Below are 142310 nucleotides of genomic sequence, written 5' to 3' on the forward strand. Positions count from 1 at the left end.
GCATATACCATCAGAGGAAGTTAGTGTTCTAGAAGGAATTGATATTTCTGTTCTTGTGCTTTTGAGATATAAATCATCTACTTGGGCTCTCAGAAACTTTACTCCTATGTGATCTCTAAGAGTGAAGAGGAAAGAAGGAGACCTTTTAAAACTGTTTAGAAATAATTATGCTTTAGGAATGTCTGTCTAAAGCAGTCTTCAGATTTTGGTAACTTGCAACCGTTGTTGTTTAGTCACCAAGTCGTGTCTGACTCTTTGTGACCACGTGGACTGCAGCAAGCTAGGCTTCCCTGTCCTTCACTATCTCCTGGAGTTTGCTCAGATTCATGTCCACTGAGTCATTGATGCTATCTAACCGTCTCATCCTCTGCTGCCCACTTCTCCTTTTTCTTTCAATCTTTCCCAGCTTCAGGGTCTTTCCTAACTAAACTAAACTGAAGAGAATTTGTTGACTATCTGGATAGTCATTTCAAATCGGGTAAATAAAGGAACATTAATTGCTGGGGGGATCTAAGTTTACCTACTTTTAGGTAAACCTTCTTAGGAGAGGAAAACTAAAGCATACATTTTCCTGTTAGTAAAGCAAACAGTTCACAATTACTTGCTTCTGGCTTTTTGCCAGAGACTAAGAGTTTGTTGTTATTATCGCTGCTGCTGTTTTTCCAACTTAATTGAGATATAATTGACATATAACATTGTGTACAATTAAGGTGAACTTGTTGATTGGATATGTTTATATATTGAAAATGATTACCATCTTAGCTAACTCTTCATCGTGTTACATAATTAGCAATTTCTTTTTGTGGTGTATACATTTAAGATCTATTCTCTTGGAAACATTAAGTATATGAAGCAGTATTATTAACTATAATTGCTGTTTTGTACATGGGATGCCCGGACTTAGTCTTACAATGGAAAGTTTGTGCCTTTCAGTGACTATTTATTTTTAAAAATTTATTTTATTGAGTATAGTTAATTTACAATGCTGTGTTAATTTTTGCTTTAGATCTAAATCGCTTTTTGCTCTAAATCACATTAGAGCAAAGTGATTCAAGTATGCATACGTATTCTTTTTCATATTCTTTTATGATTTATTACAGGATATTGAATGTAGTTTCCTATGCTACACAGTAGGACCTTGTCGTTTATCCCTTCTGACAGTTTTCTTCTGTTAATCCCAAACTCCCTTCTTCCGTCCCTGGACCTCCCTTCACCTTGGCAACCAAAAGTCTTTTCTCTCTGTCTGTGAGTCTGTTTCTTTTTCATGGATAAATTCATGTGTGTCATATTTTAGATTCCACATGCAAGTGATATCGTACAGTATTTGTCTTTCTATTTCTGATTCACTTCACTTGGTATGAGGATATCTAGATTTATCTGTGTTGCTGCAAATGGCATTATTTCATTCTTTTTTATGGCTGAGTAGTATTCCACTGTGTGTGTATATATACATGCAGACACACACACCACATCTTCTTTATCCATTGATGAACATTTAGGTTGTTTCCAAGTCTCGCTTATTGTAAATAGTTCTGCTATGAACATAGGGCTGCATGTATCTTTTCCAATTATAATTTTGTCTGGGTATATGCCCAGGAGTAGGATTGCTGGATCATACAGCAACTCCTTTCATATAGTAACTCCTTTTTAAGGAACTTCCATACTGATCTTGCTAGTGGCTGCACCAATTCACATTCCTACCAACAGTATAGGGGAGGGTTTCCCTTCTCTCCACACCCTCTCCAGCATTTATTATGCCATTCAGACTAATGTGAGGTGGCACCTCATTGTAGCTTTGAGTTGCATTTCTCTAATAGTTAGCAATGTTAAGCATCTTTTCACATGCCTATTGGCCATCTGTATGTCTTCTTTGGAGAAATGTCTAGGTATTCTGCCCATTTTTTTGTTTTGTTTGTGTGTTACTGAGATATATCAGCTGTTTGTATATTTTTGGAAATTAATCCCTTGTCCTTCACATTATTTGCAAATATTTTCTCCCAGTCCATAGGTTATCTTTTCATTTTATTTATGGTTTCCTTTGCTGTGCAAAATATAAGTTTGATGAGATTCCATTTGTCTATTTTTGCTTTTACTTTTATTGCCTTGGGAGACTGACCTAAGAAAACACTGGTATGATTTATGTCAGAGAATGTTTTGCCTATGTGCTCTTTTAGGAGTTTTATGGTTTCAAGTCCTGTATTTAAGTCTTCAAGATATTTTCAGTTTATTTTTGTATGTGGTGTAAGAATGTGTGCTAACTTCTTTGATTTACATGTGGCTATTCAGCTTTCCCAATACCACTTGCTGCAGAAACTGACTTTCCCCCGTTGTTTATTCTTGCCTCCTTTGTCAAAGATTAATTCCCCTATACCGTGTCACATTACTGACCTTCCTATGTACTTGCCCCAGGTTCCAGCTAATGACTTCTAGCTTTATTTTATTTTATATTTTTATTTTTTGCAGCACTGTGCAGGGTGTAGGCCAATACTGCTCAGTTTTTAAGTTTTACTGAACTTTAGAATTCTTTGTTTTAGAAGAGTATTTTGACATCTTATTCACTTTATAGAGCATCTAGATTAAAGAGGCATTCTAAGCAATGTTTACATAGTAGTAGTTTGGCAGCTGAAAATAAAATATATATATAGCCTTTGTAGTTTCAGCTTAAGGATAAATTACCTTTCTTTTATCTCCAGCCTCTGGTCCTCAGAAGTTCAAATATTTTGCTAATGGCAAATTCACTATGCTTGGGACTTTCAGGGATGTTAAAGCCTCCTATTCTTTGAGACTTGTAGGCAAGTGCTGGGATGGCTTCTGGGCCTTTGAAAGAGTATTATTTTTATCATTTTGTGTGTGCAAAGAAACTGCAGGAAAAACAGGGTTGTTTTGAGAATACTTTCGGCACCCTCATCTTAGCTAATTGTTCAGCATCTCTCCAGCTTCAGAATTTATTTGTGAGGAAAACTCTTTATCTACCTGCCCCTACATGTGATTTCTAGATTCCCAGCAGTGTCTGCAAGTGACATACTGAGGATCAAAGACTTACTTAGCATATTTTTTCAGTCTTAAATTAGTATATTCAGACTCCATGTGTGAATTCTGGGCTACAGTTTATGTTGTTTATATTGCCACAAGAATATGAAAGAATAGAGATTGATGTGGGCGCCAACCAGAAGAAATATTTCAAGAACAACAAGAACGACCACAGAACAATTTTGGACAAAGAGTATTTTTCGGAGCATTTTTTAGAGGAAGAAGAGCTTAAAGCATTTAATATTCAGACTAGAAAAGGGAGTTTTACATATTGATAATGCCCCCCTCTCCATCCCCTATTACCAACAGTCAAACCCTTTCCTATTATCAAGCCTAAGAAATAGGAAACAGCTGAATGGATTATTGTCAATTTGAATATCTGATGGTACAAGATCTAGGTGATAAACAAAATTTATTGCAATGAAAGCCTTCAATAATCTCAACTATGTTAAAAACATGCTTAAGAAAAAATACTGGAAGAACATAGATCACTTACTAGAGCGGGTTAGGAGAATGAGTTTATGGGTTTTGTTCACCTTTGTAACTTACTCTGCTATCCAAATTTTGTGTAATAAATCACTTCAATTCTTAACTAAAAATAAAGGAAACTTAAACCTATAAAACCCTCAAGGTTGCCCTTTTGAAGCTTTAGGCTGAAGAGAGGGGAAAGATGTACACACATAAGGTAATATAAATCGTTTTAATTAATTTTTTCCACTAACCACCATACTGCTATGTCAAAAGAATAAACATCTTCCTACATCAGTAATACAGAAAATATTGTTCCTGTATTGGGAATACACTTGCAGAAGAGTTATGGAGCACCTGGCCGAAAAAGTAGCCAACTTTATGACAGAAAGTTCTGTATTCCCCCCGGTAAATGCATGTTTATTATCCTGGCTTTGGCCACAGCAGCTGAACGCTTCTTTTAAAGTTTCCAAGTTACTAACTCCCCGGTTTCCATGGTAACCATTTTTTTTTGGGGGTGGGGGAAGTAGTATTCATATATGTAGAAATTGCAAAATGAAAAATGAAGTTTCTTCCAGAAGACAGTCCCACAGCACAAGGCTGGGAGATCTGTGTTGGAATGGATCTTAAAATGAATTGCCACTTCTGGTTCCCTTGGAAGGATCATAATGTATTGTTCTACAGCTGAACTAAAGGAAGATGTGAAAATGAGGAGAAACAATCGATATGGGATTTAATTTCAAAAACAGGGAAAATGCTGCTTAAAACAGAGCACCAATGCAGTAGAGGCGAAGAGCTGTGAAAGTCATTCCGTCACAATGTCTCTTTTGTGTGCCCCTAGAAAGGCATGCATAGGTTACGCAGAGAGGATCCCTTTACTATGGTAACAGAATCTTTCCCCAGGGCAACAGGAAATAGGAAGGGAACATTTTTCTGCAGGTCTGAGGTGGAGTTAATAGGCGAAGTTTTTGGTAAACAGCTAGTCTTCACCGGGCTGTGACTCCTCCTTCTCCAAGGACACCTTCCCTTCTGCTCTTTTTCCTCCCTTATTCTATCAAGTGAAAGTCGCTCAGTTGTGTCTCACTCTTTGCTACCCCATGGACTATACAGTCCATGGAATTCTCTAGGCCAGAATACTGGAGTGGGTAGCCTTTCCCTTCTTGAGGGGACCTTCCCAACCTAGGGATCGAACCCAGGTCTCCCGCGTTGCAGGCAGATTCTTTACCAGCTGAGCCATAAGGGAAGCCCTATTCTATCAAAGCTTACTCTTAACAATCTGATATAAATGTTCTTAAAATGTAAATACTTGACTATGGGTCATTATGTTAGCTATTTACTCACGATAATGAATATGCTATAACCCATGAATGATGTTCTAAGGGAGGCATTTAAAGCATAAAGAGAGATTAGAGAGAGAGAATCCTTTATTGAGTTCTCCATTCCTATAGCTGCCTTCTTATAAAGTCATAAAGTTAATCCTATCCAGACAGATTTATATACTTTTTTCTATTTTTATTTGTGGTAAAAAAAAACATAATATTTGCCATATTAGCTTTTATTTTAACTGTATAGTTCACTAAGGTTAAATATATTCACACTGTTGTGAAATGCCTCTACAGAACATTTTCATTAAGTAACAATTCCCCATTTCTCCCTCTATTCCAGCCCCTGGTAACAACTCTTCTACTGTTCAATAAGTTTGGATACTATAGATAACACATATAAGTGTAATCATATAACTCATATAAGTCAATCATAAAGGAAATCAGTCCTGAAAATTCATTGGAAGGACTGAAGCTGAAGCTAAAACGCCAATACTTTGGCGACCTAATGTGAAGAACTGACTCATTGGAAAAGACCCTGATGCTGGGAAAGGTTGAAGGCAGAAGGAGAAGGGGATGCCAGAGGATGAGATGGTTGGATGGCATCACCAACTTGATGGACATGAGTTTGAGTAAGCTCCAGGAATTGGTGATGGACAGGGAGGCCTGGCATGCTGCAGTCCATGGGGTCACAAAGAGTCAGACAGCCTGAGTGACTGAACTGAACTGAATAAGTCTAATAGTACAGTGTTTGACTTTTTGTGACTGGCTGATTTCACTTAGCATGATGTCCTCAAGATTCATGTATGCTGTAGTCTGTGACACGCTCTCCTTCCTTTTCAAAACTGAATCATATTCCTTTCTATATATTCCACATACTTTTGGATTGCTTTCAACTCTCGACTATTGTCAATCATGCTACTATAAACATGGGTGTATAAATATTTCTTCAAGATTCTGCTTTCCATTCTTTTGGGTATATACCCAGCAGCGGGCTTGCTAATTCTATCTTCAATATTTTGAGGCCACTGTTTTCCATAGCATATACAACATTTTGCATTTCCACCTACAGTGCATCAGGGTTCCAATTTTGCCAACACTTGTTATTTTCTGTTTTCTTTTTTTTGTTAATAGTACTTGTTTTAACAAGTGTGAAATGCTATCTCATGGTGGTTTTGAAGATACTACAAGTTTAATACTTTTTTTTCACTAGACCATCCAATTTATAAATGTAACCTATAGCTTCTCAAAATTAATATATCATATAGCTACAAATGTTACTGTACTTGTCATTGTATTGCCAACAGTGATACAAAATAGGGATTTCCCAGGACTCACAGGAAAGTAGTGATAAATTGGGAGTTGAACTGATCATTATATAATAGCTCAGCTATTTACTTAACTTCTGGAAAAACACATAAACTCCTAGCTTCCATGTTCTATTATTATTTTTAGGTACAAAAATGTGTATTCTTTATTACCTACTAATAATATAGATGCCACCAAATTTTTGTAAGGAACGTACATTGATCCACGTTGTATATTTCTATGTTAATGTGAAAAGGACTCTTTACAAGCTACTTAAATGATGCTGCTGCTGCTGCTAAGTCGCTTCAGTCGTGTCCGACTCTGTGCGACCCCATAGACATCAGCCCACCAGGCTCCCCTGTCCCTGGGATTCTCCAGGCAAGAACACTGGAGTGGGTTGCCATTTCCTTCTCCAAGGCATGAAAGTGAGAAGTGAAAGTGAAGTCGCGCAGTCGTGTCCGACCCTTTGCGACCCCATGGACTGCAGCCTACCAGGCTCCTCCATCCATGGGATTTTCCAGTCAAGAGTACTGGAGTGGGGTGCCATTGACTTAAATGATAACAAGGAGGAAATTATTTCTGATTAATAATAATCATATAATAAACAGTTAAGGGATATAGAAAACATTTTTTATTTTAAAAGATGTTATCTTGGGACTTTGCTGGTGGTCCAGTGGCTAAGACTCCATCCTGATGCAGGGAACCCGGGTTCAATCCCCAGTCCAGGGAACTAGATCCCAAAGGCCGCAACTAAGAGTTAGCATGCCACAGCGAAAAATCCCGCAAGCCACAACTGAGATCCGGCAAAGTCAAATAAATAAATAAATAAATAGTTTTTTTAAAAGATGTATTTGCCAGGTTACCTTAGAAGAGATTTCATCTTCTAATGCTAGTAACACATTATTTCTTCTGCATAATAAATGTTATTGTTGAATAAAATAGTTAACACTGACTCTTATGTTACACATTCTTAACAAAATTATAGTTCTTTTAAGGTGTGCTGACAGAGCTAATGTCTAATCTTGGTTTTTATAACTTTGTTCTTCCTTTATACAATACTGCCAAGTAGTACTAAGCAATCTAGGAACTTCCAGCGGCAAAATGTCTATTTCACACTGACTCTCAGGAGTCATCTCAATAATAATGTTAATTTGAAGGTCAGCAGCTGGCAGGAAAAAGTAGAAAAGAAATAACGCATGAAGTTTTAAACTTCACAAAAAGATCTCTGTGCAACCAGAATATATAAGACTGTTCATGCCTTAGATTTTCCATACCTAAAATTTACTGCTCAAAAATGTAATTACTTTTTTTATGTAGCGGTGGGTATGGTATAACATTTGTCTAGCAAACTGAAAGAAAACAAATGTCCCCCTTTTAATTACATGTGTGTTTGTTGTAGAAAATACATTTAGAAACAAAAATAATGTCAGTCAAAATTTCACCTTCCAAAATAACCATAGTAAATGGTTATTCCTCATATAAAAATCTATTTATGTTAATGTTTTTTATGTTAATGGACATAGATGTGATTCAGAAAAGAATTAAGAAAAAAATTTCTCTGGAGTACTGAAATGACTGTACAAACATCAAACTGTATAAACATCAAATAATACTTAGCATTTTAAAAGTAATAAAGATGTTCATGTCCATTATTCTTGGCACAAGCACAAATTCCAAAAATACTGATAAAAAGCTGAATTTTAAATCAGACCAATGCCTATTTAGTCTAAGTTAGCCTGTTCATTCTGATTTTACCCATTGGTTTATTTACCCATTGTGAAGTGGAAAAAAAAATGTGCCCTTCACACCAAGATGACAGACTTTATTTTCCTTCATCTCTAAGATCACCCTGAAAAACAGGAATGATACACGAAAAGCAACCAATCTATTACAGCACTGGAAACAAAGCAGGATGTTCTAATGATACTGAAAACTTGAGGAATTTCTTAAAAATATAAAGTAGCTAGTAGGATGAATGCTAGAAAGCGCAAAGGAATGCAAAGTGTTGAGTCGGCAGGGTTGCTAATGGGAGCTGGCCACAGGCCAGTTGGGAAGCCAATTCATTAAAGAATTGTGCAATAGTTGGGACAGTCCCAACTTGAATGTTCTCTAGCCTACAGCTAACCCCAGTTAGAAGAGTTAAATAATGTGCAAATTCTACTTCATGGAAAATGAAAATCCATCGTGACCTCCTGGGCTGGAGTAAGTCACAAATGTCAAATCTGATCCCCAGGTGATCACAAATGGACATGGAGAAAAGAACAAAGAACATGTAACTTCAGGTTTAAATTAACTGGACCACAGCGAACCTTTCCTTATTTCACCATTTCAGGAAGGTCAGCAGATTGTCTCACTTTTTATCTCTGGGTCCTTCAGGAAAGATACCCGTTATTCCCAGATAAGAAGCACTTTTTAAGCTTTTTCCCATCACATTTGCAGAAGTTAATGCTCTTTTTTTGCCCGGATTCGGGGGGAGGGGGCATGTGGGTGGTAGAGAAGTTCTCAGTAGGAGAACTCTGCTGTGCAATATATCCCTGTTGCTTATTTATTAGCTCTTAAAACGTTACTGATTGGGGATTTTTGCAGAAACTAATGCCTATGGCTGGCCATTTGTTATTAAAGTGAATATTGAAATGTGTCTGGTCAATAACATTCAGGTAACAAAAGACATACATCTCTGGTCACTAAGTTGTTAATGCCCAGCTCCTATCTTTAACTTTCCCCTTTCCCACCGGGAACCACTCGTTCATTCTTTATATCTTTGAGTCTTTTTCTGTTTTTGTTATATTCATTAGTTTCACATTTTAGAATCCACATATACGTGACATCATTCAGTATTTGTCTTTTCTCTGACTGATTTCACTTAGCATAATACCCTGCAAGTCAATCCATGTCATTGCAAATGGCAAAATTTTATTTTACTTAATAACTGAGTTATATATATGTGTATATATATATACCACATCTTTATCCATTCATCTGTTGATGGACACATGGGCTACTTCCAAATCTTGGCAATTGTAAATAATGCTGCTATGAACATTGAGATGCATGTATCTACAAATAAGTGTTTCTGTTTTTTTCAGATATATACCCAGGAGTAGAATCACTGAGTCTCTGGTAGCTCTATTTTGAGTTTTTTTTAAGAAAATTCTATACTGTTTTCCACAGTGGCTGCATCAGTTTACCTTTGCACAAGAGTGTTCAAGGGGTCCTTTTTCTCAGAATTGGGCATTATTTCAGTGTTGTATTGACACAAAATTGGTAATTCGATATACAGATTCTGTGGTCCTAAAACTATCGAAATGCTTTTACCCTATTTGTGATTAGTCTTAAGAACTGCAGGCAGTGATTAAAATTGGGGTGGTAGTGCTCAGGTGATTCAAAGTTACAGAAATGAACAATACCTAGTCCCAAAGTTTGGTTAGGCTTAGAAGGTAAGATGCTGTGTTTTTTATTAGACTTATTCTAACATCAGTTTCCTTCAATAATGTTGAAAGCTCTTAGAATATAAAAAATTTTTTTGTTATTTTTGAAAAGAATTTTATCCATTATAAACTTTCATGAGTGTCTGTCTCTAGGTAAAACTTGCACCTGTTTCATTCTTGGTTTGTGACATGGACTGCTTGAAAAGAACTAGTCAATGATACAAAGTTCTATAACTGATCATTTTAATCCAGCTGCTGTCTTATGTTTGGACTACAAGACAATAGTAATAAGACAAAATAGTATAAGACAAAAAAATAATAATCAATGATCTTTCAGAGTAATTAATAATTAATAATAGCTATTGTCTTAGATCAAAATGTTATTCTGTAAATTACCCTGAGTTCCAGGAAGCAAGATTTCTGATGTATGTGTATCATCCATCTCTAGTGATTATCTGGGAATAGAATTAGGGAGGAGGTTTACTGTGTGCTGAAAAGGTTTCTTAGATTAATTTGGGAGGAAAAGAGCCATCTAGGCTCTCTTTCTCTTGGTCCTTTCTAATTCTCATTTAAACACTAATAAAAACAAATACTTGAGAAATTTAGTGTATTCTAGAAAAAATATCTAATGCCACAAATTAAGCAAGATTCTTGCAGTAAATGATGGTTAAATTGTTCCTGGTCAAAAATAACTTGGGTAACTATTATGCCTAAAAAGTTGGGGCACCCTGGCTAGAGCATCCTTGGGTACTTATCCTTCAAGCACAGTAGGCATCTCAGTGCAAGGTCTGTGCCCAGATTGTGTCCCCCAAAGCTACCTTAGTGTCTGGCATGTTAAGAGAAATTCATACTTATTGACCACACCTTTATTTATTGATTTAAATGTTTATTATTCATCCACCTACATTCTTTACATATACTCAAAGAAGCCAGAACACACATGAAACACACACACACTTATTTATTACTTATCCAACTAGATTCTTCTCCATATATATTCAAGGAAGTCAGAATACACACATATTTATTGTTTAATTAAGTTATTGTTATTTATTCATGTAGACTCTTCTCTACACATATTCAAGGAAGCCAGAACCCGCATGAGCACACACACACACACACACGCGTATTTAGTTATTTATCCATGAAGATTTTTCTCTACAAATATATTCAAGGAAGCCAGAACACACACACACACCCCACACATATTTTTTATCCAGGTAGATTTTTCTCTACCTATATTCAGAAAGGAAGCAAGAACACATACACACACACATGTATTTATTTAATTTTTATCCATATTTTTCTCTGTATATATTCAAGGAAGCCAGAACACACATGCACACACACACATGCACACATTTATTAATTTATTATTTACCATCTCTATTCTTTATATATTTTTAAAGAAGCCCCAAAATGAGTCAAGGGTGGGGGCTGGGTATTTAATGTCTCTAGGAAAATAGTAGTTGCTTGGTAAATAAGCTAGTTATCACATAGTTTATAGGTGTATACCATGTATCTTTTCATTATGTTGAACAGTTCTTTGTGAATTCAAAACTACTGGTCTTAGTTGCGATTGCTAATTTAATTTTGTTTACCCTGTTCTGCCATTATGCACTTCTTCCTTTCTGTAGTTCTTGATCTATCTGGATTTCACGAGTGTATTTTTTGAGGTATGGATCAAAAAGTTTTCCACATTAATACTTAATTGCTTTTATATGTTTTTATAATTGGTGTTGGGCTTCCCTGGTGGTTCAGAGGTTAAAGCGTCTGCCTGCAATGCGGGAGACTTGGGTTCGACCCCTGGGTCGGGAAGATCCCCTGGAGAAGGAAATGGCAATCCACTCCAGTATTCTTGCCTGGAGAATCCCATGGACAGAGGAAGCTGGTGGGCTACAGTCCACGGGGTCGTGAAGAGTTGGACATGACTGAGCGACTTCACTCACTCACTCACTCATTATTTGTGTATTTTCCCTTAAGTTTTGTTTAATCATGTGGTTTAGGAAGTGAGGTGGAGGTCAAAAAGGGAAGGAGTCTAGGTGCAACAAAACAGGAATGTATGGATACTCCCATTTTTTTCAAAGTGGTGAAAATCCCATGGACGGAGGAGCCTGGTAGGCTGCAGTCCCTGGGGTCGCGAAGAGTCGGACACGACTGAGCGACTTCACTTTCACTTTTTACGCATTGGAGGAAATGCCAACCCGCTCCAGTGTTCTTGCCTGGAGAATCCCAGAGACGGTGGAGCCTGATGGACTGCCGTCTATGGGGTCGCACAGAGTCGGACACGACTGAAGCGACTTTGCAGCAGCAGCAACAGCATATTGTTTAAATTAAGTATCGCCCAGCCCCAAGTAAGCATTTGTGTCCCCCCACGAATTTTTCAAAGCCCGCCCACTACTCGGCGCACTGTCGAAGCCCATGAACTCTGGGCTAGATGAGTAACCATTCAGGATGGTGTTCTTCTACGGTTAAAGTTTTCAGGTTGTGTGTCCTTCCTTACCCCAGATCATTCCATTTAGTCATCGTTCCCATGTGTACCTACCAATAAACGATTGCATTTACGTCATTACCCCATCAATAAACCCAGTAACCCTTCAAAATTTGCCTATCACTGAATCCTTTTTTTCAGGGTTTCTTTTTCTAAGGAATGGCAAAAGCTGGCAATGTTATTCTTTCTTCCAGTTTTATTGATATATATAAGGTGAGCAGCTTTAATAGTTTGACAACATATATTTTGTGAAATGATTATCATCATACCTTTAGCTCAGGTTTTCTATATGCAACCTATTATCCTACAACTGTTATGAAATTCGATAGGATGAGTGCCTCCTCAACTTCACTTGTCACTTTAGATGATTTTCATGCTGTTATTGTTTTAGTGTTATTTGGTGTTAAAAACATCTGTCTGCTCATTTCCCTTCATGTCATACCTGAGTACATTTGGTATGTCTTCTCTTTTATCCTTAAATTATTAAATTTTTAATAATTTTCTATTAATATAATAAATCTCAGGTATTCCAAGTTTGTTGTTGTTGTCCTTCAGTCACCAAGTCGTGTCCGACTCTGTGACCCCATGGTAAATTCATATAAAAAGTTATACATGTCAATAGAATCTCTATTAATTGTGTGGCCTTAAGTTTTTCAGCTTAGGAAGTTTTTTATATTATGTCCATAGAGTTGCTATTAATCATGGGGCTTTATTTTATACATTAAAGGTTTCACTGGGAATGATTTCATCGATTTCTTGGAATATTCTGGGTAAATAATGGACACTGTGTTGCTTGATTGATATATAGCACCGCCACCCTTCCCACCCATCTTCCCATCCCCAGCCCCATCCTCTAGACTCCCCTACCCTCCTCACTCCTCCTTCTTCCTTCACCGTCTCTTCTGTTCTCTCTCCTCCCCTCCTTTCCTCTTCCTCCCCCTTCCCCATCCTCCCCCAACCCCGTCCACTTGATGTCCAGTGTACGCTGAAATGATCAAGACACAGTTTGCACTTAACCACTAAATCTTTATTGAATTTTTATTATAACATCAGTTGATACATTAGCAAATAGAGAGAAATACAGAGTAAATAGCAATAAATGGGCAAGGGTAGGGAGGTGGCGCAGGGGCAGGTGGGAAGTGCGGAGTTAGGAAGAAGGGGCAGGGGTAAGAAGAAGGGCCACTGACAGGGGCATAACCAACGGTTCTTATTCATCACTTTTCTGTAACTTCCATGAATCTTTACCATCTATAGTTATCAATATCACTCCAGCAACAATTTCTCAAAGGGCATCTATCTATCTTAACTCTCTAAAGACTGCTTACAATCTCAATCCCGGAGTTAATACTCAGGGCAAAGAGCCTCTATTAGATTATTTTTATCCAATCATCCCTGAACTTTCTCCCACTAATTTCTATCCGTGTCCAACAGCCCCCAAAAGGTTGATCTCCCTGCAGTTCCCTTCAAGTTTATCTGAAATCTTTAGGGGTAGCAATTATAGAGGAAAGAATCACAAGGAGGTGCACATGTTTACTTATAGCGGTATCTAATAGTATCATGCTTTTTAACTAATCCCACCCACTTAAGATTACTTAATAGTCCCCCCCAAAATACTTATGATTATATATATCCCCAAGTAAATCGTTACACAAAGAAAAAAAAAAAAAAAACAAGCAAAGTTTCCACAGACCACTTTGATAGCTTTCTACAATCTGAAACAACAAAGAACTCTCAATCCTAACTGATGCACCTTCTTTCTTTAAGACGAAAGCGTGGCATGGTTCCCATCAGGCTCTTCATCTCTGCAGGTGGTTCTCTTCCTTTCTGCCCAGGTCTTTCCAGCAGAGCGTTCTCTGTTGCCAGTCTTGGAATTCTGATGTTAGATGTCTGTGGTGGATGATGACTGGATCAATTCAGGAGTCCACAAGGTACCTGCAAACTTAAACAGAAACCCTGACTGCACTGTGGAGGTGTGCCCTCTTATTCTGCCTGCCTGAAGTTCACTGTGCCAACTCACATGATTTATTCCAACCAACTCTCCATTTTCCAGTATCTAATACAAGTACCTCATTGCTCAAACTAAACTGACCCTTCAGAAATGTATATAAACTTCCTCCACTTCAACAATCTAGCATGGTGACCTTAGCTAGTTCTCTCCAGGTCTGCCTAACAATGGGAGCTTATATCTTCTTCCTTCATTTTTTAACTAACATTGACAATTTGGGCCAAAAGTCAATCAATTTTGTCATTGTTTCAAAAGGCAGACTGTTGGCTTTGCTAGTAACTTTGATGTTTTATCATCTTTATTTTGCTCCCTTTCCACATTCTTTAGAGATTAATTTGCTTTCTCCTTTCTTACGAATAAAGGCATCTTGTTGGAAAATGCCAAAAGTTTTAAAGTATTCAATTAAAACAAAGTTGATGAAAACACATGAGCTAAAGGAAACTTAATAAATTCTGATTCTACAGAATAAGTTTGAGATTACTTATCTTGAACACCTACGCATATAGATAGTATATATAGCTATAGGGCATAGTACACACTGCCAAACAGATTTTCACAAGCCCTACAAAACAGCCAAAGATGTGTCAGGGATTTCCTCTGTGAGTTGTTAACTCACACCACCATGCTCCCTCATGATCGTTGTCGTCACATCTCCAGACTTCCGCTTGCAGCGATGGCAATGTCCGTGTGCACATGCTGGGGCTGCAGACAATAGCCCATTTCTAGGCCCTCTGCAGCTTGAAGATCAATTGACAACTGTAAATTTGACACAAAGCAACTTGAATTCAAATGGATGGAGGATGGATTGATTGAGGTAAACTGACGCGATGCTCCAAAGAGTCCAGAAGCACAAATGCACCATTTAAAAAGAAATTAACCTAAAACACATGAGTGACTGACAAGCTTTCAGATTCCATTGGAAAAAAGAAAAAAAGTTGTTTTGGATTAAATAGCCAATTAGGCAATTAGGTATTTTCTTTGAATTTATGTCTCATTTTGTTTGATTTTTAAAGGCCCAATCAAAAAAAAATTTAAACTATAGATGATGTTAAAATAGAAGTTTGAAGATGAACAGGATGAACTATTATACAAGCACTCCAGTCTGAGGAGCCTCTTATTCACAGTGTTGTAAGAGAAGTTCACAGTAAAGAACTATTTTACACTACTTTACGTATCAATTTTAATTGATTTAAGAAGAGCTGGATAGTAATTCAATGGAAATAACTTTGAAAGCAGAGTCACTACTTTAAAACAGTGTTAAAGGACACTATCAACCTACAGCTAAAACTTTTAAGTATTTAAACATGCAAGGGTAAGGGTGAGTGATAATGAATATGTGAAGGGTGATGCTGATGAAAAGTGAAACTTCACCACTGGACTCCTCTTCATGACAGGCTATTTGAAACATACACCATATCGTTTGCTACTGCTCAAACTGTTGGAGACTGTGTTGAAACACATGCTCCCAGAAGCCTGCCTCTTTCTTCTCCATGCCATGGAGGTAAAATGGAGTCTCAGCAACCAGGCAGGAAGGCTGTCAAATCCTGCAGCAGGTAAGTGGCAGCAGTAAACACAGAGAGAGGTTAGACAATCAGTTCAAGGTAGTAGCAAGGGGCCAGGCTAAAGGAAGTCAGGCAGTCCCAGGTTAGCACAAAGCATCCAGGAGACACCAGCCGATGTCACTGGATCGAAGACAACTCTTGTGTTGTCTGTTGCTTTGGGTTGCTTTCTGAGGCCTTTCATTCACTGGCAGCTTATCGGCTCCATCCTCTACAGGATGGTAAAATACACTCCCCCTCCCCTAGCATCCTAGTGCTATAGTCTAGTGAGGGGACTGGTAATGAAATGCCCAGGTGCATATGGAGGCAGAGACAAGGACAGATGCTCCCAAGACTTCAGGTGGCACCCTTCCAGCCAGTGAACAATGCTCGTGAAAATTCTTTCTGAAGTTCCAGGTCAAGGTGGTACCATTAACCGTGAGTCTCTCCTTTAAGACTTGGGTACAGGGATTTAGGAGTCCTTATTAGCTACTCATTAGCCCTCATACATGACTGAGAGATGATCACATTTCACAAATATCTAACCACCTGGAGCCACCAACAGTCTCTGGTTACCAGGCTTTTTGTTTTGTGTGGAAGCCATTGCTGGCATGGTGATGGTAAGGTGTTGTGACAAAGTCAGAGTTATTGGGTACATATGATTTGCACCAGGATGTGAAGGCACACTCAAACATGCACAAATCCCTCTGAGAGCACTTCCTCCTGAGGCCTGAGGTGTTCTGTTGAAGGGGTTTTGCCTGCTCCCCAGAGAACTGGTCGAGTTGCCGCTCCTTGAGTCATGGAAATGGAGTCTGAAGATGGTGAAGTTTCAAAGGGTGCAGCCAGAAGATCACGGAAGCCGTTGGCACTGCACCAGTAATTGTGGCTTCCTTAATAAGGCCTCGCTCCTCCAAGGCTGTAAAGTACCTCAACTGCAAGGAAAGTTATGTCCTCCTCCTCACCTCCCCCTCAGTAAAGAAAACAGCATTTCCTGTGTTTGCATCAGCTTCTCAGTAACTCTTAAGTGAGGAATCTGACAGCTCATAATTCAGATGGTGACAGAGGTTTCAGCAGGTAAAACCCAGGTTTCCAGGGTTTGCTGGGAAGTAAACTTGTTATGAATTTTAATTAGGTTGGCAGTTACAGTGGAAAACCAGAGATAATTTGTTGGTAAATATTTTGTTGCTCCCACCAAACAGTGGAGGTCAGTGGGTGCTTTGAGATGGGTTTCAGTCCAGGGTGGCCCTGACCTTCTGTAACCATTTCAGAGGAAAGCCTGTGCTCAGGTTGGTCTGAAGGTGCAGTGGCCCAATGTAGCACACAGTCACTGATGAGAAGCTGAACAGGAGTTCATTTTGAGGGCGGAGATCCTGAAGGGCAGGATGCCTATTCACAGGGCGCTGTAAGACGGAGGCGGGGGTGGCGGCGGGGGTGGCGGCGGCGGAGGCTGCGGCGGCGGGTACTGGGGCACTGGCGGCTGGCGGTACCAATGAGGATTCCAGGTGATCATCACGGGGACATAGAGGGATCGCCCGTGTCCATCTCGCCCCACGGGGTACCAGGCGAATCCTACTGGGTAGGTCGGGTACGCATAGGCGGGGTAGGTCGGATATCCTGGAATTTGAGGTACGTATTCAGTGTACGTCGCCAGGTGAGCTTGGTCATCTAAATTTGGAATTGTGAGTCGAGGATACTGATTCTGGATGGTGACACCGTTAGGACCCCGGCAGTCGTAAGAAACTTGCAGCTTCCACCCTCTTTTCACTTGGAGAACTTGGGCTCCGTTTGGCGCGATGGTGGGAGTGATCAGCCCATCCTTCACATGTCTGGCGACGAAATCTCGCAGGGCTGCCATTTCAGATTCCGACAGTGAGTACACATGCCCGCTGGGAATACTGTGCGCTCCGGGGATCATTTCTATGTTAGGGTCCACCAGACGGTGGTCTGGGTAGACGTTCTCATCCACTGGGGTGTACACATTCTGCACGTAGTAGTATCTCACAGGCTGGTAAACTCTGTACCCCTCTACCGGGTAATAGAACGCCGGTTGTGCTGGTGGTGGGAGAGGTGGTGGTATCGGAGAATACATCCGGCAGTGGTATCTGCAATATTCGGAATCGAAGACGATCGATCGGGTGCTCCACGTGATGTTGGGATCGTGTGTGCTCAGCCAGCGCACCCCCAGGACGATGGGGAAGAACGGAGACTGAGTCACATCGAACGACAGCACCTCGCGGTGATCTCCCAAGTCGACGATCAGGTCATGTGTTTCGTGGACCACGGGGCCCGATGCTATGGGACGTCCATCAATTGCTTCTACAAGTATGGGCCAGTCCTTGATTCTCAGAGGAATGCCGTTCTGGGCCACGTACTCGTGATCAATGAAATTGCCAGAAGCGCCAGAATCGATCATGGCTCGGACGAACAGGCTGTGTCGGCCCGGGAGATGAATCTGGAGCATCACTTGCAAGTGTGGAGATGACGCAGCATCATCTTGGGGGGACCTTATTAATTCCGGCCCGGTCGCTGAAGGTCCCTCTACAGCGGGGCCGGGGAGTTTCCCGCCGGCGAAGCCTTCGAGGCCTTGGCAGGACAGTTGTCAGCGTAGTGGCCTCCATTCCCACAATAGAGGCACAGGTTCAGCTTGCGACGTCTCTCTTTCTCTTCCTGCGTCAGGCGCATGCGGGCGCCCCCCACGGGCTCAGTCGGGTCTACCTGGTGGTTATGGTGATTGTTGACGTGCGGCGCCACCAGCGCGCGTGGCGGGGAGCGCGGCTTGCGGGTGGCGGCAGCCCGGGCCAGCCTTCTCTCAATGTGGATGCACTGGCCGATGAGCGCGGACAGCGACTTGGCCACTTCGAGGCGCGCCAGCTCTGCCTGGATGTGGTCGCTGAGGCCCTCGTGGTACTGGTCGATCAGGGCGGGCTCGTTCCAATCCAGGTCCTGCGCGATCATCTGGAAAGCATTAGAGTAGTCGACCACTGACCCCATGCCCTGGCGCAGACGTCTAATCTTGCGTTTGGCAGCCTCGCGCCGCTGGGGATCTTCAAAGACGTGCTTCATTTCGGTCATGAAGGCTGGGTAGTTGTGCATGAGATAGTGAGAACGCTCCAGTTTGGCCGAGGCCCAGCGGGCAGCGCGGCCCGTCATCATGCTGGTCACGAAGCAGACGCGCACGCGATCGACAGAGAAATCGCGGGTGCTCTTCTCCATGAAAAGCTGGCACTGGGACATGAAGGGAACCAGCATGTCTGGGTTGCCGTCGAACTTCTCGGGAAGGTCTTCTGGGCACTCCTCCTCAATAGGGGAGGCTGGGGCGGCGGCGGCCGCTGCACCGCACAGCTCAATGTCGTCCTCTTCCTCCTCGGGGGTGGGCTCCACTTGCTCCCGGAGGGTGGTGTTCTCCTCGGTGAGTTTCTGCACCTGGTTCTGCAGGTTGTTGTTCTCCTCGGACTGCTTCATGACCTTCTCTCTGAGGTTGTTGATCTCCTCTGAGAGATCCTCCCGCCGGCGTTCTCCCAGGTTTGGGTTGTACTGGCCCCTCTGGCTGCTGCAGGGGGAGTTGGAGGGGGAGGAAGGATCGTTGGGGGGAGGAGGAGGCGGAGGTGGTGGGCAGTCGGGCCCCAGGGTGATGGTTGGGGTGGGAGGAGACCTCCCGCGCGTAGTAGCTTCACTCCTGTGGCAATGGAGGCCTGTGTCCTGGCCTCCACGTCCACCTTTTCGCCTTCTGGTTTTCAGAAGCTTTTTGTTTCTGTAAGTGAAGATAAAAGCATAAATTCAACACATACATTCAAAGCACCACAATACGATGTATCTGCTAAAGTACTTTAAATACATGAGTATTTAAAGTATCTCTTTATTCCCCTTGTTTACATCAGTATTTAATAAACAGACCCACAAAAAAGATGTTAATCAATTAGGACTGTGGACAATGAAAAGCATCCTCCTCTTTGATGTCCAAATGATCCTTTCCTCCTCAAGAATCACCTGTTCATCATAATTTAACAATATGCAACTCTTATAAGCAGCATGGTTACCTTTACTGACTAATAATGTAGAGACACTCCAAATAAGAACCTTTATAAGCAGAGCAAGAAACCTTCAAGGCAAAGATACCAAAAAATTATGTAAAATAAAGCCAAAATGATAACTACTTGTTACTGGAAAAAACAGCTGCTATTCCAGCCAATAGAGAACCAAGAAAAAGAAAGGTGGAGGGGGGGGTTAAAATCACAATGACTGTATTCATCAACCCATCAAGGGGGGGGCCCTTTGGCCCGCTGTCCCTACCCTGATCCACCTTTATAGGCAAGGTAACTATGAATGGTTATCAAAACAAACAACAACTGCCACAAAGGCAGCAGAGAACTGTCTAAATTCCTTTTCAAACCCTAATTAGATTTCCCCTTTGGGACAGAAATGGTACTGAGCAGCAACCTGTATATACTGCTTTCTCTCCTTATTATGCAGTCAACCAACAGTTATTGATTGATGCCTCTTAGGAGTAGCTAGACTATAAAATAGAACATTCAAAGAATCCCAGTAATAGTGTCCCTCAAACTTACAATGAGGGTTTAATTAGATAATGCAAGTAAAGCACATAGTGCATATTCAACAACTGTTAGCTGATATTAATAAAGTTATTAATAAAAACAGAAACTTTAACTTTCTATATAATGAGGCTGAGATTAAAACAGGGAGGGGCTGCAACTATGGCAAACTGGGTCCCATATCCCACCTAAAGATACTCAGTTTTTTTAAAAAAAGACTGTGTCCATAGGGGTGAATGACTGTGTGAGGGGGAAGCAAGGAGGGAACTTATTGCCCTAATTATGGGTAGGGTGACAATAAATTACACATATATAAATTAGCACACAGGGGCACGTGTACTTCCTGGAAACAGGGTTAAATTCACTTAGAGTAATTATTTTAACACATCAATGATTTCTAAAATGGGCATTGAGTGTTCATATTTGGAAAACTAGGAAAGTGCTCAAAACTTTAAAAATGGAATATATAAAGCCCATAGACTGCCTATTCATTACATTTTAACTTGGCAGTCCTTGCTACCTGTTCCTTTCTGTCCCACCAAGACAAAAACAGACAGCAAATTAATTATGCAAAATAAAGCCACAAAAGTAAACATGCTATTCAGAGGAGTTAGGTGAAAAACTGCTAATATTTCATCAATCCGGTACGGGTGGGGCGGGAAGGTGATGGTAATTAAACATGGTACCTGGCTACAGAGAAATACCCCTTCCTCCTCCTCTTTCTGAGACGCCTCCAAGTTCTTTAGCCCCTCCCCTGCCCCAGCCCCACCACCCACAGCCATTTCCCCTTACGCCCTAGGCTGTTGGTTCGGCCTCTTCAAGGAGGCTATGCAGCAAGCAGAGTCCTTAAGGGACAGAATTACTGTGCCATTTTAATATTTTTAAACTGTTACTTAATTACTTTAATAACAGACTACGGAAACAATTAACAGTTGACATTCAAGATAAGACATTCAAGTTTAGAAAAAATGAGATGTAATTAACACATCATAGCCTGTGACATTGTTTCATGTCCAATTGCTTAAAGACGATTACACTGGTGACAATCAGAATATGAGGTCACCAAATAATGCCATTTTTATTAATTAAATGAAGTGTTTTAATGTCCCATTAAAAAGCAACTAATAAGCACAGGTCATTGTTTCATGTCATGATGACTGAGGTGCCACTTCCGTCATCAAAACACTAATACTTTCAAAAGTTAGAGACAAGACTTTGGAAAAGGCATTTCACAGCACGGCCTGGAGCAGGTCAGAAAGGTTAACCACCTATATGTCAATCACAGTCACTGGGGTGGGCTTTATTGAGGCCCAGGTCTGATGGTTTTCACATCTGCAAAAAAAGGACAGGACAAAAATAACAATACATTAGGAAATCAGTAAACAATCACTGAATTGTTTATGGAAACAGCAGATCAGTAAGACCTTAAAATTCAAATGCTTTTGGGGACAGGAAGATAATAGAAATGTGAAAAGAGACTGGACAATAGGGAGGGGCTACAGCTATATCACTTGGGGATGAATACCTCCCCCCACCCCTACAAACTCTTTTAACTCTTGTATGATTTTTTAAATCCAGTGCCAGTCAAACATTCAGGGCCTTATTTGACCTGTGAGATCACTAGTTTGAGGTCCCTAACTTTTACCAGGCATCAGGCTTAAGGCTCCCACCCCCAGGGTTTGTAATTTTGGGGTGGGACTCTTAAGTCCTAAAAGAGTCAACTGCCCAGAACAGAGTTGTTTAACCATTAAAACTGATAGGGTAGTGGGCAAGCAAGTTAAGAGCCGAAGTAAAGTTTACAAATGTTTAAACAGCAACCGGAGCACCAGATGACAGGTAACAGGGGCACTGTGACTTGATCTGAATGACAAGACTATGGCTCCTTAAATGCCTCCTTAGTAGGCACTGGATTGCAGAGGTGGGGTCAAGAGGCCCCATTCCTAAAATAAAACCTCAAAGAACACACAGCATATAGCTAAGCCACCTGGGACAGATGCCACCTTTACACATGAAAAACAGTTCAGTACCACTCTATTTAAGAATTAAATACATTTGATTAATCTTTGACTCTTCACAATGATTTTTGAAACTTTCTATTCCCCCCACCCTACCCTCCCTCAATGCCCCCACCAAAGACACCAAAGCACAACAGCAGCAAAAAACCCATCACACGTTAACCATCACACTAGTAAATGATACTTCACCAAACAATGCTTAATTGTTTTACATTTGCAAATGTCCACATTTCTTTTTGAGAACTGTACAGTTGATGAAATGCAAATTATAATAATATGCACATTTTAAAAACCATTGTTTTGAACCTCTTTATAATGCAGACACAGAATTTCCAAAGAGAAGAGGGGTTAGGGCGGCAAGGTGGCCAAATGGAACCTGGGGATTTGAAGCTGTAATTATGACATGTTATCCATATATCCATAGACTATATACTTGTTGGAGGCAGTGTGTGTGTAGGGGGTGATTGGTTGGGAGTGACAAATTTGGGGAGCCAATGCTTCCAAATGCCCCTGTAATAGTCCTGGTTCATGGTTTACAACATATGGAACCAGGTTTTAAAATTTCTTCATTTAATTAGAAACATAAATATCTAACTGGCAGTAAACTATAAATTTGTTTTATACAGATATTTTAAAATGCCAGCTAAAACCGTCAATCTGTATTGTGTAACGTAACCACTTTGTTACACAAATTTTAAATATGACAATTATGTACCATTAACTAAACCACTTGCCCCAAATTTAAATAATTAGCTTTGCTTTTTAGTTTATAAAAAAGCTAATTATTTTTAGTGTTTTGAATTAACTTAGGTGTTTTGAATTATAATTACAGCTTACATTATTCAAACTTAAAAATGCAATTTTTTTTTTGTAAGATCCTGTTAAATGTGAGCAAGATAAAACAAGCAGTGTCTTGGACAACCCAGGACAACAAAACACCACAGGAAAGAGCCCGGAACAAAAAACCAGAAAACACCTGCACACACGGAGGAAGACACTGAATAAACCATTTTACTCTGATCATTTAATGAATGCCCACAATATGCCAGACCCAATTAATAATATGTAGGCAAGTCAGCCAGGGCTAATGCCCTAGAGATTCCAAGAAAAAAATCCAGAAATACACATCATCCTCCTTTAGAGGCCAAGCCAGTAGCACCAACAAAGTGACTTAAAACTCCTGTGAAACAAAGTTCAAGTTCTTTATTTTGTATTCACCAAAGCATCTGATTCCATTGGGTCCCAACACAAAGGTCCACTAGTGTGTCCAAAACACTTTAAAAAGTTTACTTTAAAGAAATTAAATTTTTATTAAGATTTTAAAAAACCTCAAAACTTAAAAATGTTATTTTATTTTTCATTTGTAGTAAAAACATTTAGCTAGACTGCCTTTAGAGGCGCCAGCCATGTCAGTTTGGAAGCACCTTTCATATAACCCACTATCAGGAATTTAAATTGTGGGTTTATGTTATTTAATATATACAAAGTGCTTATAAAAAGTGGCTTTTTAATGCCATGTATAATTGTTATTGTTGTTAACTGTCCTTATATATTATTATTATATTTATTAGACACCAGTGGATAAAAGGCAAAACCTGCGCAGAAGAGAAACCACAGGAGAGAAACCGCAGGAGGGCGGGGCTGTGCAGCCAGGCTCAGGCAGCGAAGGTGCGCAGGCGCAAAAGGGGTGGGGGGGGGGGAACCCTGATGAGATGGCTGGGGGCGCGCACTGCGCAGGCGCAGGCGCCCTCTGGAGAGGCGGGGCCATAGGCCAGCTCAGAAGAGGCAGGCTCAGGGTGGGGCCAAGTTTTGAAAGGCGGGGTCTGGACGAGCTACCTCAGAGGAGGCAGGCTCAGAGAGAGGCGGGGTCTGGAGGTGCCACCTAAAGGAGGGGGGGGTCAGGGGAAGGTGGGGTTTAGGGAAGCCGCCTCAGAGGAGGCGGGCTCCAGGGAGGCGGGATCTAGAAGGCGCGCTCTGGGAAGGCGCGCCACAGAGGAGGCGCGCTCGGAGCAGGCGCTGGGCGGCGCTAAGCCTGCTCTGAGCAGATACTGCAGAGAAGGCGCGCTAGGATGGGCGGGGCAGGTCTAAGACGGGCTGCATGCCTCTCCCAGGATCCCCCCTCCCCAAACCCCTCCCACCAGCTTCCACCAGCCAGATTCATTTCATGCAACAAGAGCAATCACCCCCAGATCCAGTTCCCCACCACCACCCCACGCCTCCCAATACTAAGCAAACCAACAGTTTCCACAAACTGTTGCTGGATGCCAATTCGCGCCATCACTACAACTACACCACCACTTCAATCAAGTGCAACTAAGCAAGGCAGCCCCGCCACCACCAAAAGATTGCCTTTACGCTTACAGTCAGAGCCCCTCCACTCCACTGCCATAGCAGGAATGGTGTGGGCAGAATGTTAAACACTAATTTTTGCCCAGGGCTCCATTTTGTCTAACAGCACCATCATGCAGAGAACCGTCCTAGAGAAAAACATAGTGGGAGCCATTCCAAAGGTGTGTTAGAGACAAAGGGTGGGGTTCCTCTAAGAACAGAGTGATCTTACTCTTCAGCTCCTGTCCGCTTCAACTGGTTTCTTTGTAGCGCAAAACAGTACAGCTTGTCTATTTCTGCAGCTGTTATTACTCTGTAGCGCATTTTAGGTATAAATCGTTCCACAGCTCGTGTACCTCTGCGGTTCCTGAGTCTCGTAGCGCAACGAAGCGCTGTTGTAGTGCTATCGTATCATTTTTGTAGCGCTAATCTTCCACAGCTCACATTTTGTAGCGCATTTAAAGCGCAAATCACTCATCAGTCTGTGGTTCATAAATCGCGGCAATTCATAAATCGCGGCAGTTCATACTGGTTTCAGTGCAAAAGAAGCGCCCATCAGTTTATAGCGCATTGACGCGCCCATCGCTTTGTAGCGCACTGATGCGCCCATCAGTCTGTAGCGCATTGAAGTGCCCATCGGTCTGTAGCGCATTGAAGCGCCTATCGGGTCTGTGGCGCATTTGAAGCGCTTATCAGTTTGTAGCGCATTTGAAGCGCTCATCAGTTGGTAACGCATCTGAAGTGCCAATTAGTTTGTAGCGGATATCACTTTGCAGCACATCTGCAAATTGGTCTGTAGCTCATGTCCGTCTGCAGCTCATGTCTGTCCGCAGCTCATATCTGTCTACCACCCGTATCTAGACTTAGGTACTAGGAATCAAAGCCCTGAAGGCTTGGATTCTCCACGCAGTTTTGGGGTGCAGCCAGTGAAGGCGTGACAAGGTGTGCGTGGAGACATTCGAGGCGCTATTCCATCTTCCGCAGTTCTCGATAAGAACGGGGAATGAACGTGATCTTAAAGAAAAAGAAACATCCTCACCGCATACTCACCACGCGAGGACTCCTCTGCGAAGGCTGGAAAGACGGGGTCCCACACCTGTGCCAGGCGTGGGCGCCGCTGGCTGCTCGGCAGCCCGGAGTGGCTCCGGACGCGAGCCCGCTCAGCGGACCTTCCTCGAGGTTCGGTGGTCCGTCTCCGCTGGTCTCCTCAGGTCGCAGTCAGGTTTCTTCGACACACACCAACCGAAGTTGAAGCGCGTGTACCGGGAGCGCCGACCCGGAGCTTTATATAGGCTGAACCGAGGAGGGGGGCGCCAAATCCCAGCGTGCTCCGCGGGTTAGGGGGGGTGGAGGAGGAGCGGGGGCGGAGGGGATGGGGGGATGGGGGAGATGGGGGTGGGGGCGACGGCCCCGCTACACTGGCCCGCCGCTAGAGGGAGTTCGGGATTAAGGAGGGGGGTGCAGGATGCTGATGCTGAACTGGCCGAGCTGGGAGGAAAGAAGAAAGGGAGGGGAGGGGAGAATCGAGGACGGCCGGCCTAGCCAGGCCAAGAATGCAATTGCCCTGGTGGTGGGAGCTGGGAGACCCTTGTGCTTGGACGGGACAGGGTCGGGGGACACGCAGGATGAGCCCCGCGACCACTGGCACCTTCTTGCTGACAGGTTAGTGTCCCGCGCGCGACGGGAGGTCCTGGGGCCAACAGGCCGCTGCTTCCCCACCCCCCCTTCCCGGGTTTGGGGTACCTGGGTGCATTTTCTGGGCATGAGCCCCTCGTGCTGCAGAGTCCCCAGTGCACGCTTCCTCCGAGATGCCCCGCACCCCACTTCTGGAACCCTGTGCTTCCCTTGCCAGGCTTGACCCCTGGCCTTTTTTCTCTGCGCCCCCGGGGGCCCCTCCCTGCCCAGCAGCACCGAAATTCCATCTCCAGTTTCCATTCCCATTGCCCCCCACCCATCCCCAGCAGTCCGGGTGATGAACCTCTCCGGATCCCTGCCTCAGAGGCTGGGGGTCGTCGACCATCTGGGGGTTGGGGGCTTACCTTGCGAATGGGGCTCTGTGGCCCAGAGGCGAGCCCTAGGAAATGGGTGTTGAGCTGTGCCCAGCTCTACCAACACACCACATCTTTTTTTCCCCCTTTTCTTGAATCCGATCTGGAGGGGACATAAAAATATGCATCTGACACGCCTAATTCTCCTTTCTGCCTAAGCGAATTTCTCGGCAACGGAAATCTCGTTTTTCTTAGGTTTTGCGGAGCAGGGAAACGGAATCGTGAAATGCTAGGAGCTAAACAGGGCATTGAGGTCAGGGTTAACCTCGGCTGGGGGCCAGAGACGCTGAAAACACAACGGTTTGCCCCACCAAGTACACTATTTCGAGAAAGCGAAAACAATTAAAAACAGCTGTGGATGCCTCCAGTGTATTTGGCGGGCTTCGGAGACTCCCAGCTACGGCCTTTTGGTGATGATTACGAGGTTTACGCAGAGACATGGATCTCTCTGCAACGTTACGTTTTTCTAAATCTTGTAGGGTGAATGAATACCTTTAGTCACGGTAACCGCAAGTTTAATCCTTTGAAGCGCGTTGCCAAGATTTGGCCACAAATATTTGTGTATGTTTATAAACGTATGTATTTTTCTCTAACGTATACGTTAGAGAAAATTGCAGTGAGTTACGAGACTAAAATACTGATGAGGAAGGAGCTGAAATAAAAAGCCTTAACGTGGATTTCAATTTAGGAAAGTGTTAGGCACTAAGAAAAGGGACAATCTGTTGATAATCTTAGTAAAAGAACTTTAAGTTAAAATGAAAAACCAATTGTCTACAACTGCGTGAGGTTCCTGAGACACAGATGAGACACAGATGAGATTTGTATTTAAAGGCTAAAATAGCAGATTTGAGTAACATTGCTATATATTAATTTGTACATAGAAGATAGATAAGAATTTGACCCGTTGTAGATGACAGAATGGTAGAGATCTCAGTTAAAGCCAGCCTTTCTAAGAGTAAACAAAACTCTAGCACATTTATTGAAACTCTGCTTTTTAATCAGAAATAAAATATTGACCATCAGATATATGAATAAATGAAGTGCAGATTTCCAACACTGAAAGATACCTTCCAAGGAAGTTGGGTGAATATAATTATAGTGTTTAGAAGTGCCTTAGTGTCTTTCCATGCTTAGGATGTTCACTCTTCCCTGCAATGTTGAATGCTTTCAGGATTTCTTATGTTTTCTAGACTACTGTTCTGGTGACTGCCAGACCGTCAAATTCTTCCTACTTTTTTAAATCCAGGAAAGTTACTTCATCTAGTTGTTTGGTAATTGATAGACATTCTGTTTCTAAAAAATGAGATTAAAAAACAGGATAGGTGATAGAAAAAACTCAGGTTTAAAAATCAAAAAAGTTTCAACAAGTTTGAACCTATTTGAATTTTTATTTCAGAATGTTAGCCAGGACTTTTTTTGGGGGTAGGGTGGAGGAAAAAAACCCAGCTTTAGTGTTTATCTTTATCATAATAAAAGTAATTCCTATTCATTGTACAAAATTTAGGGGGAAAAAATCCAGAAAACTGGAGGAAAAAAACACCTCAAAAAGAAAATCAGGATCACCTGTAACCTCTTTATCCTGTGACAACCCCGGTAAACATTATGGACTCTACTTTCTCTATATACATGTGCCTAAATAATGTATATTTTTCATAGAGTTGCACGGGTATAATTTCTAAAAATTAAAAATGGGGTCAAGTTAATTTCCTCCATTTTTTTCTCTTCAAGGAGCCTTAGCTTTCTAAATAACATTAAATTTTTAGAATCTTTTTAAAAATGGAAATAATAGTGATTACTTTTTCTAATTGAAATTTAGATGAACATTAGTACAAAAATATTTAAAACCAAAGAACTGAGAGTTTCCTCTGATCTCACTATTCTAACACACACATAGTAATCTGGTATATATCCTTGTGTTTCTTATTCTCTATATATGAAAACATTTTTACTTTGCTTAGAAATAGATTTTTCTAAGGAAAAAAGCAACAATAGATAGTAGCTTTGAGAAAAAAATTTAATCTAAAGCAGCAAAACAATATCAAACATAAAAACAAAAATACAGTGTTAATAGGTAAATACTTGAGATGACATTTTCATGTTACCTAAAGCACATAACAACATTAAAAATCACCCCCACATAAATACATAAGAATTTAAAACACTCTTTTGATATTTGATGTCATAAGTGAATTTTGGATTTTCTCAGATAGTTCCCAGTGTTATCTGTTTCTTACCCGTCTTGCACAAGATCACACGCATAGCAAAAAGAGATGCTAATATGCATTATTTACTTTATCAAATACTACTGGGCATTGTATGGGAACATTTTAATCCATTTTAATGAGAATTTCCTGTGGATCTATGAAGCTGTTGATTAACTACCTGTGTTTAACTTCAAGTGTAGTAGGAAAATTGTATTTCAAATCCAAGTGGGATGTTCACTTGTCAAATAATAGCTTTCTAATTGGATATTTTACTTATTTAAGACAATTTGCCATGTATCTGTGAAGCTGTTGATTTACCTTTTATATTTAGCTTAATGTCTAGAGTAGGAAAAATATACTTCATAAAAAGTGGAATTTTCACTTGCCAAACAATAACTGGACTTTCTAGTTAGACATTTTATCTGATTTAGATGACAGTTTGCTTTGGATCTGTGAATCTGCTGATTTACTACATGCAATTTGACTTAACTTTTAGTGTGGTAGGAAAAATTTATTTCTCAGCAAAGTAAAATTTTCAGTTGTCAAATATTAATTGGACTTAATACTTGATCATTTTATCCATTTATTATAAAGAGTTTGCCATAAATCTAAAAGCTGTTGATCGACCTCATCTATTTACTTTAAATTCTAGTGTGGTAGGCAAATTGTTTTTCTAAGCAAAGTGGAATTTTCACTTGTCTCTCGGACATTGAAAATTAGCAAGGGACAGCACCAGAGAAAACTGATGAGAAAGATAACGCATATCCAGTTTCTAGCACTGGTTTTAACTGATGAAAACCAGGCTTGAAATAAAACGTTGAAGCAGTGAGGAAACCTTGACATGTTAAAAAATTCTCCGTCAGTTATTCAGATGGGTCGGGGTTTTAAGAAGTGCAGTATTTATGGATCGCATTTTCTCTAAAATAACCAGACACTTTGTTTTTTCTTCTTTTTTACTAAGCATCCATGCTTACTCTGTCTGGTCCCTTTTCTTTTAACTTACTGTTACCTCAGTTCTAAACACCCAAGGGTAGATTCTGTTGTTGATCTTATTACCCAATCTTGGTGTAAAAAAGGACTCTACGTGAATAGATAACATATGTTTACATGTCCGCTACAGATCCCTGGGCTGGAGCTCTGTGAAGTCCAGAGCTTCACGGAAATATTAACATGATGCTTTTTGTTTCTTTCTGTCCTTTCCAGCTTCTCCAACAGAGACGTGACAGAAAGACCGGCAGACACGGGCAGGCAGGCAGACAGAGAGACATGGACAGATAGACACACGGGCACACGCACATGCAAGGCATCAAGGCTTTTTCTAAACTTTAGGATGCAGTTCTTCTGTTTGCTGCCTCCCTGATTTCTAGAAATATTAAGCCACAAGCAGCACTGCAGAATTGAAAAAAGGAAGCTAGTGTTTCTGAAGATCAACAAGTCTTTTCAAGTGACTGGTTTTCCCGATTGGGGTTTTCAGGATGGTAGAATCAGATAGAGGCTCAATGCTCTTAAAGTTGTTTCATGCGGATGGCTTCTGAACAGCTTCCACACACATTTCTGTCTGAGCAAAATTCCGGGGACTTCAGGTTTTCAAACAGTGTAACTATAGTAAAGACCGTGTTGAATAAAAAAGAGTAGAGTCTCCACAGTCTGACACGAGAACAAACATTTGCACTGATGTGCCTTCCCTTCTAGTCTTTGTTCCACGTGCATATGTATTTTCACTTGACTCTTAATTTTCGTATGTGTAGATTTTTTACACTTTGCTTTGAAAGATAAATGAATCTTGCTTTCAGCTAAGCATTTGTCAGGGCTTTTCGAAGGCTCTCGTATGTAAGATGCTGTATAGACAAGCAGGATTGCTTTGTGAGCCTGGGGCAATCCGAATTGGTTACTGAGTTTGGGTCTGAGAGTGGTCCTAGGTGAAGGATCACAAGCCTTTGCCCTGGGTCTTCTCTTTTTCAACATTTTTATGGATAGCTTTGATGAAGTTCTAAGATGCTTGCTTTAAAATCCATTGTTGACTTCAAAAAAGTCTATTACAAATAGATAACAGAATTGAGAGTTAATATGGTTTAAGTAGGCTACTATTTAGAAATATATTTTGTAGCAGTAAATGCCTCATAATTCATTGGCCTGTATAAAGGAAGGAGATGACTTTATATGGTAGCAGTTTTTGAGGAGAAGGACAGTTAATATGAACCAGTGGCATGGTGGCTGCAAAATTAAAAAAAAATTAAATTTAGATTCCAGTAATAGTACAGTGTCCATATGTCACAAAAATTAAGAGTAGCCTGCTCTAATTAACCACATGTGTAGTATTGTGTCCATTTCTGGCTGTCACATTTAAAGAGAGACATTGACAAATTAGACAACTTCCAGAACAATCCGTGGGGATGGTGAGGGGTCTGGCAATCTTGTCATAGGAGGTATCCTCAAAGGGTCTGGAAACGTTTAGCTTAAAGACTAAAAGTAGACATAAACTCTCTTCTGTTTGCTTCAGAAAGCAGAACCAGCTGTAGTGGGTGAAAGATAGAGATGGGTTTCAACTTGAGACCTTTCTAACAGTGAAGCTCAAGAAGGGAATCAACTTAGCACCTTTCTTGGTCTCTTTATTTTCAAGTGCCAGAAATATTTATCTTTCTTGCAATGAATATTTAATTTGAGGCCATGATAACATTTTAGTGCAGGACAGCAGAGACACACTGATGTCACGGTGTAAACATTTTATTTTTTCTGATCAACTGTCTAAAAGAAAGAGTAGTCCTGTGGGTTGCAGGTTGATTTCTTACAACTTGCAAACAGCTGCAACTGGACATTTTAACGCATGCTTTCCTCCCTTTTCATTTCATTTCAAACGTGAAAATCTGAGAACTAAAGTGGCTTTCAGTTGCTTCCTGAAATTGTTCCTTCCCTGGTGTTTCTCGCTGCGGGTGTCCGGGGGGTGCCCTGGGTTAAGGGGGAGCAGACTGCTGCCAGCCGCTGGTACAGGACAGCTGAGCCCTACGCTGCTAGAGCCTCTTACCCAGGGGAAATGTGAGGCCATTCTTCTTCCTTCTGCAGTCCCCTCTTCTATGTCCTTGTAATACATAACAGTTACAATTTTTAGCTTTTCACTCGCAAAGAAAACCTTTCAATCAAAAGTAGGCCGCTGACCTTGTGCTCTTTTAACTCCCTTTGAAGTGAGCCTGGTTCGTCAGTGCCCTAGGAGCACCGGCTTCATGTCTCAAACATGTCTTGGGGCAGATTTTCTTTCCACCTGCCTATGGATTGTTTATTTTGATTACGATCTCCAACTGTGAAAATGTGATTGATTGCTCAAAGTTCCTTAGTGGAGTAGGCACATAGGACCTCAGTTCTAAGAAGTGATAAGCCCAACACGTCTCACTCCACGGTGACGATTTTTATGCCTGTGAGTGACCCTTGAAAACTAAGGGGATTCTGATGACAAATGTGAAGAAGGAAGACACCATTCTTCAGGCATCTTTTAAAATCAACGTTGTCATGCTTCTTTGACTCCTGTCCCTTCTCCCCACGCCCAGAACTTTCTCCTCCACTCAGATCGTGAGGTCAGAGATATGGTCACTCGAACCCTGAATATGTGAAGTGTATTTTTAATGTTAAACATGTTCTCTTCTTATTTTCTCTATCTTTTAGAAAAGTGTAATGCACTTTTGTGGGCTTGTAGTAATGTGCTGGGCAGCTTGCGACGGCCGATGGCCCGGCTCCCAGTTGTTGAAGATGCCACAGGCATCCTGAGCTGAGCTCATATTTCCGAGAGAGAAATGCTCAAAGCCTGAGTGCCTGGCTTGTCAACGCTCGTGCACCTGATCTGCAGGAGGCTACTTGCAGTTCCTTGAATGCAGTACTTGCTCCTGCTGCTGGGTTTGGGAAGTAAATAATCCCCAGTGTTTAAATTTTAAAACTTCAGGAAGTTACCTTAGGAAATAAGCAGGTTGCTACGAAACATGTACTGCTGGTATACTTGTTAATGTTATATTCTTGCCAAACTCAATGTTAGAAAAGTGCTGTTTTCTTCTTGGGTCACTTTGGTAAAAATCTTACGTTTTATGTCTTCATCTGGGAATTCCTATGCAGTGTCTATGCAATAGTGTTTAAATGTGTTTCATCACTTTAAAAGCACTCATCTTTAGCATGTCTCATTTTCTAGTTAATTGCCTTGGACTAATCAGTTTTTTTAGACTAGCTCTTTGGCATTCTGTACCACGGATATTGCCCCCGCTTGTGTTGTGACACGGAAGGCAGACATTTCTCTTTTCTGACAAATGAAGCCTCTCATTTCAAAAATGTTTAGGAGTTAGGCAGCTCCAGTGTAAATTCTTTCCCATTCTTTAGCTTTCCACTCATTCATTTGGTCACCACTTTGATTCTTATGGAGATTTGGAGTTCACTGTCAATTTGAAAGAAGAGATCACAGTTAATTTTGCTATAGCAGTTCAAGTGAAATATTTTAGTTCTCTGGGATTTCTTCAGCAATAGACAGAGAAGTAAAAGTTGATTTTTTTTTTTTTTTTACCTTGGAATGCAGAGGGAGAGCAAAATTAGCCCCAAGGTTTTTCATTTTTCTTTTCTCCTTAGCAAATTGGCGCTCCTCGCTGTGCAGTAAAATGACAGCGGCTTTTCTCTCCTCTGAAAGAGTTAATCGATGTAGCACTTTACCATCTTTCATCTTCTGTAGTTACAGAGCTGATTCTAATCAAAGGCCAGTACTGCAGAAGTAGAAGCAGAACAGGTTGCTACATGTGCTTATCAAGATTTGAGATATACGTTATTTTTGTCTAGCCATTGACATTCTAGGAGTTTAGCTTACAAAGATACTCCTTTGGGTGATGAAAAATAAAAGTATAAGGATATTTATATTGATGGTAGTCAATGAAAAATTAGAAAAAATCGTGGCTCCTCTTACTAGCTAGTACTTCTTTTATTCAGTTATTTTTTGAGTGTTGACTGGTTTTGAGACTGTGTTAAATGCTATGGAATACTCGGTCCTAGATTAGGGAACTTTTAAACTAGGGTGTTGACAAAGATTAATCAATCACACATATCAATGTGCCCTTAGAACTATGGTAAGTGTTACAAATACTAATAGAATTTCTAAGCAGGGGATTTGGCCAGTCAGGGGGATTAAGGAAGGCTTATCTGAGAAGGTACTCAGACCTGAAGGATGAGTAGATGTGAGTGAGGTGAAGAGGAAAAGTATATTGGAGGTCAAAAGAAGAGCTCTGTAGAGGCTCTGTAGCAGGGTGCCCTAGCAAACAGAAGGTGCTCTAGAAAGTCCTGTGAGGTTGGTGCCCGGGTAGAAGGGGAAGCACAGTATGAAGAGGCTGGATGTGGGGGTCAGGGAGCAAATTCTGCTGGACCCGTTAGACTGCCTCAAAGAGTGTAATCTTCATCCTAAAATCTAAAACCTACCTCTTTGGAGGGCTCTAAGCAGGACTTGATCAAATTTGCGTTTCAAAAAGAGCACTTTGCATTGTGATAAAAGGATTGGAGGGGTCAGAATAGAAGCAGTAGTTCCAAGTCTACTTAGTAATGCAGAGCAGAGAGGAATAGATGACCTCCCTTGCTAGAGTAGTGGTGGGGAGATGAAGTTTGGAAGAACATGTTGAGGGGTAAATAGCAATAGGAGTGGGTCAGGGGTTGAATTTTGGGTGGAGGGTTACCAGAGACGATTTCTCTAGGAAAAAAAATGAGGGATGATTTCTAGATTTCTGTTATATTCATGAGAATGAGTGGTGACGCCATTCTCAGGATAAGGAATGCTGGAAGAAGACCAGACTTTAAGGGAAAGATCGGGAGCTTGAGGTGATGATAAATAAATTATAATTGAGCCACAAAGGGTAAAGCTATGCAGTCTTAAAATGTGATATCATGTAAACGTGTCCAAGATACATGCTAGGGAAAAAAAGTGTGATCACATCATGGGTAGAAAAGCATGGTATGTGTGTGTTTATATGTGTTTGTGTCCAAACATACATTTATATATGCATAGAATATAGAATGATGTGAGCACTGTTGAGAGGGGATACCCTTAGCAGTGGCGTTGGAGGGACAGCAATAGATATGTAGGAAGGAACTTTTATATTTCATACCCTCCTGGTTATACTCTTTGGATGTATTACAGTGAAAATGTGTGGCTTCTATAATAAAGAAAAATAATGACAGTTTCAAATAAGCACTCATTATTACTGTATTTCTATGTTTTTTTATTTTGGACAGAATTTTTTCCTACAGTTTTACTTCCTGAGCCCAGTCGCTCTTACTGCTTTGCCTTTTAATCCTTTCCCACTAGATTGCACTGTTAGGCTAGATTTCAGTCTGCATCATGTTTTGTATTCTGCCTTTCATTAATTTTAATAATTTTGAAACAGTCCAACATTTTGCAGATGGGGACATTAAATTGTTATGCATATAACTATTGCATGTTTTATGTATCCCATTTTCAAGGATCTCAGTGGATCTCAAGGATCTCCTTCTTCATCTAGTATTTTTGAGATAGAATATAGATAGTACTGTATCCCATCAGTGAAAACCCAGTATGTGCCTTGCTTGGGCTCTTAAACCACAAAGAGAAGTGGATAACCTTCCCTTCTCCACGAACTAGTCTATCAAACCAATGCTTTTTCTTTGATTGGATGTTTCCGTTTTTCTCCGGTTTTGATATGTGATGCAAAGTTGAATCTTGTGCCCATGCAGTTTTTGCTTTTGTGGCATTATTTCCTCAGAATAAATACCTAAGAGTTTATGACAGTCAGACAGTACAGATGTCAATATAACTTACTTCTCATTCCACCTGGCTTTCCTCAGAAGGGTTAAACTGCGGCTCTCCACCAGTTTGCCTTGGCAGATACTGGGAATGAAGACTTGCTACCATGCCATCTTCTTAGCCCTGTGGAGCCTGGAATGGTTGGAACCCCTGGGCGTTTGTCTCGGCTGGAGAGCAGCCTCCAGCGTTTATTCCGCTCCGCCATACAAATATCATTTTTTCATGTGTCTCCTGACTGTGAAGGAGGCAAAAAAAAAAAATGCTGTATTCTGTAATGCCAACTGCAGTGACAATGGTTTTTTCATTTGAATGTCTGTTTTTTAAAAAAACAAAACACATTTAAAGAAATCTAAAATTTCCTTCATATTAAGTGAAGTTTAAGTGTAATAACAACTCATTTTTTTTGAGAATGTCATCGTGCGCTAGGCACTCTTGTCAGGGTTTTATGTATATTCACGATGTCTCTATGAGGTGAGCACTGTTTGGTTCTTACCAGTTGAGGAAACTGAGGTTCAGAGACTTTGAATAACTTGCCCAGTGGACAGAAACTGGGATTTTGAACCCAGGTGCTCTGTCTCCAGAGATGCTGATTTTAAACACTAAACACCAGCCTTTCTGTGTTCTTAATTTTTATTTCACTCTGAAGCCTAAAATCTTACCAAGCTTATGCTAAAATTATGAAATTCTAATAACTTTACATTATATTAAATAATTGTTTATGTTCTGCCCTGCCACGCTCTGCTGTTTTAACAAAGTTTAGAGGGTTCTTATTTAGGCATTCTCGGTTTAAATTCTTGCTGTTATACTTCTCTTAGGAATATTTTTCCTTGACTCCCTTGGAGGTTGGGGTGGACAGTTCTCAGCAAAGCCATTTTTCTCTCCGTAGGTTCCAGCTAACCTTTTAACTTTCTTCTTTTAATGAATCGTTTGTGTCTGTACCTAACACACAGGATTAATTTCCATGGGCATTTCCTCATTGCTAGCTATTTCTAATCTAGCAGTCAGGGAAAACTTATTTTGTTTTAGAAAGAAAAATAAGTTGAAGAGGACCTACTGGTAATAATAATACTATCTCAAATTACATAAAATACGTAGTTCACAAATTGCATCCTCATTTAACCATTTGGGGATAGTATTGATGAATAGATGATGGAGTCTTTGCAGTCAGCCAAGAAAGGGGTTCAAAATCCAACTCGGCCTCTTACTAGACATATGATCTGGGATTAAGTCATATAATTTCCTAGGAGTTCTTATTCTTATTTTAAAATGGAACTAATAATACCTATTTTACATAGCTGATGATGTAGGGATTGAAATAGTTGTCTAGAAAACCTTTAGTACCTTGCACTTAGCACATAAAACTTGGTAGCCAGTGATAATGTCAGCTAACGTTTTTAAGAGAGGAAAATATAAAAACCAAGATTTCAGTATAAGAGACAGTTTACAAAATATTAAGGACAGTTGCATGAAAAAAGGAAGGGAAAACAGAAGGCAAAGGAGAGACATAATGATATGGGGGATGGTGAGAGAGGGGAAGAGATGAGGGGGGCATGAGCTGTGTATCCCATCTGTGCTCCCCTTTGTGTTCTCGTCTGTGTCCCCTTTGAGTGAAATAGGAAAAGAGTCTGATGAAACAGTGGGCAGAGAAAGACATGACAGTTTGGTTCTAAGGTAAGTATATTAACGAGATTACATTTCATTTGGCATATCCTGCTATTTACTTGAACAGTGATGTCGGACTAAGTTACTATTTATTATTTCTATCCCTTGACATTTTGATTAGATCATCAGCAATCAGTCACTATTCACAACTCTTCAATGGCTTTTATTAAATAGCAAACCCCATCTCCCTAAGTCAGCAAATTATTCAGGTTTGGGAAAGAGTAATGTTTCTTCAGAGAGTGTTTGCCCCTGGCCAGATGAGATGTAGTCACGCTGCTACGAGACTCCAGATGAATCATGGAACCTTAAGACAAACTTTAAGTATTGGATGGTTTCTAGGGAATTTAAGGTCCTGCCAGCCACCATTGGATTCATTCAGGCTTTGAGGATTTTTGAGAGGGAGCATTGAAGAATTGGTTAAATTGTATATCATGCTATGTTAGCTAATTGTGTGACTGTCTTAGTTTGGGTTTTGTAAACACAAGATTCATTTTATTCTTTGCTTTTGTATTTATGAATTAGAGCGAAACTCACATCCAGGTACAACTGTAGCTCATGAACCCAATGAGCACAGTGGAGTTCCTTTCAGGATTTCTGAGGATGGTCCATTATCTTTGGAAAAAGTCCAAGAACCAGTCTATACAGGCTGACATTTTTCTTTTTAAACACTAGATTTAATCTTGAAATGTAATGTATAGAATAAATATTTTAAAAATTTGAGCCATTTTTTTCCCATCCTAACAAAGGAAATTTGTTCTCACAGAAAAAAATGGGGTGATCTTTTTCAATGAAAATCCAAGTTATTAAAATACTAGCTTTTTTCCACCAGTAAATATTCTCCATTTCTTAATGTACAGATTGCAATAATTTTCTTTTTTTAATTTAAATAATCTTTTAGTCAATAAAGAATAAATTTCAAAAAGTCTTTTTTTATTAAGCATAAATGAACTAAAGGGGAAATTCAAGATCTAAGGAAGAAGACCGTAGTCACCATTATAGAGATTATAATAATTTTCTACACAAGGAGTTAGTTGGGTTGATCCATGATCTTGAATGCATAACAAAAAATAGATATTTCAGTATTACTGAGATTTCTCCCTCAAGGTGTGGGACTCGAATCTTTAAGCAGACATGTTATCCATGGTGTTGTGTCTTGCCTTTATTGATGCTGTCTGGTAAGCAGAGGCGTAAGAAGTTGTCTTTTTATTGAGATTTATTGGACTGTGGTCTTATGTCGTCAAAGTAGGACTTTAGATGGATCAATATAAACTTTAAAAAAATGAACATGCTCAAAGCAATGCCAGTCTTAAAATAGAGCTTTATTTTTAAGATGTGTTTGAACTGTTTTGTGCTGTGCTCAGTTGCTTAATCATGTCCGACTCCTTGCAACCCCATGGACCATAGCCTGCCAGGCTCTCCTGTCCATGGGATTCTCCAGGCAAGAATACTGAAATGGGTTGCCATTTCCTCCTCCAAGGGATCTTCCCTACCCAGGGGGTGAACCGGTGAATCCTGCATCTCTAGAATTGGCTGGAGGGTTCTTTACCACTGAGCCACCTGGGAAGCCCTTTAAAATATTTTACCCTGCCTCTAATTTTTAACAATTGAAGCACCAATCAGATTTGAATTTTGAAATTTGTCTGTAAAAGTCAAGTAGACTGCACTTACACAGGACCTGGAAAGTATGAGCCATGGTGTGTGGGTTCACCCAGCAAGGGTGTACAGTGGCATTAAATCTTACGGGTTTAGTGAGGTTCTGAAAGCCAGAGTGTAAGACCAAAAAAATTCCATAAACTTAAGTTACCCAAGTCAATCCTTTAAGCTACTATAAAGTACATATGTGTAGTTTTGTGTATATAATTGAACAATTACTCTTAGGCACAGCATGGTCTGAGAACAACTGGACTAGAATAAAGAAAGGAACAAAAGGGGTACTGTGTGGACACACACCCCATACTTTTTTTATGGTAACTTCCCAATCGATGAAGAAGTCTGGAACTCTGACAGTGCCTGCTTTCTCGCAGGATTTACTCCATTCTGCTTTCACTTTCATGCATTGGAGAAGGAAATGGCAACCCACTCCAGTGTTCTTGCCTGGAGAATCCCAGGGCCAGGGGAGCCTGGTGGGCTGCCGTCTATGGGGTCGCACAGAGTTGGACACAACTGAAGCGACTTAGCAGCAGCTATAGGATCAAGTGTCTGTAACCTTCAGACATGCTAATACATTCTCTTGGTTTTGTAAGGATTGAACTAGACAATCTACATGAAAGCACCTAGCTTGGGACTAAATGATGCGATAGATTTAAATGTAGGTGATGTTTTTCAGGTCCACATAGATAATTTGTTCTTCGAAGAGTTATGGAGGAGAATTTGGCTACCTGCTTCGTGTCTGTCTAGGTTGAGATTTCTCACTGCCCAGCAGTGACTTTCGTGTTCTTTCAAATTGGCTACACGACTGAAGCAACTTAGCAGCAACAGCATGGGCCAGCTGGAGTTAAGAGAGAGTGAAGGTTTCAGTGATAAGGTTACCCCTACATCTGGCACCTTTGACGTACTTGGTTGAATATCTTATATACTCTTGGGTTCTGTAAGGCTTCTGTTGGTCTTCTAGAGTTCGTATTTGTGTGTGAGAATCACCTGATGAAATTGTGTAACCCACCTCAGCTGGACTCTCCATGGTGGAATCGTGAATATGTGTTTTAAAATTCTTTGTTATACATTTGATAGGGTGTGTGAGAATATGTATTTTTAGAGAGCTGCCCAGATGATTCTTATGTAACCGGCAGGTTGCCTTTGGAACCCAGCAATTAGGAAAAATTGGGGGGTGGGGTATTTTGCCACAAGAGACCATGAACACTTCTGACCCTATTTCATGTTAAATTCCTTGGGAAACGACTACGGTATTCTTCATCTAGATTTAAAAGGACATAACTTCAGTTCTTAGGTGAAAAAACCATTTATGAGGCGAATCAGCCATGAGATTGAGCTTTTAGAAGATAGAAAATTAGTATACTTACGTTTGCATGATTTAAAAATTCAATACCAACCAAGTCATTTACTCACGTGGGATGCTAAGGCCTTTGCTTTCCACTCCCAGGTATCACTGAAATGATCACCTGGGGTTTTGTTCAGTTGTTTATTTTTAATAACTTGGGTTTTGAATTGTATTCTCTTTTCATTTTGGAAGGGGACTTGGTATGTTTTGTAATTTAAGGTTCAGAATTTTAATTTAAAGTTTAAAATTCAGTTGAAAAGAAAATAAACTTTTCATCTCTGATTCGCTAAAGTGAGGAGCCCTTTCACCATTAGGTGTTCTGTACCCCCAACAAATATCTCTGTCTTCACTTGTCCTTACTCTCTGGTTCATAAAGTATTTTCTTTGCTTATATATGCTTGGTCGCACCCGTTCTAATTTTTCTGGGATTGTGTCTTGTCATTTATGCTCCTTTTCCTTACACCTAGTCTCTGTCTCTCTCTTCCTGTGTCTTTTCCTCAGCTTATAAACACAGTCTGTCTCCCCACACTAAAAGGACCAGCCTTTCTCTCTACCTTGCTGCTCTTCAGTCTGCCATATCATTTTATTTCTTTGCTTCCCTATTCTGGCAAGTATTCCTAAAAGATTTACTACATCTGTTGCATCTACATCTTGGTCTTTTGCTTCTGGTTTCTACTCTTATCACTTTATTGGAGCTCCCCTTTAAGGAGTCACCGCTGACTTCTCCCTTTTCACATCTAGCAGTCATCTTTTCTACGCTCTCATCCTTTTTGACCTTTTCACAGTAAGTGAGGTTGTTGATCACACTCCTTTTTGGCATCTCTTCCGTTAACATAAATATGACACTTCAAGCTCAGTTGTCCAGCCTCTCTGACTGCTTTGTCTCTTCTGTCTTTGCTGAATCATCGTGGGTTTTGGCTACGTGAATGTATTTATTAACATGTTCCTCTGCCTTTTTTGTCCCTTTCACTTTTTGTGGATCCCTTCTTGCTGTGTATTTCAGCTCCAGAAGCTTGGGCGGAGGTACGGGGTGCACCCAGGGGGATTTGGGGACTGAGCTAAACCCAGAGGGAACATATCTGAGATGGCTAGAGGAAAAAAGAATGAGATGGTGACCCAATGTTGTAGTTAGGGAAATGGTACCCAAATATCAAGTCTGGAAGATAAGGATGAAGGATGGGAGAGTAAGCAGTAAGACTGGCAGTTTGGATAATTGGGAATAGGATAGGCAAGTAAGCCAAGACCGTTAATGTATATCTTCTCCAGATCATTTTGTACCTGACAGTCTAACACAGGTTACCTGAGGGCATGATCTCTTTAAGGAATTACACTGGGGCTTTGGCTTCAGCAATCATTTCTCTGGTGATGAACTTCAAATCTGTATCTGAAGCCTGCATTAGGTTCTCTTATGAACCAGAGCTCTATTTCCATCTTCCTCTTAGCTGGTTTCACCTAGATATCCAATTGGTACCCCAAATTTGACATATCCCAAATTAAAGTTATCATCTTTCTCCAGAAATGAACTCCTTTTGGGGCTTCCCTGGTGGCTCAGATAGTAAAGAATCTGCCTCCGATGCAGGAGACCCTGGGTTGGGAAGATCCCCTGGAGAAGGGAACGGCAACCCACTCTAGTATTCTTGCCTGGAGAATTCCATGGACAGAGGAGCCTGGCAGGGTACAGTCCATGGAGTCGCAAAAGTGTCGGAAACGAAGAGACTTGCACTCACTCAGTCAATATAGTACTGTTCTGTGGCATTCTGGGTCAAACATTCAAAGCCATCATTGATTCTTTTTTTAACCCACGTCTAGCAATTTGAAAAGGATTATCAGTATTATCTCCCATGATGTCTTATAACTGGCCCCACCTTTACTCTTCTTTTCTTCAACCCCTGATTTATGCTGATTGCTCCTTTACATTCCAGAGACAGCCCCTGTTTAGTGTCCCCTGCTCCGATTCTCTGTTCATTGCTGCTGGTGTAATGTTTCCAAAACTCAACTATAGATTTAAAAGACATGTTAAAGTTATCGTAATGTTCCTCACCAGGGAAAATTGTTTTCCCTCCAGTAGTGGTTACGGTTTCTACCACTGTGTGTATATGTGTAATTGCTATACATATACAGTACACGATATATTTCTGTGCATGCATATATATTGCATATATATATGTATATATATATATATATTACATCTCTCTTGTGTGCTCACTCAGTCATGTCCGACTCTTGGTGGCCCCATGAACTGTAGCCTGTCAGACTTCTCTGTGGAATTTTCCAGGCAAGAATACTGGAGTGGGTTATCATTTCCTACTCCCAAGGGATCATCCTACCGCAAGTACTGAAACTGCGTCTCTCACGCCTCCTGCATTGCAGGTGGATTCTCCACCACTGTACCACTTGGGAAGGGGTTATATAATATATATATATATTTCTATATATGACATGTATTTCTGTACATGAAGCATCAGTCCCTATAGACTGTAAGCTCCTTGGAGGGCAGGAACTGCATCTTTACCTTGTATCCCCACATATTCCCTATACTGACATGCAACAAATATTTATTGAATGGAATTCAGTAGCTTGCTGGGCTGGAAGGAATCTGATCCCAGTTAATAAGTAATAGGTAATCTGTGATAGTCATTTTATTTTGACATTAATTTCTTTTTTTGTGCATTTGTTTCATTCTGAAAAGCTTTTTTATTAAGCTGTGCTGATGGCATAAATGGAACAGTTAAATGGAAGACCAAACAGGCCAACAATTTTATTATCAGCAGAAAAATGACTGCTGGGAAGAAAGATGGTGAGTTTAGGTTATAATCTGAATCCCTTTTGGGGAGCTGGTAAATGTCCGCTTCCGATAGTCCTTTTGCTTTTTCAGTCATGTGTGGATTTTTTTTTTTTGATAAGTCAATCTGAAAAAAAAATCTATTTTCCTAATCTTCTAAACCTTATAATCGTCTGTGTTCTTAATCCGTTATTCTACAGGTTTATTTTTTTCCTTTGCTGTAGTTTTGCCTTTTTTTAAAACTAAAAATAATACTTTGTTTTTAACCTATCCAGTCACTAGCTTGCCACTTATACAATTTATTGCAATGCAGTTATTGTAACTATTTGTAACATTGAAAAACATTAAGAAGTATGTTTAATATAAATCTCTTAAAAACAGTATTTGCATAACCTTAGAAAAATGGCAAAAGTCATAAAATATTTTGGCTAATTATCAATGATTTTTTGAATGATTTTTGTTGCAAAACCAAATTAGTATGTTTTGCTATTAAATAATTAGATGGCATTTGTTTTCTGTTGAAAAGATGTCCTGACCCTGAAATGATTGACTGTCCTTCTAAATTTTTCTTCCCTATCTTTAATGTGTCCATTAGCAATATGTCAGGACCTTTGAAATAATGCATTTCATCAGGAAGAAAAAGACTTACTTAACAACGGAAAGATTACTTGTTTTAAAAATATCAATTATCATCATGAGCTTTCACTTAATATTTCTGGATTATTTGTCTTTACAATCCCTCTTAACCACATTCCTCCCATCCCCTCACCTCCACCCCCAAATTTCTACTCTATGTGGTCAGGAACAGTAGCAGAACAGTAGGTTGGTTTCTATAACTTTGGGGTAATCAAACTATCTATTAAAAAATAGCAATTTAAAAATACTTTGAAAAGAACAGGAATTTTTTGTGATAAAATGGACTTACTGCCATATAAGACTTTCTTGGTATTTATAGGAGTGATTCCTGGCTTACCTCATTTTCTTCTTACATTTCTGAGTTGGGGTCACTAACTTTTTTCTAGATAGCATCAAATTATTCCTCAGCTGAAGTCTTCTACTCCCAGATCGGTTTCACAGTAGGACCGAGGCTCCCAGGATCTCTTCTGCTCTTTTGTTTTTGAAACAAACCCATAAACACCTTTGCATGTTTAGGGAATTTTCATCTCTAATATCTAAAAGAAAACAGAGTTTTGTGACACTAACTTCTCATGGAGAGTTTGCAAAAATTTGTTTTAAAAAGCAGTAGATGCACTTGTTCTAGGATCTAAGCGATTTGTCCCATAGCCATTTCCCCACACCCTCCTTAGATATTCTCAAGGAATTTTCTCTTTTTCCTTCAAGGTATTCATTTCTGAATACTTGATCTGCGTGCATGTGGGCTAAGTCGCTTCAGTCGTGTCCAACTCTTTGCAACCCTTTGGACTGCAGCCCGCCAGGCTCCTCTGTCCTTGGGATTCTCCAGGCAAGAATACTAGAGTGGATTGGCATGCCGTCCTCCAGGGGATCTTCCTGACCCAGGGATTGAACCCACATCTCTTACATCTCCTGCATTGGTAGGCAGGTTCTTTACCACTGCTGCTAAGTCGCTTCAGTCGTGTCCAACTCTGTGTGACCCCATAGACGGCAGCCCGCCAGGCTCCCCCGTCCCTGGGGTTCTCCAGGCAAGAACACTGGAGTGGGTTGCCATTTCCTTCTCCAATGCATGAAAGTGAAAAGTGAGAGTGACTAGCATCACCTTATCTGGTTGTTCCTTAATCAAGCTGAGGACCTTCAGCTTCTTCCGCACATCCACTCTTCCTGTTATCTAATCTTTCTAGTTATGGCCCCAGATTTGGCATAGTATTTCTATTCTGTCATCTCCCAAGGATTTGGGATCTGCCCTGATTACTGCTGCTTCACATGAAGTTACCAAAACCCTTCCTCTGGACTTCACATTATTTTGCACTTACCTGCAGCCTTCTTTTCCCTTTTCTTTGGTTTCTTCTTTTTAACTTTGATCTCTAGACTTTCTGTCCTCTTTTCAGCATGTCACTCCATTCCTATTTGATTTTCTATAGATACTCTCTCACCAGCTGTTAAGCTCAGTTGAATCCTCCGCTATGGTGGTATTCTTAGTGAAATATACTATCCCAAGGCTTTTACTGTCACATTTTTCAGAATTGCCAAGAGATCCTTATCTCTTCCTGCTTCAAGCTTCATGCTCTCACTGGCCCTCACAATGATTTTCTCCTTGGAACCTGAGCCAGAACTATAGTTCTCAAAATAGAAATGGTCAATACGTCTTGAATCTGCCGAGGCAACCAGTTCAGTTTTCTGTGTTCTCTTATTTCCCCAGTTTCTCTTGAACTCACTCTTTAGCTTTTTCTCCCTTCCTGGTCTCCTCCTCTAATTTAAATCCTATTATTATAGTTCTGCATTATTAAAATATCTATATGCAGCAAGCACTGAATTTAATGTAGTGGGGTATAATAATGGACAGCCACCAAGTGTATTACCTTATGTTATCAAAATCAACAAAATGCATAACTACTCCCAGTTCAAATTCGGGCTTTTCCTCTTTCTAGTCCTGTAGACTTGAACCTGTCCCTCAGTCTCTCTGGGTTCAATGTTGTTGACTCTAAAATTGGAGGACTGAACTTGTTTTTATGGATGGTAACTCTGGTATTAACTAGCAGGAATCCTGGGTTGAGTAGAATGCTGAGGCCATATCCAAATAGGAAGTGGTGCAATGACCTGTCCCTTAGTAGAGAATGGTGTTTGGCACATCCCGACGGATGATATATAAAGCCCTTTTCAATTGCAGTGTTCTATGTGACCAAGTTTATTGATTATCAATTAAAAATGGTTTGCAACCACTTTCCAACTGACATTTATGAAAAAAATAACAACAGAACAAACACATGTGATCTTTCCATGGAAAAATCAAGATATTTAACTCCATGTAGAAAAATGGTTTTAGTAAGTGGCTTTGGTTGGGGAGGAAAAATCTCAGGAAGAAACTTTTCCGCTTTTTTGTAGAAAAAAGATCCAGGTAGTGGTTTCTTTTCTACCTCATGTAAAGAAAAGTGGTCCTATCTCTTAGAGGAATGACGTTTGAAAAGGCAATTTAATGCCTTCCCGGTGATGAATTCTATCGCCCAAGTGTGGACTATCTGGGACTGAAATAAAAACAATAGCTGACCACTGCTGAATGAATGGTCTTCAGGACTTTGATGTTGAGTAAACTCAAGGGGTGAAGGGCAGACTGCCGAGAAAAGCTTTTGATTCTAAGCCAAGATTTATAAGGCTGGACTGATAAAACACACAGTAACTTTTAAAGAGGAAAAAAAAAAAAAAAGGCAAAACAGGTTGTATACCAGCTAGATATTGATGCCTTTCAAAATATTTTTCTATAGACATTATCTGCTTTAATAATTAAATTTCAATTAGACTATAGAGATAACACATTGAAAAATAAATTAGGGAGAAAACCATAGATGTATCTGTCTCTGAAAACCCTAAAATGAGTTCTCTTGATGCAGAGATAGCAAAATGGAATTCATCTCTTACAATCAATTCTGATTAATCGGTAGAAGCTTCTTGGAGGGCTGTGTATACAGGGCTCTGAGCCTCATAAAGAGCTTTTAGATATTAAAGCTATAAAAGAGAAGGCTGCGGCTGCTGCTAAGTCACTTCAGTTATGTCCGGCTCTGTGCGACCCCATAGACGCCAGCCCACCAGGCTCCCCCGTCCCTGGGATTCCCCAGGCAAGAACACTGGAGTGGGTAAAGAGAAGGCAAAGGTTATTTTTTCTGTCAGCACTTATACTTCTCAATTATCAGCGAAGCTCATACAGTAAAATAGGTTTTCAGCGATTGTATTTTTTGTGTAACTTTCTTTTTTAATAATAATACAATTCTTCACTTTAGCAGAGAAGTGTTTCTTCTATAAATAGGATTTTGAGGAATTGGGAAATTTAGTTGCTTCGGCAAAAGTTTATTTGAGAAGCTGTACCAGGTAAGTGGCTATTCAGTATTATCTTTGTATCTTAAACATATTTAAAAGTCGTCTTCATCATTTTTATCCAAAATTTTTTTCAAATAATACTTACTATTAAAGCAGTACTGTGAACATCTGAAAAACGTTCAGTCTTATTTAACTAATTTGCACTCGGATAAGGCACCCTTGTCATGCTTCCCAGTGAGTAGCTTCCAAGAGAGGCAAATTAACAAAATTGAAATGCTCTTGTAAACAGGCTTCAATTTCTTATTAATAAATTACTTATTTTAGTGTGTTGTAGTCTTAGACTGATTTAACTATTGCTAAGGGTAATAGATCACTTAATCAATAGTTCTCTTTGTTTAAATTGTGCAGTGTATTTCCCACCCAGCAAATATGTAAGAAAGTATTTTTATAGAGCACATTAAATCCATTCATTTTGATTTGACAGTTTGTTTATGTTACATATGGATTAAATAAAGGCTTTCTATGGTACACTTTTTTTTTTCTCTGAATACATTTAATATGTAGAGTTTATGCTGCCATCTCCTCAAATCATGGCTGGCTCCCAATTATAGTAAGATCATCTTTTCAGAATATACTGTGTCAACGAAGAATCGGGAAATATGCCACAAAAGGGTCTCTGGGTTGCCAAAAGAGACGTGGCAGATGCAGGCTTCTTTTTTTCAGCTCTAGCAGAGCCTTATGAGTGATACGACAGTACAAATTTGTTCTTACTTTAACACGCAATCCCACCTCATTTGGTAGTCTGGTTTTTAAGCCTGCAGCGGATTAATAGCTGCAAATTAGAAGGCCCAGAGAAGCAGTTAGAGGAAACATTACTGACAGCAATGAGAAATGACAGCTGACAGCTTGTCTACAGATGAGAAAACAGAAAATCTATAAAACGCACAACCTCAAAACGCATTAGCAGAGGGCTACCTGCTAAGCACTAGCATGATCGGTAAATGGCAAGGCAACCAAACGCCTGTAAGGGCGTCATTGTATACTAGAGCGGAGTGCAATAATTAATGTGCTAAATGATGATCTTATACCCATAATGAAAAAGGATCGACCGCTGAGTACTTGAGAAAACTCAGCTCTCTAAAATGTTTCCTTCCTTGGGGTTCCTGGTAAACTGAGATTTTACCGTATTCTCTTAAACCGCAAAAAAAATTAGAAGATGATAATGTAAGTGGACCTTTGAAAGTGATTAATTTGTTGATAAGCATTCTATGAGAGAGAGATCAACATAATAGCTGCCTAATAAAGGTCACCTCTATGTGAATACTGACAATCCTTTATGACTTCTTAAAGATTTCAGAGGAAAGGAGGCTTTAAGATTTCAGTCTAGCTGAGACTTGGTCCCACACTCAGCAGCCAGTTTATCTTTATAGTCATCTCCTCCTTCTTGATGCAGACAAAGGCTTGTAAGTGTTCTCTGGACGTTTTTGTGGCGAGTGGACTTTATATATGTCTGTGCACATGTATATGCCATTGAAAAATCATTTTGATAATTGTGAAGTGTCCTGCTCTAGATTTGTTGGCAGTGTATCACCACAGTCCTTTCAGATTTGATGTTTGGTTAACTCATGCAGATTTGCGTTTGTTTTTAAGTAATTGTAAATAAGCACACAAATGTGCACCCTCCTATTTTCATCTCAGTGTTGCTCCCATGGGGAGAAAATTTCAAATGGACTATTAATAAAGAAAGACAGGATGCTATTTAGCTAGCATGAGGTCCCACTTGATTGCTACTGCCATCACTGTCTGTTATTTGGTTCTTGGCTCTCTGTGTTCACATAATATACATTGTTGAAAATGGTCTGTAGTTTCTATGCCTTATGACGAAAGCATACAGAGAATATAGTTTTATGGAAAGATTTTGCTGGCATGTTAACAAGGGATTTTGGAGCTGCATCAAGACGGTGAAATATTACCCCAACCACTTGTGCCCACATATTCTTTTGCTCTTCTTAACTCAGCTATGTAGTTTTTCCTGTAAAAAATTCTGTTACTTATGACTACCTGTTTTCAATTTTTAATCTTTGCACATCTAGCTACCCTTGTGGTTTGAAGATGATGTTTTTGACCCCCTGTGAGTTGGACTTTTGGTTTAATTGTTTTGACCATTAATGGTGATGGATTTGTATGGATTTAGCAACAGACTGGTTTCCTGTTTCATTTGTATCCAATGGCATGTGCTTGCAGAGGTGATGGATTTGCAGCCATAGACGATTGCAGAGCCATGCGATACACAGAGCGGCCAGACCCTGTGACCTCAGCTTGATTAGCACGACACAGTATGCTTGTGTATTTCAGAGACTGTTCAGCGTATTTCAGAGACATGTCTTTCAGAGATTCTTCAAGTGTTTAAATTTGATTTTCAAAACTTCCTTTGAGAGAAAACAGTATGCTCCAAACTTACTGTTTGTGAGGACTACCTAAACATCTGTGAGTGCAACATGTGTTCACTGTTAAGGAACAGCCTTGGTTGGTGTTAATGCAGACTTGCTCAGTATTGTTTGTATAGCCCATGTTTAGAATAGGAGCTCATCACTTTGAATTCTCTGTGTCATTTGTTGTTTTTGAAAGGAAGCTAGGTGTAAATACTGCCCCAATAGCCTCTATTGAAGAGCTGTTTGTTTTGCAAGTAACAAATGGGAAAGGTAAGGTAAAGGGCACTTCTCTAAAATGTTGTGTGGGTGCCCATCATTTAAACTGATGCTACAGAAAGGAAGTATTATTTTCACAAACAAAACATAGTGGCTTAGTCATTTTCCATTTCTAAGGCGATGAATGTGCTGTACGTCTGTATCATGTTTTCCTCCAAGTGAATGGCATACTATGCTTAAAGCGGAGCAGAGTCGCCAAGGTAACTGACCAGCAAGTATGCAGTTCAGCAGATTGCAGAAAGGCAATTGAGTACACATGAATAAAGAAATATGCATGTCATCTTAAAACCCAGGAGGGCCATGGTAGATTGTGGTTTGGCTCAGTAGATCATAGAAAAAAATTTTTGTGTGTGAAAGCAGAAAGTGAGATGTTCTATACTAGTCCTTGAAGTGAGATGATAAGCAGTGACAGGCTCCTTTTATGGTTCCATTTCAGGCCTGGCCACAAGCCATATAGGAAAAAGAATCAGTTCAATATTATTTAATATGAACAACCTTTCTTTTTGATTTAGAAGCTAGCATTTGCTACCTTATGGCAGCAGAAACTAAGGGAGACTGTTAGTAGTTTATAATGTAAATGAAGAATGGTAACCCATAAACTGCTACACACATATAGGAATTAATGTAAGTTACGAAACTGAAATTGAAGTTAAGCATTATATATGTTTAGTACACAAACATAAGAACTGTTTCCCTGTACCTTTTGCTATGTATTAGATTGGATTAATCCATTCAGTAGGCATTTATACAATTATTCACATATGCCAGACACCTCCGAGGTGCCCAGAAAAACAACACAGGTAAAGTCCAGTGCTGGACTTAACATGTTTTTAATCTCTAGAAAGAATGAAGTGGATAAACTCTGAAGAGATTCTTTAAATTATGTAAAGCATTCCTGTGCTTTGGATGTGAGATTGTGATCTAGAATTTAAACACCCTTCTGTATAGCATGAAGTAACTTCTCAGCAGGAGTTTACAGCTCTTTGTAATTTGGTTCTTCTTCCCAGTTTTCCTCTCCCTACCAGGATCTAGCATCAGTGGCTTAATTCCCTTTCTCAAAAGGGCCCCACAGTCTCCCACGATTGTATCTTGCATGTTTCACGACCGAAGTTGTCCATCTCTGAGTTTCAGAATCTTGCTGGTACTCAAAAAGCCATATTGAATTCTACTTTTTCCATAAACCTTTACCAGATCTTTCCAGCCTCCATTGCTCCTCACCGTCTTTCCAGGTCTTGCCACAGCAGTTTGTCTCTCTGTGAGTCATACCTAGTTAGGTGGGTGTCGTTGTCCCAACCAGAAGGGGAACTCACAGAAGACAGGGATTGGGTTTCCTTCATCTTCACAGTCTCCATAGCACCTAGCACTCCGGGGACACTGGAATCTTGATTGGTGAAAAATCTCCAGTTCTCATCCCCACTATATTTCTACGATGTATTTGTTCATTCTTTTTTTCTTTTTTTTGGAATGAGACCATGTTCACAGGTGAGTTAATTGCTCTTGGTGCTTAAAACCATGGGAATGCTTCCTAGTGCTGGTACAAAACAGGTCCGGAAGCAAGTCTCCCTACGGACCTCGGTTACACCTACTTGCTGCTTCCCTCCGTCTGTTACTTTAGCTTTTGAAGTTGTGTTTTCCGTAGTAAAGCTATGGATACATGAAGCTACCAGCCAAATGTCTTAGTTCAGTTCCTCATTTTTGGCAGCCATCCATGGAACTGCAGGGGCAAGTTTTCACAGATACAGCAATGTTTTTTGTGAGTTCCTATTTTTATGCTGAAAAATTACTGTCAGTGATTTTACTCTTCAGAGCTTTTAGTTAGTTGTGAGCCTGGAGTGAGCAGCCTTGGGTTCTTAAGGTTAATTACTGCATTTACAAATCCATCAGTGACTAAGAGAAAGAACTTGCCTGATAGGGTTTATCTGTTTAAAAATTGCAGCCACTAGCCAAACAAGAAGATAGAAAACCAAAAGAGATTGGAGAGGTGACAAGGGTAATGGCAGTAATGTGTTGGTGGAGATGATGATATCAGAGGGAAAAAATGATAAGTTGAAACTAATCAAACCAATTTAGTCATTTTAATGTACTCACATCATGTGTCTTCAGGAACCAGTAAATCGTAAAATCTGCCCCATTTCACTTAAAGAAGTGATTTGCCCTGAATTTTATTATGTAATTGTTATTGCTTATTTAGGAGATAGCATAATAGACTAGCTTATATGTATGAATTATTAAATGTCAAGATCAGGTAAAGTGGAATAAATCATTTCTAGGAGAGGTATGAGAACTAATACTCAAAGAGTACCCAATGCCTTTTTGTAAGTATTTCTGAAAGTCACCTTATATTTATCAATGGTATTTATGCTTTGTCTGGCAAACAGTTAATACAGTGGAGATTCTTACCGTTTAAAATTTGCTCTTTATACTTTTCTTTGAAAAAAGGTAAAATGAAAAAGATACTGTAGCAATGATATAGTTGACCACTTCTCATGATGTATTTCATTGGTAATAATCTCCATAAAAATTACCAAAGAGATGTTGTGGTTGTCTTTATTATTTAATAACAATTTAAAAAATTAATTGTGCCTAAATCTGCTGACACAGTGCTTGAAAAGTCTGTAAACACACCAAGTTGAGAGTTGTTCCATGTTTTGTCCTAAAACAAACTTTAACTATCTTGCATGTTGCTTCATTTTTCTCAGAAATGCCTCTATAGTGAAACCCGGTTTGACAGTGTAAGTGAATCTGCAAAAGCAGACCTCATTATTTGTCTTTCTGTCTCTTCTCTTGCCTTTTTGTTTGCAGTGTACACTATTTTCTCCAAGGTACACTCTGATCGGAATGTCTACCCCTCCGCAGGCGTCCTCTTTGTTCATGTTTTGGAAAGAGAGTATTTTAAGGGGGAATTTCCACCTTACCCCAAACCTGGTATGTTCTTGGTGGGGGGAAAAAAAAAGGTTAATTTATTAAATTTTTTTTTCTTTTTATTCAGTGTGCATAATCCAGATAATATTTAATCAGATATTTCTGACATTATTTGACATGGTCAGTATATATGATAAATTGATTGTTATAGGATATTTCCCATTGTAAGATTCAACATTTAATTACAGAAAATAATTCATTTTTGAATTTTGAAGAAAGCATATTTCTGATTGTCTAGTCTTGAGTTTTGTACTTCTGACAAATCATCTACCTATATTCTCATAGAAATAATTATAGCTATAAAATTATGGTTTTCCACATTAAGACTTAGAGTCTTACCTCGGACATTGACTTTTGGAAAATTATACACATATCATAGAAGAGAATTAAATAATGGTAAAACAAAATTCTCAAAAAAACTTTTACAATATGAAATAATTTTATATAACTTCATGATAATATAATGGGGATTAATTTTTCTTCAAAGTAATACCAATTACAAAGCCTTATTTAATCATCTATTTGTTTAAATTATGTTCTGTTCAATTGTCATAAATGCCATCCAGTTAATGAAGATATAGAAAGAATAGCAAGAGAAAATATATTCTTATTATGACTCTTACTTAAGTAACAAAAATGAGTTTTCTGAAAAGTATGGCATAAATATTATTTTTGTAGATGATATGATGAGTAGTATATCTGAAAATACTCATTTAGTTAAGCATGTTTTCACCAATATTCAAGAAAAAAAGGCAATCTTTTCATCAATTATTTATAAAATGTTTTCTCATGAGGCATTGTACTTTTGCAAAACTGTATAGCTAAATCTTTTAAGCAGCAGAAGAAAACATATAGTTTCATATAGTTAAGAGCATAGTTTCTGGGGTCAACCAGGATTAAATTCTTGTTTCCCCACTTAATTTGACTATGAGGAGTTAACATGGAAAATTACATATTTCATCGGTAAAATTACGGCTGTAATAGTACTACTTTTATTGGTATGTTTGGAATCAGATGAAGTAATAGTGCCTGTAGAGGCTAGACACAGCAATGAGGCTTGGTACATGCTAATAAAATGATGCTGTTGTTATCGTTTATTATTAATAAATGTCATGTTATTGAAGTTCTTTTAGATTTGGATTTTTCAACTCATCCTCCAGTGTTTTGGAATTACGTTATTTTTGTTTTCATGATACTTTTATAATTTTGAGATATCCCTTAAGATTAAGTTGATAGTGTCCAGAGTTGAATGAAAGAAAGATTTCTCAAAAGAATGAGCATAGGAACCTGATTTTCCTGAAAGTTAGTCGTCTCATTGATAGAACTTCTCCACTGCTATGTGACCCCACGCCCCCCCAAAAAAAAATTAAAGGAAAAGATGGTTTGAAAAAAATTGCATGAATATGCTCTTCGTTGTGTCAGATTTCTAGACAAACTAAACCACCAAAATGATTTTCTTCTTTATGTGAGGTCCTAATGTAAATTCTCAGATGGATTTCTTTGGGTTTTATTTAATTTGCTACAAATGTTAAGAAAAAACTTTTTAGACAGACATATTTTTGTTGAAACTATCAAAGCAGCACGTGAAAATAACTTTTATATCTCACTTCTGTGTTTCTTACCTAGGTGAGATTAGTAATGATCCCATAACATTTAACACAAATTTAATGGGTTACCCAGACCGTCCTGGATGGCTTCGATATATCCAAAGAACACCATATAGCGATGGAGTCCTTTATGGGTCTCCAACAGCCGAAAATGTGGGGAAACCAACGGTCATTGAGGTAATTTACTTAGAGCAAAATTATATTCTTGTTTATTTGTAATTTGAGTTTCAAATGCAATTAAAGTTATATGGCAGTGGTTTTCAGTATTTTATGCATGGAAACACATGAGATAACATTTGGAAATATACCATTTCTTTCTGTTCATCTACAGAGTTTTCTGTTTCAGCTTTTATATATAAAAAGGGCAGTCTAAATTAGTGAAAAAAATTAAAAGACATTTAAAATAAATAGATTCCTATGAATTCTATTTAAGAAAATGAATCCACTTATTTCCTCCAGATTTTAAATTCAGATTTCATGTTCATTCAAATACAAGCATTTAAACAGATGTCTTTTGAGCCCCTACCATGTACTGAGCATTATGATAGGTGTTCATGGTAGAAAAATGAATAGTAGCCATCCCCTGCCATGTCTTACAGTTCTGGGGTTGAAGCACTGGAATGGAAATTCAGACTTAGCCAACACTGACATAACTGTTATAATAAGAAGGTGCTGTCTGATGCAGAGTTGTAAGAGGGTAAATAGAAATTCACTAAGTAGAAGGAAGGCTATTTTAGAAAGAAGATACAGCACATCAAAATCTTGAGGCATAAACAAAACCACCTGGTCTTAGAGAACTTTAGAGGTAGTTAGAGGACAGCATGCACTCCAGAGGCCAAATGATGGGAAAAGAGGTGTTGATGCTGATACGGGCAGATCTTGGAGGGCTCTGTAAGCCATGCAGATATGTTTGACCTTGACTTTGGGAGTTATGGTGGTGCTATAATTAATCAGCTTTTTATCAGTACCTGACATCATACTTGGAAGATATTAGAAATTAAGACAATAAGGACTTCCCTGGCAGTCCAGTGGTTAAATCCAGTAGTTGCTGCTGCTGCTGCTAAGTCACTTCAGTCATGTCCGACTCTGTGTGATCCCACAGACGGCAGCCCACCAGGCTCCTCTGTCCCTGGGAGTCTCCAGGCAAGAACACTGGAGTAGGTTGCCATTAAGGCTCCACATTTTCTCTGCAGGGGACATGGGTTGGATCCTTGGTCAGGGAACTAAGATTCCACATGCCGTGTGGCATGGCCAAAATAAAAAAAGACATTAAGACAATAAAAACAATGATGACATCAAACCTTTAATGGGAATTAATTTTTTTTAATGAATGGATATAAATGCTAAAAGTGTTTCACTCTTTACTATACCTAACAAAATCAGAATTACACTGGCAATTAATGGCAAGAGAGTTCTACAGTTTTAGGCCTCAATGCCTCTAAGATCTTAAATTGGAATTAAAAAAATTTTATTATTATTATTTTTTAATTTTATTTTATTTTTAAACTTTACAATATTGTATTAGTTTTGCCCAACATCAAAATGAATCCGCCACAGGTATACCCATGCTCCTCATATTATTTTTAATTGAAGGATAATTGCTTTACAATATTGTGTTGGTTTCCTCTAGATATCAGCGTGAATGAGCCATAGGTATACCTATGTCCCTTCCCTCTTGAACTTAACTCTCCAATTCTATAAAGACTTACTGGTAGTGACCAGGGCACCAGCATCGGAACTGCTTGTGGAATTGCCAGGGGTTTGCACAGGTCATGGGTGGCATGTTTTCTACCACCAGAAATTTGTAGTAATTTTACAAATTCTCAGGAGGCTACATGCTTTGCGTTTTTCTCCAAAGTTTTAATCAGCCATGGACTGTGGATATGAACTTCCATGTTGACTGAGAGAAGGTGTTTCTTCATCTGAACTGAAGTTTGTATTAACATGACTTTTCGATGATGTCTGTCTATAAATCTGCTTTCTTAAGGCAGTGTTGATATAGAATATATGTAGATATAGGAAAGTTATTTGGAGTTATTGTCAAAATAATTTTTAAAATATGTAGTCAAGTTATAAAAGAAGTATATAAATGGAAGTCACCACATTGCTAGATTCAAAAAGAAAAACACAGTTACCTGGATAGATTCAAAGAAAGCGTTGACTAAAATTCAACACTTCTTCTTGATAAGAGAAAAGAAACTCTGAGCACACTAGGAAAGCAAGTGAGCTTCCTTAACCTAATAGGTTATATATGGAAACTAATAGCAAACATCATTTTTTTAATGGGAAAACACTAGGAGAATTCCATTTAAATTCAGGAACAAAACAAGGATAGCTCCCTTTATCACATCTATTACAGAATATTTTAGAAGTCCTAACCAGTGCAGTAAATAAAGAAATTTATAAGTGTTTGAAAGGAAGAAATGGAATAGTCAATGATATAAAGAGTCTGTAGGCTATTAAAATCTTAAGAAAGCCTGGCAGTTAGTTATAGGATTGATATAAAAAACTTGATCATATTTATTTATTAAATAAGTATTGAGAAAAATGCAAGTTTTTAAAAGATACCATTTTTAGCAATAAAATTCTAATGTACTTGGAATAAATCTAACAAAAGGTATATATGGGAAAAATTATAAAATTTTATTGATTTTAAATAGTGCCTGAATAAATAAAAAGCTATCCTATCATTCAGGGATAGGAAGACTCAAAATCATAAAAGCATTGATTTCTCCCTAATTGATCTATAGATTCAGTGCAGTTCAAATAAAAAAATCTCAATAGGTTATTTCACAAAACTTGACAACTAAAATTGTCTAGGTCTAAAATTGATAAATTAATGGCCAAGAAAAATCAAGACTTTTAAAGACTTTCCTTTTAAAGAGGAAAAAAAAAAGGGAGTAAAATTTCTTTCCTTTCCAGATATCAACATTTATTGTGAATCTGTAGTAACCAATCATAAGTTTGTATTGATACACAAATAGAGAAATTAACCAATGAGTAAAATAGGGAGCCCAGAGACAGGTCCATGTACTTAAAGAACAACAGTATATATCTAAAGAAATGGTACCACATATCACAGATTAGGGAAAAGGAAGCCTATTGGCTGAAACTCAGCCGCATGGCAAACATAAAATTAGATTCTTACTTCCCAAGAAATACAAAATTCATGTCTAGGTATATTGAAGATTTAGCACATTTTTAAGCTATTATATAAAAATGTAGATTTATCTCTGGGCTTTCTGTTTTGTTCCACTGATCTGTATTTCTGTCTTTGTGCCAGTACTGTACTGTCTTTATGACTGTAACTTTATAATATAGTCAGAAGTCAGGAAGGTTGATTCACCCAGAGATAAATCCATGCACCTATGGACACCTTACCATTGACAAAGGAGGCAAAAATATACAATGGAGAAAAGACAATCTCTTTAACAAGTGGGAAAATTGGTCAACCACCTGTAAAAGAATGAAACTAGAATACTTTCTAACACCATACATAAAAATAAACTCAAAATGGATTAAAGATCTAAATGTAAGACCAGAAACTATAAAACTCTTAGAGGAAAACATAGGTAGAACACTCTCTGACATAAATGACAGCAAGATCCTCTATGACCCACCTCCCAGAGTAATGGAAATAAAGACAAAAATAAACACATGATACAAGCTTTTGCACAATGAAAGAAACTATAAGCAAGAATAAAAGGCAGCCTTTAGAATGGGAGAAAGTAATAGTAAATGAAACAACTGACAAAGAATTACTCTCCAATATACAAGCAGCTCAATACCAGAAAAATAAACAACCCAATCAAAAAGTGGGCCAAAGAACTAAACAGATGTTTCTCCAAAGAAGACATACAGATGGCAAACAAACACATGAGATGCTGAACGTCACTCAAAACCACAATGAGGTACCATCTCACACCAGTCAGAATGGTTGCCATCAAAAAGTCTACAAACAGTAAATTCTGGAGAGGGTGTGGAGAAAAGGGAACCCCCTTACAATGTTGATAGGCGTACAAAGTGATACAGCCACTATGTAGAACAGTGTGGAGATACCTTAAAAAACTGAAAATAGAGCTGTCATATGACCCAGTAATCCCACTGCGGGGCATGGGCATACACACCGAGGAAACCAGAACTGAAACAGACACATGTTCCCAAATGTCATTGCAGCACCATTTACAATAGCCAGGACATGGAAGCCACCTGGATTTCCATTGGCAGATGAACGGATAAGAAAGCTGTGTATCAGATCAGTTGCTCAGTTGTGTCCGATTCTTTGCGAGCCCATGAATCGCAACACGCCAGGCCTCCCTGTCCATCACCAACTCCCGGAGCTCTCTCAGACTCACGTCCATCGAGTCAGTGATGCCATCCAGCCATCTCATCCTGTCGTCCCCTTCTCCTCCTGCCCCCAATCCCTCCCAGCATCAGAGTCTTTTCCAATGAGTCAGCTCTTCACATGAGGTGGCCAAAGTACTGGAGTTTCAGCTTTAGCATCATTCCTTCCAAAGAAATCCCAGGGCTGATCTCCTTTAGAATGGACTGGTTGGATCTCCTTGCAGTCTAAGGGACTCTCAAGAGTCTTCTCCAACACCACAGTTCAAAAGCATCAATTCTTTGGTGCTCAGCCTTCTTCACAGTCCAACTCTCACATCCATACATGACCACAGGAAAAACCATAGCCTTGACTAGACGAACCTTTGTTGGCAAAGTAATGTCTCTGCTTTTGAAGCTGTGTATACACAATGGAATATTACTCAGCCATTAAAAACACATTTGAGTCAGTTCTGATGAGATGGATGAAACTGGAGTCTATTATACAGAGTGAAGTAAGTCAGAAAGAGAAACACCAGTACAGTGTATTAATGCATATATATGGAATTTAGAAAGATGGTAATGATGACTCTATATGCAAGACAGCAAAAGAGACACAGATGTAAAGAATAGACTCTTGGACTATGTGGGAGAAGGCGAGGGTGGGATGATTTGAAAGAATAGCATTGAAACATGTATTACCATATGTGAAATAGATGGCCAGTGCAAGTTCGATGCATGAAGCAGGGCACTCAAAGCCAGTGCTCTGGGACAACCCAGAGGGATGAGGTGGGAGGGCTTTTCAAGATGGGGGGACACATGTATACCCGTGGCTGATTCACGTCAATGTATGGCAAAAACCACCACAATATTGTAAAATGATTAGTCTCCAATTAAAATAAATTAATTTAAGAAATGTAGAGGAGTATCTTTCTGAATTTGGGGGTAGGAAAGGATATCTTAAATAAAACCTAAATCTTTTTTACTTAAGAGAAATACTTGATCAAGTTACCATAGTAAACTTGTGAACTTCCATTCATCAAAAGAAAACTTTAAAGAAAAGACAACCCACAAACTGGAAGATGATATTTGAAATATATATAACTGACTAATAAGAAGTATGTAAAATATGAAAAAGGACACCTACAATTTCAGTAAGAAAAAGACATGAACAGACATTTTTACAAAGAGAAGACATAAATGCCATTTAAGTAAAGAAGTTTAATCACTATAAGGAGGAATAATCAGATTAAGACTGCAGTGAGAATTTCACCCTCAGTAAAGTTCTTTGGCAGTGGATGTGGGAATTGGACTAATCACTTTTACATAGCTGAATATCGTGGTACCCTATGATCTAGCCATCCCACTTCTACGTATGAACTTAAATACTTGCAGGGAATTCCCTGGCATTCCAGTGGTTAGGACTCGGTGCTTTTACTGCTGTGGCCTGGGGTTTAATCACTGATCGAGGAACTAGGATCCTGCAAGCCATGTGGTGTGACCAAAATACAAAAAAAAAAGAAATATTTGCAAATGTCCAGCACCCAAAGGCATGCACAGTCATGTTCCTTGAGCAATGTTTGCATAGAAAAACATTGGAAACCCACAAACCAACCGAGACCCAGAAGTCCATCAACAAGAGAGTAGATAAATAATTCCTGGAACTATTATTTCACATAGTGAACACTTACAGCAAGAATGAAGTTAGACTTGCCTGGCAGCAGGAATAAATGCTTTACACATAATGCTGGAAAAAATCCCACACCTCTGAAGACTAGTTTATGGTCTTTATAGAGTTCAAAAGCTATCAAAGTGAACAATGTATTTTAAACATACATGCATGTATAATAAAACTATATTTAAAACTAATGGGATGATAAACACAAAATCCAAAATGGTTTCTCTGGTGGGAGAAAGGCAAGCAGCTAGGACAGAAGAGAAACACATGTGTTGAGCCATGATTCACAGGGGTTCATTATACCCTACTACCAAAATATAAGGTTATGAATAAGTATCAAATAATATCTTTAAAAATGATGAAAACAGCATATCTTTCATCTAACACGAGTAGTGTTTTATCTGTAAATAACTCATATCCATCTATAAAAACATTTTTAGCATTTAAAAAAATTCTTTTAATAATATAGTGAAAAGATTTTGCATATCTTAAATATTTAGTCACTTACATCCATAATTTATTCAGTAGATATTTATTAAGCATCTAAAATAAACCCGCCACTGTTTTAGAAATAAGGGATCCAAAAGTGTACACATGTGCGTCTCTCTTTGCGATGAAGGGCTTCACATCATGATAAGTAGACTCTGATAGATGATATTATAGTATTTAAATATCTCATTAGAAATGACAAAAGAACTGAATTCTGTTATAGCTTTTAAAATTAAGCATTAAATATAAATCTGGATAATAAAATCCTTCCTCCTGATTTATGAAAATGTTCTTCACTCTCTTATGTCGCCTATGATTTTAAAAAACTTATTAGAATTATGAAATTTACAATAATGAGCTTTCTGATAATTATGTTAAGGCTAGCCAGAAGAATATTACAGTTAATTTGAAAACGTTTAACTTTTTCTTCCTGAGCATTAGCTTTAAGATGTTATAGCAAATAATATTTAGTATTTTTTCCATTGAGAACATGATTAAAATTTTGCAGAGTAAACTTTTAAACTCGTGAGCATTCCCAAATGTCTTTTGCTTCTTTGCAAACAATAATGCCCCATTTATTTAACGACTAGTCTTAATTTTAGTGTTTGGTTGTGAACCTCATGGATCATGTGTCCCAGCAGAGAGCAGCAAAGAAGTCACTGAATCCAAAAGAAATCTGACAGATTGTGGAGAGAGAAGTTCTTTTATCTTTGTGGAATAATACACTTTTCAGAATATGTACTTTTAAATATTGTTAAAGTTTGAGAATTTTTAATTTCCAAATTCTGATTTTTCACTGTTGTCTCAAATGATACTTCTGATGAGGGTGATATATTTAAAGCTCATCTGTGGTGCTTAAAATCTTTGATACTGGTTCTGAGTGTGCAAGGTATTTCTGTTGTCTTACTTTTTTATCTCAGTGTCAACTGTGGCTGCGATTACTGCCAGGACAATGCTGGGATGCTAAGACTATCATTTGTTTTGTTTTGTTTTTTTGAGGTACCGCAGGCCTGTCTGAGTGATTTCATATCTGTTATAAAGTTAATTATTCCTAGATTTTTGAAGCCACATCCTGCTGTTGGCCTTTGCTTTGTTTGTTGTTTGCAGTGGCTGTTTCTGAGTTGACTTTGATGTAAGTTCATTGACTCCACAAACATTTACCAATTTTTTTTGTGAAGGAATTGATTTGTGGTTTTGAGCATGTGCCATCAGACTGTGATCCCTACTGCTGTGCTCCATCGTGAGATATGATTTCCAAAGGGGTCCTGACATCTCCTGACGGTTTGGTGTGCAGTTTAGTACTAAATGCAGACAACACAGAGATACGCTTGTTTTAAAGTGCACTTTCTGGTATGATCCTTAAGTTCCATTCAAAAGTACAGAAATAGATTTTGTATGTTTTTTTTTTTCCCAAGTTTAGAATGGCTCTGGTAAGTAATTCATAATAGTTAATCCATTTACTAATGATGCATCTGCATTGCCACTGGCACTTAACAGTCTTCTATAAAAGGGTTTTTCTGATTTTAACTTGTTGTTTTAGCATGTTTAATAGACCTGACTAATTATCTATTTCCCATAATATTGCTAAAAGCTCTGATTCTTGTTGTTCAGAGAAGGAATATTTTGTAAGTATATAGACAAATAATGAAAATGGAAAGAACGACAATTTGTTTTCATTTAGCCCTTAATGAATTTCATTTTTCAAATAACATTTCACTTCTTTAATATGACTTTCTTTTTCTAATAGATAACAGCCTATAATAGGCGTACCTTTGAGACCGCAAGGCACAATTTGATAATTAATATAATGTCAGCAGAAGGTAGGTATGGGAAAATATGTTATTGATTGTTTCCTTATTTGCAACAAGTATTTCACTTATGTTTTATAGGTATATAAAATCTAGTTCAGGATTTTAAAGCTCCACATACCTACCATACCTAATGAAATAGTAAAATGTAGAAAAGAAAACAAGCAATAAAATTCATGACAAAATATCATGACTTGTTTTGGTGCTGAAAACCTCAGGATAGGGAGCCAAATATAGAAGCCACTTATTTCTCCAGGCCTTGGTTGAATCATCTGTTCAGCGGGACTAATACCATTCCTCTTGTAACTCTGAGGTAAGGAAGCGATCATTTAAGGCTCAAAATGTGCTTGACGTAAGGCTGGTCATAGAATTCATCATTGGTATGATTTTATTTTAAAACCTATCATAGCTCGTAGTCTAGTTGTGTTGATGATAAAGAAATGTTAATAGAAATAAACCATCATTTGGGTCATCATTTGGGTCACAGTCTCCTTTCTAAATAGCTAATCATTTAGCTGGAGTAATTGTTGGAGTCCATCAACAATTTAGAATTACACATGCTCAAATTGTTAAGTGATACCTTAGGATTTAGAAGGTTAGGGACACAAGAGTTACTCCGACACTTAGCATATTCTGATGCTGTTTTGGCATTCAGTTGGGAAAGACATACCCCTAAAAACTTCGTGGTTAAAATTTCTAAATCATGGGATGCTATACCAGATATCATTTATGAGGGTGATGGGAGAAGAACTGATACAATATTCCCCCCACCCCATCCCAGCACAGAAAAACAATTCTGTATCCTGAATAGGAAAATTCTTACTTCTGTTTTCTGCTGCTGCTGCTACTAAGTCGCTTCAGTCATGTCTGACTCTGTGCGACCCCATAGACGGCAGCCCACCAGGCTCCCCCATCCCTGGGATTCTCTAGGCAAGAACACTGGAGTGGGTTGCCATTTCCTTCTCCAATGCATGCAAGTGAAAAGTGAAAGTGAAGTCACTGAGTCGCGTCAGACTCTTTGCGACCCCGTGGACTGCAGCCCGCCAGGCTCCTCCATCCATGGGATTTTCCAGGCAAGAGTACTAGAATGGGGTGCCATTGCCTTCTCCGTCTGTTTTCTAGTACAACACATTTTATCAGGGCCTACTAATTTGGAATTCATAGTAATTCAGTAAAGGCTGTGTTTAAAGTTATCTTTACACTGTATGAAAGAAAGTAATTTCAATAGAAATGAAAATGTAATGCAATACATAATTGAGGAGGATGCTTGATGATTTTGAACCCCTTAACATGAGTTTTTCCTTTTGGCATTTTAGCTGTATTAATTGCAGACAACAAATGTGCTAGTTTAAAATTTAAAATGACTGTTCCTAGCTGCTCAGTTGGTAAAGAATCTGCCTGCAGTGCAGTAGATCTGGGTTCAATCCCCGGGTTGGGAAGATCCCCTGGAGAAGGAAATGGCAACCCACTCCAGTACTCTTGCCTGGGGAATTCCATGGACAGAGGAGCCGGGTAGGTTACAGTCCATGGGACTGCAAAGAGCTGGACACGACCGTGCGACTTTCACTGTTTCTTTCATATATGAGAAGAAAGTCCAAGTGCCCATTCCTTTGGCCAGGACAGAAGATTCTCTGTCCACTTTTCCACTTCCCAGGGGCTTTTGTAATTTTGTACCCAATTGTAATTGGGTACTTGCTGTCAAGCTGTCTATGTAAAATTGGAATATCCTTAATGAGAAGAATGGTTGTGACGTTCCTTTTCCTTGGGGATCTGTCAGTTTAGTTATATTACAGTGGGCCTGGACCACTAACCTCACTAGTATGTTCTCAGAGGGACTCAGAAGTCTTTTGCAAGGTATTTTGAATCCCTACAAGCAAAGAGTTGGACACGACTTAGCGACTGAACAACAACAACAAACTGAAAAATAACCTGGCCTGTGGTTTGAACTGCTTTCTTTTCAAGTCTGGTCTCAGTCTAGTTGACACAGACTGTATCCTAACAGGTGATGCTGACGTGTGGGGAGCACATTCAAGCAGATACTAGTGGAAGACTGCTGGTCAACTATAGGCTGAGAGTTGGCCTGAGGGGCCATTTATCTGAGTTAGGGTTGGGAGAGAACGAGCATCTGGGTTTAGAAAGCCTCCTCTTATAGATTATTAGATTGCATTAGATAGTAAGAGTGAGGGGAGGAGGAGAACGAAGGGACAGAGAATGAGATGGTTGGATGGCCTCACAGACTCAATGGACGTGAATTTGAGGAAACTCCAGGAGATAGAGGAGCACAGAGGAGCATGGTGTGCCTACCATTCAAAGGGTCACAAAGAGTTGGCCACGACTGGCTGAACAACAGCAGTGGCCAAACCTCTGAAAACCAGTGCACCACCAGGCAGTCATTTTTCCTTGCTCTTTTTGCTGGAATGCATGTGGTCATTAGGGTATGTGTCTGTGGGCGACCTATACGTGGGCTGTTGGCCCCCAGATAAGGTGAGGAAAAGCAGTAACGGGAGCTGAGCATCAGGATAACCATGCTCAGTTCTGTCTCCTGCTGTTTGGGAGCTGCCTCCTGCTCTGGGACGTCTAATGGGAAATGAGTCGTGTGGAATCGCACAATGTGAAGCCCAAGGAGAGTATGTAGAGTGAGTCTCTAAATCAGGTTTTAGTGCCACCACTCTGTTGGCCTCCTGTTCCCTTGGCCTCCGTGGTGTCCAAATATAGCAGGTGCGGGATTTCCCCAAAGTTAGAAAGCTCCGGTGACTCATCTCTAGGAGACTTGGCAAGAGCACTTGGCTGGGTAGCTTATACTGCCTGGAGCCACGGAAGGGTGTGGCAGCTGCCAGCCTCTTTAGGAGCCATGGAAGGTCACAGGCATTAGGGAAGGCCAGGGAGCAGCTCTCCAAGGAGGAGCCTCGATGATAAACAGGAAAAAGTTTTGCATGCTTTTTTTTGACAAGTGGATTTAAAAACACCGAATGAAGTGAATAGATGATAGAATTCTAGCCTACTCAACAAACTATACTTGGTATTATTTATAAATATTATTTATTGCCAAGAAACTGTTCTTCCTGACATTTTTCTGCATGACTGTTTCTCAGTATGGGGTGGGGGTGGGGGAAATGTAACATGATTAAGGTTCTGTTTATCTATATAAAACAGGAAACATATCTGTATAAAACAGGAAACTTATCTACATCAAAGAGAATAAACAGCATATTTTAGAAGATTACAGATGGGCTATACATCAAACAAATCTAACAAAATCATAAGCAGAATAAATTACAGTGTAGGAGAAGGGTGAAAAGCCTTCTGGGATTAGGGCTTTGAAAAACTTAATCTTTAGAGACACTACACTCCAGAAAACTCTCCTGAAAACTCTAGAGCCAGAATATCTCCTGACTTCAGCTCTGGCATCAAATGTCCTTTAATATTAAAGAGGTTTCATAATAAATGAGGTCATCGAGGTTTCAGTTATTACATAATTTTTTTATTTATTAAATAAGAATGGACAGATAGTACATGAGTTATAGTAAGTCAGAGGGGAAAAGACCCTGGCACTGGGAAAGATTGAGGGCAAGAGAAGGGGTCAACAGAGGATGAGATGGTTGGATGGCATCACTGACTCAATGGACATGAGTTTGAGTAAACTCTGGGAGTTGGCGATGGACAGGAAAGCCTGGCGTGCTGCAGTCCATGGGGTCACAGAGTTGGACACAACTGTGCCACTGAACAACAACAGCAATACATAATGTAATTATTACTGGGGACTTTAAATCTGTGGATAGTCCAGAAATTTTCACGGCAGAATCCAAATAAGTAACATGTGCATATTATTATAAGAATTGCTAAAGTTTAATATTTTCTAAGTTCTTACTGTATATTAGGAGCTCTGGTGAGCACTTTATATACACAGTCTCTTTTAGCTCAGGTAAAAATCATGTGAGGTAAGTTCATATGATCTAAAAATTAGCTTCCTCTTCTGAAAGCATGGAGAAAAATACAAGTACCTACTCGCTTTCTGATTGTGAGTATTAAATATGGTAATTCACCTGTTTCCCTTGAAAGTAGCTTTTATTATTACAGAAATATTACTAAACGAGAAGAAAGCTCTTCTTTGTCTTAATAGAACAGCCAGAGTATAGGAAATGACATTTTATAATTCAAGACTAACATTTGAGAAGCTGAAATCAATTATATTTATTTCAAGTTTCTTATATCAAGAGTCTGAATTGGACATTGGGTTGGCTTAAAATATTCTTTTTGGCATCTTTAGAGGGAAATTGTTGATGAGACGTTGAGGAGGAAAAAAGCTAGGTAAATCTCTAACAATGTGAGATATGGAATTTCAACAGAAACTTTACGATTTCTCTAGAATATCTAATTATGGAGTGATCCAAAGAATGAAATAGTTATGATTTCAAAGTACTTATTGAAAATGCAGTCAATATTTATTTTAGTTAAATGTAATGTTTTAGCATGCTCTAAAAAGATCAATAATACTGCAAATTAAAAATACGGTTTTCCATATCCTATATAAGCAACCCACAAACAAGTCCCGGTATTTTGTCATATCTTCTCTATTTGAAAGGATACTGTTCTGTGTCTCAGCTTCCTCCTCTGTTCAAATAGAAATAGCACTGCCTAGGGTTGTAATGATTAAACAACGTGAAAAAGATCTGTCAACTTTGAAACAAGACAAACACAAAATATTTTTCTCAGTTCTGGAAATGCTGCTTCTACCTGGGTACGTTGGCCGGGTGAGGAGGCTGGCAGGCCACTGGCAAGTTAGAGACAGATACGAGATTTGGCGTTTTGCCTTTTCTTTCTTTGTTTCTTTTTCCTATAATTGCAAACTGCCCTGCTGTCCCTTGGATTTGATTACATCATAGATAAAATTCTGGGTCAAATGTATGTGGTGTTTTTAGATAAGATATAGCCTCTGTTACTCCGAAAGCCTTTGAAGTCAGGAATAATATTGTTCCCCAAAGCCAGGACTGTGACACGTCAACAAATCTCAAGTTCTTTTGTTTCCCTTTCCAAAGACTCCCTCATTAAAGGTGTGCATACCCTTTTCCCACCAAAATTAGACTTCCCGTTACCCTATCAAGCAGAATTCTTCATTAAAAATATGAACGTAGAAGAAATGCTGGCCAGCGAGGTTCTTGGAGACTTCCTGGGGGCCGTGAAAAATGTGTGGCAGCCCGAGCGCTTGAACGCCATAAACATCACGTCAGCCCTCGACCGGGGCGGCCGGGTCCCACTGCCCATCAACGACATGAAGGAGGGGTAAGCGGACTTCATCTCATTGCTTTAAGTGTGGATTTTTAAATGTGGTGATATTACCAAACTTAGTGTAGATGGAAGAGGGCCTGTGGCATTTTTCTTTTTAATAAGCGGTAGGTATTGCAGAGATGTGGAAAAAAAATAGCAATTTTCTGTATTGACAAAGAGGTTACGTTAATGGTCCTTTATATCTGATGTTCCAGGTCCTTTGAAAGCTAATTGTAGATCAGGACTTGCATCATAAATTACAGTGCTAAGTCTTTTTTGTACCTTCTGTAGAGAAGCTGATTATTTAGGGCCCTGAGTTTCAAAGGAAATTGATGCCCCAGTTATCAGCTGCAGAAGGACATACAGATTGCTGTAACTTTATTCTAGGAAACTATTTCTTCGCCTTTAACATTCTTTCCACCATGTGGCGATGATTGATGGCTGGGGTGGATTTGAAACCCATTCCTAAAGCCTGGCCTTGTCACTCACAAGCTGGGTGACATTGGGCAAACTGCTGCACCCCTCTGGGCTTCAGCTTCCTCGTCTGCTCCAATGGGAACAACCTTGGGGTTGTGGTGAGGATTAAAGAGAGAATGCATTTGAAAGGGACTTGTCTATTCTCAAGTCTTACAGATGTAGAATGTGACTTACACCCTTGTAGGGGTTATAAAACACTTATACCCGAGCACAATGACAGATTGAATGCCCACATTGATGAAATTTTACTGTTTAATTTCTAATCTGCAAATTGAGGCAGATCTGCTTTTAAAAAAAAAAACAACTAAATCCTATGAAAGTACAAGATACAGAATAAATCACATTGTGCGTAACATATGCTTTTCCATCTTCTCTTTTATCCATATTCTTGGTAACGTTTATACAGAGGACATCTGGAATTAACCAGAATGTCTGGATTAATAAGAATCAAATGTAAGGGCAACTTCAAAGGAGAACTTTGTTGGAAATAAGGGAAGAAATCCCAAATAGACACAGATAAGGTAGAGTGAGTAGTCAGAAAGGGGATGGAAGCGTAAGCAATGACCTGCAAAGTCCAACTCACAAATTTCAGAATTCAGTTGTATCTCGTATGGTATAATAATGGGTTTTTGAAGTCAGTCAAGCATACCTGCAAGTGTTCGGAGAAAAACAGTTGCTTTATTTCTTGCCTGTCTGCTGGTTGGCTTTCTCTTTGAAAACAGAATTCTGGGCTTAACATTTTACTTCAGAGGTTACAACCTGGATCTTTTTCCCAGTGAGTAATTAAAGTAGAACCATAGGAGGAGATGAACAGGAGTATCTCCCACATTCTCCAAATGTGGAGTCTATTAAAGAGATGTTTGTTGATTTGGCTCTATTGAGTCTTAGCTGTGTCATGTAGGATCTGTGGTTGCCGTGCACAGGCTAGCTGTGGTGCTGGGCTCAGTAGTTGGAGTGCGTGGACTTAGTTTCTCCATGGCATATGGAATCTTGGTTCTCCCACCAGGGATCGAACCCACGTCCCCTGCATTGCAAGGTAAATTCTTAACCAGTGAACTGCCAGGGAAGTCGCTGGAGTCTTTTCAACAGTTTCTTAAAGTAATGTGTTCCACAGTGATTGTTAAAACAATGACTAAAAGATGCTGGAGGAAGCAACAGGAAAACCAGTCATTGGTAGAGTCTGCCATGGTTGTGCTTTCTTCTGGACTCACCCCTTCCCTAATCAGTAGTGTAGGCGCCACCCACAGAGGCACTTTTAGCCACCACTAGACTAAATTAAGGGCTTTCCTGGTGGCTCAGATGGTAAAGAATCTGCCTGCAACACGGGAGACCTGGGTTCGCTCCTGGGTCAGGAAGGTCCCCTGGAGGAGGGCATGGCAACCCACTTCAGCATTCTTGCCTGGAGAATCTCCTTGGACAGGGGAGTCTAGTGGGCTCCAGTCCATGCAGTCACAAAGAGTTGGACGTGACTGAGTGACTAAGCACAGCACAGAGACTAAATTGAGCTAACACCTCTCTAAACCAAACTCTGACTTAAAACAGTACTGTTCAAATGTGTCTAGCTTAAGAATTGCCAGTAGAGTTTATTAAAAATATATCTAGGTTGCTGGCCTCTGATCCCCCTAGAGATCCTGGATCTTTTGAGTCTAGGGCTGGGCCTGAGCATGTGAGTCTAAATTAAGAACAGAATTTCTTGTTGTACAAGTACTTGTTGGGAATCTAGTCATTAGCTGATGACCCCCAGCACCTGCTAGCAGGAGGCATGTGTTGTCAGTCCCGTGGCATTTATTTGGACCCTGTTGTCTCAGATCCCTTCCCAACTAGAAATGCTTTCCATGAGTTTTAATTTAATGTTAAGCTGCAACCTTTGCAAAGTATTCATATGGTAAGTCATTTAAAATAGAATTTCTATAAATTGTACCCAATGCCAACTTTATTACTCCAGTGTACCTATATGAGCACCAATGGGGTAGGATCCTACTTGAGTATAATTGCATAAGAAAAATTTGTCCCTGGAAATCATTTTGCATGTTTTTTTTGGTTGTTATGTAATGTCAAGGTAACAAAAATAGGTTTTTTTTTTTTTTTTTTTACGTATTTGCCTTAAATTTAGAATAAATTCAGTGCTTAACTCACCTCTTGTGCCTTTCTTCCTTTTTAATGGTGAATATCATGATTCTTAATTCACTTGTTGAACTTTTGGCGGGGGGCTTCCCTGGTGGCTCAGCAGTAAAGAATTCACCTGCAATGCAGGAGATGTGGGTTCAATTCCTGGTCAGGAAAATTCCCTGGAGAAGGAGATGGCAATGTACTCTGGTATTCTTGCCTGAGAAATCCCATGGACAGAGGTGCCTGGTGGGCTGCAGTCCATGTGGTCATAAAAGAATTGGATGTGACTTAGCGACTGAATAACAACATCATGATTCCTAATCCACTTATTAAACTTTTTGCCTCTGTACTTTCTTTTGAAAGTAACATGGCCTATAAATGTCATTAAAAATGAAATACTGGAAAGATCAAGGTTATGGTCAGAGATGCAAAGGAATTGCATCACTTTATTTTCTAAAATTTTATTTAAAAATATACTTCAGAAGTATTAAACACCTACTAACTGTGTTCTGCTTTATACTTTGAGTGAGTTTCAGTCCGTGATTTTAAAAAATCTCCTTAAATTATTTCCTATTCTGACGCATGGCAGCCACAATTTACTAACTGAAAAGTTTTCCACATTAGTCAAACTCGCAGCAGATGGCCAAGAGGAGCTCTCAGTAGTAGACCCTCAGAGTAAGCCTCCAGCCCTTCCACAGCCCACAGTGCATTAAATATCAGTCACCAGGAGTCCCTGCTACAGCGCCCAAGCTCCTCGTCTTTCTCAATGTGCATTTTTCCCCCCTCATTTCTGCAGACCTCACTGACAGCTTTTAAACTTCTAAATCTAACAGAAGCCAATGGTAAAGATTTCCTTCAGAGTGAATAAGCTCCTGCAAAGGAAAGCTGAACCTCCTGAAAAGATTCCCTTTCACTTTCCAGACCCATAACCCCAGGGCAACTGTGCTCTGTCTCTGGGTGTGGTCTCAGGGCTGCTTTTGCTCTTGAGTTTGAGCCAGAGACTAAGGACTCGTGGATGCATTTAGCCTGGGATAAAGCTGGTGGAAAGAGGAGCAGGTTCATATTTCAGTCTGAGCATGGCGTAGCTGCCAACTCAGGGTGAGTGATGTGGTGTAAATGGTGGTTATGAAGGGAATGATGGGGTGTGAGGATTAAAGAATATACTCACTTTTCATAAGAGATTGTCAAACCTACCACTGTTTCCTCTGGTTACCAAAGCCTGTGGATCTAGCCTCAGTCAGCAACAGAGAATCCTAGTTTATTCTCTAGACAATCTCACAGAGTGCCGCACTCTAATTAATTGTCTGCTTTTTGCCCTGTGAAGGGCTCAGAGAGAAGTTACACTTGGAGAAGAAAATGTAAGTCAGAGGCTGCCAAAGACTCATCTGATGCAAGGCCGTGGTCCGGGGCAGTCTATAGTGCTCTGCTCAGTCAGTCCCCATCGTTGGTGATTGATAAGATAGCCTTTTATTCTTAAATAATGTGCCTCCTGTATTTTTGATGCAACTATTCTTTCTTTTAGGGAATGATGATATGAGATTGGACTTTTTGAGCCTTTAATAACATAATTGGAAGCCAATATAAGCCCATTTTTATAAATATAAACATAAGTCAATTTAAAAAAATCCATGCAACTCTGTATCTATATGTCTGTAACTATATGTCTTTAATTTCTATTCTTCTAAGTTCTAGGCATAGATTTATTTTCTTTCTTCCATTGTTTAGCATTTAGTAAATACTTTTTATGGGGGAATAATGTATTACTCTCTAGGGTACAGTTATTTAAAGAATACAGTTGAAACATATACATTACCATATGTAAAATAGGTAGCCAGTGGGAATTTGCTGTCTGATGCAGGGAACTCAAAACCAGTGCTCTGTAACAACCTAGAGGGATGGGATGGGGAAGGAGGGGACATATGTACACCTATGGTTGATTCATGTTGATGTATGGCAGAAACCATCACAAGATTATAAAGTAATTATCCTCCAATTAAAAATAAAATTAAATTTAAAAAATAAAGAGTATAGTCTATGCTCACATCTCTTAGGGACCAGGAAGTAATCAGATAATTAGAAAACAGTGTTGTATGTATCGTAGTTAAGGTATTCATGGAGATGACTCCTCCCCCACTTCTGGTCGATGTCAGAGGGTTCATAGAGGAGATGAGGTTTAAAATATGAGTACAAATTAGCCATCCTAAAGGAAACCAGTCCTGAATGTTCGTTGGAAGGACTGATGCTGAAGCTGAAACTCTAATACTTTGGCCACCTGATGTGAAGAACTGACTCATTTGAAAAGACCCTGATGCTGGGAAAGATTGAAGGCGGGAGGAAAAGGGGAAGACAGAGGATGAGATGGTTGGATGGCATCCCCGACTCAATGGACATGAGTTTGGGTGAACTCTGGGAGTTGGTGATGGACAGGGAAGCCTGGTGTGCTGCAGTCCATGGGGTCGCCAAGAGTCGGACACGACTGAGTGACTAAACTGAACTGAAATGAACAAATTAGCCAGCTCAAAAAATGATAAAGGGAGAGTTTGGGCAGAGGGAGCAGCTTGAGCAAGAGCCATTAGGTGGGAAGAAGCCAGGTGGATTTGGAAAGTTGCTTTGTGTGTGCAAATGGGGGACAGGGACCCACAAATAATAATGACTAAAGAGGCAAAGACCAGACCATGTTAAGACCTCGTACTCCAGGAAGAACTGTTTGGATTTTATCTTGGGTAGCACTAGGGACCTTGCAAACAATCGTGTATGTTAACATTTTCATTTTAGCAAGTAGGCCTGCTGAGCCCCCTGCACTGCACAAGCTAAAAGAGTAGATCAAACCCAAATGCCTCCTTTCTTCAAGCAAGAAAAGCCTCCCACAAAATCCCCCAGAAAGGTCTGAGTCTTGGGTGCCAGTTGATAAGATCATTCTTCCCTTCTTCAGTAAAGAGGAGTAACAAACAGTAGTAGAAGTAGAGTCTAGAAATGACCTTTATTCTTTATTTTTTGTTCTGAATTAGATGCTTTATTTAGTTTTATGTCTTCTTTATTTTTCATCTTATTTTTAAACTGACTGATACGCACAGAACAGAGAAGTGAACAGAGGCAAGAATCAACATGCATTTTTAAGAGTTCCCAGGTAGCGTGTAACGTACCTGGACACTTTCTTCTCTAAACCATCCTCTGTCTCTTATATACATAAAATCACGAATAAAATACATTCATCATTTGGACAACTAGGTAAACAATATAATCATTGGATCTGTTTATCTGACTATTGCTGGAAAAGCAGGAGAGTTTTGACATACTTTTTTTTACCTGTAACATGGTTCTGCACTTTGTATGCGTAAAGACCATAGTAAATGGGTTTTACCTCAAGGGAAATTGAGTTGTTCAAATTGGAAGAAAAGGATTCTTCAGAGGAGCAAGGTTTATTTCGAGTACTCAATTCCTAAGATTGTGAGTCACCGTGTTTTGTTAACATTTTCTTGAGAGCCTTGTACTTGATAATACACTGCCATGCCATCTGTTTACATATATTTGAAAGTTTGAAAGCATGGCTAAGATCATAAATGTAAAGATCATCCTCATTTCTCTTCATAAAAATTTTTAATTTCTGCCTACCAAAAAGCTAGCCTGTCAAAATAGCTATAAATCAAAAACTGCATATCAAAGATCTAGGAAAAGAGCAGATTATGAAAAATATATTTTAGCATGTATAGCATGAATTATTATAATTATTACACATGGCCTCATACAAATTTATCTTTTAAAAAGCCAAGATGTTAAAACTTACTGGCTGTACAAAACAAAAAACAATAAATACCTATTTTTTAACCTACAAGTCTAATCCAATATCTACTTCTCTGGAGTAGTCTGTTTGCAGTTTTTAAATTAACTTGTTTATTTTTCCAATTTTGTTATAATTGATGATGTAACATTGGATAAGTTTAAGGTGCACAGCATGAAGATTTGGTAGAAGTATATGTTATGAAGTGATCACCACAATAACTTCAGATAACATCCATTACCTCACAGTTAGTTTTTATTTTCTTGTGATGAGAACTTGTAAGAACCACTTTCTTAGCAGCTTTCAAATATACAAATGCTTCTGTTTCTAAACCGGTATCTTTCCTGCTGCAGATAGACGCCCTGAGGACAGGGAGGGAGACTGAGTTCCAGGCGCATAGTCAGGGTGCTGCTGCTTCACGCCCTTGACTAGAACTGGGGTGTTGGCTGTGGGAAGGGACAGAGTGGACAGGTGTGTGCGAGAGCTCTTTCAGGGCAAATGTCAGAGACAGATGATAGGGAAAAGGACGGGAGTCAGTGATACTGGGGCTTGAGCATCTGCCCTTGCCAATCACTGAGAGAGAAGAAGATGGAAGGGGTGACAGGTGGAGGTGGGATAGGGTGATGATGAGCTCAGTTCGGAACATACTAACTTTGTGAAGCTGCTGGATCGTCCAAGTGGAGATGAAAGTAATTTGGCAGTGTGTGTCAACTGTCATAAAAATGTTTCCACTTCTAGGCATCTCTTTTAAGATAGTAATGTTAAAGAATATGCACAGAGATCATCTTTACAGTATTATTTATAACATCAAAACATTAGAAGCAACTTATGTGGCCAGCTCTGAAATAATTATGAATAAATTCATGTGCACTTAAAAATTATATTCCTATAAAAATGTAATTGCAAAGACTATAAAATATGGAAAAATGCTTATGAGAAAAATGCTTATGATGCATTAAGTGAAAAAGTGGGATACAAAATTATAGTTTGGAGATGATTGCAATTAGGTTAAAATATATGCACTTGAAAAGTATTCTGCAAGGTACATTGGAAAATGAAAATCATGATCTTGGTAATAGAAATTAATTGTTTTTATATCCCAAGTTTTATGTAATGTTTTTATATTGCTTTTGTAATTTAAGGGAAAAAAAAACATTTCAGAGCACCCAAAACTGATGCTTATGCCTATTTATGTTATCTTGAAGTGAATTAATTTAAAATCTTACTAATTATAAATGCAAATCAATGTTATGTTAAAGCAAGAGGACTTTTAACAATTTTTGAAATATTTAATTTCTGTATTTACAAATATATTTCACAGTTATCAAGGAAAAATATGGTCTTTGCAAGGCAGTTAATAAGAGGATAGAAATTGGCTTTATATGAAGCTTAAGAGTAACAAGTTGTTCTAAATGGAATGTATTTCTCTTTTAAAATTTTTATTGCAGAGTAGTTGATTTAGAATGTTGTGTTAGTTTCAGGTATGCAGCAAAGTGAGTCAGTTATACATATATGCATATCTGCTGTTTTTCAGATTCTTGTTCCGCATAGGTCATTACAGAGTACTGAGTGGAGTGTCCTGTTCTATGCAGTAGATCCTTATTAGTTATCTCTTTTTTGTGTAGTAGAGTGTATATGTCAATTCCAGTCTCCCAATTTATGCCTGCTCCCACCCTTCACTTTCCCACCAGTAACTATAAGTTTGTGCTCTACATCTGTAACTTTATTTCTGTTTTATTAGTAAGTTCATTTGTACTATTTTTTAGATTCTGTGTATAAGTGATACCATATCGTGTTTGTCTTTGACTTCATTCAAGTTTGACAGTCTGTAGGTCCCACCCATGTTGCTGCAGATGACATTATTTTGTTCTTTTTTTATGAATGAGCAATATTCCTGTAAATGGAATCTATTTCTACTCACTAATCCTGTGAATTCTTTACCAGTGGTTTCTTCTACTTTTTCTGAACTTATAAATTTTTAACTTGACATAAAGCACAACCAGCTGAATCTGTGTAAGTGTGCTCTGGGACACAGCTGTTAATTAAGGATGTGGCTTCACAGTCACATAACTTTGAATTTTTGTGCCATGCTTTTATTTCATTTCATTAAAAAACAGCTTTATTGAGATATATTTTACATATTATACAATTCACCTATTTAAAGTATATACAACTCAATATATTTTAGTTTATTAACAAAGTTGTACAATCATTACCACGGTCAATTTTAGAGCATTTTTATCCTTCTGACACTCCCTTCTCACATGCATTAGCAGTCACCACCACTACAACCCCCAGCCCTAGGCAACCACAATTTATTTACCTGCTGTTTCTATGAATTTGCCTATTCTGGGCATTTCATATCAATGGAATCATACAATATGTGGTCCTTTGGGACCAACGTCTTTCACTTAGCATATTGTTTTCAAGGGTCATCCATGTTGTAGTATGTACAGTACTTCATTGCTTTTTATGGCTGAGTTATATTATATGGGGGGCTTCCCTGGTGCCTCAGAGGTTAAAGCGTCTGCATCCAATGCGGAAGACCTGGGTTTGATCCCTGGGTCGGGAAGATCCCCTGGAGAAGGAAATGGTAACCCACTCCAGTATTCTTGCCTGGAGAATCCCATGGACGGAGGAGCCTGGTAGGCTAAAGTCCACGGGGTCACAAAGAGTCGGACACGACTGAGCGATGTTATATGGATATTTTACTTTTTATCCATTTGATGGTTGATGAGTACTTGAATTGTTTCTGCTTACTGACTATTATGAAGAATGTGGCTATGAACTTTTATGTACAAGGTTTTTGATAGATGTGTTTAAATTTCTCTTAGGGTATGTACTTAGGAATGGAATGGCTACATCATATAGTAACTCTGTATTTAATCTTTTGAGGAACTCCCAAGGTGTTTTCCAAAGTGGTTGCACCATTTTACATTCCCACCAGTAGCATAGGAGAGTTCTAATTTCTCTACATCCTGAGCAGCACTTCCTATCGTCTGTATTTTTCATTATAGCCATTCTAATGGATGTAAAGTGGTATCTCATTGTGGTTTTGATGTCTATTTTGCTGCTGATAATGATGTTGAACATTTTTTCATGCACTTATTGGACATTTGTATATCTTCTTTGGAGACATATATATTCAGATCCTTTGTTATTTTAAAATTGGGTTATTTGTCGTTTTGTTATGGAGTTGTTAGAGTCTTCTATATGTTATAGGTGTAAGTCCTTTATTACATATATGATTTGTAAATATTTTCTTTCATTCTGTGGGTTGCCTTTTCACTTTTTTGATGATGCCCTTTGAAGCACAAAGTTTTAAATTTTGATAAAATGCAATTTATTTTTTTCCTGTGATTGCTGGAACTTTCTGTGTCATAACTAAGAAACTACTGCCTAATCCAAGGCCATTAAGATTTGTTCCTGCTTTCTTCTCAGAGTCTAATTGTTTTGGCTCTTACATTAAGCTTTTGATTTTTTTTTTTTGAGTCAGTTTTTTATATGGTGTGAGGTAGGGGTCCAGTTTCTTGCTTTTGCATTTGGATAGCCAAGTGTTCTAAAGTACCATAAAGACTGTTTTTTCCCTCATTGAATTGTCTTGGCACCCGTGACAAAATCAACTTGCTAAAGATTTTCTTTTTGGATTCTGAATTCTGGTCCATTGGTCTACATGCCAAGCCTTATGATAGTACCACATTCTCTTTATTCCTACTGCTTAGTAGTCAGTTTTGAAATCGGTAATTGTGAGTCTTCCAACTGTGTTTCTCTTTTTCAGGAATTTTGTGTGCGTGTGGGTCACTTGAATTTTCGTATGAATTTTAGGATCAGTTTGTCAATTTCTGTAAAAAAGATGGCAGGAATTTTGATGGGTTTATTCCATTTTATAAGTAATAATGGCACTGTCATTAAGAAAATAACTAATATTTATTTAGAGTAATCTTCTGGTTTTCCCTTTTCTTTTGAAAAGACCTTTGAAATTCCTAGCTGCTCAAGCTGCTCCAAGATGACTTAAACACTATTATCTGTCTTCTCTTTTATTGTGAAACTCTTATTGGTCAATTAAATTGAGTTCCCCTAGTTGCCAAGATACATATCAAGAAAATAAATTTTGTTTGCCTAATTTGTGTTTACTAAACAGGAGTTTTTCTCTTACGTCAGCTTCTTAGATAAAGATTTAGAGACCTTGTATTGAGGCACCTACCAGTAGGGACTCTGTGCCGTAGAAAAGCCTAAAAGATAGAACTATTAGAAAGAATAGATCTGCCTGCAGTTCCACACCTCAGGATGTAATATCACAATCTTATTAAAATGAAATTAGATGAAGAATTATTACTGATAATTATCTTAGTGATAATATTATTTAAACAATTTAAGAATATTTTGAATGGAGTCTATCAAATCTAATCAAAATATGATACAGGGTGAAAAAATTTTTAGGAAGTAACAAAGTCAAGAGAGTGTCTGTACACCAAAACACTCAGTAAATATTGGTTGAATAAAGGAAAGAATGGAAAGAAGCCCCTACATGAATCACTGCTTTAAAAGCCCAGGCCTCTACCTTAGGGATGATTCTAGATAATCCCTCAATTCAAAAGGATAAATCCTGCTTTCAGGGTAGATTTATTTCAGTGTTTCCAATTTTCTTAAAGGATAACCTGAGAATTTCACATTTTTGCAGCGTTTATGTCATGGTTGGTGCCGACGTCCCATTTTCTTCTTGTTTACGAGAAGTTGAAAATCCTCAGAATCAATTGAGATGCAGTCAAGAAATGGAGCCTGTAATAACATGTGACAAAAAATTCCGTACTCAATTTTACATTGACTGGTGCAAAATTTCATTGGTGAGTTTTTATTTTGTTTTTGCAACTGTAGCTAGAAGTGATGTGGCCGAAGATAGCATTTGACTAAAACCTGAACTGCTTTTAGGAACAAATCCTGGGTTTACTTTGTTAACTGCAGTTGACTTCCCTTGACTTTTAGGGATTTGGTGAGACCGTTGACAGTGCCTCCATTTAAGATAGTGTGCCTCCACTTTTGTACTCAGTCTACTCTTGATTAGTTGTTGGGGCCGGATTAGCTTGGCAGGTGGTCTGAATGATCCCCCGGACATCCAGGTGGCTACTAAGTCAAGTTTTGGAGTCTGTGTAACATGGGCAGGAAGCCTCAAATATGCTGCCTTGTCCCACTTTGGAAGGCGAGACTGGAGTGCAATGATAAATCTGAAACTAAAGCAAAAGTGTGCTATGATTCTGTGTCCTGGAAACTCATTGTCGGGAAAGATCAAGGAATAAGGGAAAAGAAGAGGAAAGTTAGAATCTTACCCAGAACCCCTTAAATATTATTTTTCCAAATCACTTTTTAATTAGCATGCTCAAAGACTTAGGAACATGTGAGTAAGATTTCATATGTATGTCAGATACATATGATATTATACATATAATTTCTATTATATTTTTGATCCTCCTTTCTGGAAGCTAGGAATGTTGGTTTACTCCTTTAGTGACCTTTAGATTTAACTTCAGTCCACTCTTAATGATTGGTGGTGAGTTAGGTCTAAGTTTAAAGTTGACATTTGAACAAAGTTATTGACACACAAACACAAGTGTCACGTGATGTCTTAGCAAACCAGCTGCAGGTGCCTGTCCCAGATCCGGGACGGGGAACACCCTGCTCACACTGAAGCACTTCACACCCGTCGCCCTGTGCCCCAGCATCCTCTTTCCACGTCACATGTGCCTTAGGAAGATAATGCTCTTTCTCTGTTTTCTCAAACTCAGTGAAAGTATTCAGATGCTGTGTGGTTTACGTGTTCCACTCAATGAATGTTGAATTTGCAAAGCTCAATGTTTTGGCCATGTGCTAATCATAAAAGCGCACAAAAGATGGAGTGGCTGCAGTCGTAACTTAAATAGATCCCTCTCACCAAAGCAGCAGACAGAGAGCCCTAGAGATGCCATTTTACCTGTGCTTGAGCTGTACACTATTCATGGTTAGGAAAATTATCTAATTTCTAAAGGTTTAAAAATGACATGCTTTGAAGACTGCATTTTCTGTGGTGAGACTGCATAAAAAGAAAGGTTGGGAATTTTTGTTTTTTTCTTTTGCATGTATGTATGTATTGGTTACATCTTACCACAGAAGATTTCAAGACGCTTAAATAAGAGTCAGATAAATAAGCATAATAGAGCAAATATAAAAGAACTGGAAAATCAGGACCTGCACTTTACCAAAACATAAAGCCTAAGGTCAAGTTTGACAATAAGCTTCCTAATGTCCCTGGTAAAATGAGGAAGTTAATTTGTTATTTAGTTCTCATTCTTAAAGGAGGCAGAGCATCAATTCCTTGGCAAAAGATATCCTAGCACCATATCAGTAGCAAAATTCTTCAAGTGGTGTTTAAGGGCTAGGATACTGAAAAATGCTGCAGATAATTCTCCCCAATATTTTTTAAGGCAGGGAAATGTAAATGTAACAAATTTCACATGGCTGTTTTATTGTGTCCTTCAATAAAACCCTTAGCATAATTAAATGCAGCTTAGTGAAAGCAATTCAGTTAGTGTGGAGGTAAATTAATATAGTACAAGTGTTATACATTTTTTGTGCCTGGGATAGAATTTACTGAAGCAATAGCATTGAATGTTCCTTAAATTATTTTTAAGGAAAATAGTTTATTTTTCCTAAAAATGACTCCTGTCTGCTGGATGGCAGAGGATCAAAGTTATAAGCATTTAGAAAGTATCTCTCTCCCTCTCTTTTTTGACTCCCTTTCACTAACCTTAGAAACCATACCTGCATACTGGTTATCAGTCAGTTGACGGTTTGTTGACATCTGCACTAGAGATTTGTCACTAAGAAACAAGAAGTATGCATAGTCATGTGGAGGACTTTTGCTTTGGGGGAAGTAAAGTGAAAAAGAACAATCATACACATGTACACATTTTTTGTGTACATATATATGTATGTATATATGTTGTAGGAAGGACCTAGAAAGGCCAATATAAACTTTTAACTTGTTAACTTTCATTTATTACTTCTTCCTAGTTTCCATAAATAATTGCAAGTTCAAGGTGATAAAGTAATCAGGAAAGGTTGCTTTTTAGAAATTAGTCTGTCTTGGTATGTCTAGATCTTAAGCTGTCATAATATTTGCAACTATTAATTTCATGTGTAATTATCTTCTTTTGTATCAGGTTGATAAAACAAAGCAAGTGTCCACCTATCAGGAAGTGATTCGTGGAGAAGGGATTTTGCCCGATGGTGGAGAGTACAAACCCCCTTCTGACTCTTTGAAAAGCAGAGACTATTACACGGATTTCCTAGTTACCCTGGCTGTGCCCTCGGCGGTAGCACTGGTCCTTTTTCTAATACTCGCTTATATCATGTGCTGCCGACGGGAAGGAGTGTGAGTACTTTAAAACACTAATAAAAAAGTATAGAACTGCTAAGATAATATATAAGATTCCATTAAAACCCAAGTTTCATTTAGCTCATAAAACACCTTGTAAATGAAATTTTGTTCAAGTCAAACTACAGTACTTTATTCCTTTCAAATGAATTAAAATAGTTTTGAGTCTAGTAAACTAGAGGTTGTAATTATTATATTCAAAAATGATTAAGGCTAAATGTAAACTCATACCGCCAAAACAGTCCCAAGGATAATTGAGGCTAGCTATTTTGGTTATATAAGCCGTCCTGTGTAAGCAGAGACTGTGGAACCTATTGACATGGTAATTGCACTTTAAATAAATTGTCTCAGTCTCAGTTTGATCAGAAATGATGGTTAAGATTTCTTCTTGCAATTTTTCTGGATGTCAAGCAGGGCAGTACAACCTAAATGTTTAAAAGTACCTATGTAGATATATATAAACCTAGGAGTAAATTAATGAAAATAAAATGATAATTTGAGCAATGAGTCTTCACTTCATGAATAGTTAGTGCTTTCAGGACATCCGTGTCAATTAAAATAACCTCCTGAGATTATCTGGAAGTCAGGGTGACAAAGCAAATGATAAAATAGTAATAAAGCAGCAAGTAACAAAGTCTTCCATTTTTTCGTGTAGCCTGATTTCATTATGTCATAGAATTTATTTCCAAGAGCTCGATGCTTAATCTCCATTTTTTCCCATTTTTTCCTGTGTTTCTCATCAGTATTCCATTTCTGTGTGTGTATTCATCCAAGTAATGTCATAAACCTGCTGGCAAATGCTGCCTGGTTGCATTTAATAGAAACAATGTCAGCATTTCCACCTCATGCGAGATCTGTGCGCATATAGTCTTAATGTTCCAAATTTCAATGCTATTATTTAATTCATAAATTTTGTTTTGTTTCTAGGGAAAAGAGAAACATGCAAACACCAGAGTAAGTGTCTTCTTTCCTGTTATTTTCTTGTCATTTCTTTCTCATGTCTCAGTTGCTCATCACGCGCCATACATGTGTCATGCTTTTTTTTCATTCATCATCTTTCATAGTTTATTTCATACATGTGAAAGCTGCTTTCTAAATAGAGAAATTTAGGAGGGGTAGAGAATAAAAAAGATGTGAAAACTAAGATTATATAGGTAAAAATTAAACCTAAAATATTTCAGGTTCAGAATATTAACTTGCCATTTATATTATGTGATTTCCCAATCTGCATTTCTATAAACCAGAGAACAGATGAAAAGACCTTTCATACACGTATTCCTGAATCTACAGTAATAACCTACCATAAAATGAAACTTATGTGAGTATGTATAAATGCCCCATCAGAAGCAACAGTATAAAAGCTATGGTAGTTTTATATTAATCATAGAGATTAAATAGAATAGTAGTTTGCTACCTAGGGCTGTAATATTAACACAGTGCTTTATAGCTTAGTTTAACGAGAAATAACATTTATTTAAAAGTTAGTTTCTAATTTTCAGTTTTGTTGTTAAAAGTATGTGAAACTTATCTTTTTCTGAAATAACTTGTAGAATGCCCAAAGTGCAATAACGTTTTCTTATTTAAAAAAAAAAAGACTTTGTAACTTTTTCAAACTGATAATCTGTGGAGCTAATATATGATTTTAAATCTGTGTTGTTTTATTTCTTTTTGACCTAGCATCCAACTGGTCCATCATAGTGCTATTCAGAAATCTACCAAAGAGCTTCGTGACATGTCCAAGAACAGAGAGATAGCATGGCCCCTGTCCACACTTCCTGTATTTCACCCTGTGACTGGAGAAATCATACCCCCTCTACACACAGACAATTATGAGAGCACCAATATGCCGTTGATGCAAACGCAGCAGTAAGTGTCCACTTGGAATCGTCACTATTAATGCATGAATGTATCTGCTTAATGTCTTTCAAGACCAGAGCTCTTCATTATGGTTGCATTTGTTTGTTTGTTTATAACTGGAGGAGAAAAGTACCCAAAGAACACTGATAGTGTAGATCCTAACCCCACGGCACATACATAAAATTACTTTGAGGAAATTTTTTTTTTTCCTTCACTAGTCTAAACAAGATGACATTCACCTTAATGTTAGCACAATGAATGAACTCACATATGCTTGCTCAAAGATGAGTTAACTGTGAAAAGAGAGGCATATCCTAAAGCATAGCAAATTGATTATTTTTTAAAGCTATTATTAGAATTATTTGGTTCTGTTAACCTGTTGTTTAATGTTCTTACCAGAGAGCTATTTAATCTAAATTTTTGCCTCAGGGTTTTTAAGGTTTGGGGTTTTTTTAAAAATGATTTTCTTATATATCAAAATGAATAGTTCCAATTTTGGCTGTAAAGACACTTTAGTACAGACCTTCTCTGTTGTGCTAGAAGGACTGTGGTCAGAAAGCTTGGAGGACACCTTTGTAAGGGGTAGGTGTAGAGGAAATTAGTTGAGGAGATTGCCCATTTGTTCCTGAGAACCCATGATATATCTAGAAACTCTGTTTTAGTGTAAAGAAATTGTAGGTGAAAGTGTCATTTACTTCGAAGAACACGACTCTTACTTTTTTAAACATATGTTAAAATGGGTTAAATTCAGTTTCCCTAAGGAAGTCACAGTTTACTTTTGAGAGTCTTCTCTTTTTCAGTTGACTTTTGTAAATAGAATGAATATATCTATCCCTCTCACCCCCAAACACACAGACATACATACATACAGAGATACTCACACATAGATATTAGGATAGGATATAAAAGTAACCTCTTACTGGTTAGAGATTTATTTGAACAGCATATTGGGTACATTTTTACTTTGCAAATGCTTGTTTTACAGCCATGTAAATGACATGTGGTAATTTGAAGATTAAATAGTGATTAATATGAGGAGTATAGACAAACTATAAATTTATCAAAAGATTTTGCCAATCTAAAAGTATTATGAAAGCATGCCTAGCTAGCTCAGTCAGTAGAGCATGAAACTCTTAAAAGTATTATGAATATTTTCCTGAAGTCCTCTAGCAGTATGCTCTTATTATTGAATAGGCCAAGGTATGTATTTGTGTGTACGTGTGTGTATGTGTGTGTCTGTGAGTAACTGATTCAATCTATTAGAAGTAGGGAAAATGGCATATGTTTAAAAGTTTGAGTTTTGGAAACAATATTCTATCACTGATATAAATATTAAAGTTTCACAAAATCGAGTTGTACTGAACGGAACTGATGGATTTTTATGTCCTCAAATGGTTAGTGGGGTCACTGTGAAACCTCTTTCTTAGGATTATTAGAAGCCGTTGAGAAAAATTAGGAAATTCAAGAATGTTGAATATTACAGTATCCAAGAATATTGTAATAGTTCACAATTTTGCAATCTCTCCTGTCTTTCTTAGATGACAGGAGAAATTATGAACAGCTTTATTGTTCATTTTCAAACTGAAAAGAATTGAAGAATTCTTTCAAGTTTCCATTTCTCACATTCTTTCCCTAAGAATGCTAGTAAATGTCAATACCTGTTCTTCAAAGGTTGATATATATCTTCAAAAAAGAAGCAGTCACATAAATTTGATAAACAGGACTTTTTGTTTTTTGGTTTAAACTGGGGGAGTTCTCAGAGCCTTTAGTGTGTTGATATGCCCTGTGAATCCATGGGAAAGGATCAGAAGAGGTAAAGAACGAAGTTTGGGAATCTTCTACTGACAAAATAACAATGCTGTCAAATTTTAGAAGAGAAGAATATTCATTACAATTAATAGGGGAAATTGAATGTGACTTTACAATAAGTCAGTAAAACTTTAAGGGAGGATAAAAGGCTGGGTCATTTTTTAGATGTGCTTTCTAACTATATATGTTGAGAATAAGGATAACTCCTTAAGCTTTATTTTGATTCTCTGTGACTAGGATTTGACAGTGTTGCTACTAATACCCAATAAAATAAAATTTCCTGTCTAGTTTATAAATAAATGCATCTTCCTGGTCCTTCCATAACCCCATCAAGACTGTCATTATGTTGATCAGATCTCCCTATTTGCAAATGCAATAGATTATTTTATTGAACTTGCAACAATTTGACCATACATGTATTGTTAAGTCCAGAAAACCTTTATATTATTCATATTTCTGCTAATGGAAAAAGTCCATTAACTAGCACTTCTATATAAATAGGGTACATAGATAATTGATGATGTTCACAATGATTATTCTGAGCCACTGCAAGATCATCAAGTGCGTCTGACTCATCAGAGGAAAATTAAATTACATTCGATGTAGTTTCGGTGTTGAGTGTATATTATCTTTCTTTTATTCTTGGAAATGGATAATATGTGCATGGTCTCTATGGTAACTCTCTATAAGCCAGAATATGTGATTAACCTCATTTTCCAACCATGCCAGAAAATAGGGAATTTATTGTATCGGGTTCATCACAATTGTCCTTTATGCGAATTCAGTTTTTGCTCCTAACCTGTTTTTGAAGGTTTGTTTCAGCTCAGGTACACACATACATAAATATTTTGGTCATTTGGATCAAACTGAATTCTCAGTGTTAAAATGAGATATTATATTTGATGAGGCATTACAGAACTTGATAACCAGGTATATTCTTGGATAGAGCTGCCTGGTATTTATTAAACTTTTTCTAAAAGGGCATGAGTTTCATCTTCACATAGGCATACTGACTGTACTGAATTTATTGTTCATAATGTGGATAGCTACATCATTTTGTATTTATTCTTCAGATTTGACATCAGAAATATTTAGGCATAAGATAGGGTTGCACGTTTATGTTGACTTCTAAGCAAGGCTTAAGAACATTCAAAGCTTTTCTTCAGAGCTGCATAGAAGCCTGTTTGGGTCTTTTAAAGAAGTCAGTCTGATGTATAGCAAGGCTTGTAGCACTGCAGTCTAGAGAAAGCTGTGTAATGGGGATGCTGCCACTGTCACTTATCAATTACACAACCTTCTTTTTGGTAGAAGGCTTCATATGACTCCAGACTGGCCCCTTAAATTAGATAGTAAAAAATGTTTAATCATTGGCAGATAATAAAATTGAGGTATGGATAAGAGACTTTAAATCAGGTCAAAACCAGGATTAGATTATTTACCAGTCTTGATAGCAAGTCAGCGATAGATGCTGTGATCATTGACCTCTAGGATTTCTGATTCAGGCTACAGGCAATGTGATTGAACAGATAGTAGAAAGGGTAACTGGAGGAGGTCCAGAGACACGGGACTTGCTAGAAAGGAAGTTATTTTCTGTTCCTTCTCCTTTTCAGATTAGACAGACAGCACAGATGAGCTTAAAATTATTACATGTATAGAAATATAAAGCATATTTATTTGATGTTTGCTAATGTCTTTATTGTTCGTGTGTGTGCTTAGCTGTGTCTGACTCTTTTGCCATCCCATGGGCTGTGGCTCACCATACTCCTCTGTTCATGGAATCTTCCAGGCAAAAAATACTGAAGTGGTTTGCCGTTTTCTTCTCCAGGGGATCTTCCCGACCCAGGGATCAAACCCACATCTCTTGTGTCTCCTGCATTGGCAGGCAGACTTTTTTTTACCACTTGCATCACCTAGGAAGCCCCAATGTCTTTATTGGTTAATAAATTTTAATTCTGGACTGATTTAAAAGGTACAGAAAAGTTGCAGAGATAATACAGAGTTCTCAGAGGTGCCCCCACCACAGTTCTCCCGTTGTTAACGTCTTACTGTCCCATAATACATGTGTCACAACTAAGAAACCAACATCGCACGCGTGCTATGTCACTTCAGTCACGTCCACCTCTTTGTAGCCCACAGGCTCCTCTGTCCATAGAATTCTCCAGGCAGGAATACTGGAGTGGATTGTCATGCCCTCCTCCAGGGCTTCTTCCTGACCCTGGGATTCAACCTGCATCTCCTATGTATCCTGCATCGGCACTCAGATTCTTTACCACCAGCACCAACTGGGAAGCCCAAGAAACCAACATTTCTGCTTTACTATTAACCAGACTTCAGACTGTTCCCCTCGACCCCAGCCCAGATTTCACTAGTTTTTCCCTCAATGAGCTTTTTCTTCTCCAAGATTCTGTCTAGGACAGAATAATCGGCATATCTCTTTAGTCTCTTCTGCTCTAGGCAGTGTCTTAGACTTTCCTTGTTTCTCATGACCTTGACAGTCTTGAGGAGCACTGGTCAGGTCTTCTGTAAAATGTCCCCCACCCTGAAGTATAGTCAGACTTCTTACATCTGTGTTTAACAGCTTGTCTTTGTAGCTCAGTGAATATGTGACTGTTAATAGGAAGAATTTTTTCCACTAAAAGCAGTTTCCTGACTTATTACAATTTATTGCTAGAAAGCACACTCTCAAGTAATTCTTAAAAGTCAGTTTGCTTTAGGGACTTTGCTGGTGGTCCGTGGTTAAGACTCCCCCTTCCAGTGCAAGGGGTGCAAGTTTGATCCCTGGTTGGGAAGCTAAGATCCCACATGCCTCTTGGCCAGAAAACCAAAGCATGAAACAGAAGCAATGTTGTGGCAAATTCAATAAAGACTTTAAAAATTGTGCACATAAAAAAAAAAAAAAACTTAAAAATAAGAGTAAATTCTCTTTGCCCAAAGAATCATTTTTGTGATTAGATGTTATGTTTCTTACCAAAGACATAATATCAAAAATATAATATAGTTTTAACTGATGTGTGAGGAACCTGCCTGCCTACGCAGGAGACATAAGAGACTCAGGTTCGATCCCTGGGTCAGGAAGATCCCCGGGAGGAGGGCATGGCAACCCACTCCAGTATTCTCGCCTGGAGATATTCCACGGACAGAGGAGCCTGGCAGACTACATACAGTCCATAGGGTTGCTAAGAGTCAGACACGACTGACGTGACTTAGCACACACGATGTATCTCATCAGATCAGATCAGTCGCTCAGTCGTGTCCGACTCTTTGCGACCCCATGAATCGCAGCATGCCAGGCCCCATAGGTAAGCTTTTATATTCATTTAAATTATGAGCTTCCCTGGTGACTCAGATGATAAAGAATCTGCCTGAAATGCAGGAGATCCGGTTTCAATCCCTAGGTCAGGAAGATCCTCTGGAGAAGGGAATGGCAACCCACTTCAGTATTCTTGCCTGGGAAATCCCATGGACAGAAAAGCCTGGCAGGCTACAGTCCATGGGGATCACAAAGAGTCAGACATGACTGAGCGACTAACACACAGTAATTTAAATTAAGAAAGTCAGATTCCAAGGCATAGAATTTTAGGTCTTAAAAGGACTATTGAGAGATAATCTAGCCTGGTTATTCCCAAACCAAGTTTGAGGCCACACTCCCCTGTGAGGCTTTAACAATACAGATCCCAGGGCCCTGCTTCTAGGGTGTATTATGGTGGAGCAGGAAAAATAAAATTGGGAATCCCAGCTTTTAAATATTTGAAGTGCTTCCATTTTAGGATTCAGGTTTTCTGGCATTTCTGCTGAGGGTGGTGGGAGGGGAACAGTTTCTCCTAATTCCCCTTGAGGGGTCTGTGCGAAAGAACATGTGGCAGTCTAGACTGTTGGGCTTCGTGAGTTTATTATGCCCATCAACCTCTCTGCTTTCACACTCCCTTAAATTGCAGAAGGGGATGGTGTGGAGAAGTGAGAGGTGAGTGATGACTAGAAAATGATGTCTTAATGGGATGGAGAAATGGTAAACCTTGAAAGGATAAAAACCACCCAGGAAATTGTACTCACTTTGCAGTTTTATGGACAGCATTGACCAAAGGCTCCCCAATATTCAATTTTCTAAAAAATGATTTATTCTTAAATTTATAATGTATCATGCAGTCTTTTTGGGGTAGATCTGCCTCCTCTTTATCTTTTTCTTATACCAACATCAATATCAGTTGATTTTTCCTTCATGGGAGGCATCTTCAATGAAGAGTTTATGTAAGGAATGATAAGGGAAGGTAATCCAGACATTTTCCAGGAAGATTTTACTTGGCTATACCAAAATTTTCCTTATTCATTATGCTAAATGTAACACCTAATCTGGGGTGATTGGGTCTCCCTCAAAACAGGAAGTAGGTTGTGTTTAATCTTTTACAAATTAACAGTATAAAAGTAGAATTAAGTCTTCTAATTATAGATATTTAGTAACTAATCATTTTGCTTTTACCTAAAGTATTTTTCCATTTGTCTTCCCTTGGGTACTAGTGAGAACCAACTTCATGGTAAAATTCCATAAATAAAAAATTAGGTTTCAATAAAAGTTATTATCAGTTGAAGAGACTTTCTGGAGATGAAGATAATAATTTCTTGTTGACAAGAAGTGTCAAGCAGCCAAGGATATGTCAGAGCCATTGACTTTTTAAAAAATTCAGCAAGGATACACTAAAAGCAATAAGTATATCTCTCTGATGGGTTTTGATTCTAGTGATTTTGACTCCATTTTAAACTTGTGGTAGACTTGCTTTTGGCTTTATAAAAGTAGGAGGGAAAAACCTAAAATAAACAAATATCACCTTTCTTCTTTGTATTGCATGTATATTCTACATCGATTTTAACTAAAATTAGATCTTGAAATTTAAAATTGTGGTGATGTTTCCAATTTCTTTGTGTCCTTCCTTCCTTCTTTGAGCCAAATAATGACTTGATTCCTTAGTAAAAGTAGTCATAGGACCCAAATCAGCATTTCTGTAGAAAAGAATTTGTAGAAAATTTAAGGTTTGGTAATACCAGTTTTTGTTGATAATTGAGAAATGCCCCAAAGATGTTACTATTTCGTATTGTTAAATGAATCCATACTAATTCACAAGAGAAGTGTTTTGTGTTCCCCGTAACTAAACTAAGGTCATTTGTTTTCAACTCTGGCACAGATTCTGTGGCTTTTATAGAAATCACTTAACCTTTCTTTGCTCTGGGTCTTCAAGCAAGTGGGAATATAATGAGTTGATAATCCTCAACCTTACTCATAGAATAACTCTACGGGGTATCCAAGAACATCAAATTACTTTAAAATGGTTATACAAATAATAAATGATTGTGTACTCCCCCTAAATCACTTATTTGTTAATTTGCAAGTTATTACCTTTGCTATCTTAAAGGATAGAGTTTGTGCAATAGCTAATTTACATAATTTTCTATTTAAATACCTGTAATTAATGGTAGTAAAATAGAAAATAATTAATGCTGATAATTCAGAGAATTACAGTTTTTGTAAATCTTTTCTCTACATAGTTCAGTTTACCCATAATAATCTTTCTGTTAGTCCTTTAATAACTTAATTATTCTAAATAGTCTTATGACTTTATAAAGGTCCTTTCTTTGAAGGATTATAGGACTTTTATTTGAAGTCAGACCCCACTCTCCTGTCTAATTGCCTTTAGCAACCTGCTTTCACCAAAGATGAAAACGTTTCCATTTTCTTACTGCATTCTCTGCTCAGCTATAGCAAAGTCAGTAGTGGGGCATTTTTTCAGTATGCCTTAAGCAGCGCTCTTATGAGGTATCCCTTCCGCCTTTAAATGAAATACGTACTTCAAATATGCCCATCATAGGTATATTAACACTCACAGGCTCACACGTAGCCACAAGTTTGGACAACCACAAAATCAGGTGTGTGTATACACCTTGGAGACAGAGGAGGTTGAATCTCCACAAATTTTTTGTTGAGCACCTTTTGTACACACTGTGCCTATACATATGCAACTCATGTCAGTTTCCGTTGAAGTTGCAAGGAGCATATGTACATCATTAACCAACTGGGACACACGCTGCAGATACTTTTAAATCTCTAAACCAATGTAGCACACACAGTTGCTCATACTTTTCTCAATTTTTTGCTTATTTGTGTGTGGCACTTTCTCAACTAATCAGTTCTCTTCAAACCTAACCAACCCCATAGCTATTTAGAAAGTTGTAGCAGAAGAGGGGGAAAAATGATGGCTAGAGAAGAAATTACAGGGTATAGATCGACTCAGATCTATGATTTGAAAACTGTGTTCCACAGAAGGGTAAGAGGGCTGACCAGTGTGTGGGGTGGGAGTGGGCGGCAGCCACGTCATTCACAGCTTGATTTCTGAGTTTGGTTATCTTTATCTAGGGTTTTTGAGATTTTCTTTGTCCTATTTGGTGTCTCTGTTTTGTCAAAATGTATTGATTTAATCCATCAATAGGCTAAATAGAGCTAGAGATGATAGGAAATGAGGATGTGTGTGTGTGTGTGTGTGTGTGTGTGTAAGGTATATTGTATTTGTTTCCAATGTAGAATAGACCCAAAGTTAGTTGTACCTAAGATGTTAAAACAAAACTCTTGTTTCCTCTTGAAGGGGCAAATATCCCCTCCCCAAATGCCAATGAAATTACATTTTTGACTTTGGTAGTAAAGATGTTTGTTCTTCCATCTTTAAATCTATAACTTAATGTCCTTTCCATGATTTGTAAATTCATCTTTTTACTTTTGTGATCAAAAGCATTTACAAATACATTTTGTGAAGTACTGAAAGAATAAACAAAGAAAAATACTCCTTGAGACCTCACAAGGATAAATAGGGCTGATAGGTAATAGCAAAAAAAAAAAAAGAATGTGATTATTGAGATGAATTATAAAGTAACTTTTTCAAACTGAATTAAATTTGATTTTATTTCCTTAACCATATCTTTTAAATAGAATAGAAATTTTTAAAAAAAAATCATTTGAGGTCATTAACATTCCTATGGATTAGTTTAAGAGTTTAAACAATGTTTAACTAGCATGTCCTGTTTTCCAGTTTAGGCCCTTGTATTTGGAGCATAATATTTGCCTGGCTGAAATGATTCAGATCAGTGGTTTTCAAACTCTGTTTCTCGGAGGTTTCTTTAAAATGCCTTAGGGGCCAGCATGAGAGGCAAAGGAAACAAAGGAGACGGCATTCCTGGCTCCCTTGTTTCAACCCAGGCAACCTCACATTTATCTCTTTTGTACATCAAGAGTTCTGCTTAAGATTTCAATTAAAAGGAATTCCATTCCTGAAGAGAAACAAAAAAACCTTGAAAATCCCTGGCTTAAAATCTAAGCCCTATTGACTCCTAGAATTTCTTCTACACGGAATCTAAACTGTACATTTTTGTAAACTAGTTTTCATATCAAAATATGAAAATGAGTGGGTGAATGTGTGTCAGTGAACATGCACGTTACATTAATCTTTTTAAGTATCTTCATTTTTGTATGTGTTCATTCAAACGTTGTATGCTTACTGCTAGGGGTACTATACAAAATAGGAACATTCTTATTGTTAAGGCACTTTGGGGCAATTAAATATTAAGTGAGGAGAAGTACAGTGAGAACATGTATATGAAAGCATGCTGAATGGTAACCTAATTGGGGAAGGAATGCCTGGAGAGGACAGAGGCATAGAAGAGGTGGTACTTGAGATGTTACTTTCTAAATTAAAAGTAATAAGTTAAATATTTTAATTAACATTCCTTGTGGGATACTTTAAATTATGGGAGTAACAAGAGGCCACTCTAACAAATTTTGGGTTGAGTTTGCAAGGATAAATGAGGGCTAGTTGGCGGCAAGAGGTCACAGAGGCCATGGTGGTGGTGGTTCCGTTTCAAGCAGTGCAGGGAGGGCTCCATATAGGAGCTAGGTATGTTGGGTTGGACTTCTGCACCACACTAAGAAACTTGAAACTTAATTCACAGGTAGGTATAAGGAAATAATGAAATGTGTTCATTTGAATGACATAGTCAGATTTGTGCCTTGGAGGATCGTCTGGCTGCAACGTGCACAGTAAGTGATGAGGAAACAAGAACGGGAATGAGGAAACAATTCAGACCAGTTGCAAAAACCCAAATGAGAAATGGTGATGGCTTCCACCAAGGCAGCAGTAGAGATGGGGAGATGTGAACAGATTCACAGGAGACTGAGGAGACTCATGAAGGGTTCCCAAGTGATTGGATGTGGGGACTGAATGAGGGGGGAGAGTCAGTGAGGATTTCTGTACTTTTGACTTGTCCAGCTGGTGGATAGCCAGTGTCATTTCCTGGAAGTTGGAGGGAGGAGCACGGACTTGGCACAGTGACTGAAGATGGTGATACATGTTGTTCTGTGAGTGTGTACATGTGATCTAGACCTGGATCTGAAAGTGTACAGGTTATAGGCACACAGCCAGGAGTCCCTGTGTTCACATCTTTATCTACCACTTCCTAGCTATGTAGCCTTGAACCTCGGCCTACTTCCTCATCTGTAAATTGGGAAAAATAATATTGATACCTACCTCCTTGTGTTCTCATGAGATAAAGTTTAACAGGTAGCAGAAACTCCCTGAATCTTATCAAATATTGTTATTATTCATCTTTCTCAGACCTCGGTTTCCTCATCCATAAACTTGTGAGGGTTGGGGGACCATGTTTGTGCTGGATTAGATGATTTCTGGGGTCCTTTCTAGCTATGAAGTTTTTCATTCTAATGTGCCTGCTCTCTGTTTACATGTGTGTGAATAAAAACAGTTTTACTAAAAAATGTTAATCATTTCTAGGAACTTGCCACATCAGACTCAGATTCCCCAACAGCAGACTACAGGTGAGTACTAAAAATAGTAAGTTGATGTTTATGAATGAAGCTAATAGATTAAAAGATTGTTTAGTAGTAGATAATTTATGAAGCTTTAGCTCTACCAAGTAAGGCAAAACAGTTGTGTCATTCTTTAATCAGAGTTAGAACCTCAGGATAATAGCTTAGATTATTGCATAGATTGGCATCAGAGTGATAAACACAGCGTAAATGATCTTAAAGCAAAAGCATCCATGGAGGTCCTGTCTAATTAAGGAAGGCTGAATAAAATCCCCTTCCTTCAGCAAAGCTCCCTATTCTTCCCCTTGGTATGAAAGATTCTTAGCTTGGATGCTTCCAGGATTTGTCTCAGTAAGTGAGCAGCTTGAAACTGACTCTTACAAAAGAAAACCATTGTGGCTAATCAGTGAGGCTTCAGGGGGATAAAGGAGAAATGGTTGGCCTGGTTTTAATGCAGCTTTAAAAAGCTGTTATAACATGACCAATAACAAGATGGCGGACAATTCTCCCTGTTTCCCTAAGACTTGCTTTCTTTAAGTTTATTTCTTTCAAGTGTCCCTAAAAATATTCCACAGCCAATTATTTCATTCATCTCTGTACCAAGTAGATAACTTATTCATGATTGTCTTCTAATTAGTGGTTGATTCCTAGTTCTAATTGCCAAGCAACCAGTAATGCCTTTGTAGCTCTTTTGGAAAAGCAAGAGAAGTTTTAAAACTGTAAGTTGGATGTGGAATTCTGAGTATGAATAGTGGTATTGTGGTGGGGAAGCTATTAAGTAAGTCTCGTTAAAACTTTAGGCACATATAGAAAATCTGTGCATATTTTCATTCAAAAAATTATCTTCTCTATTAATGCTTTCGGGGAATTTAAGGAGATTTTCGTTTGACAACTTTTCAAAGATTTGAGGCAAGTATAATGAAGTTGTTCATCAGATTTTAAGTATGAGATAACGTTTATACGAATTTTCCCCAGTTTTGATTGCTATGTTTTAATTAAATGTTAACATGTTTCAACAAGACTGTTCAATATATTGATGCAGTGATTCTATTGTGTGAGTGTTCAGGTGATTGATGAAGGAACAAACTGCTATAAATGTGCCTAAAGAGCAAAGAAATAAATGAGTCCTTACTACCACTAATTTCATGACTTTTTTTCAAGAGATAAAATTTTAAAAGGGTATTTCTACAGTGAAAATGCTAGAACTTCTTCCTCATAGGCTTCAATCTCTCCTAAGATGTCTTTCCTCTGTTTCTTAATTATTTCAGACAAGGAATGAAGGAAGATAATATCTAGAAAAATAGTAAATAGTTCTTTTGAATATATACAAAATCTAGATTTTACTTCTCTCCCCTCCCATTGGGGGAAATAAAGAAACCTAAGTATATGATGTTAGAGAGATTTATTTAATAGTTGCATAAATTCTTAGCAAGTAGACTTGTTAGCTTGCTACATTTTAGTAATAGGCACCATTTCCAAATTAAAAGACAATTTATGCCTGAGCAAGTGTTATAAGAGCCAATGAATTTCCCTAGGGGGATTTTAGGTTGTTCAGCCTAATTTTCTAAGTTATTTTTCTAAAACAGGTTTTGGGAAACAAGCATTTTGCTTGAGTCAGGAAAGCTTTCATCTCCTTTTTAGTTAACACTATAGCCTATTACCTTCTTGTTTTCTTCTATTTTTCTGTTATTTGGGGTATATTATTGCACCATCTCTTCTTGGTTATTTTCGACTTGTTCTCGTTTTCAGTGAGTCCCCAAAGTACCTAAATGCTAAAGGGAGAGAAACCACCCTAGCATCTTTTATAATTGTGATAGATTGTTGTGTTTCTTCCTCTGATAAATGTAACACCAAATAGACTTGTGACTCCTGGAGAGAAGAGCTAAATGGGCACGTTACACTCCTTACTCCCTTTCTATTCATTTGAATGAAAAAATAAAGTTTGTTTATCAATTTTATTCCATTCTGTGTGCACATGTGTAGATTCAGTGCTATGGATGTGTCAAAATTTCCATGGGCACAACTTTGCTGTCCCTCCATCCTGGTTATCTTAGTATCACGAGGAGGCAACAACATTTGTGCAGGGTTTACATAATTTGCTTTTTGCAAGTACCTCAAAGCATTATGTTGGTATCACAGTTTTCTTTATGAAGGTAATTTAAGCACAGTGTTTGTCTCTTGGATATCAAGATATTTTATTTGAGCTTCCTCTATGGAATTTGCCAATGGAGAGTATATTTTGAAGTTTGTTTTCTTTAGTTAGTTGTTTTCTCTTAAAAGATCATCAGAACTTTAAGAAATGAACTAACTGCTGGGGTTGTAATCCTGCACTTACGCACTGGCTCAGATAATAGAGCAGTTAAGAGCTGACAGTAAGTAGTAATACCATTTAGACCAGCCGAAGCCATCAGTTCTGACATCCCTTCAGATTCTCTCATTTTCTCTGTCCTTTCTACCCACATGATTTTTTCTAAAGAGCTGTGATTAAACAATGCAGTCATACATCCCACAGTCAGAACCCATTCTTTTTGTTTATTGTGGGAGGAATTTTCAGACCATACCTTTTGAGAAATATAAAACATTATAACTTTGACCCAAGAGTGAAAGTCGTTCAGTCATGTCCGCCTCTTTGCAACCCCGTGGACTATACAGTCCATGGAATTGTCTAGGACAGAATACTGGAGTGGGTAGTCTTTTCCTTCTCCAGGAAGGAGAGGACTGATTTAGACTTTCCTCTTTTTTTTCTTGTTGTTGTTGAAAACCAAATGCAAAGAAATAATGCAACATAATTATGTTAAGAAGATAGAAAATTACACCTTGCTATAATTTGTTTTGCTCAAAGTCTAAAAGTTGTCCATGTCTAACTCACACTCATATTCATTCTTACATATTGCAGGTAAATGGTATTCCTGAAGAAAGAAAACTAACCGAAGCGATGAATTTGTAATCAGATAATATAGCACTTTTGCGTGTGTGAGTGCTCAGTCACTCAATTGTGTCCAACTCTTTGGGACCCCATGGAATGTAGCCCACCAGGTTCCTCTGTCCATGGGGTTTTCCAGGCAAGAATACTGGAGTGGGTTGCCATACCCTCCTCCAGGAAATCTTCCTGACCCAGGAATTGAACCCATATCTCCTGCATTGCAAGTGGATTCTTTACCACTTAAGCCACCTGGGAAGTCTTAATATAGCACTTTTATTTTTTTCTCTCTTCCAATAATGCATGAGCTTTTCTGACATATGGTATGCATGTTGACAGTATTAAGTATATACCAAATAATATACAATATAACATTCATTTTACTAATTTTTTTTGTACTTAAGGCATTTTTGACAATTTGTAAAACATTGATGACTTTATATTTGTTACGATAAAAAGTGATCTTTAAAATAAATATTATTAATGAAGCCTGATGTGTGGCAAAATTTACTTCAGAAACTATTTGATAGCCTCCTGTATAAGTAGGAATCTTTTATTGCTAGGAACAGGTTCACCTATTTATTCTTTATTTAATGAGATTTTTATTAAGCACTTCCTGTAATATATGAATGTATGCTTTTGTGTTCCAAGTAAGTAACACATTTACTTAAATAGCATTGTGGCCCGTAAAGCTTATTCTTTCATATACTGCTTCTTGGAGTGTTGTAGGGTAAACGTGGTTCTTTGGATCTGACAGTTCAGATCTACAGTTCATGAAGGGCCGCCCAGACTGCATATTTACCCTGACTCTGTAATCACATATTTGGTTTTAGAAGCATGCCAGGAGTTGTTGCTCAAAAAGAGAACAGTTGCCTGCTGATGATGACATGAAGTAGCTCCAAAACCCCAGGATCTCCTGTGGTAACACTACTTTCAAGGCTTAGCAGAGTGTCTTGATAACATATTGGCCTGCTTCCTGCATCGTGGACACTATCAGATCAGTGCGTCCATCAGACAAGCTCAGAGGCTGTCTGGGAAACCTTGTGGTCTAGACCATCTGGAAAATCTCCTCTTAATCTGCTCTGGGCAGATTTCTGTATTACCTATTAATTAATTGCTCAGAGGTACACAAATGCTATGTAAATCTGATTCGAGAATCCAAAAAGATTCCCCATCAGTGTTGTGTGCCACGACTTGTCTTCCACTTAGGGGGGCATACTCTATCATGTCCTTGACATTGAAACTTCTCCTCCCAGGCACACCTTCCTGGGACTTAACAGAGAATGTGGTGTTGGTGGTTTAGTCACGAATCACGTCTGACTCTTAACAACTCTATATAGACTATAGCCTGCCAGGCTACTCTGTCCATGGGATTTCCAGGCAAGAATGCTGGAGTGGGTTGCCATTCCCTTCTCTAGGGGATTTTCCCTACCCAGGGATTGAACCTGCATCTCCTGTGTCCCCTTCATTGGCAGGTGGATTCTTTACCACTAGCACCACCTAGGAAGCCCTGAGCACTCATGAGTCAGCTACAGTTTGTGTTACAGTTTTCCCTCCAATGGCTAGCAAAAGGGTAGAGTACATAAGGTTGAGTGTTCGCCACAATCTAATGGACAGAAAAAGGCAGGGATGGTATCTTATTCACATTTCACAAAATTAAAATGTTATTTATGTTTTATTGAAACCTTACCACGTTATTAACAAATCTCATGTTTTAAAAGATTGTACATGGGCAACAAGGATTTCCGTGGTTAGATCATCTCACTTTATGTTCCATTAATAGGCTGCAGTTCATCATAGGTAATTTATCACGTAGTTTTCATATTGATGTTTATATTTGTTAATATCGTCGCAGCGATGGTGGCGTGCTGCTTGGATCTTCTTTCAGGAAAGAATTTGCCATTCAGCTGCGAGGAGAGTGGTTAGCTGAGAGCTTCCAGTTGTTAGCACCTTCAGGATCCGCTTTTGGCCTTTGAACAAAGGCAGAGCCTTCCTGGGCAGTTGCCCTCTAGCCATGACTGAGCACGGTCTGAGTCCTAGGGCCTGGTGTGTGTGTGTGTGTGTGTGTGTGTGTGTGTGTGCTCAGTCATATCTGACTCTTTGCGACCCCATGGACTGTTGCCTGCCAGGCTCCTCTGTCCATGGGATTCTCCAGACAAGAATACTGGAGTGGGAAATCTTTATTTTGAAGCTTTCTATTGGATTGCCTGTGACTGTCAAATGTATGTTGTGGTCAGATGACCTCCTTCCCAATCCTGCTTCCTCTCCACCCCCTTTCCTTTCAGAGATGTCAGATTCCCATCATTGGGTTGAAGATTTTCCCTGAGGTTGAAGATTTTCCTTGCCTATTTCTGCTTCCATCCCCTCTTAACTGTCACAGCTTTGGTCCTAATAAACATTTGAACTTGCAATTCCATTTTAGCATCTACTTTCCAGAGGCTCCAACTGATCATTATGATACTTCTTTACATTCCCAATGTAAAGACCCACAAATGTAATGTAGGTCTTTGTAATGACCCACAAATGTGGATCAATGGTTCAAAAATGGCTCACTGAAGGAAAAAAGTGATAAAAAAATAAGCACCTTATATAGGTACACAAACTATAATTCAAAACAATGCCATGGACATAAGAAATGATTAGGGCTCCCATTTAAAATATAGACTATAAATCTCTACGTACTGGAATACATGATTTTTGGTGTGGATTTTACATCAAAGAAGCCCAAACAGAAAAGTGCCAGCCTTAAAAGTGGATTTTATTGGGTCAGAAATCTGTTCCCTCAATAACTAGTTTGTTGTCTGTTTTGACTAATGTCTGTTTTTGCATCCTTTTCAAACAATACATAATTCCTTTTTAATAAACCAATTGGGAATGAAACTGATTGAATTTATAGATAAATTCAGCACAGAAGTAGTGAATTAGCTTGGTTCTCCCCAGAACAGGCCATTCATTTTGGGAGGTAATCCCAGGAAGCCAGAGTATAGAAGCAGAAAGGGTTGAGGAGGTTAGGAAGACAATGAAGGGTATGTCATTGACTCTGGCTATTCTGGAAAGCATAACTCAGTCCTACTGGGATCCTCTAGTGAACTGTGTAGCATGAACCTCGGAATTTTCCCACCATGTGACAGAGGTTTAGACATTTCATTCACCGATTCACCATCTTGTAGATGAGTTGCTCGGCGGGGCATTAACTCCCCTGCACTGGTGGGCTCTGGCTGGGTGAGATGCTGGTGCTCTGGAGAAAAACCTGGGGTAGAGCAGCTCACAGATGCTATGGACACTGGAGGTGAGAAACTCAGAAAGCTGAATGAGCTTTTAGCAAAATGTCTTGATCAAGGATTGTTGACAGTCAGGGTTTAAAGGCAATTATTATCACTAGTACTTATTAGCTGACATTTCAGTCCACAGTCTTGCATGACATGCCAATTAACTTGTGGTATACATGAGAGTCATATGTAAGGGAGAATTGCCTGATCAGTTTTTGCTCTATCTTTGAGGTCTCATGCCTCGATTTTCACATAGGATTGATTTTCATGTAGGGAAAAGATTACATTGTGAATTGTGTTGATGTGACAAACATATCCCGAAATCTGTGTCTTAACACTGTGAAAGTTTACTGTTCAGTCACATGAGAGCCCACCACCCCTATGTCAGCCTTGCTCTGTGCATGTATGATTTGGAACACGTGATATCCAGGACTTCTATGGAATAGGAAATTAAAGCCGAAAGGTCTCGTGGATTGTTTGTAAGAGATGGGCTTCGAAATGGCTTCTATCCCTCTTATCTGTACTCTACTGGCTGGTAATATCTTATTACCCAGACATAATTGTCATGGACGCTGGGAAATACAGTCTTCCTGTTTACTCAGGAAGAAAAGCTGGTGTGGTGAACACAAGCGCTGTCCCACAGATGTGGACTGGACACAGCATGTGACCAGTGCTCATGGATTAACAGCTACGTGTGAAAATGAAGGACATACGCAGGGAAGTAATTCTGCCATCCCGGTGACCTAATTTGTCAAATAGCGTTTTTAGTTCAGTGGGATTAGAGACAAGAAAGAAACTGCCTAGGTATAAAAATCAAGCTAAAAAAACACATTTTGGAGAAATACTGCATTGAATTATTATAGAAAAATACGTGATTTTAAGTTCACAGTCCTTATCTGCTATTTCCAAATCCAAAGGTATCAATTTTTTAAATAGCTTCATAGAAAATCCATTTAATGATAGAACTTGACCTGAACAAAAAGGAATGCTTATCCTTCTCAATCCTACTTGGTATGAGTCTTTGCTATAGGAAGTTTAACATTTATTATAGGGTATTGCCCTTACCCTATTGACTATGTTACATAATATAAGGAACATACCTTATATTAATTGCACTTAAAGAATCTTAATATTAAAATATACCTCTTCTCAAGAGTTTTCAGTAATGTACTGTGGACTTAAGTCAGTAATTTTATAAATAATATATTTAATGACTTTTGTATGACAAGTTTATTTTTATTGCCTAAATTTGGGGGTCCATGTATGTGTCTAAAGCAAATTAAGTACTAAAACAGTAAGGCAAGATTGAGATAAATTTGTCTAACAATAATATATTTTCCTGTTCCTTTTTTCCCCCTCAAATCATCTCAAAATTTCTTATTGGATTTAGTATCAGGTCATTTCATTCATTCATTCAGTGAGTATTTATTTAGGATCTGTTATGTTCTGGGCATGGACTTACGCTTGGTAAATAAGATGGACATAATGTTACGAAAGACAATAAACAAAGTCTAGTACACTGGCGCTAGTTGGTGTTAAATAAATATTTGTTGACGGAATTAATCTAATGTTAATAAGTAAAGGCTATGAAGGTTAAAGCAGTGTTGCAATAGGGAATGAAGAAGGGAGGTGCTTAGATTAAATGATGAAAATAGGTCTATTTTAAGGGAAAACATTTAAGATAAAATTGGAAAGATGATCACATGCCAGTCATGGTTAGCATTTGTATCAGATGAAATAGCATGAAAATGGACCCAGAACACCTTCTTATGCCAGAAAATTTTTAAGTGTCCAAAGAATAATGGAGGTTTACCCAAGAGAATTCAGGAGCCAGCTGGAAGGGGCTCACACTGCCCGTATATAGGACCATTTGGGTAACAAAATTAGTATAGTAATATATTATAAACTATAGATCAGAGTCCCTGAATCTACAGTGATAAAAAATGAGTGAATGCGTGCATGCATGAATGAATAAATGCCTCATTACAGTAGAATATCAGCTAATGTAGAAGATAATGATGGCATTAGCAAATCATCATTTTGGAACCACCACAGAGGTAACTGTTTAACACAAGAATCATAGATAATTAGGTAGAAACCAAGATCTGGATACTAGCTATTCTAGGGTGTCATTGCTTCTGAGTCCTCCCAATGAACACAGCTAGAAAATATGAAGATGTATATATGTACACACACACATCTTCTCTATCTCCGCAGTAAAATAGGATGTTTACATAGTCTCAAAATATCTCCCTATAATGTAATGATTAAGTACTATATTAGTTTCCTGAAGCTGCTCTAATATAGTATCAAAATCTGGGTGGCTTAAGACAACAGAATTTTCTGTCTCACAGTTCCGCAGGCTAGCAGCTGAAATCCACATGCCAGCAGGGCCATGCTCCTTCCACAACCTTAGGGGAGAATCCTTTCCTGCTTCTTTCTAGTTTCTGGTGGTTTGCTGGCCATCTTGGCATTCCTTCCTTGCACTGCATCCCTTCACCCTCTATCGTCACATGGCATTCTCTCCTTCTGAGTCTGTGTCTTTTCTATTCTTCTCATAAGGACACCAAATCGGATTAAGGGCTGACTCTATTTCAGTGTGACTTCTTAACTATTACATCTGCAACAACCTTATTTCCAAATAAATTCACTTCTGAGGTGCTGGGAGTTAGGACTTCACTGTAACTTTTTATTTCCCCACATTTAATGTATTAATTGTCAAAATGCTTTCAAGAAGGTAAGACCAAACTGTGTTTCTTATTTAGTTGCTAAGTTGTGTCCCACTCTCTTCAACTCCATGAGTTGTAGCTCACCAGGCTCCTCTGTCCTTGGGATTTCTCGGGCAAGAATACTGGAATGGGTTGCCATTTCCTTCTCCAGGAGATCTTTCTGACCCAGGGATCAAACCTGTGTTTCCTGCATTGGCAGGCAGATTCTTTGCTGCTGAGCCACCAGGGAAACACAGCCCAATACCAAGCTATACTCCAATAAGAAAACAAAAAGATTATAATGTCAATTTACACCCTAATCCATGCAAAGGCTGGTTGGCAAAGATGACAATAATGATAATATTCATTGCTACTATTGGTTCTAATTAATATATATAATTTTTACACATAAGATTGTTTATTGCAGCAAAATTTTGCAAGTATTTTTAATACCACAAATGAGAGATTGAATAAATTGTGGCACTTTCCTACAACCATTTAAAATGAAGGTAGATTTACAGAGCAATCTTCTTAAAAAATTCTTTTTAATTTTGTATTGGAGTATAGCAGATTATCAGCATTGTGATATTTTCAGGTGGACAGCAAAGGGACTAAGCCATACATATGCATGTATCCATTCTCCCCCAAACTCCCCTCCCACCCAGGCTGCCACCTAACATTGAACAGAGTTCCTGTGCTATTAGGTCCTGTTGGTTATCCATTTTAAATATGGTAGTGTGTACATGTTGATTCCAAGTTATCTAACAATTCCTTCCACCCATCCTTCCCCCCAGCAACCTGTAAGTTTGTTTGCTAATTAATATTTGTTTGATTACCATTAAAGACGAACATTTTTTACACAGTGTTCTGGCCATCTTGTTTTTTCTTCTTACTGTATAACAAAAACCACACATAGTATTAAATTTGCAATCTTAACTATTTCTAACTGTACAGTTCAATCATGTTAACTGTATTCAGGTTGTAGAGCAACAGATTTCTGGAACTTTGTCATCTTCCAAAATTGAAACTGTATAATCATTAAAGACTAATTTCTCCTCCCCCTTGTCTCAGTCTTTGGCAACTACCTTTCTACTTTCTATTATGATTTTTGACTATTTCATGTGAATGGAATAATATAGTATCTGTCCTTTTATGACTGGCTTATTTCAGGTAGCCTAATGTCCTGAAGTTCCTTCTTGGTGTAGCATACGACAGGATTTTCCTTCTTTTTTTAAGGTAGCCTAATATTTCATTGTATATCTATATCACATTTTCTTTATCCATTCATCTGTTGATAGACATTTGATTTGCTTCAACCCCTTGGCTATTGAAAATAATAGAGCAGTGAATAAGTGAATATGGATATGTAAATATCTCTTCAATATCCTGCTTTGATCAATATATCTTAACAATAACCTTGGCAAAAAGCAGTAACTTTACTGTAAAAAAAAAGTATGAAAGACACTTTGAACCAAGCTATTAAAGTTACCATCAGCAGTAATTAATGGGACAAGTTGATACCACATGCTTCCAGAAAGAACGCAACAAAAGAACCACCATTTCTGTGATATTCTTGCCAAAAATGCCTATCCTAAATCTAGACAAGAAGAAATATCTGATAACACCGAAATGAGGGATGTTCTATGAAATAACTGGCCTTATTGTTCAAAAGTATCAAGCTCATTGATATATATATCTGAGGAACTCGAGATTAAAAGAGACTAACCAAATGCAATGTGTATCTTGAGCTGGAATTCTCAGCTCTTTTAGAAAATAAATTTTATAGCTAGAGAAATAGATATATACGTAGAAATAAAAATTCAAGTGTGATAAAATATTAATGTTTCATAAATTTGAGTATATGGTAAAGTTATACTGTATTTAAAATGCTTTGCAAATCTGAAATTATCTCAAAATAAAATTCTTAAAGATAGCACTAACTAAAATGTTAAGAACGGATAAAAGAACAAGGGGTTAAATGTAGAGGAAAGAGGAGCAACTTTTGAGAATGCAGATGAGGAAGCAAAAACAGAACTATTTGTCTTTGAGAAATATTTTGTATACAGAACTGATGAGATTTGTTGAAGACTTGAAAATGTGGGGAAAGGAGGAACAAAAATAATTTCTGGAGCTTTGTCCTAGTTCTTGGGTATATTTTTTTATTTACTGAGTTTGAAAAGGTTGAGCAAAGAATATATGTCAAGGATAAAACCAAGAGTTCAGTTTTGAATGTTTTTTTCCTAACTACAAAGGACAGACAGCTCTTACCAGTGCAAAGAGCAAGGTTAGACATGCTGTCTCAGGAATTTTCTATGCCATTTGCCAAATTTTTGTGTATATAAGTTGGTGGTAAGCCCCTGAAACAAATTCTATTGGCTATCACAGATAGTGAAACGTTAACTGGACATGTATGCTGAAGTGTGGTAATGTCTATTTCAGTCCAAAGTGTTCAAAGGTTCTGTTATTGATATAGATAATGAAGTCCAGGGGTCCTGTTTCAGGTGAATGTGTAACACGGGGCTATCTTAGACAAACCTAAAGCAGAACAAACACATTTCAAAAGTAAATAGTTATGGCTTCATTTGTCTGTGGGGATTCCTCATCTGTGAAAATTATTGAAAAATTGAAGTGAATAATTAAAATGGATTCCTGTTAGTGTTCAGGAATCTGAATATTGAGATCATGAACCACAGGCCAAGCTAGGTAGTTAGGGTCATCTCAATGAATTCTTTATTGACTGTACATGGAATTTCTGGTGAGACATACCAGTGTCTTTGGTGCTACAGCTATCAGATAATCATGGATTAGATATACACATGAGATGTTTCTTAAAACAGCTTGGATCTATCATGATGACAGATTCTACATCAGGGTGACTCAAGCCTATTTTGTGAGAAATGACAAGTGCTTAAATTTTTTAAAGTGGGTTGGAAGTTGTATGCTTCAACTAGATTATGCTAAGTATCTTATTTCTTGATGTGTCATTTATCTACTGCTACAGTTCTGCTGTGTAACAAATTACCCTCAAAATGATAAGATTTTTGGGCTCACTTTGAGCCAACCATTTAGGCTGGGTTTTATTAGAAGTTTCTTCTAGTCTCAGTTAAATTTCCTCATGTGTTGTGGTGCTGACTGACTACTGATCTAGGATGGCCTCAACTGGTACCGTAGGAAAGCTTGGTTTCCTCCAAGTTTATTTCATTTAATTGGGCATTTTTATTCATGGGCATTTTCTCATAGCATGGCAGAAACACAAAAAGGTTAGCAGAAAATGTACTTCTTTCAAGCCACACTTTGGGAAACAGTTTCTAATATGTCATTTGTCAAAGCAAGTAAACTGATGGAGCCCTAAATCAGAGTAGGAGAAGAATATGATTACCCCTATAAGATCACAGGCATACTAAATACGGTACAGTTATTAACTGGGACCATTAATATAATCAGTCTACCATAGTCTGCACACTGACCCTGAATGTTTATGTTCCTTTCACATGCAAACTATACTAAGCCCCTTTCCAGGCTCCAAATTCTCACCCTAATACAGCAACAGAACTTAAAGTACACGATTTGATGATCTACATCAGATGTAGATGCTTCTCCTTGAGTGTGGCCCTTCTTGATATGAAGATATACTAAACTGAGTAATTGCTCTCATTTCCATAATTTCTCATAGAATGATGAGATAGAGACTTGATAAATACAATGGGTACTTCTTTTTAAAAGACGGAAGTATTGGAGACGTAGAATAATCAATGGTTTGTTTTCAATCACTATGTAGAAATTATCATACACTTAACAGCTTAGAACAACACAATGATCTCACAGTTTCCATGAGTCAAGAGTCTGGGTATGGATTAGATGAGGCCTCTGCCCAGGGTCTCACCAGGCTGAACTCAGGGTACTGGCCTGGCTATGATCTCGTTTGAGACTCAGGGTGCTCTTCCAAGCTCATGGGTTGCTGGAAGAATTCAGTTCCTTGTGGTTGTAGTACTGAAATCCCTGCTCTCTTGGTGGGTATAGGCTGGAGACCCTCTCACTTCCTCAATTTTACTCCCAGTTCCTTGTCCCTTGCATAGTTATTCACAATGTGGTATTTCCTTTTTCAAGGTCAGCAGGAGAACCTCTCTCATTTTGAATCTCTCTCTTTAGGAATGGCTCAGACATTATTTTAAGGGCTTACTTAATTAGGTCAAACTTGAGGACAAACACTTTTTCAATGAACTAAAAGTCAACTGGTTAGTTACCAAATCACACCCTTTTCTTAGTCCCCTCTATACTCAATGAGAAGGGATTATACAGGGTATAATTATATCAAGTATGAATAATGGAAGTTATCTTAAAATTCTACCTGTTATGGTCCTTCCACTAGTTCCCAAAGATTCATGTCCTTTCCAAACATTTGCTCCTTTCCTAGGGGCAATATTCCCAGGAATATCATCCTATTATAAAATCTGTTTAAAGTAAAAAAACAGTAAAGTAAAAAAAAAGAAAAGAAAAGAAAAATCTCATCATCTAAGTTTGAATTTCATGATGTTATCAGCTCCAAGTCCAAAACTTCATTATAAAGCATTATTTAAAAAAGATGCAAATAAGGCTCCTGGATGTCATCTATTAAGTGAAGTTCTTGAAGTCTGATTTCTCTTAACCTATGACCCTGTGAAACCCTGTTATTTTCCCCCAACACACCTTGGCTACAATGGTGAGAGAAGTGTAGGATAACAGTTATCAACATTCTGGCTCAAAAGAGTGAGAAAACAGTAGATTAAAAGGGAACATTGGTCCATTAACAGTCCTGAAATCCAGCTGGGCAAATGTTTTTTCTTATATTAGGTCTCAAGAATTGGGAAAAATCATATGTGACTCTTGCTTTCATTTGAAGACACTCATTTGAGTCACTCATTCTAATTTCGTGAAAGATATTTGAATCACTTATTCTAATGTCATGAAAGCTAGCATGTATTATCCAGAGAAGGCAATGGCAACCCACTCCAGTACTCTTACCTGGAAAATCCCATGGATGGAGAAGCTTGGTAGGCTGCAGTCCACGAGGTCGCTAGGAGTCAGACACTACTGAGGGACTTCACTTTCACTTTTCACTTTCATACATTGGAGAAGGAAATGGCAACCCACTCCAGTATTCTTTCCTGGAGAACCCCAGGGACGGGGGAGCCTGGTGGGCTGCCGTCTATGGGGTTGCACAGAGTCAGACACGATTGAAGCGGCTTAGCAGCAGCAGCAGCAGCAGCATGTGTTATTAGCCTGCTTCTTGCCAGTAGAATTTGGGAGTGTATGGGAGGTACTAAACAATTTCCTTTAAATTTTATCTTTACCTTTTCTCAAGAACTTAATGGACTTTTCCATGGATCTCATGGAGATCAACTTCAGTAAACAAAAGCCAGATCCCTAGACTTTTTTGAGCTAATTCCTTCTCTGTCTTTGATAAAGATATCCTCTCTATCTCATTTCCTGCTGAGATGGCCAAGGGACAGCGCTTTTATGTCTCTTTGAGGCCCTGTGGTTTGATTGGAAAGATCTGGGAGGCACACCCTTAGTCTCTTGCAGTGGTCATTTATGTGACTGAATACATTTAAAATTTTTAAAGTTTTTTCTTTTTTAGGAAAGCAAAGGGTGGTGTACAGTATAGGACAGCACAAGACTTGGAAGTAGACACATGAGTTTAACTGTTTTTACTCTCCTCACTAGCTGTGTGAGGTTCCATGTAATAGGGGTCTCTGTTCCCTTAGCCGTAAAAAGGGCAGGATGAGCATCCTCTGGGGTGGGGAGAGGATGCTTGTCATGCGGTGGTAAAGAGTATAGAAACTGGTTCCCTGAGTTCAAATCCCAGCTCAGCCACCTATTAGCTATGGGACCTCAGTGTCATTTTTTTTTTCCTTTGCCATCTTTAAAAGAAAAAAATTAAAAAAGCTGGCTGAGCTGAGTCTTACTGCTGTGCATAAGCATCCTCTAGTTGTGGTGCATGGGGGCTGCTCTCTGGATGAGGTGGCTTCTATCGTTGTGGAGCATGGGCTCCAGGGTGCATGGTTACAGGGTACAGGCTTAGTTGCCCCATGGCGGTGGAACCTTTCTGGACCAGGGACTTAACGTCTGTCCCGGCATTGGCAGGTGGATTCTTAACCACTGGACTACCAGGGAAGTCCTGTGACCTCAGTGTTCTTACTTGAAGGGACAAGAGGATATGCAAGCAATACCAACTTTAGAGGTCCAATTGTGTGAATCAGAGACGTTTGACCATTTGGCTCATCCACCTTTTTCCTTATGCCACACTTGGTAGCTATTTCTGTCTCTAGGCTTTTTTTGTCACCTAGAGAGGCCAGAATTTCAAAAGTTAACTTTTAGTATATATTGTATATAATATTTCTTCCCTCAATTTCTCTTTGCTGTCATATTTAAGGCAAATCAGGAGTATCTTCAACAATTTTTCTTGAAAGTCTCCTTGTCTATATATGCAAATTTATTGCTTGTGAGTTCCGTTTTCCACATTAGTGCAGGACACAATTTTTCTAAGCTTTCTGACACTACACAACAAGAATATATCTTCCTATAATTTCAAATAATCGATTCCTTATTATTGTTTTGAGCTCTCTGTAAACCCAGATTTACAGTATCTGTAAATAGTAGTATTTGTAAATCCAGATTTCTACTAAAAATCAGTTCCAGGAAATTGAGTCTTTTCCTATCATGTTCCTCATAATTCTTTCTGCTTAGAAAAAAACTTTAAACAGAGTTCTATACACAGTTTTTAAAAAATGAGGATGTAATTAACATATTTCCAGATAAACAATAGCTGAGGGAGGCCTTTTTTTCCTAACCATTAAATATGCTTCCCTGGTGACTCAGTGGTAAAGAACACTCCTGCCAATACAGGAGACATGGAGTTCAATCCCTGGGTTGGGAAGATCCCCTGGAGAAGGAAATGGCACCCCACACCAGTATTCTTGCCTGGGAAATCCCATGGACAGAGGAGCCTAGCGGGCCACAGTCCATTTGGTCACAAAGAGTCAGACACAACTTAGCAAGTGAACATGCACACACGTAAGAATGCTAAAAGGAATCCTTTGGGGTGTAATGAAAGGACATTCAACAGTAACTTGAAGCCGTATAAAGAAATAAAGATCTCCAATAAAGATAAATACATGGGAAAATTTAAAAGCCAGTGTTACTGGAATTTTGGTTTGTAACATAACTACACTTTTTCTTTTTTACATGATCTAAAGACAAATGCATAAAAATAATTATATAAATCTGTTATGTGACATAATAGATAAAAACACAGTTTGTCTCATCAATAATATAAAGGAGGGTACTGCTATATAGCAGCAGAATTTTTGTATGCTATTGAAGGTGGTATCAATTCAAATTTAAATGTTAGGTGTGAGTCCTCTGGGGTGTGTGTATGTGTGTATGAGTGTGTGTGTGCTTGTCTGTGTTAGGAGTTTAGTCCTATCTGACTCTTTGCAACCCCATGGACTGTAGCCCGCCATACTTTTCTGTCCATGGAATTTTCCAGGCAAGTATACTGGAGGGGGTTGCCATGCCCTTCTTCAGGGGATCTACCCAACACAGGTATCAAATCCAGGTCTTCTGCATTGTGGACAGATTCTTTACTGTCTGAGTCACTAGGAAAGTCATGAGTCCTATGGTAACCACAAGGAAATATTTATACAATGTACACAAAGGAAATGAGAAAGAAATTAAAGAATTTTCACTTCAAAAAATCAACTAAGCACTGAAGAAGGCAGTGATGGAAGAATGAGGAGATAAAAGGTACATGATATGTTTAAAATAGTCCCTGCTAAAGGAAATAAATCCTAAATATTCATTGGAAGGACTGATGCTGTAGCTGAACCTCCAATACTTTGGCCACCTGATACGAAGAGCTGACTTATTAGAAAAGACCCTGTTGCTGGGAAAGATTGAAGGCAAGGGGAGAAGGGGCGACAGAGGTTGAGGTGGTTGGATGACATCACTGACTCAATGCACATGAGTTTGAGCAAGCTCTGGGAGTTGGTGATGGACACGGAAGCTTGGTGGGCTGCAGTCCATGGGGTCGCAAAGAGTTGGACACTACTGAGCGACTGAACAACAACAAATATCTAAAACAGTGAACAAAATGTCAGAAGTAAGTCCTTTTATAAGTAATCACTTTAAAAGTTAAATGGATTAAACTCTTCAATCAAAAGTCAGAGATTGGCAGAATGAAAAACATTATTAACTCTATACTGTATACAAAAAACTCACTTCAGATCTAATGACACACATAGGTTGAAAGTTGTCAACTGATTTGCAGTCCGGGTGCCAAGAATGTTTAATGGGGAAAAGGACAGTCTTTGCAATAAATTGTGCTGGGAAAACTGGATGTTCACGTGCAGAAGAATGAAGTTGAACTCTTACTTTATACCACATACAAAAATTACTTCAAAATGGATCAAAGACCTGTAACAGGAAGTGTACTTTCATTAGATTTAGCACTATATTATTTTATAACATATTATGACGTAATATTGGAGAAGGAAATGGCAACCCACTCCAGCGTTCTTGCCTGGAGAATCCCAGGGATGAAGATGCCTGGTGGGCTGCTGTCCATGGGGTCACACAGAGTCGGACACGACTGAAGTGACTTAGCAGCAGCAGCAGCATGACATAATATAACATATAATAGAGCCTCTATAATTAAAACTATATAGGGCTGTTGCATAAGTAGCTAGTAATACAGAGTAAAAAGTACATAAATTGTTACATTCACATGAATGAATTTAGTATACATTATAGATAACATTCAGAAAACTAAGATCATGGCATCTGGTCCCATCACTTCATGGGAAATAGATGGGGAAACAGTGGAAACAGTGTCAGACTTTATTTTCTTTGGGGGGTGGGCTCCAAAATCACTGCAGATGGTGATTGCAACCATGAAATTAAAAGACGCTTACTCCTTGGAAGGAAAGTTATGACCAACCTAGACAGCATATTAAAAAGCAGAGACATTACTTTGCCAACAAAGGTCCATCTAGTCAAGGCTATGGTTTTTCCAATGGTCATGTATGGACGTGAGAGTTGGACTGTGAAGAAAGCTGAGTGCCAAAGAATTGATGCTTTTGTTTTTTTTTTAATAAATAAATATTTTATTGTTATTTATTTTTTATTTTTTTATATTTTATTTTATTTTTAACTTTACAATATTGTATTGGTTTTGCCATATATCAACATGAATCTGCCATAGGTATACATGTGTTCCCCATCCTAAACTCTCCTCCCTCCTCCCTCCCCATACCATCCCTCTGGATTGTCCCAGTGCACCAGCCCCAAGCATCCAGTATCGTGCATCGAACCTGGACTGGCCACTCGTTTCATATATGATATTATACATGTTTCAATGCCATTCTCCCAAATCTTCCCACCCTCTCCCTCTCCCACAGAGTCCATAAGACTGATCTATACATCAATGTCTCTTTTGCTGTCTCGTATACAGGGTTATTGTTACCATCTCTCTAAATTCCATATATATGTGTTAGTATACTCTATTGGTGTTTTTCTTTCTGGCTTACTTCACTCTGTATAATAGGCTCCAGTTTCATCCACCTCATTAGAACTGATTCAAATGTATTCTTTTTGATGGCTGAGTAATACTCCATTGTGTATATGTACCACAGCTTTCTTATTCATTCATCTGCTGATGGACATCTAGGTTGCTTCCATGTCCTGGCTATTATAAACAGTGCTGTGATGAACATTGGGGTACACGTGTCTCTTTCAATTCTGGTTTCCTCAGTGTGTATGCCCAGCAGTGGGATTGCTGGGTCATAAGGCAGTTCTATTTCCAGTTTTTTAAAGGAATCTCCACACTGTTCTCCATAGTGGCTGTACTAGTTTGCATTCCCACCAACAGTGTAAGAGGGTTCCCTTTTCTCCACACCCTCTTCAGCATTTATTGCTTGTAGACTTTTGGATCACAGCCATTCTGACTGGTGTGAAATGGTACCTCACAGTGGTTTTGATTTGCATTTCTCTGATAATGAGTGATGTTGAGCATCTTTTCATGTGTTTGTTATCCATCTGTATGTCTTCTTTGGAGAAATGTCTATTTAGTTCTTTGGCCCATTTTTTGATTGGGTCATTTATTTTTCTGGAATTGAGCTGTAGGAGTTGCTTGTATATTTTTGAGATTAGTTGTTTGTCAGTTGCTTCATTTGCTATTATTTTCTCCCATTCTGAAGGCTGTCTTTTCACCTTGCTTATAATTTCCTTTGTTGTGAAGAAGCTTTTAAGTTTAATTAGGTCCCATTTGTTTATTTTTGCTTTTATTTCCAATATTCTGGGAGGTGGGTCATAGAGGATCCTGCTGTGATGTATGTCAGAGAGTGTTTTGCCTATGTTCTCCTCTAGGAGTTTTATAGTTTCTGGTCTTACGTTTAGATCCTTAATCCATTTTGAGTTTATTTTTGTGTATGGTGTTAGAAAGTGTTATAGTTTCATTCTTTTACAAGTGGTTGACCAGTTTTCCCAGCACCATTTGTTAAAGAGATTGTCTTTAATTCATTGTATATTCTTGCCTCCTTTGTCAAAGATAAGGTGTCCATATGTGCGTGGATTTATCTCTGGGCTTTCTATTTTGTTCCATTGATCTATATTTCTGTCTTTGTGCCAGTACCATACTGTCTTGATGACTGTGGCTTTGTAGTAGAGCCTGAAGTCAGGCAGGTTGATTCCTTCAGTTCCATTCTTCTTTCTCAAGATTGCTTTGCCTATTCGAGGTTTTTTGTATTTCCATACAAATTGTGAAATTATTTGTTCTAGCTCTGTGAAGAATACCATTGGTAGCTTGATAGGGATTGCATTGAATCTATAAATTGCTTTGGGTAGTATACTCATTTTCACTATATTGATTCTTCCAATCCATGAACATGGTATATTTCTCCATCTATTAGTGTCCTCTTTGATTTCTTTCATCAGCGTTTTATAGTTTTCTATATATAGGTCTTTAGTTTCTTTAGGTAGATATATTCCTAAGTATTTTATTCTTTTTGTTGGTGAATGGAATTGTTTCCTTAATTTCTGTTTCTTTTTTCTCATTATTAGTGTATAGGAATGCAAGGGATTTCTGTGTGTTGATTTTATATCCTGCAACTTTACTATAGTCATTGATTAGTTCTAGTAATTTTCTGGTGGAGTCTTTAGGGTTTTCTATGTAGAGGATCATGTCATCTGCAAACAGTGAGAGTTTTACTTCTTGTTTTCCAATTTGGATTCCTTTTATATCTTTTTCTGCTCTGATTGCTGTGGCCAAAACTTCCAAAACTATGTTGAATAGTAGTGGTGAGAGTGGGCACTCTTGTCTTGTTCCTGACTTTAGGGGAAATGCTTTCAATTTTTCACAATTGAGGATAATGTTTGCTGTGGGTTTATCATATATAGCTTTTATTATGTTGAGGTATGTTCCTTCTATTCCTGCTTTCTGGAGAGCTTTTATCATAAATGGATGTTGAATTTTGTCAAAGGCTTTCTCTGTATCTACTGAGATAATCAAATGGTTTTTATTTTTCAACTTGTTAATGTGGTGTATTACATTGATTGATTTGCAGATATTGAAGAATCCTTGCATCCCTGGGATAAAGCCCACTTGGTCATGGTGTATGATCTTTTCAATGTGTTGTTGGATTCTGATTGCTAGAATTTTGTTAAGGATTTTTTGCATCTATGTTCATCAGTGATATTGGCCTGTAGTTTTATTTTTTTGTGGCATCTTTGTCAGGTTTTGGTATTAGGGTGATGGTGGCCTCATAGAATGAGTTTGGAAGTTTACCTTCCTCTGCAATTTTCTGGAAGAGTTTGAGTAGGATAGGTGTTAGCTCTTCTCTAAGTTTTTGGTAGAATTCAGCTGTGAAGCCATCTGGACCTGGGCTTTTGTTTGCTGGAAGATTTCTGATTACAGTTTCAATTTCCGTGCTTGTGATGGGTCTGTTAAGATTTTCTATTTCTTCCTGGTTCAGTTTTGGAAAGTTGTACTTTTCTAAGAATTTGTCCATTTCTTCCACGTTGTCCATTTTATTTGCATATAATTGCTGATAGTAGTCTCTTATGATCCTTTGTATTTCTGTGTTGTCTGTTGTGATCTCTCCATTTTCATTTCTAATTTTATTGATTTGAGTTTTCTCCCTTTGTTTCTTGATGAGTCTGGCTAATGGTTTGTCAATTTTATTTATCCTTTCAAAGAACCAACTTTTGGCTTTGTTGATTTTTGCTATGGTCTCTTTTGTTTCTTTTGCATTTATTTCTGCCCTAATTTTTAAGATTTCTTTCCTTCTACTAACCCTAGAGTTCTTCATTTCCTCCTTTTCTAGTTGCTTTAGGTGTAGAGTTAGGTTATTTATTTGACTTTTTTCTTGTTTCTTGAGGTATGCCTGTATTGCTATGAACTTTCCCCTTAGGACTGCTTTAACAGTGTCCCACAGGTTTTGGGTTGTTGTGTTTTCATTTTCATGTTTCTATGCAAATTTTGATCTCTTTTTTGATTTCTTCTGTGATTTGTTGGTTATTCAGCAACCAATTTGTTGGTTCTTCAGCCTCCATATGTTGGAATTTTTAATAGTTTTTCTCCTGTAATTGAGATCTAATCTTACTGCACTGTGGTCAGAAAAGATGCTTGGAATGATTTCAATTTTTTTGAATTTACCAAGGCTAGCTTTATGGCCCAGGATGTGATCTATCCTGGAGAAGGTTCCATGTGTGCTTGAGAAAAAGGTGAAATTCATTATTTTGGGGTGAAATGTCCTATAGATATCAATTAGGTCTAACTGGTCTATTGTATCATTTAAAGTTTGTGTTTCCTTGTTAATTTTCTGTTTAGTTGATCTACCCATAGGTGTGAGTGGGGTATTAAAGTTTCCCACTATTATTGTGTTATTGTTAATTTCCCATTTCATACTTGTTAGCATTTGTCTTACATATTGCGGTGCTCCTATGTTGGGTGCATATATATTTATAATTGTTATATCTTCTTCTTGGATTGATCCTTTGATCATTATGTAGTGACCTTCTTTGTCTCTTTTCACAGCCTTTGTTTTAAAGTCTATTTTATCTGATATGAGTATTACTACTCCTGCTTTCTTTTGGTCTCTATTTGCATGGAAAATCTTTTTCTAGCCCTTCACTTTCAGTCTGTATGTGTCCCCTGTTTTGAGGTGGGTCTCTTGTAGACAACATATATAGGGGTTTTGTTTTTGTATCCATTCAGCCAGTCTTTGTCTTTTGGTTGGGGCATTCAACCCATTTACATTTAAGGTAATTATTGATAAGTATGATCCAGTTGCCATTTACTTTATTGTTTTGGGTTCGAGTTTATACACCCTTTTTGTGTTTCCTGTCTAGAAAATATCCTTTAGTATTTGTTGGATAGCTGGTTTGGTGGTGCTGAATTCTCTCAGCTTTTGCTTGTCTGTAAAGCTTTTGATTTCTCCTTCATATTTGAATGAGATCCTTGCTGGGTACAGTAATCTGGGCTGTAGGTTATTTTCTTTCATCACTTTAAGTATGTCTTGCCATTCCCTCCTGGCTTGAAGAGTTTCTATTGAAAGATCAGCTGTTATCCTTATGGGAATTCCCTTGTGTGTTATTTGTTGTTTTTCCCTTGCTGCTTTTAATATTTGTTCTTTGTGTTTGATCTTTGTTAATTTGATTAATATGTGTCTTGGGGTGTTTTGCCTTGGGTTTATCCTGTTTGGGACTCTCTGGGTTTCTTGGACTTGGGTGATTATTTCCTCCCCCATTTTAGGGAAGTTTTCAACTATTATCTCCTCAAGTATTTTCTCATGGTCTTTCTTTTTGTCTTCTTCTTCTGGGACTCCTATGATTCGAATGTTGTAGCGTTTAATATTGTCCTGGAGGTCTCTGAGATTGTCCTCATTTCTTTTAATTCATTTTTCTTTTTTCCTCTCTGATTCATTTACTTCTACCACTCTATCTTCTAATTCACTAATCCTATCTTCTGCCTCTGTTATTCTACTACTTGTTGCCTCCAGAGTGTTTTTTATCTCATTTATTGCATTATTCATTATATATTGACTCTTTTTTATTTCTTCTAGGTCCTTGTTAAAACTTTTTTGCATCTTCTCAATCCTTGTCTCCAGGCTATTTATCTGTGATTCCATTTTCATTTCAAGATTTTGGATCATTTTCACTATCATTATTCAGAATTCTTTATCAGGTAGATTCCCTATCTCTTCCTCTTTTGTTTGGTTTGGTGGGCATTTATCCTGTTCCTTTACCTGTTGGGAATTCATCTGTCTCTTCATCTTCTTTATATTGCTGAGTTTGGGGTGTCCTTTCTGTATTCTGGCAGTTTGTGGAGTTCTCTTTATTGTGGAGTTTCCTCGCTGTGTGTGGGTTTGTATAGGTGGCTTGGTTAGGGAAGCTTGTGTCGGTGTTCTGGTGGGTGGAGCTGGGTCTCTTCTCTCTGGAGTGCCAATGAAGTGTCCAGTAATGAGTTATGAGATGTCAATGGATTTGTAGTAACTTTGGGCAGCCTGTATATTGGAGCTCAGGGCTGTGTTCCTGTGTTGCTGGAGAATTTGCGTGGTATGTCTTGTTCTGGAACTTGTTGGCCCTTGTGTGGTGCTTGGTTTCAGTGTAGGTATGGAGGCATTTGATCAGCTCCTGTCAATTAATTTCCCCTGGAGTCAGGAGTTCCCTGGAGTCAGGGTTTGGACTTAAGCCTCCTGCTTCTGGTTTTCAGTCTTATTTTTACAGTAGTCTCAAAACTCCTCCTTCTATATAGCACCATTGATAAAACATCTCCTTTTGAAGACAATGGACTGCTTTTCTGGGTGCCTGATGTCCTCTGCTGGCTTTCAAAGTTGTTTTGTGGAATTTACTTGGCGTTTAAATGTTCTTTTGATGAATTTGTGGGGGAGAAAGTGGTCTCCCTGTCCTATTCCTCTGCCATCTTAGCTCCTCCGGCCGTAGGTCTTAGCAACCTCCTCGTAGGACTTCTTTCCTTCTTAAGTCACCTTTTCACTTGGAGGAAGCACTTCACGACTTCTTTTTGGCATACCCCAATTGCCAAATCATTACTCTAGAGTTTTGGCGTCATTATTAAGTAAGGGTCATTTGAACATAAACCCTGCTAATATTAAGACTGCGGGCCTAGAATTGATGCTTTTGAACTGTGGTGTGGAGAAGACTCTTGAGTGACTCTTGGTGATGGACAGGGAGGCCTGGTGTGCTGCTATTCATGGGGTCGCAAAGAGTCAGACACAACTGAGTGACTGAACTGAAGCCTAAATCATGCTTATATCCCTTTGCCATGGAACTGGGCACTATCCTAAGTTGTAGTAACATAATAATACAGTGTGGCTGTCTTTGAGATATCAATAATTTAAGATCAGGTATGGATGTGAGAGTTGCACTATAAAGAAGAAAGCTGAGCACCAAAGAATTGATGCTTTTGAACTGTGGTGTTGGATAAGACTCTTGAGAGTCCCTTGGACTGCAAGAATATCCAACCAGTCCATTCTAAAGGAGATCAGTCCTGGGTGTTCATTGGAAGGACTGGTGTTGAAGCTGAAACTCCAGTACTTTGGCCACCTCATGCAAAGAGTTGACTCATTGGAAAAGACCCTGATGCTTGGAAAGATTGAGGGCAGGAGGAAAAGGGGACGAGAGAAGATATGATGGTTGGATGGCATCACTGACTCAATGGACATGGGTTTGGGTGGACTCCGGGAGTTGGTGATGGACAGGGAGGCCTGCCGTGCTATGATTCATGGGGTCACAAAGAGTCAGACATGACTGAGCGACTGAACTGATAGATAACATATAAAGTCAATGATGGAAAAAGTGGACTATTCAACAAATAGTACTGGCAAGTAGGTAGTCATTTGAAACAAAATTAAGTTGGAGCCCCTTTTCATGTCATCAGTTCAGTTCAGTTTAGTTCAGTTGCTCAGTAATGTCCGACTCTTTGTGTCCCTATGAATTGCAGCAAGCCAGGCCTCCCTGTCCATCACCAACTCCCGGAGTTCACCCAAACTCATGTCCATCGAGTCGGTGATACCATCCAGCCATCTCATCCTCTGTCGTCCCCTTCTCCTCCTGCCCCCAATCCCTCCCAGCATCAGAGTCTTTTCCAATGAGTCAACTCTTCGCATGAGGTGGCCAAAGTACTGGAGTTTCAGCTTCAGCATCAGTCCCTCCAGTGAAAACCCAGGACTGATCTCCTTTAGAATGGACTGGTTGGATCTCCTTGCAGTCCAAGGGACTCTCAAGAGTCTTCTCCAACACCACAGTTCAAAAGCATCAATTCTTCGGCGCTCAGCCTTCTTCACAGTCCAACTCTCACATCCATACATGACCACAGGAAAAACCATAACCTTGACTAGACAAACCTTTGTTGGCAAAGTAATGTCTCTGCTTTTGAATATGCTATCTCGGTTGGTCATAACTTTCCTTCCAAGGAGTAAGCGTCTTTTAATTTCATGGCTGCAGTCACCATCTGTAGTGATTTGGGAGCCCCCAAAATAAAGTCTGACACTGTTTCCACTCTTTCCCCATCTATTTCCCATGAAGTGATGAGACCTAGGAAAAAAATACAAGGGATTTCCTTTATTAGTTTGGAGTGGATAAATCTTTAACTATTCAAAATCCAAAAGTCACAAAAGAAAAGACTGACAAAACTTTATATGCTTATAAAACATCTACAAAGCAAAAACACCAAAAGCAAAGCAAAAGACAGACTTGAGAAAATTATCTGTATTTTACATCATATGAGCATGTGAAGAATTCCTTGAAGTTGATAAGAAAAAGACCTACAATACATAAATGAGCAAACAGTATAATCAAAGTAGTCACAGCAATTGAACTAGAAATTGCTTTTAAATATATGACTAGATGGGACTTCCCTGGTGACTCAGACTGTAAAGAATCTGTCTGCAAATCAGGAGACCCAGGTTCAATCCCTGAGTTGGGAATATCCTCTGGATAAGGGAATGGCTACCCACCTCAGTATTCTTGCCTGGAGAATTCCATGGACAGAGGAGCCTGGAGGGCAACAGTCCTGGGGTTGCAGAGTTGGACACGACTAAGTGACTAACATTTTCACTTTTTTTTTCAACATTGTATCTGGGGTGTAGGCTGTGAGAGACAAGCATTGATTTGTTGTTGGTTGTAAGTGTAAATTGTGAGGGTCCTTAAGGAAAGCAATCTTGCTATAAATATCAAAATTGAAAATGCATATATCCTGTGACCCAGTTATCCCATATCTGTGGACTTAACTTTTATACATAGATCCCTATTGGTAGAATCAGCTCAGTTCAGTCACTCAGTTGTGTCCAACTCTTTGCAACCCCAAGGTCTGCACCATGCCAAGCTTCCCTGTCCATCACCATCTCCTGGAGCTTGCTCAAACTCATGTCCATTTAGTTGGTGATGCATTCCAACCATCTCATCCTCTGTCATCCCCTTCTCCTCCTGCCTTCAATCTTTTCCACCATCAGGGTCTTTTCCATGAGTAGAATATGACATATAAATTAGTCTATTCACTATAAGTATTATTTGTAATAGCAATTTGTTGGAACTAATTAATAAGAGGATGGTGGGAGTCAATAAAGGAATGGTAGATTGCTGTTGCCATACAACCCTACTGAGGGGTTACAAATAGTGGGAAAACTATACATGAATAGGGAGGGATCTGTAAGGAATATTGCTAAGTGGGAAAAAAAAGTACAGAAACCTGGATAGTATATTTTATGTTAAAGAAATGGAAATATGTATTTCCTTGTGCTATATAAAGGGATTTTGAAAGAACACAGGAAAAGCTAGTGAAAGTGGCTACATGTAATGGGGGATAATTAGATGAGGAAGAGTGGAGTTAAAAACATTGGGTTGGCCAAAAAGTTTGTTTGGATTTTTGTGCAGTCTCACCAAAAACCCTGAGCGAACTTTTCAACCAACCCTAGAAAACTTTTCTTTTAATATATTTATTTTTGAGCCATCTAAATGTATTCTCTATTCAAAAATAAATAAATTAAAATAAACAGTGCAGGAAGTTGACCTTGAGGGAAGATGCTAGGGACATGGCTGGCGCCAGTATACATTCCTATTTTGGTTATCACCACATATCTCCCCTGGTATTTTAAAGATGAGCAGAATGCTGAGAGAGAGGCTTACCAATCCTCTGGTGTCTTCTTTCTGATATCCCCTTATAACTCCATTGGTATTTTCAAAGCTAGCGCCTTGCCAAAGATGAAGTGTACACATGTTTCATGCGGGAAGTGATGGCAATTTTAATTTTTGTTCCAATAATATGCCTGTTCCTTTTACATGTCTCCACTCAGATAAAATTAGAACTCTGAGAAAAGAATTAAAGATAATTTTGGTCTGGTAAAAAGTAGATATCAAAGGTTTAAATCTGTAGAAAAGAAAAAAATTTGGACAACTGTAATATGTTAGAGGAAAATAAATCACAGCAATAGAAAGTAATCAAATAATATAAAACAGGATGGAAGTAATAAGACTAAAAAAATACAGTTAGCAGTATAAATAGGACAGTGTAAAACCCCTCTGGCAATATCTGGCCTACAGCTATTCTGTTTGGTTGATTCAGAGTGCAAATTTAAACAGAACCTGGCAGGGGACCAGGGTTAAGGAGACATTTTCTCTGTGTCTTGAAAACCAAAAGAACCATCATTCTGGTTCGAGCGCCAGGAGTGGCTCGGGGGAGTAAAGACCACGCCAAGATGCTCCTCAGGAACAAACTTGGAATTTGCTCGTAATCACAAAAAAGTGGGCCATTGAGGACCCAAGTTTCTGCTCTATATAGCACAGACTCAATAGTTTTATTCTGTAAAATGTTTAAAGAAGGTGTAACCAAAAGTCCACTGTGGCACATTGGGGAAAAAAAGAAAAAGGAAAAACTCAATAAAGCTCCCATAGAATGACCAGCGTTGAGCACTGTTGCTTCCCGTTAAACTGTTTATGTAATGTAGCCAAAGTAACGGAATGAAGTGATTTGGAATCGCAAACTACACACCCGTCATAAGTGGGAGAAAATCTTGCTTTAAAAAGTAAAACTGTAAGAGTTTTTTTATATAAGAATATGGAAAGCAGGTCTATTTATTTTTATAATACTTTTAGATTTGGCTTTTAAGTTATTTATGGCATTTCTTTTGACCAAGAGAAATCCTGTTCTTTTTTTTTTTTTAAATAAATTAGTATCCCAATTGTGATGGGATACTTCGATGCTGGGAAAGATTGAAGGCAGAAGGAGAAGAGGGTTACAGAGAATGAGATGGTTGGATGGCATCACCGATTCAATGGACATGCACTTGGGCAAACTCCGGGACATGGTGAGGGACAGGGAAGCCTGGCTTGCTGCAGTCCATGGGGTCTCAAAGAGTTGGACATGACTTGGCGACTGAACAACAACAATCTCAATAATGGGCTTCCAAGGTGTCTCAGGGGTAAAGGATCTGCTTGCCAATGCAGGAGACTCAGGTTTGATCCCTGGGTTGGGGAGATCCCCTGGAGAAGGAAATGATCCACTCCATTATTTTGCCTGGGAAAATCCCATGGGCAGAGGAGCCTGATGGGCTACAGTCCATGGGGTAGAAAAAGAGTCAGACATAACTTAGTGACTAAACAACATCAATAATCCTAATCCTTTGCATTTTGCTTTCTTCTTTTGGGTGTATGTTTAAGCTATTCTTTCTGTATTAGAGATTACATTAAAACTAAGTTGTATTTTTTCCCCTCCTTCCCTTGCTTATGTAAAATTCTATGTTCACTATATTAAGAATTATCCTGTATAAGACTTGATTTCCAACTTTTTCTTCCACTCTTTTGCATGTAGCACATGAATTTAATTGTAATCTTCTGGGTTTCTTCATTCCTGTTGACTTCAAATACTTCCCTTATTATTTGCTGTGGTTGCCCTGGAGGTGTGCTGTTCAAGTCTCCTCTCAAAACATATATGGGATAAGCCAGTACACAAGAAGAGGAGTTGCCATTTTGGAAGGGGCAAAAGAACCTGATCAACAGTAGAAGGTAGGGCTACTTTTCCATGATGGCAGATGGAAAGGACGTATGTGAAGCCAAGGTGATCCACTAGGGTTCCACTCGTTACTCCCTTGTCCTACTGGAACTGCAAAGGAACAAGTGTATCAGTGGTAATGCACTAATAAGAGTAGGATTGCCAAGAACTCAGACCCTGCTAGAAGGGGAGTTTGGATCACAACTCCAGGTGAGGCATCGAGAACTGCATGGCTAAGGGCAAAAGAGATTTAGAATTGATGGTGGAGAGGGGAGATGTGAGCATAAGCTGTGGCCCAAAGGCTAACTGCAGACACAAGGACTGTAATGTGTCCTGTTCACTTCTGTTTTGAAAATTCGTCATCAGAAAAAGTGGCCCATCGAAATTATGCAGGACACATGTGTGGGTGTGGAGGGTTCGTGTCCACCACCAGCAGTGAACTGTGGTGGCTGTGGAGGTCCCCTGTTCACATCTCCCTTCAAGAGAACCCGATGTGAAGAAAGTCATAGTGGATGGTCTGCAAATACAGCACATACGTACCTGCCTCATTGTTCAGGCTGAGGTCTTCATTTCCCTGGGCTGCCCCAAGCCAATAGTGAGAATGATGGGGGTCCACTGGCCAAGCTATTCACCCCGAAGGCAGAATTCCTCTGAATGGGGGATCTTTGACCCAGGGCACCTCAAAATAGCCCAGTTGAGACTTTCTTAGTATTTCATACATGCTAACACTCCTCGTACTCAAATTTCTATCCCTTCCCCTTTCCTTTCACAAATATCACAAATACATCATTATTTGAGGGAAGGAGAGTAATAAAAATGGTATAAATTAGATTACTGAAAGAAAGGCAAACCTTTAGTCCCATATGGATAAAGGAAATGAGTAAGCATTTTATTAAGAAAAAAATTGAAAAATGAAGATAAATAATTGTGACTTAAAGGCAAAACACACCTTCTCTTGAAGAATTCTTCAGTTATGTATGAATTTGTGTGCCAAGTCCTTTCAGTTGTATCCCACTCTTTGTGACTCTGTGAACTGTAGCCTGTCAGGCTCCTCTGTCCATGGGATTTCCCAGGAAAGAATGCTAGAGTGGGTTGTCATTTCCTTCTCCAGGGCATCTTCCCAACCCAGGGATAGAACCTGTGTCTCTTACGTCTCCTGCATTGGTAGGTGGGTTCTTTACCACTAGCTCCACATGGGAAGCCCATGTACGAGTTTCCCAGAGTCTAAATATGATCTTCTCAGAGAGCCCTTTTCTGACCTTTGCGTGGAAGAGACCTCTGTAATATTGCCTCTTTTTAAAAAATATGGAAAAGGGAATGAGGAGGGAAGCAGTATACCCTCCTCCAAGTGGCATGTTCTTCTTTTCCTTTCTCTCTGTCAAGGGTCACTTCTTACTGGGATATAGATTGGGAATTCATGAGTTAGAGTCCCTCTGATTTCTCTCAAGGTCCCTATGTGTAAGTAGGGGTTGGGCATGGGGCAGATCCTACTCTCCTTTCAGTCAACCACATATCAGGTTGTTGTTGCATATTTAATTGCTCAGTCATGTCTGGCTCTTGTGAACTCACGGACTGTAGCCCGTCAGGATCCTCTGTCCTTGGGATTCTCCATGCGAGAATACTGGAGTGGGTTGCCGTTTCCTTTTGCAGGGGATCTCCCCCACCCAGCGATCGAACACATTTGTGGGATATTTTATGAGCTACTCTGGGGATGGCTCTGTCGCGATGCTGGCTGGCGTGATCTGAAGACGCTTTATGACTGCCACTTTGCCTTGTTCCAACAAAGGCTGTAAGATGGCTTACAGCACTAGGCAAAATGGAGCCAGATAATATCAAGGGAATGGCTACCCACGGCAGTATTCTTGCTGGAGAATCCCATGGACAGAGGCGTCTGATAGGCTACAGTCCACGGGGTCGCAAAGAGTTGGACACGACTGAGTGACTAACACTTTCACTTTTAACATCATTTGAAATAGGTGAGAGGGGGATAAAGGGGCCAAGAATGAGGCTGGCATACGTAACGAAGACCAAAGTGCCCTGTATTCTGGGATGGAGCACAGACTTAACTCTGGTTTTTATCAGCAAGTTTGAAAAGCCAACTCTCAGGGTCCATAAGATAGTGGCAAGTGAACTAACTGTTCAGGAGACTCACAAATATCCAGTGAGAAGGGCAGAATGAAATAACTCTTGAGAGTCCACATAAAGAGGCCATTGTGCAATGTAATCAACAACATTCTTACAGGAGCACAATGATAAATTTCATGTAACCATTTTGCAGAATGTCCTGCAATGCTGACCAAGGACGATGCAAACCAAGGACGAATCCTGAGGGTACGAAAAGAATTTTCTGGGTGCCTGCCTGATTTTAATTCTGAGGTACATTTTAAAGGATCTGAGGAAATAGTAAAAACCAAATCCTTAATGTTCCTTTATACATTTGGCCCAAGGTATCAACCCATAGCTGATAGATTATTAGGTAGCTGGAAGTTCAAAACTGGATATCTTCCATGTGGAGTTCTACTATTTCAGAGATCTAGGGGGAAGTAGCAACACAATGGAACATTGAGTAAGTGTAGGAGTGACACCTTTTGGGTAAATTTAGCAGTCTCAATAATCAGGAGTTTCTGAGGGAGTACTCTAGTGTTTGGCCAAGATTCTCTTCAGGGAAAAAAAAAAAAGTGGAATATGTACTCTCAGACAGATGGGCCATTTAGGTTCCAAATTTCTGCTCAGTATAACCTAGTCTTAATTAATATTAGTCTGGAAAATGTGTAAGAAAGGCAAACTAAACACTGTGGCCATTAAAATTAATCCTCCCCTCCCCTAACTCCTGACAAACATCCATAGAAAGCCTGGCTTTGAGTCCTGTGATTTCCTGATGTTCTTCCAAGTTAAATGATTTTTGTAATGTACATCAGGGTATCTGAATGAAGTGGCTTCTGTATAGAATTAATCAGGAGCCAACTGAAATTCAGAAAATACCTTAGTTTACATTTTTGTCCAGTACTCATGTTCTAAAATTTTCTGGCTTGTAGTTTTCCTATATAATATCTTCTGGCATATTGGTTTGACATTTCTATGTAATGGACTATAACAATTCTGGTTTTATCTTTTGCCTAGATCTTAGTAGATCTTTTCTCATCTTGAGATATTTACTTGCAATAGGGAATAACCTCTGTCTTCGGTTACAAGTTAATCACTAAAAGGGTATTGCCTTTAAGTTTAAAATATACATAATGGCCCATCTCTGGGAACGCTGCCTACCAGGTAATGAGAATTTAGCTAAAGTACCTTTCATTGGCTCACAGGAAACATCCTGACCAGGCCCACCTGTGAACAGTTAGAGGAAGGGGAAGTTAACACATCCCCTCTGGGGTTTGGGCGGAACCAGGACTTTAACTCCACCCCCTTCAGTATAAAAGAAGCCTGAGTTCTCACCAGGAAGATGGCTTTTTGGGATACTAGCCCACCATGTTCTTAGTCTGCTGGTTTTCCAAATAAAGTCACTATAACGTGACCAGCAACTCTTGATTTACTTGCCTGGCTTTGGTGGGAAGTATGAACTTGGATTTGGTTAACAAATTGACAAAGCCAGTCGGGAGCCTTGCTGCTGGTGGGCAGTCAGTCTCAGTTGGGGAATTTTCAGGTAAGACCTTAATCAGGGCTGCTTGCCCTGAGGGTCTTCCCTTCAAGATTACCAAAATGGAACTGGCGGCCCCAGGGCGTGGCAACGGGAGCCGGGAATCAATATCCAGGAAATATGGACTCAGTACAGTAGAGTAAGTCACTCTGGTATGTGAAAATGCGAGAAGTTCTTTCTCTTCCATTTTGGGTTTTCTCCTCTGGAATAAACCAAACTTGTTTTCTATTTGAGTAGGGTGTGTGTGTGCTGAGTCACCTCAGTTATGTCCAGCTTTTTGCGACCCTATGGATTGTAGCCCAGCAGGCTCATCTGTCCATGGGATTCTCCAGGCAAGAATACTGGAGTGGGTTGCCACGCCCTCCTCCAGGGGATCTACCTCACCCAGGTTTTGAACCTGCATCTCTTTCTTCTCCTGCATTGGCAGGCATGTTCTTTACCACTAGGGCCACTGGGAAGCATCCTGTTGGAAAGAGAAAATAGTTCTTGGACTTTTACCTGATTTGTGAACAGGTGTTTTGTTTCTTTGGATGCTAGCATGTGCGTGCTGTTTATTTTGTTTGTTGTATTTCTGTGTTTTAAAAATGGGGAATATTTCCACGATTCCTAGAGCAAGTTCTCTGAAGCACATTTTGGGTAAGTGATTACAGCTATGAACCCACGATGGAGAGGAAGGTTTCTGGTTGTAACAATGGGTGGCAACAATCCCTGGTAGGCTCTCAACAAGGGCTTGAGGCATGGTTACCTTGGGATCCTGTGCACCTCGTATTCTCACCCTTGCTGGTCAAGCACATCATTTGTGGCTTCTTGTGTCATTGGTGTGGATCCAGCAGCTCTCCGAGGAGTCATGTTGCCGTGGGGTTAATGTTTCTTGCATTATGTAAAACCCTGAGACCAAATTTGAGGGTTTATTTAGGGTTTTCTGTTTGGTCTTCAGGTTTTTCATTTTGTCTTGATACCATTTTTTATTTACAGACTAATGTCAAATGGAGGAAAGGAACAACAAAAAACCTATCTGTTTTTGTCTGAAAGCGGGATATTCTCAGGGAGAAGATAAAGTTTCCACTTGGTTCCTAATATCACCGAAAACCCCATCCCAGAATTCAGCCTGGCTGTCTAATGTCAAGGGAAAAAGGCATTCTTTTAATGGTTAGAGATGATCAATTGCTGTTTATGGTTTTATAGTGGCCTTTGAATGGCTCTATAGCTATTCTTTGAAGAAACAGGGAAGAAGAATGATGAAATCCTCTATGTGTGGCATTTGTGTTACTACATCAGAAAAGCCAGACAGTCGTCACCTTTATGGTAAAAGAAGTGAAGTGAAATCACTCAGTCATGTCTGACTCTTTGCAACCCCTTGGACTGTATCCTACAAGGCTCCTCTGTCTATGGAATTTTTCAGGCAAGAATACTGGAGTGGGTTGCCATTTCCTTCTCCAGGGGATCTTCCCGACCCAGGGATTGAACCCAGGTCTCCTGCATTGCAGGCAGATGCTTTACCATCTGAGCCACCAGGGAAGCCCCAAGGGAAAACCTGTCATATATGAAAAAAAAAAAGTGGGGGGATGAGGGTGAGGATATTTTGCTCCAAGCTCTGGCTGAGCTGACCGTCCCAGCTCCTCCAGCTGTTATGCCAATATACCCACCACTTCCAGTGCCTCTTGTTCTTTGTTTTGTCATTTAGTTGTTCAGTTGTGTCTGACTGTTTGCGACACCATTAACTGTAGCCCTGTCAGGCTCCCCCATCAATGGGTTTTCCCAGGCAAGAATACTGGAGTGGGTTTCACCTCCTTTTCATGGGGATCTTCCCGAGCTAGGTGTTGAACTCGCATCTCCTACATTGGCAGGCAGACTCTTTACCACTGAGCCACAGACGAAGCCCTGCCTCCCAATCCTGTCCAGTCCCAGTTCCCTACACTGGGGATTAGGAAGTGGTCAGACTGGCTCCACCTTCTCAGAGAGTCAATTGGAAAATCTATGTTAGTTCCTGGGGCACAGAGACCTAGTCTGGCACCAGCTTTAACTGCACAAGGCACTCAGTCTGGGCCAGGAGCCATCTTGGACCAGGGCAATCTCCCTGGTGCCGATATTCTGTAGGAGGTTTTAATACAAATGGCAGGCACCCGGGTTTCTATGAATCCACGGTCCTTTCTCAGACTTGTTTAATTGGAAAGATGGCAGCCCTCCTTAGAGGGAAGATATGCTAACAGGAACTGAAAGGTCATTGATAAGGCCAGGGAAGAAGCGTACCAGCTCTGCCTAATAGACCCAAAAGGCACACAGGAAGCACACGTGCCAGTGCCCACGACTGAGCCAAATCGGAACCCCAGTGAGTGAGGAATGCCCTTATTGGAGCTCTGTCATAAGTTCATCTTGGCAGGACTTTGAAACGAGGTACCAGAGCAAAATGGTTTGAACAAAATTTAGGAAATTCAGCAAAAAACAAAGATGCCTCATTTTTTTTTTTAAGCCAGCATAAACCGTTTTTATTGCTATAATAAAACTTGAAACTCATATGTGTGTGTGCACGTGTGCACTCGTGCATATTCAGTCATGTCCGACTCTCTGCAATCCCATGGACTGTATCCTGCCAGCCTCCTCTGTCCATGGGATTCTCCAGGCGAGAATATTGGAGTGGGTTGCCATCTTCCTGAATCAGGGATTGAACCTGCGGTGGCAGGTGGATTCTTTACCAAGGTGCCACCTGGGAAGCCTCTGGGGACAGGGGGAGTAGACAGCAATTGCTCTCACCAAATCACTACACAGGACAGCGAAAGGGTGGGGGGCAAGGAGGAGCCAGGGAACTCTGAGATCAGTAGGGGTTGCCGAGCATAAAAATCAGGAGATGCTGAAGCTGTGATGACCGTCATTTTCTTGAGGCAACAGGATTTGTCATGATGGCTGGGCTTTCTTGGGTGTTAAGTGTCTACAACAGCACCCTCAATTTAACTTTCAATTAAAGTTTTTAAAATTTAAGAAGTGGTGCCTGGATGGTTATGAGATTATAAGAGTCATGAATATCCATTAGAAAAACCAGGCTGTGAAGAAGGCTTCAGAGGTCCCTGCTGGCTTGGGGACAGATACAGGGGATGGTAGGGGTGGGACAGTAGAGGCAAAGACTCTCCCCCTTCCCATTTTAGTTTTGGGTTGGGCTTCTAATTCAACCCAAAGACATCTCTAAACTTGGAGAATAACTTGGCCCTCAAAAGCACCTCAGATCTACTTTGCAGTGCGCTTTGAAGTGCAACAGCAACAAGAATGTTTAGTATGTAATAAAACTGTCATCCAAAAAAATATGATACAGATTCTTGCATCACCTCCCCCCAGCCCCCACACACACATATACCAATTCCTGTTCTAAAGTTAACCCATAACTTGTGCTGTTAATACTTGACTAAAACCCTAACTGGAAACAAAAAAGACTGAAACTCAATCTTCACCTCAAAATGAAGACAAACTAAAATGAGCAACGAGATCTATGGCCCGTGGTTCAGGTCAACACCCATGTGAGGAGAAAAGGGATGAGCAAAGCCAGTGACAGAACAGAGTCAGCCAGGGAAGATGTTTCTACAAAGAGTAGTGGAACATCAGGAAAAGCTACCTGCAGATTCGCTGTGCATAGCTGGAGGAACCAGATCCTTCTAAGGCACATCCAAGAATGGGGAGCCCAGGAAGGAGACCATTCCAGTCATTCCAGTTTTAGAAGCTCCCACAGAGACCCGGATGATGCCTGGATTCTCAGCAGCACAGTAGGCATAGTTTGGGGAAATGGCTTAGCCTTGTGACCCAAAGGCATCTGAGCAACCCTTTCATTTCAGCCTCAGATCACTTCCTGCTCACTCAGCACCCAGGACAAACTTAAAGGGCTTATTTCTCTCTTGGGAGGAATCAGATTTCTTTCCATCCTCAAGTGCCTCATGTAGTGCAACATGCAGGCCTGGCTGCTTTTGGGGAAGGAGGGCCGGGCTCCAGGAAGACGGGGTCTCCACTTGCACTCCCGTGGTGTCGGGGCTCAGGCACACTGGGTGGGTTGGTGCTGCAAAGGGCCACGTGGCCCAAGAACGGACCTGCAGGCAGTTCTGCTGCTCTGCCTCACCTCTGAATTTTTGAAAAATATTGATCACGTTACAGACACTATCCTGATATAGATCCCGAGACTCCTGAAAATACGAGAAGGGTAAATTTGACTGCTTTTTTGGGGAAAGAGTGTCAGATATTAGGAGAAAGTTGCAAACATTAAATGGTGCATTTGGAGTGAACCTTTCTCAGTTGGTAGATGTTGCTTTTAAAATGTTCAACAACAGGGAACAATGACTGCATAAAGAAGATGCAAACCTAAATGCCATTTTTTCCTTTCATTACTTTCTAAAAGTGAAACGTACTTTGAGTTACAATGTTGTGTTGGTTTCAGGTGTATAGCAGTAAGTCAGTTATACACACACACAGTCACACACACACATGTATTCTTTTTCAGATTCTTTTCCCTTACAGGTTAGTACAAAATAATAAGTATAGTTCCCTGTGCTATACAGTAGGTCCTTGTTGGTTATCTATTTTATATAAAGTAGTGATTATATGTTAATTAGGATTAACATATAATCCTAATTTATCCTTCCCCCTCCCCGTTTGCTTTGGTAACCATGTTTGTTTTCTATGTCTGCAGGTCTATTTCTGTTTTGTATATAAGTTCATTTGTATCTTTTTTCCAAATTCCATATATAGGTTATAATATTTGTCTTTCTCTATCTGTTATAGGTCACTTAGTGTGATAATCTCTAGACCCATTCTTGTTGCTGCAAATGGCATTATTTCATTGTTGTTTCATGGCTGAGTAATATTCTGCTGGGCTTCCCTGGTGGCTCAAAGTTAGAGAATCTGCCTGCAAATGCAGGAGATGTGGGTTCAGTCCTGGGGTTGGGAAGATGCCCTGGAGAAGGAAATAGCAACCTACTCCAGTGTTCTTGCCTGGGAAATCCCATGGGCAGAGGAAACTGGCTGGCTATAGTGCATAGGGTTGCAAAGAATCAAACATGATGGAAAGACAGCAACCTACAAAAGACCATCCAGGAAGTCACTCAGAATTGCATGAAATGTGCTTAAAAATAACTGAAGACTGCTGTCAGACCTCCCCAGATGAGGGCTCAACACAAAGGAATCTGCCCCACTGGGGACTGGCAAGTAGACTTTACTCAAATGCCTTCAGCTGCAGGAAATTTCATAGACTTGCCAGTGTTTTGGGTACTTTTTCAGGCTGGTGGAGGCATATCCCATCCAGACAGAAAAAGGCTCTGAAGTGGTTAAAGTCCTGCTTAGGGAAATTATTCCCTGATTTGGATTGCCTCATGCCCTTCATAACGACGGTGGGACTGCGTTTGTCTCCAGTATAATCAAACAGCTGTCTAAAGTGCTGCAAATTAATTGGAAACTATGTTCATCTCGGAGACCACAATCAATAGAAAAAAACCAAGAAAATGAGTCATCTGTTAAAAAGGAGCATTGCTAAAATGTCAGGAGACTAATTTAACTTGGGATAAGGCCTCAAGAGTGGCCCTGCTACGGATCAGAGTGGCTCCTAGAAGTGGGCTTAAACTAAGCCCCTTTGGAATATGGTGTGGTCAGCCATTCCAGGTGTTTGCCTGGGTGGGAGAATCTCTAAATGCTCTAAAGACCTAGAAATTGCCAATTATGTTAAAACCTTGGACCCTACAACAACCCCTGCTTATGAGTTTGCTTCCACCGGAAGTAGCCTTTCCAACTGAAGTTGCTTTACATCCTTTCCGACCTGGAGACTGAGTCCTTCCTAACATCCAGAGAGAATAAGGGCCTGGATATCAGTTGATTGCAAGGTGGACAGGGCCACACATGCTACTGTTTACCATGCATTCATCTGTCAGGCTGGCTGGAGTGAGCCATGGATTCATCACACTGGGATAAAAAGCAATACCACTATCGTCCAAAAATGACCCTATTTCTGAGAGGCCTGGAGAGCAGTGGGTTTGTGAACTCTTAGACTTTACCTTGCTCTCTCAAAAAAAAAAAAAAAGCCAAATGTTCATTATAATTTCACTGTAGCTAGAGAAGGGTCAGCATATTTAATTTTGTCCAAATAAATGGCATAGGAATTTATATGTGTTGGGACCAGGAACCAAAACCCCAAGTTCAATTAAATTAGACAATAAAGTGCTAAGGGCTTAAACTAGATTCAGATAGTTGTGGATGAAAAAGGAAATATGACGGTACTATTGGTCATGTATGGATGTGAGAGTTGGACTGTGAAGAAAGCTAAGCGCCAAAGAATTGATGCTTTAGAACTGTGGTGATGGAGAAGACTCTTGGAGTCTCTTGAACTGCAAGGAGATCCAACCAGTCCATTCTAAAGGAGATCAGCCCTGGGTGTTCTTTGGAAGGAATGATGCTAAAGCTGAAACTCCAGTACTTTGGCCACCTCATGCAAAGAGTTGAGTCATTGGAAAAGACTCTGATGCTGGGACAGATTGGGGGCAGGAGGAGAAGGGGACAACAGAGGATGAGATGGCTGGATGGCATCACTGACTTGATGGATGTGAGTTTGAGTGAACTTCGGGAGTTGGTGATGGACAGTGAGGCCTGGTTCATGGGGCTGCAGAGTCGGACACGACTGAGTGACTGAACTGAACTGATCAAAAGATTCTAAGAAATATTTTCTGTTCAAGGTTGACCAATTGCATTTTGTAATCACCTTTTTGTCATCCCTTTTCAGCTGGAATTAGGGAGATCTTTGTCCCTTTTCCCACAGGAGTCTGAAATGGATCATTGACAGTGGAAACTGTAATAGGGAAGAAACTCTGTATTCAATTACAAATTAACCACTAAAGGGATATTGCTTATAAGCCTAAATTATACATAATGGCGCATCTCTGGGAACCCTGCTTCCCAGGAAGTGAGTGTTGAGTTAAAATAGTTTTGTCTAGCTCACAGGAAACATGCTGACCAGGCCCACCTGTGAACAGTCTTAGGCAGTAAGAAATTAACACATCCTGTCTACGATTTTACCTCCCCCACCCTGTTTTAATATAAAAGAAGCCTGAATTCTTTTTTTTTTTTTTTTTTTTTAACATTTCTTGGAACTTTAATGGGTTACAGAATGGAGCAGAGGGTTGTTCGTAGGGGAATGGACTATGCAGGTTTCAGTGAGGCATGGAGACCCTGGGAACTCACCCTCCCTCTGTCACAATGTGAATACCTTCTCTTCCTGATGATCCCAGTATTCCTTTTCACCTCTCTCTGAACTTAAAAAAAAACCAAAAAAACAAAAAAAACCACACTTTTATATTGGAGTATAGTTGACCAACAATGTTGTGATGGTTTCAGGTGAACAGCGAAGGGACTCAGCCATGTATATACATGTGTATCCACTCTCCCCCAAACCCCACTCCCATCCAGGCTGCTGCATAACATTGAGCAGAGTTTCCTGTGCTATAGAGTAGGTGCTTGTTGGTTATCCATTTTAAATACAGCAGTGTATACCTGTCCATCCCAATTCCCTAACTATCCCTTCCCCCTATCAAAGAAGCCTGAGTTCTAAATCAGAAAAGATGGTTTTTTGTGACATTGGTTCATTGAACAATAGTTTATCATCTTCTCACTCTGCTGGCTTTCCAAATAAAGTCACTATTCCTTACCCTAGCAACTCATCTCTCAATTAATTGACCTGTTGGGTGGTGAGCAGTATGAGCTCGGACTTTTTAATGTACATTTTCTACTTCTTCTTTTGTATGTCTTTAAATCCTTTAATCACCTTAAATATCTTTTGATATATGGAGTTGTTATTCAGTCACTCAATCATGTTAGACAGTTTGCAACCCCATGTACTGCATCATGCCAGGCCTCCCTGTCCATCACTAACTCCCAGAGCTTGCTCAAACTCATGTCCATCGAGTTGGTGATTCCATCCAACCATTTCATCCCCTGTCATCCCCTTCTCCTCCTGCCCTCAATCTTTCTCAGCATCAGGGTTTTTTCCAATGAACTGGCTCTTTGCATCAGGTGGCCAAAGTACTGGAGCTTAAGCATCAGTCCTTCCAACAAATATTCAGGGTTGATTTCCTTTAGGATTGACTGGTTTGATCTCCTTGCAATCCAAGGGACTCTCAAGAGTCTTCTCCAGCACCACAGTTCGAATACATCTGTTCTTTGGTGCTCACCCTTCTTTACGGTCCAACTTTCATGTCTGTATATGACAACTGGAAAAACCATAGCTTTGACTATATGGACCTTTGTTGGCAAAGTGATATCTCTGCTTTTTAATAGGCTGTCTAGGAGCAAGCATCTTTTATTTTCATGGCTGCAGTCACCATCTACAGTGATTTTGGAGTCCAAGAAAATAAAGTCTATCACTGTTTCCATTTTTTCCTTGTCTATTTGCCATGAAGCGATGGGATTGTATCCCATGATCTTAGTTTTTTTGAATGAGTTTTAAGCCAGCTTTTCACTCTCCTTTAACCTTCATCAACAGGCTCTTTAGTTCCTCTTTGCTTTCTGCCATTGGGGTGGTATCATCTGCATATTTGAGGTTACTAATATTTCTCCTGGCAATCTTGATTCCAGTTTGTGCTTCATCCAGCCCAGCATTTCGCTTCCAGTCCGGCATTTCGCACCCAGCCCAATACTCTGCATATAAGTTAAATAAACAGAGTGACAATATACAGTCTTGAGTAAGAAAGGGAATTTATTGCCCCCATTCAGACTCAGGTTCCATCCCTGGGTTTGGTAAGATCCCCTGGAGTAGGAAATGGCAACTCACTCCAGTATTCTTACCTGGAGAATCCCATGGATAGAGGAGCCTAGTGGGCTACAGTCCATAGGGTTGCAAAGAGTCAGACATGACTGAGTGATTACCCATGCATGTATACACTCCCACAATTAAGCAGTTGTCTCAGGACTATTTAAAGACTATGTCTATCTTTCCTTAGCAATGTGAATCAAATATTACCTTATTCTAATATTTTCTGAATTAAAATATTTGTTTTATATTCTATTAATCTATATATTCCACATTAACACCTAGAGCTTAATGTGTCTATACATCCAATTGTTTCAACACAATTCCTACTCCTTCCATTGTATGCCCACACATTACTTTTCTACAGTTTCCCTTTAAAATTTCACAATCTCTAAGTGCTCCAGCTGTTTCCCTTGTGCGTGAATGTGTTTTGAAAGTGCTGGACCTTTTGGTCTTCAAGTAAATGTTTTTCCATGATTTTTTCTTAGTGATAGTGTCCTGAGGTGAGGCTGAGATGGAAGGAGGTGAGGTGGGTTCTTAATTCTAGTTTACCCTCTCTACATCAGAGATGGCTGTCACTATTTTTCTCCTGAATCACTTAGGAAAAAACTCATCTTGCTACCCCAAACCTATCTAGTCTAGTCTCACAGAGTACAGTATGATCCTCTTAATTAGGGCTTCCCTGGTGGCTCAGATGGCAAAGAGTCTGCCTGCAATGCAGGAGACCCAGGTTCAATCTCTGAGTCAGGAAGATCCCCTGGAGAAGGAAATGACAAACTATCTTGAAGATAATGAAGACTTTGTACAAAGACTGGCAAAGACTTCTGAAATTTCTCCGACACTGATTGTCAGCCTAGCCACATTCTACAATATGTGGCTGCAGAACATATAAGAAATACTAATCTTCATCTACCCTATGAGATTTTAATTTCATTGACCTCATTGGCCAGAATCTGATTTAATATGCAACACTGAAAGAGAAAGGAAGAAGAAAATGATCTAGGTAAAGATAAAAGCAAAACCAGATATTTCCAAAGTCTAGAGGAGAAATAATAAGAGCCTGAACAGAGGCGGTGGCAACGAGAGAAGAGAAATGTGAAGACTGAAAAGGATTTAAGAAATGGATTGCATGGAATGTATGAGAAAGGTACAAGAGTTGAGAATGATTCCTAGATTTTCCACTGGGGAGAAAGAAGGATGGTGCTACCTTCCACTGAAGGAGGAAACACAGGAGAAAGTGTTGGCTGCTGTTTTCTGAGGGGAGGTGAGGAGAACATAGAAGATGCTCTCAGTTTTATTTACCTTGTTTGGAGAATCCCATGGACAGAGGAGCCTGGCGGGCCACAGTTCATGGGGTCACAGTGTCAGACATGACTGAGCGACTCACACTGATCCTATGATTTATGAGACAAAACAAAACATACTGACCTAGTTATGAAAAAACTATGGTCAAAAATCAAGTACTTTGATTAGAGAGTCAAGAAAGCTAAGAATTAAAGAAAAAAAGACCCCAAACTACCAGAAAACCTTTTTATTTTTAATGTAAGATGCTGTAAGCATGTAATATAACATGTTTATAATATTGGAGATATTTTAAATTTGAAAATAAAAAATGCAGAAGTTTTCTTTGTTGGTTTACCTTGAATTTGGAAAAAGAATCTTGGTACCATTTTTTCTTAAGATGTAAAAATGTCAGATTTTTTTCCATTATGATGTTTAGTAAAATTTTATCTTTGAATCCTTTAAAGACAAAGCATTTCATTTCGTCCTGTTTCATAGTTCCCCAAATTCTTCATAATGGATAAGATACCTGTATAATGTTTATATTTTAAAACAACTATTCCTGGTGTTACCTAGGACTCAGGTCTTGCAATTTAGTCAAATTTAGGTTTGGGGACCATATTGAATGGCAGCCATATAACTTGCACTTTCCCCTCATAGTTCACTTGTACTGTCACTATTAATATAAAAAGGAAAACAAATAGTGCTTTTACATTTTATAAAATTTGAAACAAGAAAAGGTTTTCTAGAATTTAGTCTTCCACCCTATAATTTTGGAAACGTAGGTGCCAACTGTTCCTTCTGTAGAAACCATTTTTAGTGTAAGAAAATGAACCAGAATAAATGTTGCCAAATACATTTCTCCAAATCTCAGCTATCCTGAGAATGAACAAATCGAGTCATATATTCAATCAGTTTTGAATGTCTTTGCAGAGAAATATTCAAACTGGTAAGATGAGTTGAAGAGCCAATCAAAACAGGCCATCTTTATTTCAGTCTTTGAAACCAGGCTAACGGTCATTTTCTCTTGACTTATGAAAAAATTTTAATCTCTTTCAAAAGTTTTAAAGAACTCTAAGTACAATGCCATGTAACCTCTTTTTATATAGCAGGCTCCCATATGGTACAATCCAATTTATCAAAGAAAATACTGACTTGTCCATAAAATAAGCCACCAAACATTCCCAGTTTATGGTATCAATGACTGTATTCATCCTATATCAAACTTTAGGATCTCCTCAATCAATCAGTATATCATTTTCTTATAATGAATAGGACATTGGTATATTTCTGAGTTGGTTACATTAGAATTCTCAACGTAAGCACAAATATAATTAGGTGGCCATATCTTGATATACTGAGGGAGATAAGTTTTCCTCATTAGCCTTCTATTTTCAAAGCTTATTTTTTTGGCATGCAATTTCTGCTACATTCAATAGATATGATTTAAAAACTTACCATCTGTTACATATTCTGATGTAATTTTTTCAGTTAATATATACCTGAATTTCACAGTATTTATTATTTAATAAGTTTTCATTAAAGTCCTGTTAAAATTTCAGGCTTTCATTTAATTCATTAATCTGAGTTTTACTTATACTGGCACCCACATATACATTTTTATGTACTGGCAATAGTTTTTCGTAGAGTTGATTTCATAATGGTTTTTGAAGTAGTATTTTTAAGTAGTTTTATGACACAGTCACATTTTGTCTGAACACAGAAGAATATTTTTTACTTCCACAAAAAGCACAATCTCTTTTTAAAATATATAGCCTTCCTAGTTTATCTGTTCATTTTCCACTTTTGGTGGAGATAGGATTCCAAATAATTCCCGCTACTACAACAAATATAATAGCATAAGTACAATGACAAATTGCAATTGACATTTTTCCCAGCATAAAGCAAGAAGATGAAAAATAGTAGAATGCACAGCAAGTAAGAGCCTGTTCTGCCTAGCATGGCTAGCACTCAGGCATGCAAGTGGCTTCCATCAAGGCTGTAAAAACCCTTAGGCTCACTTGTTCAGTCCTGTCAGACTCTTTGCAGCCCCATGGACAGTAGCCCCCCAGACTTCCCTGCACATGGGATTCTCCAGGCAAGGATACTGGAGTGGGTTGCCGTCTCCTACTCCAGGTGATCTTCCTGACCCAGGGATCGAACCTAGGTTTCTTGGATCTCCTGCTTTGGCAGGCAGATTCTTCACCTCTAGTGCCACCTGGGAAGCCACACAAAAACCCTTCTTTGCTGCAGAGTCACAGGTTAGGTGCCATGTGACTATTTGCACTCATTCTTTATCTGACCACGTAAGTGGGTTAAATTTTTTATAACAGTATTCAAATCAATATCCTAAAACTCAAATAAAGCATATTTTTAGCCTCTTGTCCAAATCACTAAGGCGGCAGCTGGGAAAATAATTTTCCTTTTCATCATTTTGCAGGGCTGCCCACCTGCCCTGTATGGGATTAGTACTTGATACTATTTCTGTAGCTTTTATTAATTAGTTCATTTGGCAAATAATTATGAGGTATTATTCTAGGAGCTGCGGATACCATAGGGAGTAAAATAAAAAACTTGTCCTCGAAAGAGTATGTTCTAAGGAGGGGCGAGATGGAAGCTGAAAAGCATAGGTGTGTAAAAAGAGTAAGTATGGCAGACCTACAAAGAAAAAAGCTGACTAGTACCATAATCCAAGAAAGAGCCAGCGGACTTCTGGAACAGAGTGATCACATTGGAGATGCTGAAAAGTGGTTGAGTTACTGAATTATGGATCTATTTTGAAGATGAAAATGACAAGATTTACTAAAGTATAAAACAAAAAGTATAAGAGTCAAAGTTTTTTGAACAACTAAACAATGTAGTTGCCATTTACTGAGAAAAAGACAGTGGGTGTTTTTGTGCTTGCCGCAACTATTGAAGCCCGTACAACTAGAGACTATGCTCTGCAATAAGAGAAGCCACTACAGTGAGAAGCCCAGGCACTGCAACTAGAGGAAGCCCACATGCAGCCATGAAGACCCAGCACAGCAGAAAAGGAAAAAAAGCTAGGCCTCTTAAAAAAATAAAAAAGACTATAGGTGTTTTTGTTTGTGGCCAGTAGTGGAGAAGCCTAGTTTTAGACCTGTTAAGTTTGAGATGTCTTTTGAATATTCAAATAGAGATATTCAGGTATCTAGATTTGAATTTCAGGGAAGAAGTTCAGACTAAAGACATAAATTTGGCTGGTAGACATCAAAATACATCCAAATATAATGTTTAAAGCCATTTGACTATTTGTACTCACTCCTTAAGTAATATCGCCTGAAGTTCTGAGGACTGAGTTCAGAGACTGATAGAATGAGGAGGGTCTAGTTTCTAGGACTGTGACGGAACGGCTGCTGAGGCGGTGAGAAAGCAGGAAGTGGTGACGTCCTGGAATCACAGTGGAAGAGATGGCAGTGAATCGACTGTGTCGAACATAGGTTAAGTAGGGTGGAAACTAAGAGAGTTGATCAATAGATTTAGCAATATGGAGGCACTTGTTGATCTTGACAAGAGGCAATTCAGGTCTGTAGGAGAAGATAAATGAAGCAGTAGCTTTGGGAATGCTAGAGATAGAGGAATTTTGTTTTTAAGAGAGCAGAAGTAAAACCAGAACTCCTTAACTGATGGCCAAGCATTTCTAGACCTACTTTGTGTATAGCACATGACTATATCCATCTTGACACTGGAGTTGCAACCTTACTGAAGGAGTGGAAAAAAAGGACAATATAATGGAACCAGGTAATTAATGCTAGAACAGTTGAAAAGAATATAAACTGTTAGTTTCACAGAGGATGTGGAGTTTAAATTCTATGTTAAAAAAGTTGGATTTAGGTGGATGAAAGAGTGGGAACTAAAGAATAGTACATTTGGGGAACAGTAACACTGGTCTCTGTTAGTCTTTGCCCTGCTTCATTCCATATTCCAAGGCCAAATTTGCCTGTTACTCCAGGTGTTTCTTGACTTCCTACTTTTGCATTCCAGTCCCCTATAATGAAAAGGACATCTTTTTTGGGTGTTAGTTCTAAAAGGTCTTGTAGGTCTTAATAGAACCGTTCAACTTCAGCTTCTTCAGCGTTACTGGTTGGGGCATATAGACTTGGATTACTGTGATATTGAATGGTTTGCCTTGGAAATGAACAGAGATCATTCTGTCGTTTTTGAGATTGCATCCAAGTACTGCATTTCAGACTCTTTTGTTGACCATGATGGCCACTCCATTTCTTCTGAGGGATTCCTGCCCGCAGTAGTAGATATAATGGTCATCTGAGTTAAATTCACCCATTCCAGTCCATTTCAGTTCGCTGATTCCTAGAACGTCAACATTCACTCTTGCCATCTCTTGTTTGACCACTTCCAATTTGCCTTGATTCATGGACCTGACATTCCAGGTTCCTACACAATATTGCTCTTTACAGCATCGAACCTTGCTTCTATCACCAGTCACATCCACAGCTGGGTATTCTTTTTGCTTTGGCTCCATCCCTTCATTCTTTCTGGAGTTATTTTTCCACTGATCTCCAGTAGCATATTGGGCACCTACTGACCTGGGGAGTTTCTCTTTCAGTATCCTATCACTTTGCCTTTTCATACTGTTCATGGGGTTCTCAAGGCAAGAATATTGAAGTGGCTTGCCATTCCCTTCTCCAGTGGACCACATTCTGTCAGATCTCTCCACCATGACCCGCCCATGTTGGGTTGCCCCACGGGCATGGCTTAGTTTCACTGAGTTAGACAAGGCTGTGGTCCTAGTGTGATTAGATTGAGTAGTTTTCTGTGAGTATGGTTTCAGTGTGTTTGCCCTCTGATGCCCTCTTGCAATACCTACCATCTTACTTGGGTTTCTCTTACCTTGGGCATGGAGTATCTCTTCACGGCTGCTCCAGCAAAGCACAGCCATTGCTCCTTATCTTGGATGAGGGGTATCTCCTCACCTCCACCCTTTCTGACCTTCAACATGGGATAGCTCCTCTAGGCCCTCCTGTGCCCACGCAGCCATGGCTCCTTGGACATGGGGTGGTCACCCCTTGGCAAACATTCTGCACTGTCATCTTAAGGAGTCTACTTCCTCGGGAATGGCGGGGTTTTAGAAAAGGCAGAGGAACCAGAGATCAAATTGCCAACATCCGCTGGATCATGGAAAAAGCAAGAGAGTTCCAGAAAAGCATCTATTTCTGCTTTATTGACTATGCCAAAGCCTTTGACTGTGTGGATCACAATAAACTGTGGAAAATTCTGAAAGAGATGGGAATACCAGACCACCTGATCTGCCTCTCGAGAAATTTGTATGCAGGTCAGGAAGCAACAGTTAGAACTGGACGTGGAACAACAGACTGGTTCCAAATAGGAGGAGTTCGTCAAGGCTGTATATTGTCAACCTGTTTATTTAACTTATATGCAGAGTACATCATGAGAAACGCTGGACTCGAAGAAACACAAGCTGGAATCAAGATTGCTGGGAGAAATCTCAATAACCTCAGATATGCAGATGACACCACCCTTATGGCAGAAAGTGAAGAGGAACTAAAAAGCCTCTTGATGAAAGTGAAAGTGGAAAGTGAAAAAGTTGGCTTAAAGCTCAACATTCAGAAAACGAAGATCATGGCATCTGGTCCCATCACTTCATGGCAAATAGATGGGGAAACAGTGGAAACAGTGTCAGACTTCATTTTTCTGG

The 142310-nt window shown here is 39.0% G+C and overlaps 2 protein-coding genes across 6 annotated transcripts; one reads left to right on the forward strand and one right to left on the reverse strand.

Moving 5' to 3' along the window:
* Positions 1-13052: 13052 nt before the first annotated feature.
* PEG10 (paternally expressed 10) lies at positions 13053-25796 on the reverse strand. Its single transcript, XM_014482922.2, is given in 3 exon segments — positions 13053-18155; positions 18158-19341; positions 25523-25796. Coding segments are annotated over 3 exon segments (2364 nt in total). The 5' UTR covers positions 25528-25796; the 3' UTR covers positions 13053-16980.
* A 157-nt stretch (positions 25797-25953) lies between these two features.
* Positions 25954-97406, forward strand: SGCE (sarcoglycan epsilon). Of its 5 annotated transcripts, XM_070369832.1 has the most exons (12): positions 25955-26145; positions 42866-42973; positions 52414-52536; positions 54160-54317; positions 62375-62447; positions 67517-67715; positions 78746-78908; positions 81258-81469; positions 82400-82426; positions 83150-83338; positions 93958-94001; positions 96889-97406. In XM_070369832.1, the coding sequence occupies exons 1-12, from the start codon at positions 26037-26039 to the stop codon at positions 96903-96905; spliced, it is 1422 nt and encodes a 473-aa protein (XP_070225933.1). In that variant the 5' UTR covers positions 25955-26036; the 3' UTR covers positions 96906-97406. The 5 variants fall into 5 exon arrangements, with proteins under 5 accessions (XP_070225934.1, XP_070225936.1, XP_070225933.1 ...); XM_070369833.1 differs by lacking the exon at positions 82400-82426 and having other exon boundaries at positions 25954-26145; XM_005909697.3 differs by lacking the exon at positions 42866-42973.
* The last annotated feature ends 44904 nt before the right edge of the window (positions 97407-142310 follow it).

The sequence above is a fragment of the Bos mutus genome, chromosome 4, assembly GCF_027580195.1.
Source record: "Bos mutus isolate GX-2022 chromosome 4, NWIPB_WYAK_1.1, whole genome shotgun sequence".
NCBI lineage: Eukaryota > Metazoa > Chordata > Mammalia > Artiodactyla > Bovidae > Bos > Bos mutus.

What these genes read in the sequence shown, in the direction of transcription:
- SGCE (XM_070369832.1), top strand. Translation starts at nt 26,037, where the DNA reads ATGCAATTGCCCTGGTGGTGGGAGCTGGGAGACCCTTGTGCTTGGACG. An exon ending in GGAAACCAACGGTCATTGAG is followed by an intron (nt 54,318 to 62,374) that starts GTAATTTACTTA and finishes TTTTTCTAATAG; the next exon opens with ATAACAGCCTATAATAGGCG. An exon ending in TGCTGCCGACGGGAAGGAGT is followed by an intron (nt 81,470 to 82,399) that starts GTGAGTACTTTA and finishes TTTTGTTTCTAG; the next exon opens with GGAAAAGAGAAACATGCAAA.